The 144,179-nt window shown below is 27.7% G+C and overlaps 1 protein-coding gene and 4 non-coding genes across 5 annotated transcripts; all 5 read right to left on the reverse strand.

Moving 5' to 3' along the window:
• Positions 1–43,316: 43,316 nt before the first annotated feature.
• On the reverse strand, positions 43,317–108,878 carry Proc (Proctolin). The gene is made up of 3 exons (XM_075294967.1): positions 108,707–108,878; positions 95,555–96,163; positions 43,317–43,612 (listed from the first exon to the last, which is right to left on the reverse strand). The coding sequence occupies exons 2-3, from the start codon at positions 95,900–95,902 to the stop codon at positions 43,436–43,438; spliced, it is 525 nt and encodes a 174-aa protein (XP_075151082.1). The 5' UTR covers positions 95,903–96,163; positions 108,707–108,878; the 3' UTR covers positions 43,317–43,435.
• A 21,740-nt stretch (positions 108,879–130,618) lies between these two features.
• On the reverse strand, positions 130,619–130,691 carry TRNAV-AAC (transfer RNA valine (anticodon AAC)). Its single transcript has one exon. It is a non-coding gene; the product is annotated as a tRNA-Val (tRNA).
• A 1,064-nt stretch (positions 130,692–131,755) lies between these two features.
• Positions 131,756–131,828, reverse strand: TRNAV-AAC (transfer RNA valine (anticodon AAC)). Its single transcript has one exon. It is a non-coding gene; the product is annotated as a tRNA-Val (tRNA).
• A 1,852-nt stretch (positions 131,829–133,680) lies between these two features.
• Positions 133,681–133,753, reverse strand: TRNAV-AAC (transfer RNA valine (anticodon AAC)). The gene has a single exon. It is a non-coding gene; the product is annotated as a tRNA-Val (tRNA).
• Positions 133,754–141,991: 8,238 nt separating this feature from the next.
• Positions 141,992–142,064, reverse strand: TRNAV-AAC (transfer RNA valine (anticodon AAC)). The gene has a single exon. It is a non-coding gene; the product is annotated as a tRNA-Val (tRNA).
• Between the last annotated feature and the right edge of the window lie 2,115 nt (positions 142,065–144,179).

Genomic DNA, 144,179 nt, shown 5'->3' on the forward strand with positions numbered 1-144,179 from the left:
AAGAAAAGTCGTCTCTCATCAAGTGTACATTTTCAGTGCAAACTAGTGTAATTTAACGTAATGCAAATAAAATGGCTAATCTAAATTGATGAATATTTTTTCCTTTAGTTTCGAAGGAACTTTTTTCTGGGTGTAGTGCTCCTATTACAGCATTACTCGCCATATTTTGATCCATTGTAATCGGCGATAGAAATCAATATTTTCGAGATTTGGTTGCCTGAGGCAATAAGTGGCTATTTTACAAGCTTTGGTGTATCTACGAATAAGTGCCCAGTCAGAAATTTACGATGCTTATAAATATTGAGCGTTGTAACAGCGTTGGAAGCCAACGTTGAAACGACGCTTGCTAAACAAATTAATTGACGGTTTTTAAATAGTAAATTTTCCATAAAATTATCGTTGAAAATGCATCAATATCGTTGAAAATTCCATCAATGTCCAATGGTTTTTAATGAGTAATGGATGTGTTATTGTTGATATGAATTGATTTATAATAGGATAATGTTCCTTTATCATATAAAGTGAATATGTACATTAACAGTGAAACCACTAGGAACAACAATTTTGGTTAATTTTACAAATGAGGCAATTGTAGAAAGTTTTAACTAAACAAAACGCTGGCATCACGTCAAAACCCAAATATAAGTACTTATTTATCGACTAATTGAAGAAATTTTGTTAGACATAATTACTTTTTTTTCACATGTTAAGGTGAGTATTAACTTCGAGCGGCTATGCTTAATTCGCTAAAGTGAAAACTAAATCTGTAAGAAAAATGCATAAAATTATACATATTTGTTGCAAATTTTATTATAACTTAATGGGAAAAGCCCAAAGCAAATTTTCACAAAGTTTATATTCCTTAAAACGGATTATTAAAGAAAAGTAATCGTGAAAAATTTGCGAGTTTAAGGTGGGTATTAAGATCGATTTAGCCGCTAAAAACGTCATTTTTTCACGATTACTTTTCTTTAATAATCCATTTTAAGGAATACAAACTTTGTGAAAATTTGCTTTGGGCTTTTCCCCATGAAGTTATAATAAAATTTGCAACAAATATGTATAATTTCATGCATTTTTCTTACTGATTTAGTTTTCACTTTAGCGATTTTAGCGGCTAAACTCGAACTTAATACTTACCTTTTTACCAGTTAGAAATGTCAATCTTAATTATGTATTTTTCCTATTAATTGTTAAGTTTTCTGATGTTCCTTTGTAAAGTGTAAAACACTAATATAAATATAACAATAAAATATTCAACGTATTTTGTTTTGTTTCAATAGCGGTTTTAAGGTACTGTAAAATTATAATTCTAACCCTCCTAAAGCATTCTAGAAACAATTGGAAAGACGTATGAAATGTTGTTTTTCAGTGCTTTTTAATGGTTGTAAAAACCATCGATACACCGTATAACGATGTTATCATTTTGGGGTTGTCAAAGCGTTCGTTAAACCATCGGAAAAGCGTATAAAATATTGTTTTCATGACGCTTTGAAAACGTTGTTAAATACAATCGATACACCGTGGAATGATGTTATCATTTTGGGGTTGTAACAACGCTTTTTCCCACCGTGTATCAACCGTTCACAACGCTTTTACAACGCTTTTCCGATGGTTTTTTTCTGACTGGGTGATTACATATTAGATTATTATATGCTTTAAAAGCACTACTTATTTCATGGCCGAAAGTATGCCTGGGGAGAAGTACTTTCCTCCTAGGACATGCGTATGTAAATGTAATCCGGAGCGATGCCAATTAATATGTAGTTATTATTTTTTAAAACGGCTTACCTACAAGATTACCGTGTAATGAGAGTTTTTGCTGGGTCCATAAGAAATTTTTGAGAAATTTAATTTTAAGATGAAATTTTTGTAAAAATTTAATTTCTATAATTTTATCAAAATTTCGTAAAATTTAATTTCTATAGAAAACTTAAAAAAAAATTTTGCTACAAGAAATTTTGTCAACATTTCATTTCTATAAGATATTTTGTCAATATTTTATTTCTATGAGAATATTTGCAAAATTTCATTTCTCTAGGAATTGTTTGCAAAATTCTATAGGCAATTTTGTCAAAATTTTCATTTCTATAAAAATTTTTTGCAAAATTTAATTTTAAGATGAAAATTTTGTAAATATTTAATTTCGCAAAATTTAATTTCTATAGAAGTTTTTTTTTGTTTTTTAAATTTGTTTCTACAAGATATTTTGTCAAAATTTTTTTTATATAAGATTTGTTGTGCTTTTTTTTTGCAAAATTTCATTTTTCTAGGAATTGTTTGCAAAATTCTATAGGAAATTTTGTCAAAATTTTCATTTCTATAAGAATTTTTTTCAAAATGTCATTTTAAGACGAAAATTTTGAAAATATTTCATTTCTATAACTTTATCAAAATTTCTACAATTTTATAAAAAAATTTGCAAAATTTCATTTCGTTAGAAAATTTTTTAAAAATTTATTTCTACAAGAAATTTTGACAACATTTCATTTCTATAAGAAGTTTTTTCATTTCTATAGGAATTGTTAGCAAAATAGAAAACTTTAAAAATTTTGTTTGCTACAAGAAATCTTGTTAACATTTCTATAAGATATTTTGTCAAAATTTTATTTCTATGAGAATTTTTGCAAAGTGTTTTCATTCCTCTAGGAATTTTTTGCAGAATTCTATAGGAAATTGTGTAAAAATTTTCATTTCTATAAGAAATTTTTGTAAAATTTAATGTTAAGATGAAAATTTTGTAAATATTTAATTTCGCAAAATTTAATTTCTATAGAAGTTTTTTTTTTTAATTTGTTTCTACAAGATATTTTGTCAAAATTTTATTTCTATAAGATTTGTTGTGCAATCTTTTGCAAAATTTAATTTTTCTAGGAATTGTTTGCATATATATAGGAAATTTTGTCAAAATTTTCATTTCTATAAGAAATTTGTGCAAAATGTAATTTTAAGACGGAAATTTTGTAAATATTTCATTTCTATAACTTTATCAAAATTTCTATAATTTTATAAAAATTTCGCAAAATTTCATTTCGTTAGAATTTTTTTTTTTTTTTAATTTATTTCTACAAGAAATTTTGTCAACATTTCATTTCTATAAGACATTTTTTCAAAATGTCCTTTTAAGGCGAAAATTTTGTAAACATTTCATTTCTATAATTTTATGAAAATTTCTATAATTTTACAAAAATTTCGCAAAATTTCATTTCGTTAGAAAATTTTTTAAAAATTTATTTCTACAAGAACTTTTGTCATTTCATTTCTAAAAGATATTTTGTCAAAATTTTATTTCTATAAGAATTTTTTGCAAAATGTCATTTCTATAGGAATTGTTTGGAAAATTCTATAGGAAATTTTGTAAAAAATTTCATTTCTATAAGAAATTTTTGCCAAATTTCATTTTAAAATGAAAATTTTGTAAATAGTTCATTTCTTTAATTTTATCGAAATTTCGTTTGTGTACGAAATTTTGTAAAAATTTCATTTGTCAAAATTTCCGAGCGCTAGGAATTGTTTGCAAAATTTCATTTTTATAATTTTACAAAATTTTCGCAAAATTTCATTTCTACAGAATTTTTTTTTTTTTTAATTTATTACTACAAGAAATTTTGTCAACATTTCATTTCTATAAGACATATTTTCAAAATTTTAAATTCTATAAGAATTTTTCGCAAAATGTCATTTCTGTAGGAATTGTTTGCAAAATTCTATAGGAAATTTTGTCAAGATTTTCAGTTCTATAAGAAATTTTTGCAAAATTTCATTTTAAGATGCAAAATTTCATTTTAAGATGAAAATTTTGTAAATATTTAATTTCTATAATTTTATCAAAATTTCCTTTGTGTAGGAAATTTTGTAAAAATTTCATTTGTATAGGACATTTTGTCAAAATTTCCGATTGATAGGAATTGTTTGCAAAATTTCATTTTTATAAGCCAATTTTGCAAAATTTAATTGTTATATGAAAATTTTGTAAATTTCATTTCTATAAAAAGTTTTTGCAAAATTTCATTGTTATAAGGAATTTTGTCAAAATCTTCTTTTGATAGGATTTGTTTTCAAAATTTCATTTTTATACGCCAATTTTACCAAATTTCATTTCCATAAGAAATTTTTGCAACATTGTATTTCTTTAGAAAATTTTGTAAAAGTTTCATTTCTACAGGAAATTTTGTCAAAATTTCATTTAAACAGGAAATTTTAGGAAAATTTCATTTCAATAAGAAATTTTGTCAAGATTCATTTCTATAGAAAATGTTCTTTAAATTTCATTTCTATAGAAAATTTGGCTAAAATTTCATTTGTATAGGAAATATTGTTAAAATTGTTTTCTATATGAAATTTTTCATTTCTGTAGTAAATTTAGTAAAAATTTCATTTGCTAGAAAATTTTATCAAAATTTAATTTCAATAGGAAATTTTGTCAAAATTTCATTTCTATGAGAAATTTTGTGGGCTTAATAGACAATGACCTTATCTAACGAATATTGGTAAACAAACGAGACACAAAACGACATGATCTATAAAACCCACATGAGTAAACTCAACTTTTTACAGCACTTCATTCCCCATTTATGACGAAAGAGGAGTAGAGGACCTAATAAAATACAAAATAAACAAAATGTCAACCGTTTTATCCAATGGTCATGAATGAAGCAGCTGACAATGATACATAATTGTATGTCTACTTTAGCAGACAGACTATATTCATCGACAACTACAAAGTCGAAAACGGCCTACAACTTGACCAAATCCCCAAAATTATGTCCAAATAGCCAATGCGATTCCATTGAGACATTGGTAAGCACTTCTGTTGCTCTGATTATTGGTTTCATCAGTACCTGGCAATTGGACAATGCACTCGAACTCGTGAGGCAGAAAAAGACATTGAATATTGCCAATTGGTTCGAAAGACTCACTCACGATCGATGTCTGTATTATTTGTTCATAAGGACTACAAATATTATGTGGCACTTAGCCTGCATTGGCTTCACCATGGGGTGATGATCTGTATCTTCACTCTGGTATCCATGCATCAGCACCATGGTCATCTTCGTTTTAATGATGTACGAATATTTATGCATTTCTTTCTTATTTGGTGGTGTCTGCCACAAGAGTGTTTTCGACTGTTCATGGTGATCACCATCATCATCATCATGATATGGAGCGATAACCATTGCTGATATTGTATGGAAGCATTAATTTCGGTCTTCATCATCTTAGTAGGCCTATGTTGTCTTTTATATGGTTGTAGCATAGAGGGGGAGAGGGATGTTACATGCGTCTAGCTTGTATCATGAACATGAACATTTTATACTATAATTGCAGATGACTTGGTTTAGTTTTCTGGCCAATGTTTATTGTGTGGCTAAGTCTTTGGTCTGCCAGTTGCCTTGTCTACCTTTTGGCTTGGTAGCAAGTCCTTCGGTTCGTTTTGCCAATACAACGATACAAGTGACTTGGCAAATATAAGTTAGCTTTGCACCCGTCAATGTATGGAGTTTAAAAAGCACCTTGGGAAAATAAAATACATTGAGGTGGGTCGCTACAAAGAAAAATAATTATATTGTAAAAATTTCAAATTTATAGGAAATTTTCTCACAATTTCATTTCTATTGGAAATTTTGTCAATATTTCACTTCTAAAGGAAATTTTGTCAAAATTTCATTTGTATCAAAAATGTTTACAAAATTTATTTTTTAGAGGAAATGTAGTCAAATTTTCTCTATAGAAAATTTTCCTATAGAAATGTAACTATATATTTCTATAGGAAATTTTGTCGATTTTTCACTTCTAAAGGAATTTTTTGCAAAATTTAATTTCTACAAGAAATGTAATAAAATTTTCTCTATAGAAAATTTTAGAGGTAAAATGTTCACAAAATTTTCTATAGAAGTGAAATATCGACAAAATAAAAACATTTTGCAAAATTCCATTTCTATAAAAAAAATTTTTGCAAAATTTAATTTTTACTGGAAATGTAGCTAAATTATCTCTATAGGAAATTTTTAGCAAAACTTAATTCCTATAGGAAATTCCATCAAAATTTCATTCCTATAGGCATTTTTATGAAAATTTCAATTTTATATCAAATTTACTGAAAATTGCCTGTCTGTAGAATTTTTTTTTTTGACAATTTAATTTCTATAGGAATTTTTTGAAAATTTCATTTCTAGGGGAAATTTCTGCAAATATAATTTAATAGAAAATTTTGTCAAACATTTTATTTCTAAAGGAAATTTGCCAAAATTTTATTTCTGTAAGAAAATTTTATCAAAATTCTTTTTGTCGATGTCTATATTTCACTTCTAAAGGAAAATTTTTGCAAATTTAATTTCTACAGGAATTGTAGTAAAATTTTCTCTTTAGAAAATTTTTCTATAGAAATTTAACTATATATTACTATAGGAAATTTCGATATTTCATTTCTATAGAAAAATTTTGTCAAAATTTCACCTCTAAAAGAAATTTTGCCAAAATCTCATTTCTATAAAAAACATTTTGTCAAAATTCCATTTCTATAAAAAATATTTGCAAAATTTATTTTTTGCTGGAAATGTACTCAAATTATCAATATAAGATTTTTTTTTTGCAAAATATAATTTCTATAGGAAATTCCATCAAAATTTCATTCCTATAGGAAAAAATAAAAATTTCAATTTTATATAAAATTTTCTGAAAATTGCCTGTCTGTATAGTTTTTTTTTTGACAATTTAATTTCTATAGGAATTTTTTGAAATTTTCATTTCTAAGGGAAATTTCTGCAAATATAATTTAATAGAAAATTTTGTTAAAAATTTTATTTCTAAAGGAAATTTGCCAAAATTTTATTTCTGTAAGAAAATTTTATCAAAATGCTTTTTGTCGATATTTCACTTCTAAAGGAAAATTTTTGCAAATTTAATTTCTACAGGAATTGTAGTAAAATTTTCTCTTTAGAAATTTTTTCTATAGAAATTTAACTATATATTACTATAGGATATTTCGATATTTTACTTCTATAAGAAATTTTGTCGATATTTCATTTCTATAAAAAATTTTTGTCAAAATTGCACCTCTAAAAGAAATTTTGTCAAAATCTCATTTCTATAAAAAACATTTTGTCAAAATTCCATTTCTATAAAAAATATTTGCAAAATTTATTTTTTGCTGGAAATGTACTCAAATTATCTATATAAGATTTTTTTTGCAAAATTTAATTTCTATAGGAATTTCCATCAAAATTTCATTCCTATAGGAATTTTTATGAAAATTTCAATTATATATCAAATTTTCTGAAAATTGCCTGTCTGTAGAAAATGTTTTTATAATTTAATATCTATAGGAAGTTTTTGAAAATTTCATTTCTAGGGGAAATTTCTGCAAATATAATTTAATAGAAAATTTTGTCAAAAATTTTATTTCTAAAGGAAATTTGTCAAAATTTTATTTCTGTAAGAAAATTTTATCAAAATTCTTTTTGTCGATGTCGATATTTCACTTCTAAAGGAAATTTTTGCAAAATTTAATTTCTGCAGGAAATGTAGTAAAATTTTCTCTATAGAAAATTTTCCTATAGAAATGTAACTATATATTACTATAGGAAATTTCGATATTTTACTTCTATAAAAAATTTTGTCGATATTTCATTTCTATAGAAAATTTTGTCAAAATTTCACCTCTAAAAGAAATTTTGTCAAAATCTCATTTCTATAAAAAACATTTTGTCAAAATTCCATTTTTATAAAAAATTTTTGCAAAATTTAAAATTTTTGCAAAATTATCTCTATAGGAAATTTTTAGCAAAATTTAATTTCTATAGGAAATTCCATCAAAATTTCATTCCTATAGAAAAAAATAAAAATTTAAATTTTATATCAAATTTTCTAAAAATTGCCTGTCTGTAGAAATTTTTTTTGACAATTTAATTTCTATAGGAATTTTTTGAAAATTTCAATTCTAGGGGAAATTTCTGCAAATATAATTTAATAGAAAATTTTGTTAAAAATTTTATTTCTAAAGGAAATTTGCCAAAATTTTATTTCTGTAAGAAAATTTTATCAAAATCCATTTTGTCGATGTTGATGTTTCACTTCTAAAGGAAATTTTTGCAAAATTGAATTTCTACAGGAAATGTAGTAAAATTTTCTCAATAGAAAATTTTCCTATAGAAATGTAACTATATATTACTATAGGAAATTTCGATATTTTACTTCTATAAGAAATTTTGTCGATATTTCATTTCTATAGAAAATTTTTGTCAAAATTTCACCTCTAAAAGAAATTTTGTCAAAATCTCATTTCTATAAAAAACATTTTGTCAAAATTTCATTTCTATAACAAATTTTTTGCAAAATTTATTTTTTGCTGGAAATGTACTCAAATTATCAATATAAGATTTTTTTTGCAAAATTTAATTTCTATAGGAAATTCCATCAAAATTTCATTCCTATAGGAATTTTTATGAAAATTTCAATTTTATATCAAATTTTCTGAAAATTGCCTGTCTGTAGAATTTTTTTTTTTTGACAATTTAATTTCTATAGGAATTTTTTGAAAATTTCATTTCTAGGGGAAATTTCTGCAAATATAATTTAATAGAAAATTTTGTCAACAATTTTATTTCTAAAGGAAATTTGCCAAAATTTTATTTCTGTAAGAATATTTTATCAAAATTCTTTTTGTCGATGTTGATATTTCACTTCTAAAGGAAATTTTTGCAAAATTTAATTTTTACAGGAAATATAGTAAAATTTTCTCTATAGAAAAATTTCCTATAGAAATGTAACTATATATTACTATAGGAAATTTCGATATTTTACTTCTATAAGAAATTTTGTCGATATTTCATTTCTATAGAAAATTTTTGTCAAAATTTCACCTCTAAAAGAAATTTTGTCAAAATCTCAATTCTATAAAAAACATTTTGTCAAAATTCCATTCCTATAAAAAATTTTTGCAAAATTTATTTTTTACAGGAAATGTACTCAAATTATCTATATAAGAATTTTTTTGCAAAATTTAATTTCTATAGGAAATTTTACCAAAATTTCATTCCTATAGGAAAAAATAAAAATTTCAATTTTATATAAAATTTTCTAAATATTGCCTGTTTGTAGAATTTTTTTTTTGACAATTTAATTTCTATAGGAATTTTTTGAAATTTTCATTTCTAGGGGAAATTTCTGCAAATATAATTTAATAGAAAATTTTGTCAAAAATTTTATTTCTAAAGGAAATTTGCCAAAATTTTATTTCTGTAAGAAAATTTTATCAAAATTCTTTTTGTCGATGTTGATATTTCACTTCTAAAGGAAATTTTTGCAAAATTTAATTTTTACAGGAAATGTAGTAAAATTTTCTCTATAGAAAAATTTCCTATAGAAATGTAACTATATATTACAATAGGAAATTTTGGCGATATTTCACATCTATAGGAAATTTTGTCGATATTTCATTTCTATAGAAAATTTTGTCAAAATTTCACTTCTAAAAAATTTTTGTCAAAATTTCATTTCCATAAAAAACATTTTGCAAAATTCCATTTCTATAATGAATGTTTGCAAAATTTAATTTTTACTGGAAATGTAGTTAAATTATCTCTATAGGAGATTTTTAGCAAAACTTAATTCCTATAGGAAATTCCATCAAAATTTCATTCCTATAGGAATTTTTATGAAAATTTCAATTTTATATCAAATTTTCTGAAAATTGCCTGTCTGTACAATTTTTTTTTGACAATTTAATTTCAATAGGAATTTTTTGAAAATTTCATTTCTAGGAGAAATTTCTGCAAATATAATTTAATAGAAAATTTTCTCAAAAATGTTATTTCTAACGGAAATTTGTCAAAATTTTATTTCTGTAAGAAAATTTTATCAAAATTCTTTTTGTCGATGTTGATATTTCACTTCTAAAGGAAATTTTTGCAAAATTTATTTTCTACAGGAAATGTAGTAAAATTTTCTCTATAGAAAATTTTCCTATAGAAATGTAACTATATATTACTATAGGAAATTTCGATATTTTACTTCTATAAGAAATTTTGTCGATATTTCATTTCTATAGAAAATTTTTGTTAAAATTTCACCTCTAAAAGAAATTTTGTCAAAATCTCATTTCTATAAAAAACATTTTGTCAAAATTCCATTTCTATAAAAAATGTTTGCAAAATTTAATTTCTACTGGAAATGTAGTCAAATTATCTCTTAAGGAATTTTTTTTGCAAAATTTATTTTTTACTGGAAATGTAGTCAAATTATCTCTATAGGATATTTTTTGCAAAATTTAATTTCTATAGGAAATTCCATCAAAATTTCATTCCTATAGGAAAAAATAAAAATTTCAATTTTATATAAAATTTTCTGAAAATTGCCTGTATGTAGAATTTTTTTTTTTGACAATTTAATTTCTATAGGAATTTTTTGAAAATTTAATTTCTAGGGGAAATTTCTGCAAATCTAATTTAATAGAAAATTTTGTCAAAAATTTTATTTCTAAAGAAAATTTGCCAAAATTTTATTTCTGTAAGAAAATTTTATCAAAATTCTCCTTTCTAAAGGAAATTTTTGAATTTTTGAACTTATTTCGCTTCTCCTCAAAATTTTATAAAAATTTAATTTGTATAGAAAATTTTGTTAAAATTCCATTTCTATATGAAATTTTGTCAAAATTTTATTTTTATAGGAAATTTGTCAAAATTTTCTTTTATTAAAGAAATTTTTTGAAAATTTTATCCATTTATGTAAAACTTTACGTCTATAGAAAACTTTGTCAAAACTTCATATCTATATGAATTTGAAAAATTTGAATTTGAAAAATTTTCAATTTCTATAAAAAATTTAGTCAACATTTCATTTGTCAAAGTTTTATTTCTCTAGAAAAAAAATGTATGTCTAAAGTAATTATTTGTAAAATTTCATTTCTATAAGAAATTGTTCTCAAAATTTAATTTCTTTAAAAAAATTTCCCAAAATTTTATTTCTATATGAAATTTTTTCACAATTAAAAATTTCATTTCTATAGGAAAATTGTCTATAATTAATTCATTTCTATAGAAAATTTGTCAACATTTTATTTCTGTAAGAAATTTGTCAAAAGTTTATTTCCAAAAGAAATTTTTGTGACCATCCTATGCAAAAATTTATTTCTATAGGAAATTTTGTTAAAATTTCATTTCTATACGAAATTTTATAACAATTTAATTTCTATAGAAACATTTTTTTCAAAATTTCAATTCTAAAGAAAATGTGTTAAAATTAAATTTTTGTAGGAATATTTTCATATTTCAATTCAGAAGGAAATTTTTACAAAAATTTATTTCTATAGGAAATTTTGTTAAAATTTCACTTCTATACGAAATTTTATAACAATTTCATTTCTATAGAAACATTTTTTTTCAAAATTTTAAATTCTAAAGAAAATATGTTAAAATTAAATTTTTGTAGGAATATTTTCATATTTCAATCCTGAAGGAAATTTTTACAAAATTTTATTTTTATGGAAAATGTTTGCAAATTTCATTTCAATAGACAATTTTTGCAAATTTAATTTCTATAGGGATTTTTTTTTTCAAAATTTTATTTCTATAGGAATTCAGAAATTTAATGAAAAAATTGATAAAATGTCTCGACTATAAGAAATTTTTACAAAATTGTATTCCATATAAAATGGTTGCTTAATTTCATTTATATAGGAAATTTTCTCAAAATTGCATTTCTATAGGAAAATTTCTCAAAATTGTATTTCTATAGGAACTTTTTGAAAACTCCATTTCTAGATACATGTTTTCAAAATTTCATTTTGATATAAAATTTTGTCTAAATTTCATTTATATAGGAAATTTTGTTAATTGTTTATATTTCAATTGGAAATTTTATAAAATTTTATTTCTATAAGAAAATTTTACTTAAATTTCATTTCTTTAGAAAAATTTTTCAAAATTTCATTTCTATAGGAAAATTTCACTTCTTTGTCAAAATTTCATTTCTGTAGAAAAATTTTGCGAAATTTCATTTCTATAAGAAATTTCCTCAAAATTTGATTATTATAAAATTTTTCTGCAAATTACATTTCTATAGGAAAATCTATCAACATTTAATTTCAATAGAAATTCAGGAATTTAATGAAATTTTTGCAAAAAAAATTATATCAGATTTTTTTCAAAATTTCATTTCTATATAAAATTTGTGTAAAATTTAATTTTTATAGGAAATTTTTATATAATTTAATTTCTTTGGTCATTTTTGCAAAATTTCATTTATAAAGGAAATGTTCTCAAAATTTAATTTCTTTTAGAAAATTTTGTCAAAATTGCATTTATATTTGAAATCCATGTTTTCAGCGCCATAAACCACTCTAATGTCTAAATGCACCTAACTCCTGGTATGGTCTTGTTTTTGTCGATATTGTGTAATACTTTGATGATGGCTTAGTTCAGTTTTCTGCTGAAGTTTGTGTTTTTTTTGGTAGTTTAAGAAGATACTTTATGGTCAACATGGTGAAGATTGTCGGTCAAAGAAGCCTCAATAGCTCAAGGAAACAAACAACAACCACAAAAATGAAGTTCTGGAATAATGTTGCATAATTCAACGAGACAGACTAAAGGGATATCTTCCTTAACTTGTTGCGTAACAGCAAAAAAAAAACAAAACTCTTTCAGGAATTTAAGGGATTCCTTTTGAATGGATTTAGGTCATTTGCTAATTCCCCTGATGGTAATGGATAATGGTTGTTCAAAATATTTTTCAGATGTTTTTCATATGAAATCAGGACATTATCATATTTTAAATGCCATATTGACAGATAGTGCAAGAGAAGGAATTGCTTGAATTGTTTTCAGTTAAGTTGCATCCAGAGTTATTTTTTTGGAAAGTTTTAACAGGAAATTTAGTTTGCATCAACAGACAGTATATATTGTGGGGATATTAAAAATATTTAAATAAATTAAAACAATCCACAGCCCTAGGACAAGGTAATTCGAAGGCTATGGGAGCAACAGAATTTTATTATAATTTCATTACGACATTTTCTAAAAAATTTCTTTTCATTAGGATATTTTGTCAAAATTTCATTTCTATAGGAAATTTTTTCCAAACTCCATTTATATAGAATTTTTTTTCAAAATTTCATTTCTAGGGAAAATTTTCTTAAATTTTTAATTCTATAGGAAATTTCTCAAAATTTTATTTCTAATGGAAATTTTGTCGAAATTTCATTAGTATAGGAAATTTTGTCGAAATTTCATTTGCATAGGAAATTTTTTTAAATTTTTTTTCTATAGGAAATTTTGTCAAAATTTTATTTCTACAGAAACTTTTTGCAAAATTTCATTTCTATAGAAAATTTTTGCAAAATTTCATCTTTCGGAAATTTTTGCAAAATTTCATTTTTTTAGGAAATTTTAGAAAAATTTCATTTCTATAGGAAATTTTAGCAAAATCTCATTTTTGTCAAAATTGATGTTCTCTAGAATTTTTTTTTTATTTACAAATTTTCTTCTCTATTTTCTATTTTCTCAAAAATTTCTTTTCATTAGGATATTTTGTCAAAATTTCATTTCTATAGGAAATTGTTTCCAAACTCCATTTATATAGAAAAATTTTCTCAAAATTTCATTTCTAGGGAAAATTTGCTTAAATTTTTATTTCTATAGGAAATTTCTCAAAATTTAATTTCTAATGGAAATTTTGTCGATATTTCATTAGTATAGGAAATTTTGTCGAAATTTCATTTGTATAGGAAATTTTGTAAAAATTTTTTTTTCTATAGGACATTTTGTCAAAATTTTATTTCTACAGAAAATTTTTGCAAAATTTCATTCTTTCGGAATTTTTTCAAAATTTTATTTCTATAGGAAATTTTAGCAAAATATCATTTCTATAGGAAATTTTAGCAAAATTTCATTTTTGTCAAAATTGATGTTCTATAGAATTTTTTTTGCAAATTTTCTTCTCCATAGGAAATTTTCTCAAAATTTAATTTTTATAGAAAATTTTTTTAAATTTTCATTTCTATAGGAAATTTCACAAAATTTAATTTCTAATGGAAATTTTCTTAAATTTTCATTCTATAGGAAATTTCTCAAAATTTAATTTCTAATGAAAAGTTTGTCGAAATTTCATTTGTATAGGAGATTTTGTTAAAATTTTATTTCTATAGGAAATTTTATCAAAATTTTATTTCTATAGAAAACTTTGCAAAATTTCATTTCTATAGAATTTTTTGTTCAAAATTTCATTCGTTAGGAAATTTTAGCAAAATTTCATTTCTATAGGAAATTTTAGAAAAAATTCATTTTTGTCAAAATTGATGTTTTATAGAATTTTTTTTGCAAATTTTCTTCTATATTTTCTATTTTAATTTCTATAGAAAATTTTCTTAAACTTTCATTTCATTTATATTTCTATAAAAAATTGTTGCAAAATTTCATTTGTATAGGAAATTTTCTTAAAATTAATTTTGGAGGCAGTTTTTTTCCACACTTTCATTCTTGTGGCAATTTTTGTCGAAATTTAATTTCTATAGGAAATTTTGTCAAAAATTAATTTCTTGTAGTTGTTGTATGGTTGACATTTTAGTATAATTATTTGTAAAGTTTGTAAGGTTTGAGGTCAAAATTCATGTCTATAGCAAACTCTGTCAAATTTTTATTCTATAGGAAAATTGATCAACATCTCATTTTTTGTACAAAAATTAGATCAAAATTTATTGCGATTGGAAATTTTTTCTATAGAAAATTTTGTAAAATTTTCATTCTTCAGGTAGTAACTTTGTCGGAATTTCATTTTTATACTGTATTTTTGTCAAACTTTTATTTCTATAAAAATTGTGTGAAAAATTTTATTTCTATAGGAAAAATTTTATTTCTATAGGAAATTTTAGCAAAATATCATTTCTATAAGAAATTTTAGCAAAATTTCATTTTTGTCAAAATTGATGTTCTATAGATTTTTTTTTGCAAATTTTCTTCTCTATAGGAAATTTTCTCAAAATTTCAGTTTTATAGAAAATTTTCTTAAATTTTCATTTCTATAGGAAATTTCTCAAAATTTAATTTCTAATGGAAATTTTCTTAAATTTTCATTTCCATAGGAAATTTCGCAACATTTAATTTCTAATGGAAATTTTCATTTCTATAGGGAATTTTTCAAAATTTAATTTCTAATGAAATTTTTGTCGAAAGTTCATTTGTATAGGAGATTTTGTTAAAATTTTATTTCTATAGGAAATTTTATCAAAATTTAATTTCTATAGAATGTTTTGTTCAAAATTTCATTCGTTAGGAAATTTTAGCAAAATTTCATTTCTATAGGAAATTTTAGAAAAATTTCATTTTTGTCAAAATTGATGTTTTCTAGAATTTTTTTTGCAAATTTTCTTCTCTATTTTCTATTTTCGTTTCTATAGAAAATTTTCTTAAACTTTCATTTCATTTATATTTATATAAAAAAATTGTTGCAAAATTTCATTTGTATAGGAAATTTTCTCAAAATTAATTTTGGAGGCAGTTTTTTTCCACACTTTCATTCTTGTGGCAATTTTTGTCGAAATTTAATTTCTATAGGAAATTTTGTCAAAAATTAATTTCTGGTTGTTGTTGTATGGTTGACCTTTTAGTATAATTATTTGTAGAGTTTGTAAGGCTTGAGGTCAAAATTCATGTCTATAGCAAATTCTGTCAAATTTTTATTCTATAGGAAAATTGATCAACATCTCATTTTTTGTACAAAAATTAGGTCAAAATTTATTGCGATTGGAAATTTTTTCTATAGAAAATTTTGTAAAATTTTCATTCTTCAGGTAGTAACTTTGTCCGAATTTCATTTTTATACTGTATTTTTGTCAAACTTTTACTTCTATAAAAATTGTGTGAAAAATTTTATTTCTATAGGAAATTTTTGCAAAATTTCATTCTTTAGGCCTTTGTGGAAAATTTTTATTTCTATAGGAAATTTTAGCAAAATATCATTTTTAAGAATTATTTTTCATAGTTTCGGCTATAGGTCGATTAAAAAACGTAGATATGATGTTTTTCTTTTATTTTTATTTCCAATATTTCGGTTGACTTCGTCAAAACCGTTTTCAAGGCTGAAGTGAAACAAAAAACAGAAAATTGTTTTTAAATTTAATTACAAAAATCACTAACAAACAAAACCAAACAATAAATTATTAAACTATTATAATTTACATTTGTTCTGGTGTACACAGCTTCACACTCTGTTTTACACTGAATTTAACTTTCTATTGTGCTTTTGTATTGTATGTCTATATATTCGAGCGCAGTTCTCAATGTCTTTCTTGTAATTCATTCTCTCGTCAGGTGGAGTGTTGATAATGTGTAGCATCTCAAGAGTAAATCTGCGTCTGTAATTGTTTTCGTGGTCTAAAATTTCTACCCCTTCAAAGTTTGGCTTGTGACCAGTCTGCGCACAGTGGGCCGCGAGTGCTGTTTTCTGCTCCATGGGTTTGTCAGTGGCTTTAATGTCAGATTTGTGAGAAGATAGTCTGGTTTTGAGTTTTGTCATTGTAGTGCCAATATATGTCTTTTGACATAAATTAGATTTGTCACCTTTACATTTAATCTTATATATTATATTGCTTTTATCGTCATTTTTAATTTTGGTTTTAGTTTTGCTAAATAGTCCCTTTACTGTTTTGGTAGTCTTTAACGCGAGCTGATATTTATCTTTGTCGTATATATCAGACTTACACAGTCGCTCCGAAAAGCCAGCTATATAAGTCACTGGCTTGTAAATTTTCATAACTTTTTCGTTACTCTCATTTTTGTTGTTCATCTGTTTCGATTTTACCTTATTTATTAGATTCTGAATTGTTCTTTTTGGGAAGTCATTATTGGTAAGTATCTTTCTAATTTTCTCTTCATTTTCCAAGTGAAATCCAGGATCACTAATGCTGAGTACTCTTCTGATGAAGTTAGTCGCAGTGTTAATTATGATACGTTTGTTATGATTGGAATAAAAGTTAAGTAGACGTCCAGAAGCTGTTGGTTTTTGATACCAGTTTAATTTTAGTTGGTTACCTTGTCTATGAACTATTGTGTCAAGATATGGCAACTTTTGGTCCAGCTCCTCTTCCTTCGTGAATTGGATTTGTCGGTTGTAAGAATTTAAAGCGTTAAGAGTTTCTTCGACGTCTGATCTTTTTATAATGGCGAATATGTCATCTACATCATTTCTATAAGAAATTTTAGCAAAATTTAATTTTTGTCAAAATTGACGTTCTATACTTTTTTGGAAATTTTCTTCTCTATAGGAAATTTTCTCAAAATTTCATAGCAAAATGTTCTTAAATGATCATTTCTATAGTAAATTTCTCAAAATCTAATTTCTAATGGAAATTTCATTTGTATAGAAATTTTGCTAACATTTTATTTCAATAGGAAATATTGCCAAAATTTTAATTCTATAAACATTTTTTGCAAAATTTCATTTCTATAGGAAATTTTTGCTAAATTTCATTCTTTAGGTATTTTTGAAAAATTTTATTTCTATGGGAAATTTTTGCAAAATTTCATTTGTACAGGAAATTTTCTCAAAATTAATTTCGGAGCAGTTTTTCCCAAATTTTCATTCTTGCGAAAATTTTGTCAAAAATTCATTTCTATAGAAAGTTTTTTTTTTGTTTTTTTTCTATAGGAAATTTTGTCAAAATCACATTTGTTTGTAGAAAATTAGGTCAAATCTTATTGTGATTGGAAATTTTCTCAAAATTTTTTTTATAGAAAATTGTGTCAAATTTTCATTCTTCAGGTTGCTTTGTCGGAATTTCATTTTTATACTGTATTTTGTATCAAATTTGGGATTTTGTGGAAATTTTGGATTTTATTGGAAATAGTTTACGTTAACGTAACGTTAACCAAATCTGTCAAAATTACATCTTTATTGAAAATTTTGAATTGAATAGTATCGCAATATTTATTAATTTTGTAAAAATTGGTTTTGTCATTGTTTCCTTTATGTCTGAACTACTCTTGAGATTTTATGAAATATGATAGCCATCATTTTATGAGATTACCGCGAAAGACAACAAAATTCATAAAGCTCACATGCGTCAAGCTGTCATCAATGTCCATCCATTCCCATCGATATCATATGAGACAAAAGACCTGACATTAATTTCGCAGTGATTTTTTTTTTTCTTTTCATATAAAAACAAACACAATAAACCTTTCCTCTTAGTATAACGAACGAACGATGACAGTGAAGATTTTGGTGATGACTTTGATTATAGGAGACCGCCCAACAGGTACATGGCGCAGGTGGCTGCTTTGATCAGAAGGACATGGCCTTAATAACAGCATGACATAGTCATTACTGTCAATATCGACATAGGTTGAATCAATAACATCATAATTAGGTTTGTTAGTTGCAGATCAAATCTGAGCATCGATGTGAATTTGAAACCAAATTTTGGAAGCAAGCAGGGATGCCAAAATCAGTACAGATAAACAAACTTCCTTAAGAAATTAAATTTGAACAACATTTCTTATAAAAATGATATTTTGACAAAATTTCCATAAAAAAACTAAATTAGAACAAATTTTTTAAAAGAAATTAAATTTTTACAAAATTTCCTATAAAAATTAAATTTGGACTTATTTACTATTGAACTGAAATTTTGACAATGTTTTTTTCCAAAAATGGAATCTGAAAACATTTTGTATAAAATGCATTTTCTGCAAAATTTCCTATTGAAATGAATTTTGATAAAATTTTCTATCGAGATGAAATTTTAATAAAATTTCCTAAAGAAATGAAATTTTGATAAAATCTCCTATTTTTGTATTTATTGACATAGTAGTACAAAAGAATTTTTGATAAAATTTCCTATCAAAAAAAAAATGTTGACAAAATTGCTTATCGAAATAAAATTTTATTTGTTGTTTTGATCTCAGCTTAAAACCCATTGCGTTGACTAGACTACAAGAGTAGCTTAACCAACAGAGGAAAAGTATGCTTGTCAAATTTATTTGGGCAAAGCCCTATAGACTGCAAGATGGTTAGATGGACGCAAGTTTCGGAATTATCACATTTCTCATCAGCATCCTCTACTTGCAGCAAAACTATCAACCAATTATCAGAACAAATTCTGGTAGTTCACCAAACTCAAAGTGAACCATAATTGAACCTTTAGACAAAAGGTTTTACATGATAGTCGGCTTTTGCCGAAATAAATTTTTGTACAAACATTTCTCGTTTCCTTTGCCAATATCAAATCATCGATTTGAGTGCAGTTGGCTGGGTGAAAATAAAATTTCCTATGAAAATCAAATTTTGGGAAAATTTCCTATAGAAATAAAAATTTTTAAAAATTTTATATAGAAATGCAATTTTGAGAAAATTTCCTTTAAAAATGAAATTTTGACGAAATTTCTTATAGAAAGGAAATTATGAAAAAAAATTCCTATAGAAATGAAAGTTTGACAAAAATTCCCATAGACAAATTGTTGACAAAATTTTCTATAGAAATGAAATTTTGACAAAATTTCCTATAGAAATGAAATTTTGACAAAATTTCCTATAGAAGAGAAATTTTGATAAAATTTCATATTGGAATAAAATTCTGAAAAATTCCCTTTAAAACTGCAATTTTGAAGGAATTTCCTATTGAAAAGAAATTTTGACAAAATTTTCTACAGAAATGAAAATTTGAGGAAATTTTCTATAGAAAAGAAATGTTGACAAACGTTTCTATAGAAGTGAAATTGTGAAAAAATGTCCTATAGAGGTGAAATTTTAAGACAATTACTATATAAAAAAATGTGAGAAAATTTGCTATAGAAAAGAAATTTTGGGAAAATTTGCTATAGAAAGGATATTTTGAGAAGTTTTCCTATAGAAAGGAAATTAAAAAAAATGCTATAGAAATAAAATTTTGAGAAATTTTCCTATAGAAACGAAATTCAGAGGAAAATTCCTATAGAAAAGAAATTTTGACAACATTTTATATAAAAATGAAATTTTGCCAAAATTTTCTATGAAATTGAAATTTTACCAAAATTTCCTACTGAAATGAAATATCGCCAAAAATTTCCCATAGAATTGAAATTTTGAACAAATTTCATATAAAAATGAAACTTTTATAAAATTTCCTATAGAATTAAAATTTTGACAAAATTTTCTATAGAAATTAAATTTTGATAAAACTTCATATAGAAATGAAATTTTGACAAAATTTCCCATAGAAATGAGATTTTGATAAAATTTCCTATAAAAAGGAAGTTTTGATAAATTTTGGAAATTAAATTTTGAGAAAGTTTCCTTTAGAAAAGAAATTTTGACAAAATTTCCTATAGAAATAAAATTTTGAGAAATTTTTCTATAGAAACGAAATTCCGAAGAAATTTCCTATAGAAAAGAAATTTTGACAAAATTTCATATAAAAATGAAATTTTTATAACATTTCCTATAAAAAAGAAGTTTTGATAAAATACCCTATATAAATTGAATTTTGGGAACATTTTCTATAGAAATGAAATTTTGCCAAAATTTTGTATGAAATTGAATTTTTACCAAAATTTCCCACAGAAATGAAATATCGCCAAAAATTTCCCATAGAATTGAAATTTTGAAATAATTTCATATAAAAATGAAACTTTTATAAAATTTCCTATAGAATTGCCATTTTGACAAAATTTTCTATAGAAATGAAATTTTGACAAAACTTCCCATAGAAATGAAATTTTGACAAAATTTCCCATAGAAATGAGATTTTGATAAAATTTCCTATAAAAAGGAAGTTTTGATAAATTTTGGAAATTAATTTTATGGAAATTAAATTTTGAGAAAATTTCCTATAGAATAGGAATTTTGAGAAAATTTCCTATAGAAATGAAATTTTGAGAAATTTTCCTATAGAAACAAAATTCCGAGGAAATTTCCTATAGAAAAAAAATTTTGACAAAATTTCATATAAAAATGAAATTTTTATAAAATTTCATATAAAAGAAGTTTTGATAAAACACCCTGTAGAAATTGAATTTTCGGAACATTTTCTATAAAAATGAAATATTGCCAAAATTTTTTATGAAATTGAATTTTTACCAAAATTTCCTACAGAAATGAAATATTGCCAAAAATTTCCTATAGAAATTAAATTTTGAACAAATTTCATATAAAAAAGAGACTTTTATAAAATTTCCTATAGAAATGAAATTTTGACAAAATTTCCTATAGAATTGAAATTTTGACGAAATTTTTTATTGAAATGAAATTTTGACAACATTTCCCATAGAAATGAAATTTTGACAAAATTTCCCATGGAAATGAGATTTTGATAAAATTTCCTATAAAAAGGAAGTGTTGATAAAATTCCCTATGGAAATTAAAATTTGAGAAAATTTCCTATAGAAAAGAAATTTGGACAAAATGTCGTATGAAAATGAATTTTTCCAAAAAATTACTACATAAATGAAATTTCGCCAAAAATTTCCTATATAAATTGAGTTTTGAAAAATTTCATATAAAAGTTAAATTTTGGAAAAAAAAATCCTATAGAAATTAAATTTTGATAAAATTTCCTTTAAAATTGAAATTAAAAAAAAATACTTATAGAAATGAAATTTTGAAAAAATTTCATTTAGAAAAGAAATTTTGACGAAATTTCCTATAGAAATGAAATTTTGCCGAAATTTTCTATAGAAATTAAATTTTGATTAAAATTCCTAAAGATATGAATTAAGAAAAAATTGATACCAACTTTTTTTCTTTGAGGTATTGAAGGGACATTGTCATATATTTGTGAAACCCCTTTCTTAACGGAGACTATCAAAAGCGGATATTTTATACAAGTTTGAATAGCAGGAGTGTAAATTCATCCTCTCATTGACAATGTCATTGTCATCTTGGATTATGGTGAGAACAACAAAAGTTTTGCCAGCAACAAACAAACAAAACAAAACCAGCTTGTACAATAATGGAAAAAACCATTAAGAGAGAACAATAACCACGGGCAAGAAATTTTGTCGCCCTATAGACTGAAAACTTAATTCACGTTTGTATTTGACTTTTTGACATTTTGCCGAAAATGCCATTAAGCACAGAAACAAATGTCCTCCTTGCTTTCACAAAGTGTAAGGTCTCATAATATTTTTCTCAGATTTAAGATATATGAATGGATGACCCTACCTCTGAAATCATCTTTGATGTTCATAAATGTATGAGAGGCTCAAGGAGAATTATAAATAACAGAAGGAAATACACCCATTATTTTTGTATTTTCTTCCTTATTTATTTTAGCCAAGGTTAAATCAGAATGTGGCTGAGTACGAGTGAGTGTGTTTGGGTGTGTAATAAAAATATTTCGAGACAGATATATGGGTGATTATTTTATGGAATTTATTGTCTTTGGTAACTAGGCGAATAAGTGATAACGAATTCAAAGATAATATTTATCGGATACTTGATTACTGTGAAATGGATAGGTGATTATTTGTAAAGGTCCCATAATCGCAAAGCTTACAAAATACTTGGAAGATGAACGACGTTATAGTGCGCTTTATTTGACCATCAGATTCACAAGAAAATTCTTTCTGGCAAATTTAAAGGATATGAAGTCATGAGTTGATTTTGTAATTAATCACAAAAATTAATCGTATCAATGTGATGAAATTTTAAATTTCTTCAAAAATTTCTTTTCTCTAGAAATTTCACTTCTATAAGAAACTTTCTCAAAATTTACTTTCTAAAGGAAATTTTTTCAAAATTTCATTTCTATAAAAAATTTTAAAAAATTTCAACTCTAAAAAATAATTTTCTGAGAATTTCATTTCTTTAGGAAATTTTCATTTCTGTAGAAAATTTTCTAAAAATTTCATTTCCTTAGGAAATTTTCCCGAAATTTCAATTCTTTAGAAAATTTCATTGCTCTGGAAAATTTTCTGAAAATTTCAATTATATAGAAAATTTTCTCAAAATTTGATTTTTATAGAAAATGTTCTCACAATTTCATTCTCATAGGAAAGTTTTCCATAATATCATTTCTGCAGAAAATTATCACAAATTTTCATATCTACAGGAAATTTTCTCGAAAATTACATTTTTTAAAAAATTTTTTCGAAAATTACATTTCTATAAAAATTTTCTAAAAAATTTAATTTCTATAGGAAATTATCTAAAAATATCATTTATATAGCAAATTTTCAAAATTTTCGATCGAAAATTTTCTACCAAATTTAATTTCTATAAGAAATTCTGTCAAAACTTCATTTCTTTTTGTTTCTCAAAAATTTCATGTCTATAGGACATTTTTCTTAAAATTGAATTTCTATAGCAAATTTTCTCAAAATTTCATTTCTTTAGCATTTTTTTTATACCCACCACCATAGAATGGTGTGGGGGTATAATAAAGTTGTCATTCCGTTTGTAACATCGATTTCCGATTATATAAAGTATATATATTCTTGATCTGGGAGAAATTCTAAGACAATATAAGCATGTCCGTCTGGCCGTCTGTCTATTGTAATTACACTACAGTCGTCAAAATCGTCTTTCGTCTGCACGCAGGCCAAATTCGAAGATGGGCTTAACGGTCCAGGTTTTTATATAGCTCCCATATAAACCGATCGCCCATTTTAGGGTCTTAGGCTTATAGAAACGGTAGTTTTTATCCAATTTGCCTGAAATTGGATATATAGGGGTATAGGTAAAATTTTTACATGTTTCTTCAGGAAACGTACTGGTGAACTGATCGGCATTTTCTGATCTGAAATTTTCTTAAAAATTTCATTTCTATAGGAAATTTTCTCAAAATTTCATTTCTATAGAAATTTTTCTCAAATTTTAATTCTATTGGAAATATTCTCAAAATTTCGTTTCTATAGAAACTTTCTCAAAAATTTAATTTCTTTAGAAAAATTTCTCAAAATTTAATTTCTTTAGGAAATTTTCTCAAAATTACATTTCTGCAGGTTTGTATACCCTCCACCATAGGATGTGGGTATATTAGCTTTGTCATTCCGTTTGTAACACATCGAAATATTGCTCTAAGACCCCATAAAGTATGTATTCTGGGTCGTGGTGAAATTCTGAGTCGATCTGAGCATGTCCGTCCGTCTGTCTGTTGAAATCACGCTAACTTCCAAACGAAACAAGCTATCGACTTGGCACAAGTAGTTGTTATTGATGTAGGCCGGATGGTATTGCAAATGGGCCATATCGGTCCTTTTTTACGTATAGCCCCCATATAAACGCACCCCCAAATTTGGCTTGCGGGGACTCTAAGAGAAGCAAATTTCATCCGATCCGGCTGAAATTTAGTATATTGTGTCAGCATAGGATCACTAACAACCATGCAAAAATTGGTACACATCGGTTCATAATTAGATATAGGCCCCATACAAACCGATCCCCCGATTTGGCTTTCGGAGCTTCTAAGAGAAGCAAATTTCATCCGATCCGGCTGAAATTTGGTACATGGTGTAAGTTTAGGTCTCCAATGACCATACAAAAAATGGTCCATATCGGTCCAAAATTATATATAGCCCACATATAAACCGATCACCAGATTTGACCTCCGAAGCCTCTTGGAAGACCAAAATTCATCTGATTCAGTTGAAATTTGGTACGTGGTGTTAATATATGGCCTCAAACACCCATGAAAAAATTGGTCGAAATCGGTTCATAATTATATATAGCCCCCATATAAACGGATCCCCAGATTTGACCTCCACAAGAAATTGGTCCATATCAAGTTCATAATTGTATATAGCCCCCGTATAAGCGACCCCCATATTTGAATTCTGGCTCTCCACCACGTATGGACTAACTTACAATTTAGAAAACGATGTTAAGAAGTTTTAAGATACCACAACCCAAGTAATGCGATTGTGGATGACAGTCTTTCGTAGAAGTTTCTACGCAACCCATAGTGAAGGGTACATAAGATTCAGGCTGGCCAAACTTACGGCCGTATTTACTTGTTTTTTGTTTTTAATTTCATTTCTATAGACAACTTTTTTTAATTTAATTTATATAGGAAACTTTCTCAAAAATTTCATTTCCATAGGAAATTTTCTAAAAATTTCATTTTTTTAGGAAATTTCCGCAAAATTTCATTTGTATAGAAAATTTTCTAGAAAGTTTATTTCTATAGGTTAGGTTAGGCCCGATGTATCAGGCTCACTTAGATTATTGAGTCCATTGTGATACCACCCTCTTATCACTGAGTGCTGCCCGATTCCATGTTAAGCTCAATGACAAGAGACCTCCTTTTTTATATCCGAGTTCGAACGGCGTTTCACATTGCAGTGAAACCACTTCGAGAAGCTTTGAAACACTCAGAAATGTCACCAGCATTATTGGGTAGGATAATCAACTGCTGAAAAATTTTTGGTGTTAGGTCGAAGCAGGAATCGAACCCACGACGTTGTGTATGTAAGGCGGGAATGCTAAACATTGCACCACGGTGGCTCTCTTATTTCTACAGACAATTGTCTCAAAATTTCATTTGTATAGAAAATGTTCTCAAAAATTTCATTTCTATAGAAAATGTTCTCAAGAATTTAATTTCTATAGAAAATTTGCTCAAAAACTAAATTTCTATAGGAAATTTTCTCAAGATTTCATTTCTATAGGAAAATTTCTTATAATTGCATTTCTGTAGGAAATTTTGCAAAATTTCTTTTCTATAGGAAATTTTCTCAAAATTTCATTTTTTTAGAATATTTTTTCAAAATTCCATTTCTACAGGATTTTTTTTTAGTATCATTTCTATAGAATATTTTCTCAAAATATCATTTCCATAGGAAATTTTCTGAAAACTTCATTTCTATAGGAAATTTCCTCAAAATTTATTTTATATAGAACATTTTCTAGAAATTTTAATTCTATAGAAAATTGTCTCAAAATTTCATTTCTATAGGAAAATTTTTAAAAATTTAATTTCTATTGAAAATATGCTCAAAAATTACATTTCTATGGGAACTTTTCTCAAAATTTCTTTTCTATAAGAAATTTTCTCAAATTTTCATATTTATACCCTCCACAATAGGGTGGGGGTATATTAACTTTGTCATTCCGTTTGTAACACATCGAAATATTGCTCTAAGACCCCATAAACTATATATATTTTGGGTCCATCCGTCTGTTGAAATCACGCTAACTTCCGAACGAAACAAGCTATCGTCTCGAAACTTGGCACAAGTAGTTGTTATTAATGTAGGTCGGATGGTATTGCAAATGGGCCATATCTGTCCACTTTTACGAATAGCCCCCATATAAACGGACCCCCAAATTTGGCTTGCGAATCCTCTAAGAGTAGCAAAGTTCAACCGACCCGGCTGAAATTTGGTACGTAGTGTTAGAATATGGTCTTTAACAACCATGCAAAATTGCTCAACATCGGTCCACAATTATATATAGCCCCATATAAACCGATCCCCAGATGTGGCTTTCGGAGCCTCTAAGAATAGCAAATTTCATCCGATCCGGCTGAAATTTGGTACACGGTGTTAGTATATGGTCACTAACAACCATGCACAAATTGGTCCACATCGGTCCATAATTATATATAGCCCCTTATAAACCGATACCCCGATTAGGCTTTCGGAGCCTCTAAGAGAAGCAAATTTCATCCGATCCGGCTGAAATTTGGTACATGGTATTAGTATATGGTCCCTAATGACCATGCAAAAATTGGTCCACATCGGTTCATAATTATATATATCTCCCCTATAAACTGAACACCAGATTTGACTTCCGGAGCCTCTGGAAGACCAAAATTCATCTGATTCAGTTGAAATTTGGTACGTGGTGTTAATATATGGCCTCAAACACCCATGCGAAAATTGGTCGAAATCGGTCCATAATTATATATAGGCCCCATATAAATCGATCCCCAGATTTGAGCTACGGAGCCCATTGGAAGAGCAAAATTCATCCGATTCGGTTGAAATTTGGTACGTGAAGTTAGTATATGGTATCCAACAACCTTGCAGGAATTGGTTCATATCAGTCCATAATTATATATAGCTCCCTATAATCCGATCCCCAGATTTGACGTCCGGTGCCTTTTGGAGAAGCAAAATTCAAACGATCTGGTTGGTACGTGGTGGTAGTATATGATATTTAACAACCATGCCAAAAGGTATCCATATCAGTCCATAGGAAAATGTATAGGAAATTTTTTCAAAACTTCTTTTTTATGGAAAATTTTCTCAAAATTTCATTTCTATATGAAATTTTCTCAAATTTTCATGTTTATAGATTTTTTTCAAAAGTTTAATTTCTATAGGAAATTTTCTTAAAAATGTCATTTCTATAGAAAATTTTGTCAATATTTGATTTCTATGAGATTTAAACAAAATTTTTGGTCTGTGCGAAATTCTGTCAAAATTGAATTACTAAAAAAAGTTTCTCAAAATTTCATTTCTATAGAAAATTTTCTGAAACTTTCTTAAAAATATCATTTCTATTGATATTTTGTCAATATTTGATTTCTATGAGATTTAAACAAAATTTTTGGTCTATTGGAAATTCTGTCAAAATTTCTTTTCTATAGGAAATTTTCTCAAAATTTCATTTCTATAGGAATTTTTCCCAAACTTTCATTTCTAAGAACATTTTCTCAATATTTCGTCGCACACAATTTCTATAGAAAATTTTCTCAAAATTTCATTTCTATAGAAAATTTTCGCAAATTTTCATTTCGATAGGATTTTTTTTTAAATTTCATATCTATAGAAATTTTTTTTTCAAATTTCATTTCGGCAGAAGAAGTAATCCAATCCGTATGTTTTACTCAGTCGTGTGCTTTAAGAGCCATTGGTAGGCCTATCTTGTGTCCTTCAAAATGCCTTCGGTAAGTGCTTATAATCTAATATGGAATAGTGAAATCGATATCATAATTCATGATTTCATAATAGTATTACAAGATACAAACAACTTAACATTTTTATGTTTCTTAGGCTTCCTGTACTATTGAAACTTTTCGTATATCATAAATCTGGCAATATTTGCATTCACCAAGGTAGCCCAAAATAAATCAACTTTTTCTCAAATCCATATAAATCAATGGCAATTGTAGTAATAAAGCATCATTTAACTAGCAAATAAGATAACAAACAATTGACAATGGGCCTTTTTGAATTGTTGAATTTTTTCATAACGTTAACATCTTTAATTCGTGATGCAGACACATATGTTTTCTTTTACTTTCATATTTTTTCGCAATATACGAAAAACACAAACATAAACGGGTCACAGCAGATGTGATTCAAGTCGGAAGCACTTGTTGTAACCCTTCTCCAAGAAAGAAACATGACGATCATATCATACATATTTATGATCAAAGGCATATGTAGATAAATAAAATAATCATCATTCATAATAGTTCCTCTTGAAAAGTTTTGTAATAAATCCTAAGTACCATTAAACAATGAAAGAAATTTGAGCTACATATTTAAATAAATTCAATTCACTTAATTATTATCACAAAATATTAAAGTACTTCCTCGGGCTAAACCGTTTCGAAGCCATTAGGCCGTGGATAGGATCCAAAGCTGCACACATAGAAAAGTGATGATGTTTGAAGAGCCCACATATGCCTTCACTTCGAAATCAACTTAAGGGTACAATTATCAATTCGCCTCATCTATCCAGACAGTCTGTTTTGGTAGACAGATTTTTTGGCTGTAGTTTGTTTTTTGTGTTTGTTTCTTTCTTGCTTGGTTGAATGATTACAATTTTAAATTGTGATGTTTTTATTATAACAATTAATTGTAAAGTGAGACCAAAAGTAGACAGTACAGAGTAACAAACGACCCCATCATAAGTGAACTCAAAATTTATCTAATGATAATGACGTTAGTATTTCCAGTTTGAAGGCGTTTGCATATGGGCCTCTGTCTTGAAATCCAAGTACTTCACACAGAGATATCCATATCAATGAAGATCAGCAATGTGTACATAACACTTGAATTTGAGATTTGTTGGCTTTTTCTGGGCATATTCAAATTTAGTGAAATATAGTGCCCAAAAAACACCAGTAAATATGTTACATATTCATGGAACAGTTTTCTTTCGCCGACCTTTTAATGGCAGACGGACGGACAGACAGTCATAACGTAAAAAAAAAACTGAAGTACCTGATTGTGGGTGCTATGAATGCAAGCGTTACAAGTCGTTAGTACTCTCCTCTTTTATGTAACTCTTGTACAAACAGCTTAATGATAGTGTATTGTGGCATTTTGTCTATAATACAGTTTTTAGATTATTATTATTATTAATACCAAAACATTTTTATTATTATTATTTATACAAAAATTATGGTCATTCGATGAAGGTGCAGCAAAAATATTTACAACGCTCCACATATTACAAAACAACCGATCGTACCTACAATTATGTGGGTGCACTTTTAGTCAAAAGTTCAAATTAGTTTGCTTTACTATTTTAGATTAAAGTGGCAACTTCACAACATTCTTGACAGCATTTTCTATACTAAATTTTAATTAAAAAAAATTGTGCACAAAATGTTTATTATAAAAATTTGTTCAAACAATTTTTGCTATGAAAGTATGTAGACAACAATTCTACTATAAAATTTTTTTGACAAAATTTTGAAAAACAAAATTTTTTTGACAAAAAAAAAACAAAAATTACTATAAAATTTTTTGGAAAAAATTTTTACTATAAAAATTTCTTATTGTAAAACTTTCTTCATAAAAATTTTGTTTTGAAAAGAGTGTGTACACAAAATTTCTACTATAAAAATTTCGTGAAAAATTTTTTAATAAATATTGTCTAACAAAACAATTTTTACTTTAGGAATTTTTCGATAAAAATTTCGTTACAAAAGTGGTATAAAAATTTCTTCACAACATATTTATCAATAAATTCATACACTAAAAAACTCTTGAAAAAAAAATACTATACAAATTTTTTGAGAAAATGAAAATTCAATAAATTAGATCTTTATTCTAATTTTAATTTTATAGATCCTAGATTTAAAGCCAGATATGTCGCAAAAAAATTTCCTTATTTTAAAGAACCCGCATCTCTGGCTCGGAAAAATCTTTGCATCCAAGTAAACTTTTTTTGAGTGTACACAAAATTTTTACTATACAAATTTCTAGCAATTTCTTGACTACAATTTTTCGATAAAAATTTCTTGACAAAAGTTTTATAAAAACTTCTTCACAACGTATTTACCAAAAACAAAAAAATTCTACACAGAATATCAGTTAAACATTTCCTACAGTTCTTGACAAAATTTTGATTATAAAAATTTGTTGTCCAATTTTTTACTATAAAAATTTCTTGACAAAATTATTACTATAAAAATTTCTTTGTACAAACAATTTTTACTATAAAAAATTCTTATACAAAAATGTTTTGACAAATTTTATACACAAAAAAAAATCTTGAAAAAATTTACAATTTTTTTTTACAGAATTTCAGTTAAAAATTTTCTAGACAATATTTTCACTACAAATTTGTAATTATGTAAATTTCTAAACAAAATTTTCTGAACAAATTTTTGCTATAAAAATTTCTTAATAATTGGGTGATAGTTTCGCAGCAATTAGAAGGTTCTGAAGAGGAATGTGGCAGTTGAGGAACGATTTCCATCCAAAGATTTTGCAGTCTACAGGGGTTAGTCCAAATGAGTTTGACAAACATACTTTTTCACTGTGGGTTAAATACCCTTGTTTTAAGTTAAAATCAAAACAATAATTATAAACATTTATTGACTACAAAACAATAATCATAAAAAATTCTATGTAAAATGTTTACTATAAAAATTTCTAGAGAACATTTTTACAACAAAAAATTTTTTTGACAAATTTTTTTGTTATAAAATTATTGGGACAAAATGTTTACTATAAAATTTTCTAGGAAATAGATTTAGTGTAAAGATTTCTCAAAAAAAAAAATTTACTAAAAAATTATTAACTTTATTAATTGATTATAAAAATTTTTCAAAATGCTTTTACTATAAACACTTCTTGACGAAATTTTGGTTATAAATATTTTTTGTCCAAATTTTGCTATAAAAATTTCTTGACAAAATTGTTACTATAAAAATTTCTTCATAAAATTTTTACTATAAAAATTCCGTGGCAAAATTTTTAGTATAAAATTTTCTCGACAAAATTTTTACTATAAAAACAAATTCTTGATACAATTTTTACTATAAAAATTTCTTGACAAACTTTTTACTGAAAAATTTCGTGTTTAGTCATCGTATTGTTTAAAGCAGAGGTCAAAACAATTAGTCATAAAAATTTCTTTTTATTATAAAAACATTCTAGAGAAAATATTTACTATATAAATTTCTAAAGAACATTTTTGCAAAAAAATTTTTTTGACAAATTTTTTATTATAAAATTTTCGAGACAACATTTTTGCTATAAAATTTTCTTGGAAATAGTTTTAGTGTAAAGATTTCTTGACAAATTTTTTACAAAAAAAATATTAACAATTTTAATAAAGCTTTGTAAAAAATGCCTTTGCTATAAACACTTCTTGACAAAATTTTTATTATAAAAATTTTTTGTTCAAATTTTTATTATAAAAATTTCTTGACAAAATTTTTACTATAAAATGTTGTTGACAAAATTTTAATTAAAAAAATTTCGTGACAAAATTTTTTATATAAACATTTCTCGACAAAATTGTCAATATAAAAATTTCTTGACAAAATTTTTACTACAAAAACTTCTTGACAAAATGTTTACTATAAAAATTGTTTGCTATAAAAATTTATTGACAACATTTTTACCATAAAAATTGTTTGAGAAAATGTTTACTATGAAAATTTATTGACAACATTTTTACTATAAAATGTTTCTAAAAAAGTTTTAATTAAAAAAATTTTTAGACAAAATTCGTGCTACAAAAAATTTTTGAAAATTTTTTATTAAATTTCTTGAAATAATTTTTATTAGAAACATTCGTTGGAAAAATCTCTGCTAAAAATTAAAAAAAAAAAAAAACTGCACTCAAATCGATAATTTGACGGTGGCAAAAGGAAAAGAGAGGTGTCTGTACAAAGATTTATTTAAGCAAAGCAAACCTTTTTTCGGAAGGTTCAAGTGTGGTTCACTTTGGGTTTAGTGAACTACCCGAATTTATTCTGATAATTGGTTGATAGTTTTGCTGCAAGTAGAGGGTGCTAAAGAGGAATGTGGTAATTCCGAAACGTGCTTCCATCCAACCATCTTGCAGTCTATAGGGCTTTGCCCAAATAAATCAGACAAACATTATTTTCCTCTGTTGGTTAAGCTACTCTTGTAGTCAACGTAATGTTTTTAAAGCTGAGATCAAAACAAAACAAAAAAATATTTTGTTATAAAAATTTTTTGACCATACAAATTTCTTGAGAAAATTTTTATTTGGAAAGTTTCTTGAAAAAAATTTTATTATGAAAATTTCTTGAAAAATATCCCCCAGCAAAAAAATTTGGAAGTTCTTCTTAAGGCACAACTTTAAAAGCATTTTCAAAAATGTCCTCCCAAAGATGTTCTTTATTTTAACTGCACAGGAAGTTCATTTGAGTCAATTTTTTATAACTCGCTTTTTTCATATTTTTAATAGGAAATTTAAAATTTTATTGTCTCAAACGGGTTAAAAACAGATTTTGCTTGGCCAGCAAAGAAGCGTCGCCAAAAAAGTAGTGAAAATGTTCTTTTAGGATCCGGAAGTGGTGCCAAATTGACGCAGAAGCGATGAATTTAACATGGGCTTGTCATAGGACGGATGTCCACCATTTCAACAGCCGCTGCACTGAGTTTGCATCACTTCTTAAGGTGTGAGGCGAATTCACTTGAGGCGATGTGAATTAAGAAATTTTGTGATATTTTGACAAATAAATAATTTAAAAATTTTTTCTATGATTTTTAATGCATTAACATATAACGCTTGTCAAATATTTTCAAAAATTCGAAATTTTTATACAAAGGATTTAGCATTTTTCTCGGCTAAATTTAAATAATTTGTATCATTTTATTAATTCTTAATCTGTTTTTAACCTACTTGAAACACAAAAAAATTAATTACCCATTAAAAATATGAAAAAAGCGAGTTATAAAGAAATTTACTCAAATGAACTTCCTGTGCAGTTAAAATAAAAAACATCGTTGGGAGAGCATTTTTGGAAGTTCTTTTAAAGTTGTGCCTTGAGAAGAACTTGCAAATTTTTTTGCTGGTATATTAATACGATAAATTCTTGATAAAATGTTTACTACAATTTTTGACGAAACTTTTACTATAAAAAATTTTTGACAAAATTTTTACTAAAAACACGTCATGACACAATTTTTGGTCCAAAATTTTCACGACAAAATTAGTTCTATAAAAATTTCTTTAAAAAATGTTTATTAAAAGTGAATAAACATTTAATAAACTAGATTCCTACTGTACCTACCTACTAAATATGAACTTTGTAAAAAATGCATTATTATAGTTAGGTTAGGTTAGGTTAGGTTAGGTTAGGTTGCAGCCCGATGTATCAGGCTCACATAGACTATTCAGTCCATTGTGATACCACATTGGTGAACTTCTCTCTTATCACTGAGAGCTACGCGATTCTATGATTTAACTCAATGACAAGGGACCTCCTTTTTATAGCCAAGTCCGAACGACTTTCCGCATTGCAGTGAATCCACTTAGATAAGCTTTGAAACACTCAGAAATGTCACCAACATTACTGAGGTGGGATAATCCACCGCTGAAAAACTTTTGGTGTTCGGTCGAAGCAGGAATCGAACCCACGACCTTGTGTATGCAAGACGGGTATTGCAACAAGGTGGCTCCCGGTTCATTATTATTGTATAAAATCAAAAGGCATTTATTACCATAGTTAGATTGATCTGATTTAGCTCAAATATGTGCCGCTTTTATCGACAATTTGTTGAAAAGTAATTTCATTAAGTCTCGTGCACAGAAATTATCTTTACTATAGGTAATTTTGTAATGATTGCTACTTTTGACATTTCTGAGTGTTTCAATATTTCTCTAGTGTCGCCGTAGCACAAAATAATAGCCCAATCAAGCTCACTGAGATTCTGGCTAGTCTTTATCGATGGCATTGTCTTGATGGAACACAATTTCTCCGCTATTGGACAAATCCGGCCGTTTTTATACCCTCCACCATAGGATGGGGATATATTAACTTTGTCATTCCGTTTGTAACACATCGAAATATTGCTCTAAGACCCCATAAAGTATATATATATTCTGGGTTGTGGTGAAATTCTGAGTCGATCTAAGTATGTCCGTCCGTCCGTCTGTTGAAATCACACTAACTTTCGAACGAAACAAGCTATCGACTTGAAACTTGGCACAAGTAGTTGTTATTGATGCAGGTCGGATGGTATTGCAAATGGGCCTTACCGGTCCACTTTTACGTATAGCCCCCATATAAAGGGACCCTCAGATTTGGCTTGCGGAGTCTCTAACAGAAGCATATTTCATCCAATCCGGTTGTAATTTGGAACATGGTGTTAGCATATGGTCTCTAACAACTATGCAAAAATTGGTCCACATCGGTCCATAATTATATATAGCCCCCATATAAACAGTTCTCCAGATTTGACCTCCGGAGCCTCTTGGAGGAGCAAAATTCATCCGATCCGGTTCAAATTTGGAACGTGGTGTTAGTATAAGGCCGCTAACAACCATACCAAAATTGGTCCATATCGGTTCATAATCATGGTTGCCACTCGAGCCTAAAATAACCTACCAAAATTTTATTTCTACAGAAAATTTTGTCAAAATTTTATTTCTATAGAAAATTTTGTCAAAATTGTATGTTTTAGAAAATTTTGTTAAAATTTTATTTCTATAGAAAATTTTGTCGAAATTTTATGTATATAGAAAATTTTGTTAAAATTTTATTTCTATAGAAAATTTTGTCAAAATATTATTTCTATACAGAAAATTTATACAGAAAATTTTGTTAAAATTTTATTTCTATATAAAATTTTGTTAAAATATTATTTCTATAGAAAATTTTGTCAAAATTTTATGTCTATAGCAAATTTCGTCAAAATTTTATGTATATAGAAAATTTTGTTAAAATTTTATTTCTATAGAAAATTTTGTCAAAATTTCATTTCTATAGAACATTTTGTCGAAATTCTATTTCTATTGAAAATTTTGTCAAAATTTTATTTCTATAGAAAATTTTGTCGAAATTTTATTTCTATAGAAAATTTTGTCAAAATTTTATTTCTATAGAAAATTTTGTCGAAATTTTATGTATATAGAAAAATTTGTCAAAATTTTATTTCTACAGAAATTTTTGTCAAAATTTTATTTCTATAGACAATTTTGTTAAAATTTTATTTCCATAGAAAATTTTGTTAAAATTTTATTTCTATAGAAAATTTTGTCAAAATTTTATGTTTATAGAAAATTTTGTCAAAAGTTTATGTTTATAAAAAATTTTGTCAAAATTTTGTTTCTATAGAATATTTTGTTAAAATTTTATTTCTATAGAAAATTTTGTTAAAATTTTATTTCTATAGAAAATTTTGTCAAAATTTTATTTCTATAGAAAATTTTGTTAAAATTTTATTTCTATAGAAAATTTTGTCAAAATTTTTTTCTATAGAAAATTTTGTCAAAATTTTTTTCTATAGAAAATTTTGTCAAAATTTTTTTCTATAGAAAATTTTGTTAAAATTTTATTTCTATAGAAAATTTTGTCAAAATTTTATGTCTATAGAAAATTTTGTCAAATTGAATTATATACGTATTTGATCGATCTTTTTGATTTAATATATACCACGTATGGACTTATATACAATTTAGAAGACGGTGTTAGGAGGTTTTAAGATACCTTCCCATCGGCAAGCGTAAGTAATTCGATTGTGGATGGCAGTGTTTAGAAGAAGTTTCTACGCAATCCATGGTGGAGGGTACATAAGTTTCGGCCTGGCCGAACTTACGGCCGTATATATTGTTAAACGATTAAATTGTTGGCAGTACATTACCATAGTAGATAATTTCCTGCCAATCACACAGTGAAACCTTCCTGACTTGGCCACCGCTTCCTTCCACCGAGTTTCGATCAAGACCGTGTTTCCACTTGAATTAAGTTTTTCACCAAATTTTTACTTTGATGAAAATCTTTTTTACAAATTTCTTGAAGATCTCCTAATTCCAACTTTCAATTTGCCATAAATGAGCAGAATTACAACTGTGATGATTGAGCCTCAGATGAATGATGATGGTAGTTGGAATGAAACAGAATGTGATGCAACTTCAGAAGAGAGAAGAAAAAAAAATCATCTTCGAATGGATTAATGATGATGCTGCTATTGTGGCCTATATGCCTGAGACATAGTATCTATAATCTGGAGGCAATATCTCAAATGTATGCTAAACCAGAAAGCCAAACTAATGTATTAAGAGTCCCGAATGAAAAACACACACAAACTCAATGGTTGCAACTGTAAATGCAACTAAAACCAAATGAAAAGAAAATTAACCAAAACCCCCCATTTGGAAGAAATAAAAAAAAAAAAAAACAAAAAACAACACTTGTTACACTGATCGACCAACCGACCCACCACCGATCATCATCAGTCCTAAATCGAATGATTTGCAGCTCTAAAAATCCACAGATGAGAATTACGATAACGTTTTCGGGGGTTGGCAAAACATACATCAGACGTCACTTCACAAAACAAAGACCTGATGTCCAGGTGGTAAACGTCTGTGTTACGTCTTCTCCATAAAGGTGAGAAGAAAAGATTTTTCGTCTGTCCATCGTCCATTCTTGTACTTGTTTTAGTTTTTGTTGTTCAGGTATAATTGGGTTGGATATTAATTGCCGTTGTTGTTGTGATTTAAGTAATTTTGAGGAAGATAAATGTGTGAGAAATATGCTCGAATGTATAAAACTTTAGGCTTTTACCTCACAATTATATGGCATTTTAATATAATTATAATTATCGTTTAATTTGATGCGACTGATTAAATTTATGTTCAAGGATATCATACATCTTCGCATCTGCTATTACATACAATGTAATGCAATTTCAATATTTTTCATTTCTCAATAATATTTGAATGACTTCTCTACAACACATGTGTGAAGACTTAATTTTTCCGACATCCCAGAAGAAACAAAGAGTACTTGATTTTTTTAGGTGAGTAAAGGTACCCACTACCACTACCAAACAAATCAATACAAGCTCTCCGATTTAGTTTACTTATGATGGTGGTTGAACAATATAAATTATTTAACCCTTTTTGGTGTTTAGATGGCGTGGTGACCTACTATTTATTATATTTCTTGACAAAGTTTTTACTATAAATTTTTTTTTTGACAAAATTTTTACTATAAAAATTTCTTGACAAATTTTTTACTATAAAAATTTTGTCAAGAAATTTTTATAGTAAAAAATTTGTCAAAATTTTTACTATAAAAATTTCTTGACAAAATTTTTACTATAAAAATTTCTTGACAAAATTTTTACTATAAAAATTTCTTGACAAAATTTTTACTATAAAAATTTCTTGACAAAATTTTTACTATAAAAATTTCTTGACAAAATTTTTGTTATAAAAATTTCTTGACAAAATGTTTACTATAAAAATTTATCGACAAAATTTTTACTATAAAAATTTCTTGATAAAATGTTTACTATAAAAATTTCTTGGCAAAATTTTTACAATAAAACTTTCTTGACAAAATTTTTACTATAAAAATTTCTTAACAAAATTTTTACTATAAAAATTTCTTAACAAAATTTTTACTATAAAAATGACTTGACAAAATTTTTATTATAAAAATTTCTTGACAAAATTTTTGCTATAAAAATTTCTTTATAAAATTTTTACTATAAAAATTTCATCACAAAATTTTTACTATAAAAATTTCTTGACAAAATTTTTACTATAAAAATTTCATGATAAAATTTTTACTATAAAAATTTCTTGGCAAAATTTTTACTACAAAAATTTCTTGACAAAATTTTTACAACAAAAATTTCTTGACAAAATTTTTACTATAAAAATTTCTTGACAAAATTTTTACTATAAAAATTTCTTAACAAAATTTTTACTATAAAAATGTCTTGACAAAATTTTTATTATAAAAATTTCTTGACAAAATTTTTGCTATAAAAATTTCTTGATAAAATTTTTATTATAAAAATTTCTTCACAAAATTTTTACTATAAAAATTTCTTGATAAAATTTTTACTATAAAAATTTCTTGACAAAATTTTTACTATAAAAATTTCTTGATAAACTGTTTACCCAATAGAAAATAATTAATCAAGCTTGAGATTGTTTTTTGTATGTATTGGTTATTTTATTTTTCAATATTTCGCAATTACATTGAATTGCTTCATCAGGAGTCGATCTACAATAAAAGTGGTTTGATAATTTTTAATCATGACATGTAAAATTCATTCTCCAAAAATTGTTTTTCAAATTGCAAATAATTTTAGTGGTTTATGCTAATAACAACTATTATTGTAGATCGACTCCTGATGAAGCAATTCAATGTAATTGCGAAATATTGAAAAATAAAGAAACCAATACGTACAAAAAACGATCTCAAGCTTGATTAATTATTTTCTATTGGATAAAAGAAAGATCGAATAAAATCAAAATTTCTAAATAAAATGTTTACTATAAAATTTCTTGATAACATTTTTACTATAAAAATTTCTTGACAAAATTTCTACCATACAATTTTCTTGACAAAATTTTTACTATAAAAATTTCTTGACAAAATTTTTACTATCAAAATTTCGTATTTAGTCAACGTATTGTTTTAAGCTGAATTCAAAACAATAATCATAAAAATTTCTTTATATTATGAAAAATTCTAGAAAAAATGTTTGCTATCAAAATGTTTGCTATAAAAATTTTATTACAAAAATTTCTTGTCCAATTTGTTACTATAAAAATTTTTTGACAAAATTTTTTCTATAAAAATTTCTTCTCTACAACAACTTAATTTTTCTGACTTCCCAGAACAAAAAACAGAGTACTTGATTACTTAGGTGGGAAAACGTACCCACTACCACTACCGAAAATCAATACAAGCTCTCTGGTTCAGGTTAACTATGATGGGACGTATATGGTGGTTGAACGATATAAACTATTTAACTCTTTTGGATGTTTAGACGGCATGGTAACCTACTATTTATTATATTATTATTTATTTGTAGTAGATAGGACCAATTGGATTCTTGTTTATAGTTAAATAGTAGATGGGGCAGTAGCAATCTAGTTTATACCATATAGTAGATAGGAACAGTAGGAATCTAGTACAATGAAACCTATAAGAAGCACGGTTGCCACAGCTTGTAGAATTTTACAAGAAAATGGTAGTTTTTTTTACTGTTTGGTACACTGAAAAAAATATTAACGTGATATTAAAGATTACGCAACCTAAATTTGAGGATGCGCAGTTTACAAAGTACTAAGGACAAATTTCTTTAAAATAATAAAATTTTAATTAAGATAAAGTTTATAATCTTTGCTTTAAATTTTTTATAAAATTTTGGACACAAATTTTTTAAATTTGGGTCCCTCGGTTAAAGTCGTATATCTTAGACGTAAGGCTAATTTTTCTTAACGTAAAGAAACATATTTTTTATTTAAAGAAATCTTCCTTAAATTAACTGAAATATTGAATTTTTAAATTTAAGATAAAAGCTTTTCAAATATAGGCTAAGACTTATTTTGAGGATTTAGCATTTTGGGTTTAATTTTTTTTTTGGAATTAAGAAAACATTTTAAAAGTGTCATTTGTTTGTACGTAAATAGCTTTATGAATATACCGAATGAATGAAAATTCGAGATATACATATATGGGAGTTATATATAAAACTGAGCCGACTGTGACCAAATTTGGCATGGGTACCAAGAGTGTTGGTCGTACTCTCTGTGCAAAACTTCAAGTAAATCGGAGCGAAATTTTTACATCTGGGACCATATAAGTGCGTATCGGACGAAAGATATATAATGCAGCTATATCTAAATCTGAACCAATTTCAACTAAATTTGGAATGCATAGTAAAAATGGTAATTCCATTCCATGTGCCTAATTTTAAGAAAATGGAAGTGAAATGTTGACCTACGGTGGTCATATGACTGTAAATCGGACGAGAGATATATATGGGAGCTATATCTAAATCTGAACCGATTTCACCCAATTTTATGAGTCCCCGGTCTAACTAAGAAAAACACATTTTTTTGTCAAAATTGGTTTTTATTATTCAATATAGTTCCCTTCAAGAGCGATACAACGATTATAACGACCTTCCAATTTTTTAATACCATTTTGGTAGTACTCCTTCGGTTTTGCCTCAAAATTGGCCTCAGTTTCGGCGATCACCTCTTCATGGCAGCCAATTTTTTTCCCTGCGAGCATCCTTTTGAGGTCTGAGAACAAGAAAAAGTCGCTGGGGGTCAGATCTCGAGAATACGGTGGGTTGGAAAGCAATTCGAAGCCCAATTCATGAATTTTTTCCATCGTTCTCAATGACTTGTGGCACGGTGCGTTGTCTTGGTGGAACAACACTTTTTTCTTCTTCATATGGGGCCGTTTTGCCGCGATTTCGACCTTCAAAACGCTCCAATAACGCCATATAATAGTCACTGTTGATGATTTTTCCCTTCTCAAGATAATCGATAAAAATTATTCCATGCGCATCCCAAAAAACAGAGGCCATTATTTTACCAGCGGACTTTTGAGTCTTTCCACGCTTCAGAGACGGTTCACCGGTCGCTGTCCACACAGCCGACTGTCGATTGGACTCAGGAGTGTAGTGATGGAGCCATGTTTCATCCATTGTCACATATCGACGGAAAAACTCGGATGTATTACGAGTTAACAGCTGCAAACACCGTTCAGAATCATCAACACAGATAGATAGTCGGAATATAGCATATATGCATCTTGTATGTAGTAGTTGGGTACAATATGATAGGATTGAATCAAAAATTTGTTTTGGAACAAATCGGATATATGTTAACTTTGTTAGTTAAAGCCTTCAATTTCATGCAAAAATAAGGGATTTATTTTTGTTACACCTCATATCATAGAAGACTGGAACAGTAGGAATCTAGTATATAGTAGATAGGGACAGTAGGAATTTGGTATAGCAATCTAACATATACCATAGATAGATAGTAGAAATATAGCATAGATGAATCTTGTGTATAGTAGTTGGGTACATTAGGATAGGACCTTTTCTGTGCAAAACCTTCTGGGAACCTTTTGCTTTGTCGCCGTTCGTTCGTCCTTCAAGCTATTTGTTATTCAAAATATAGAGGTCCTAATATTTATCTGATCTTCATTTGTTATAGAGCAGCGGTGTTTTTTTCATTAAGACAAAGTCAATTGTAATATTATACTGTATTAACCAAATTCATATATGGCTCCCATATTGTGGAACTTAAAAAAAAAATTTCCCACATCCTGAAAAACTAAAAAACCCTAATATAATTTTTTTTTCAGAGAAACGTTTTTATTGTTATCGTTAATTGCTAAGAATTATTTATACATATACATATAAGTATTTTTGATGATTTCAATTTTTTTTCTTTAAATTTATTATTATTTCATACACTGTATATATATTGAGATTTTTATAATAATCGATGCTACATTAAAATTATTGTATTTGCGTTACAATGAATTTATTTGGGATATTTTTGTATATATAGTTTTTTCTTATGCATATTTTTTTCCTTTTTTCAATACATACATTTAAATTAGCGAAATAAATAATTAAATAATGGAGAAAATATTTTAGACATTTATACCACTCTTGATAGGAGAGAAATTTGATAAAAAAATATCTATTGGTAAAACAAAAAATTTATAAAAAAATACAATTCTAATAAAAATATGGAGAAAATATTTAAGACATTTCTACCACTCTGGATAGGAGAGAAATTTGATAAATAAAAAACCACATATGGGTAAAATAGAAAATTTATAAAAAAAAAATAAAATTTTTATAAAAATGAGTATGTCTTTATTAATTTATTCATATATATGCAAATAAAATATAAACCAAAAATTATTTAAAAAATCTGTAATAAAATATAAGGGTTGCTTCCAGAATTTCACTTCCATTAAAGAAAAACATTGTCTACATATAAATTTTATAATATTTAAAAACATAAAAATTAAAATACAATTTTCTAAAAAAAAACTATTTAAATTGAGGTTTTAATCGAACATATTTGACTAATCAGGATTACAACGCTGTATAAGTGATATCTTAATAAATATCCTTAATAAAATAATATTATTTAAAATTGTTAATTAATAAATAAAATTATTTGCATCAATTGATCACATAGATTTGGAGGAACATTTTATTTTAAAGACAAAAAAATGTTTAATTATTTTTATTTTATTTTTAAAATAAAATATAAAAATAGGAAATTTTATTCTGAAATAAAATAGGCAAAATTCTCCAATTTTTTACTTCCATTGAGGAGAAAAATTATATACATATAAAATTATAAATATATTAAAATACAACAAATGCATCTACACAGAAAAAAATTCACGAACATTTTTTCAATTAAAATTTTAATTGAGTTTTAAAAAACATTCAATTTAAAATTTAATTGATTCAAAAAATTTTTTATGTGAAACTAAAATCAATCACAAACATAAATAGTATCAATTAATTTTTTATTTGGATCAATTAATTTTTTAATTGGCCTTCAATTAATTTTTTAATTGATACTATCATTTCTGTAATTGAAGACATTTCAATTAAAAAATTAATTGAATCAATTATTTTCGTGATTGAATCAGAAAATGTTTTTTTATGTAAAACATGTAAAAACTAACATAAAATTGTAAAAGTAAAATTTAATATAAAAAATGTAACAAAAAAATAAATTGTAGTTGTAATCGAATTGATATTATTAAATTTAAAATAACAAAAAAAATAAATTAATTGATCTAATTAAAAAATTAATCGATACTATTAATTTTTGTGATTGATTTTATTTCAATTACAAAATTTGTTGAATCAATTAAATTTTTAATTGAATATTTTTTTTTTAAACTCAATTCAAATTTTAATTGGAAAAATTTTCGTGAAATTTTTTTCTGTGAAACAATATTTTTTGCTAAGTTCAATTTACGGAACTACACATAATTACACAAAATTATTATTAATTGAGCATATTGAGTGGAGGGATTTTTTTATTTAAATCAACACGATCTTAATATATGAAATTGTATAAAATCAGCAAATTGAGTGTGAGGGATTTATTTTTATTTAAAATAAAATTTATTTTAAAACCTAAAATATATTAAAATAAACTCTTATAGATTTTCTTGCAAATGTTTCTTAGATTTTTCTTCTCTCTTAGTTTTGTTGTCCGTCCTTCTGCTTTCTGGTGTATTTTTTGTGTTTTTTCCATGTTTCTTTTTCTTCACTTAGTAGGTGTGTCTAATGCGGCGGGGTGGCTAATACCGGGAAAAACTCTAATAGTAACGTCCATTGTCATAAACACCATGGGTTGCTGCATATTTCCTGGCTTCCATGCCATCCATGGGTCCACCGCCACCCAATTTGTTGAGCCAATTAGCGCGTTGTGCCGCCATGGTGTTACCATTTGCCTCATTTGGTGGTCGCTGATCTTCATTGCTGGATTCCAAAATCTGCAATGGAAGAAGACCCATATACACAAAAGAAATCAGTAAATTAATTCACATTTGTAATCAGTTTTTGTTGTTTTTCTTGTACTCTCTTCTAGACAATTGTGTTAATCGTTAAAGTGTTAATTAGCTACAAATGATTATGTGGGAAGCTTTTCTTCCTTCTTGGGATTTGCAATGTTTGTTACATTCATAATTTGTCGGTTTACCTGGTCTCTATAACAAAAAAAACCAACAAAAATATGTAAGACCAAACTGCATGGTAATGGTAAGTGACTGCATCGAATGGCTTAAATATATTTTTGTTATAATTTCGAAATTTTCCTAACAAATCTTTGTATATATGGTAATTTATATTACTCCAGAGTCTATCTTTATTATTCAAAAGCTAAATTGTTGAACTGAATTGCTAGCTTGGTATTGTTTTACTTGTTTGCATACCCTACTCTAATTAATTTGAATTATTGAATTGTATAATAAATATAGCTTAAATAAACGGAAACAATTCATTTAATTTAAACAAAAAATAATTTAAAAAATTGATTGAATTTTATTTCATTTCAATAGAAATTTAGTCGAAATTTAATATCTTAAGAAAATTATGTGAAAATTTAGTTTCTATGGAAATTTTGTCAAAATTGTATTTTTAATGAAAATTTTCTCAAAATATTATTTTTATAGAAAATTTTGTCAAAATTTCATTTCTGTAATAAGTTTTTGGCAAAAATTTCATTTCTATAGAAAATTATTGCAAGATTTAATTTCGATAAAAAAATGTTCTCAAAATTTCATTTCTAAAGCAATTTTTTAAAATTTCTTTTCATTTCTATAGGAAAGTTTCTCAAAATTTCACTTCTATAGGAAAGTTTCTCAAAATTTCATTTCTATTAGAAATTTTCTCAAAATTTCACTTCTATTAGAAATTTTGTCCAATTTTCATTTCTGTAGGAAAATTTATCAAAATTTTATTTCTATAGGAAATGTTCTCACAATTTTATTCCCATAGGGAATTTTATCAAAATTTTATTTGTAAAGGAAGTTTTGTGACTATTTAATTTCGATAAGAAATTTTGTCAATATTTCAAAGAATTTTTTTCACAATTTTATTTTGACAAGAATACTTTATTTCTTATGAAATTTTCTACAAATTTAATTTCTAAGGAAATTTTTGTCACAATATTATTTCCAAGCCATTTTTTTTAAATTTAATTTCTTTAGGTAATTTTTGTTTAAATGTCATTTCTATAGGAAATTTTGCCAAAATGTTGTTTTGTTAGGGAATTTGGGCTAAATTTCATTTCTATACAAAATTTTTCTCAACATTTTCTTACTATAGGAAATTTTGTCAATATTTCATTTCCATATGAAATTTTGACAAAATTTTAATTTCTATAGCAAATTCTTGCAAAATTTCATTTCGATAAAAATATTCTCTCAAAATTTCATTTCTATAGCAATTGTTTTTCATTTTTTTCTTTTTTCATTTCTATAGGAAAATTTCATTTCAATTGGAAATTTTGTCCAATTTTCATTTCTGTACGAAATTTTATTAAAATTTCATTTCTATGGGAAATTTTCTCAAAATTTAATTTCCATAGGAAATTTTATCAAAATTTTATTTATAAAGGAAATTTTGTCACTATTTCATTTCTATAAGAAATTTTGTCAATATTTCAAAGAAATTTTCTCACAACTTTATTTTTACAAGAATTTTCTCAATATTTTATTTCTCCAAATTTAATTTCTAAGGAAAATTTTTGTCAAAATATTATTTAAAAGACATTTTTTTAAAATTTTATTTCTTTAGGAAATATTTGTCAAAATATCATTTCCATAGGAAATTTTGCCCAAATGTTGTTTTGTTAGAAAATTTGGACAAAATTTCATTTCTATACAAAATTTTTCTTAAAATTTTCTTGCTATAGGAAATTTTGTCAATATTTCATTTCCATATGAAATTTTGACAAAATTTTAATTTCTATAGGAAATTCTTGCAAAATTTCATTTCGATAAAAATATTCTCTCAAAATTTCATTTCTATAGCAATTATTTTTCAATTTTTTTTTCTATAGGAAAATTTCTCAAAATTTCATTTCTATTGGAAATGTTGTCCAATTTTCATTTCTGTAGGAAATTTTATTAAAATTTCATTTCTATAGGAAGTTTTCTCAAAATTTAATTTCCATATGAAATTTTATCAAAATTTTATTTATAAAGGAAATTTTGTCACTATTTCCATTCTATAAGAAATTTTGTCAATATTTCAAAGAAATTTTCTCACAATTTTATTTTTCCTAGAATTTTCTCAATATTTTAGTTCTATACGAAATTTTCTCCAAATTTCATTTCTAAAGAAATTTTTGTCACAATATTATTTTCAAGACATTTTTTTTTTAATTTTATTTCTTTAGGAAATTTTTATCAAAATATCATTTCTATAGGAAATTTTGCCCAAATATTGTTTCGTTAGGAAATTTTGGCAAAATTTCATTTCTATACAAAATTTTTCTCAAAATTTTCTTGCTATTTCCATATGAAATTTTGACAAAATTGCATTTCCATACGAAATTTTTACAAAATTTCCTAAAAAATTATTTTCTACAGGAAATTTTCTCAAATTTTGATTTCTGTAGGAGATTTCCACAAAATTTTATGTATGTAGGAAATTTTCTTAAACTTTAACTTATATAGGATATTTCCTCATAACTTTATTACCATATTTCATTTGTATAAAAAATTTATCAAAATTTCATTTGTATAAAAAATGTTGTCACATTTTGATTCCAATAAAAAATTTTCTCAAAATTTCATTTCTATAGGAAATGTTATAAAAATGTCATTTCTATAGGAAATTTTATAAAACTTTCATTTCTATAAGAAATTTTGTCAATATTTCGAAGAAATTTTCTCAAAATTTTATTTCTACACGAATTTTCTAAATATTTTATTTCTATAGGAAATTTTCTCCAAATTTCATTTCTAAGGAAATTTTTGTCAAAATATTATTTCCAAAACATTTTTTTTCAAAATTTTATTTCTTGAAAAAATTTTTCTCAAAATTTCCTTCCTATAGAAAATTTTGTCAAAATTGCATTTCCATACGAAATTTTTTCAAAATTTCATTTCTGTAGGCTGTATTACCGACATTTCGCTTCTATAGGAAATTTTGTCATAATTTCACTTCTATGGGAAATTTTGTCAAAATTTCATTTGTACAAAAAATGTTGTCACATTTAAATTTCTATAGGAAATTTTCTTAAAATTTCATTTCGATAGGAAATTTCCTAAAAATTTAATTTCTACAGGAAATTTTCTCAAATTTTGATTTCTGTAGGAAATTTCCTCAAAATTTTATTTATGTAGGAAATTTTCTTAAACTTTAACTTCTATCGGATATTTTCTCATTAAAATATTACTTCCAAAACATTTTTTTTTTTCAAAATTTTATTTCTTTAAAAAATTTTGCCAAAATTTCATTTCTATTCAAAATTTTTCTCAAAATGTCCTTCCTATAGACAATTTTGTTAAAATTTCATTTCCATACGAAATTTTTTCAAAATTTCATTTCTGTAGACTATTTTACCGACATTTCATTTCTATAGGAAATTTTGTCATAATTTCACTTCTATAGGAAATTTTGTCAAAATTTCATTTGTACAAAAAATTTTGTCACATTTTCATTTCTAAAGAAAATTTTCTTAAAATTTCTTTTCGATAGGAAATTTCCAAAAATTTAATTTCTACAGGAAATTTTCTCAAATTTTGATTTCTTCAAAAAATTTCCACAAAATTTTATTTATATAGGAAATTTTCGTAAAATTTCACTTCTATAGGACATTTTCTAATAACTTTATTACCATATTTAATTTGTTAAAATTTTTTATCAAAATTTCATTTGTATAAAAAATTTTGTCACATTTTGATTCCAATAAGAAATTTTCTGAAGATTTCATTTCTGTATAAAATTTTCTCGAAATTTGATTTCTTTAGGAATTTTGTCAAAATTTCATTTTTATAAGACATTTTGTCAAAATTTCTTTTCTATAGGATTCTTTTTAATTTGTTTTTTAGAAAAATGTTTCAACATTTCATTTGTATAGAAGATTATTTCAAAATTTTATTTCCATAAGAAATTTTGTCAAAATTTCACTTCTATAGGAAATTTTGTCCAAATCTTGTTTCGTTAGGAAATTTTGCCAAAATTTAAAAATTGCAAGGTTTCATTTCTATATGAGTTGTTTTAAAAATTTAATTTCTACGTGAGTTTTTATCACAATTTTGGTTCTATAAGAAATTTTCTCAAAATGATATTTCTATTGGAAATTTTTTCAAAATTTTATTTCTACAGAAATTTTTGTCAAAATTTCATTTCTATAGGAAATTTTCGCAAAATTTTATTTCTATAGGATTTTTTTTTTTAAATTTCATTTTTATAGGAAATTTTTCTAAATTTCATTTTTATAGATTTTTTTTTCGGAATTTCATTTCTACAGGAAATTTTATCAAAATTTCGTTTCTATAGTAAATTTTGACAAAATTTCTTTCATAGGAAATTTTCTGAAAATTTTGTTTCAATAGGAAATTTTGTCAAAATTTCATTTCTAAATGAAAATTTTGCAAAAGTTTAATTTCTATAGGGATTTTTTTTCAAAACTTCATTTGTAAAATACCATTTCTATAAGAATTTTTCTTAAAATTTCATTTGAGTAGGAGATTTTGTCACATTTTTGTTTCTATTGTAAATTTTATCACAACAGGAAATTTTCTCAAAAGTTTATTTCAATAAGAAATTTTTCAACATTTTATTTCTATGGGACATTTTGTCAAAATTTTGTTTCTATAGAAAATTTTGTCAAATTTTAATTTTTATAAGGAAATTTTTCCAAAATTTCATTTCTATAGAAAATTTTCTCAAAATTGCATTTCTATCGGAAATTTTCTAAAAATTGAATTTCTATAGATAATTTTCTAGAAAATTTATTTCTATAAGAAATTTTCTGAAATTTCTTTTCTATGGAATATTTTGTCAAAATTTCATTTCTGGAGGAAATTTTCTCAAAATTTTATTGCTATAGAAGAAATTTTGTGAAAATTTAATTTCTCAAAAGTTTATTTCAATAAGAAATTTTCTCAATATTTTATTTCTATAGGACATTTTGTCAAAATTTTGTTTCTATAGACAATTTTGTCAAAATTTAATTTTCATAGGAAAATTTTGTCAAAATTTCTTTCTATAGAAAATTTTCTCAAAATTGAATTTCTATTGGAAATTTTCTGAAAAGTGCATTTCTATAGATAATTTTCTGGAAAATTTATTTCTATAAGAAATTTTCTGAAATTTCTATTCTATGGGATATTTTGTCAAAATTTCATTTCTGGAGGAAATTTTTTCAAAATTTTATTGCTACAGAAGAAATTTTCTGAAAATTTCATTTCTATAGGATATTTTCTCAAAATTTTATTTCCATAGGATATTTTGTCAAAATTTCATTTGCATAAAAATTTTATCACATTTTTAATTTCTATAGGAAATATTCTGAAAATTTCATTCCTATGGGAAATTTTCTCAAAAATTGATTTTTTATAGAAATTTTGTTAAAATTTCTTTTTTAGAGGAAAATTTGTTAAAATTTCTTTTTTACAGGAAATTTTGTTAAAATCTCTTTTTTACAGGAAATTTTATTAAAATTTCATGTCTAGGGAATTTTTTTCAAAATTTCATGTCTAGGGAATTTTTTTCAAAATTTCATGTCTAGGGAAATTTTTCAAAAATTTCATTTCTATAGGAAATTTTCTCAAAATTCCACTTCTATAGCACACTTTCTCAAAATTTCATTACTTTTGAAAATTTTGTTAAAATTTTATTTCTACATTTTGTCACAATTTCTTTTCCATAAGAAATTTTGTCAATATTTCATTTCTATAGGAAGTTTCTCATAATTTCATTTCGATAAGGAATTTTGTCAAAAATTAACTTATATAGGAAATTTTGTTAATATTTCTGTATGACATTTCATCAATATTTCTTTTTTATTGGAGATTTTATCACTTTCTCAAAATTGAATTCCTAATTTTGTCAAAATTTAATTGTTAAAGAAAATTTTTCAAAATTTAATTTTTAAAGAAATTTTGTCAAAATTTAATTTTTAAAGAAATTTTGTCAATATTTAATTTTTAAAGAAATTTTCTCAAAATTTCATTTCTATAGGTAATTTTGACAATATTTTTTTCAAAATTTCGCTTCTATAGCAAATTTTGTAAAATTAACTTTTATACGAAAAATATACATGTAGGGTATCATATAGTCATTATTTTCCCGATTAATTAACATATTTCTCATTTATTTTATTTTTTGTTTTTGTTTCGGGACGACGACATGGATTGTTTTATGGGAGATGCTTGCTCGTCAGTTCGCATGTTACAAAATTACTCCAAAAACCCCTTTGGACGCAAAAGTATTTCACAGTTTTGTAGCAAGTAACACCAATAAAAGACAACTAAAGAGTGCAAGAAAAAAAACTGCAATAAAGAAGATATCTACTACAAATGCCATGCAAAATAAATGCTAGAGTAAAAACGACTTTCGTCTCGCTATCGGCCGACAGAGATATGGATCTATAGCCAAGTGCATTCTTGGGGTTTTAGGGAAGCTAATTTATTAGTGATTATGTTAATCGCATGGTATGCTAATGGGATTATGAATTTTCCAGGTGTTCACATTGTTTGTTGTGGGCCATCAGTTGTAAACATTTTTTTAATGTGTCTTTTAGTTTAAGGCAAGTATAGAAGGTGCTTCCTTTATTTCAAAATAGGAAAATTGCCAAATAGGTGTAGAAAAATTTGCAGAAGCTTGTAGACTTCTGAGATAAGGTAGGTGGATAGAAAAAAAAAACACTGGTGATGATATTCTGCCATATAAAAGAGTGGTATCCGTACCTATTTTTATTTCAATGAAATTTTTCCCTATTTGGCAAATACTTAATGAAAAAAAAGAAATGTCACCGCGGTTGAATAAAAATGGGGATTCCTTGATACATTTTCATGTTATTTTGAAGAATAAGAAAGGCCAGACAGTCAAGCTGCATAAATCTCTCACTGATAAGTCTGAGCAATTTAATGTACACCAAAATTATGCCTATATAAAGGGTGATACGGTCAAAATTTGAAAAACAAGGGAAAACGCGTGTAAATCGGTGAAATCGTTTATTTAAAAAATCAAACTAAATTTCTTTTTCAAGTTCAATTAGTATAAAATTCAGGAAAAATATTCAATTAGGCTTTCGCTTTTCCAAATCCGAATTGCCGGGCCTCACGCTTGACACCTGCAATCAGATTTTGTACAGCCACCTTGTCCACCTTCTTCGCCGCAGAAAGCCAGTTTGCCTTGAACTGCTGCTCGTCCTTAGCAGTTTTTTTTTTTTGGTCTTCTTTCGGTTCCGCTTGACAATAGCCCAGTAATTATTAATTGGGCGGGCGTGTTGGGAGGGTTCTTGTCCTTGGGAACCACCTGCACGTTGTTGGCGGCGTACCACTCCATGGCCTTTTTACCGTAATGGCAAGATGCCAAATCCGGCCAAAACAGTACGGAACAACCGTGTTTCTTCAGGAAAGGCAGCAGACGTTTATTCAAACACTCTTTCACGTAAATTTCTTGGTTGACAGTCCCGGAAGCTATGAAAATGCTGCTTTTCAAGCCACAGGTACAGACGGCTTGCCAAACCAGATATTTCTTTGCGAACTTTGACAGTTTTATGTGCTTGAAAATATCTGCTACCTTTCCCCTTCCTTTTGCCGTATAAAACTCCTGTCCCGGAAGCTGCTTGTAGTCGGCTTTGACGTAGGTTTCGTCGTCCATTGCCACGCAGTCAAACTTCGTCAGCATCGTCGTGTACAGCCTCCGGGATCGCGCTTTGGCCGTCGTATTTTGTTTATCATCGCGATTTGGAGTCACTACCTTCTTGTAAGTCGATAGTCCGGCTCGTTTTTTGGCTCGAAGCACGATTGTATACGATACACCCAGCTTATTTGCGGCATCTCGTAGAGAGAGGTTAGGGTTTCGCTTGAAACTACCGGCAACTCTCTCGTCTCAGCGGCTTCCGGTTTTCGATTTCCCCCCGATCCAGACTTCCTGGCTGTCGACAAACGTTCCCCAAACACTTTAATTACATTTGTAACGGTTGATTTGGCAACTTTTAGCGATTTTGACAGCTTTGCGTGCGAGTAGCTCGGATTTTGGCGATGCGCGAGCAAAATTTTGATACGCTGCTCTTCTTGCATGGACGGCATTTTGACAACTGAAGAATGAATTCCAAAATCAAAATAGGAGCAACATTCCACACACACACACACCTTCAACATGAGGGGTGTTCAGGTTTTTTAAATGCAAAATTGAAAGAAATACGTCAAGTTTATATTGACCAAATTTTGACCGTATCACCCTTTAGCCCCATATAAATCGATCCCCCGATTTGGCTTTCGGAGCCTCTAAGAGAAGCAAATTTCATCCGATCCGGCTGAAATTTGGTACATGGTGTCAGCATATGATCTCTAACAATCATGCAAAAATTGGTGCACATCGGTTCATAATTATATATAGCCCCCATATAAACCGATCCCCCGATTTGGCTTTCGGAGCCTCTAAGAGAAGCAAATTTCGTTCGATCCGGCTGCAATTTGATACATGGTGTCAGCATATGATCTCTAACAATCATGCAAAAATTGGTGCACATCGGTCCATAATTATATATAGCCCCCATATAAACCGATCCCCCGATTTGGCTTTCGGAGCCTCTAAGAGAAGCAAATTTCATCCGATCCGGCTGAAATTTGGTACATGGTGTCAGCATATGATCTCTAACAATCATGCAAAAATTGGTGCACATCGGTTCATAATTATATATAGCCCCCATATAAACCGATCCCCCGATTTGGCTTTCGGAGCCTCTAAGAGAAGCAAATTTCGTTCGATCCGGCTGCAATTTGATACATGGTGTCAGCATATGATCTCTAACAATCATGCAAAAATTGGTGCACATCGGTCCATAATTATATATAGCCCCCATATAAACCGATCCCTCGATTTGGCTTTCGGAGCCTCTAAGAGAAGCAAATTTCATCCGATCCGGCTGAAATTTGGTACATGGTGTCAGCATATGATCTCTAACAATCATGCAAAAATTGGTGCACATCGGTTCATAATTATATATAGCCCCCATATAAACCGATCCCCCGATTTGGCTTTCGGAGCCTCTAAGAGAAGCAAATTTCGTTCGATCCGGCTGAAATTTGGTACATGGTGTAAATATATGGTCTCTAATGACCATGCAAAAAATGGTCCATATCGGTCCATAATTATATATAGCCACCCTATAAACCGATCACCCGATTTGACCTCCGGATCCTCTTGGAAGACCAAAATTCATCTGATTCAGTTGAAATTTGGTACGTGGTGTCAATATATGGCCTCAAACACCCATGCAAAAATTGGTCGAAATAAGTCCATAATTATATATAGCCCCCATATAAACGATCCCCAGATTTGACCTCCGGAGCCCCTTGGAAGAGCAAAATTCATCCGATTCGGTTGAAATTTGGTACGTGATGTTAGTATATGTTATCCAACAACCAAGCAGGAATTGGTTTATATCAGTCCATAATTATATATAGCCCCATAAAAAACCGATCCCCAGATTTGACCTCCGGTGCCTTTTGGAAAAGCAAAATTCATCCGATCTGCTTGAAATTTGGTACGTGGTGGTAGTATATGTTATTTAATAGCCATGCCAAAAGTGGTCCATATCAGTCCATAATCATATATAGCCCCCATATAAACCCATCCCGAGATTTGGTTTTGGAGCCTCTTGGAGGAGCAAATTTCATCCGAGTCAGTTGAAATTTGGTACGTTGTGCTAGTATGTGACTGTTAACAACCATGCCTAACTAGGTCCATATCGGTCTATAATTTTATATAGCCCTCAGATAAATCGATCCCCAATCACAAAAAATTGGTCCATATCAAGTCCATAATTGTATATAGCCCCCATATAAGCGACCCCCATATTTCAATTCTGGCTCTCCACCACGTATGGACTAACTCATAATTTAGAAAACGATGTTAAGAAGTTTTAAGATACCACAAACCCAGTAATTTGATTGTGGATGACAGTCTTTCGTAGAAGTGGATGACAGTCTTTCGTAGAAGGTGGAGGGTACATAAGATTCGGCCTGGCCGAACTTACGGCTGTATATACTTGTTTTTTAATTGACTTTTAATTAAGTTTTTAATTGATACTATCTTTTCTGTTATTGAAGACATTTGAATTAAATAATTACATGGATCAATTAATTTTTTTTATTATTTTATTATTTTTTTTTATTTTTATTTATTCATGATTGAATCAAAAAAAAAAATGTTGTGTGTAGGAATCTGATATTATTTCGAAAGATAATGAAGATCCGACAGTCAAGCTTCAGTCAATTCATTGCGAAAGCAATCACAGACTGTCACAAATCTCTCAATGATAAGGCTGAGCAGTTCTCAACAAATGTTTGCCTGATCACCGTAACCTTCATCTGAAAATGACTATGACCTCTTTACATACCAAAAAACTTCTGTTAGATCCACCTACTTAGGAAAGAATCTTAAAAACTAGGTCCTATTTTATTATTTTTGAAATTTCCTTGGGATTCCTTCCCTATTGGGATTTTTTTAATATATTAAAGAAATGAAGTTAATACCATCTTAGCTTCGACAAAATTAAGACAATGTAAAGCAAATTGCAACATTTTGTTTTTGTGTTACTTCAACAAAAAAATATGCTCATTACCCACATTCGCATTAGTAACAGCAAAATCTTCCTCATCGTCATCATCCATAGTCAACTGCAGCACCATCATTGTACATAGGAAGATTGTTTGTATCAAAATAATCATCGTCGTCGTCGTAGATAATCAAAACATAATAATCTTCATAATTTTATGCATAAAAATATTTCGCATTTAACTATTAAGGCACAGTGGGGGATAATATGCCTATATTTATGAAAATCTAACTACACCTTTATATGGAAACTATATCTAAATATGATATTAAAATTCTATATTAAAATTTTTCAAATTTTGAAAAGTTAACTTTTCAAATTAAAACGAAATTTTAAAAACTATTTTTGACACTTTTTTTCAAATTTCGAAAAAACAAAAATGTGTCTAAAATCTGAAGTCGACATTTTCATTCGAATTTTTCAACATTTAAAACGTTTTGTTTTTAAAGTTTGGAAAATCAGGGTCAGGGTCGACAAAGTCAAAATTTTAACTAAAAAATGTAATATTAGATTTTGAATTGAAATAGGAATGTAGTGCAGATCACATTTTATGTCTATGAGAAATTTTGTCAAAATTTTGTTTCTACGGAAAATTTTGTCAAAATTTAATTTTCATAAGGAAATATTATCAAAATTTCATTTCTGTAGAACATTTTCTAAAAATTTCATTTTTATCGGATTTTTTCTGAAAAGTTAATTTCTATAGAAAATTTTCTCAAAATTTAATTTCTATAAATTTTCTGAAAATTTTATTTCTATAGAATATTTTGTCAAAATTTTATTTCTGTAGGAAATTTTCTCAAAAATTTACTTCTACAGAAAGTGTTCTCAAAATTTTTATTTCCATAGGAAATTTTGTCAAAATTTCATTTGCATAAAAATTTTATCACATTAAAAACAACAAGTCAGGGTCGACAAAGTCGAAATTTTAGCTAAAAATTCTAACATTAGATTTTGAATTGAAATAGGAATGTGATGCAGATCACATAGACAAAAGTCGTAACGTCAAAGTTTGACATTTTAATCATCGCAAAAGTTGAAAATTTACTTTTTTAAAAAAATAAAAAATATAAATTCGAAAACTCGGCTATTTTATATTTGGAAAAAATCGACTTTGAAATGAAATTTTAAAAAGTTGAAATTTGTAAAATCGAATTTCGACTTATTCATATGTTGATATTTGACTTTTTCAATATTTTAAAAATCGCAAATTTCGGATAAGTGGGAGTTGACTTTTTGTAATTTTCCGAATCGACCAATTGACTCTAAAGTCGAAAAATCAACGTACAAAATTCAACTTGCCAAGTTTTAAAAACCAATGTCAGGCTCGAAAACTCGAAATGTTAACTAAAAACCCTAATATAAGATTTTGAATTGAAATAGGAATGTGATGCACAGAAATTTTTTCCTGTGTAGATAGATAAGGTTAGGTTAGGTTAGGTGGCAGCCCGATGTATCGGGCTCACTTAGACTATTCAGTCCATTGTGATACCACATTGGTGAACTTCTCTCTTAACACTGAGTGCTGCCCGATTCCATGTTAAGCTGAAAATTCGAGTTTTCTTACAAATTAATTAATTGATCCAATTAATTTTTTAGTTGAAATGTCTTCAATCACAGAAATGATAGTATCAATTAAAAAAATTAATTGAAAAGCAGTTATTGATACTATTAATTTTTGTGATTGATTTTTGTTTCAATTAAAAAAAAATTGTTGAATCAATTAAATTTTTAATTGAATTTGATTTAAAAATCAATTGAGACTTTAATTGGAAACATTTTCGTGAAATGTTTTCCTTTTCTTTTTATAACCTCCACCATAGGATGGGGGTATATTAACTTTGTCATTCCGTTTGTAACACATCGAAATATTGCTCTAAGACCCCATAAAGTATATATATTCTGGGTCGTGGTGAAATTCTGATTCGATCTAAGCATGCCCGTCCGCCCGTCCGTCTGTTGAAATCACGCTAACTTCCGAACGAAACAAGCTATCGACTTGAAACTTTGCACAAGTAGTTGTTATTGGTGTAGGTCAGATGGTATTGCAAATGGGCCATATCGGTCCACTTTTACGTATAGCCCCTATATAAAGGGACCCTCAGATTTGGCTTGCGGAGCCTCTGACAGAAGCATATTTCATCCGATCCGGCTGAAATTTGGTACATGGTCGGTCCATAATTATATATAGCCCCCATATAAACCGTTCTCCATATTTGATCTCGGGAGACTCTTGGAGGAGCAAAATTCATCCGATCCGGTTCACATTTGGAACGTTGTGTTAGTATATGGCCGCTAACAAACATACCAAAATTTGTCCATAATCATGGTTGCCACACGAGCCAAAAATAATCTACCAAAAATTTATTTCTATAGAAAATTTTGTTAAAATTTTATTCGTTTCATAATCATGGTTGTCACTCGAGCTAAAAATAATCTTCCAAAATTTTATTTCTATAGAAAATTTTGTTAACAATTTATTTCTATAGAAATATTTGTCAAAATGTTATTTCTGTAGAAAATTTGATAAAAAATTTTATTTTTTTAGAAAATTTTGTCAAAATTTTATTTCTATAGAAATATTTGTCAAAATTTTATTTCTATAGAAATATTTGTCAACATTTTATTTCTATAGAAAATTTTGTCAAAATTTTATTTCTATAGAAATATTTGTCAAAATTTTATTTCTATAGAAAATTTGATAAAAAATTTTATTCCTATAGAAAATTTTGTTAAAATTTTATTTCTATAGAAAATTTTGGCAAAATTTTATTTCTATAGAAAATTTTGTCAAAATTTAATTTCTATAGAAAATTTTGTTAAAATTTTATTTCTATAGAAAATTTTGTCAAAATGTTATTTCGATAGAAAATTTTGTCAAATTTTTTTTTCTATAGAAAAGTTGGTCAAAATTTTATTTCTATAGAAAACGTATGGACTTGCATACAATTTAGCAGACGGTGTTAGGAGGTTTTAAGATACCTTGCCATCGACATGCGTTACCGCAACTTAAGTAATTCGATTATGGATGGCATTGTTTAGAAGAAGTTTCTACGCAATCCATGGTGGAGGGTACATAAGCTTCGGCCTTGCCGAACTTTTGACCGTATATACTTGTTTCGATTTGTTACTTCCACCACAATCCCTAGTGATGATGATCCCAATCACCTCGTTTTGTTTTTTTGCGTATACACTTCCAAAATTCACCCACTGTGCTCGTCTGTGCTCTGAAGCATCACAGCAACAGATGAAGCTACTCTCCCAGAAGCCCATTCATCTACCGTAAAATATTAATAGATACTATTAATTTTTGTGATTGATTTTTGTTTCAATTAAAAAAATTGTTGATTCTATTAAATTTTTAATTGAATTTGATTTAAAACTCAATTAAGACATTAATTGGAAACATTTTCGTGAAATTTTTTCTTTTGCGTTTTTCGATTTGTTACTTCCACCACAATCCCTAGTGATGATGATCCCAACCACCTCGTTTTGCTTTTTTGCGTATACACTTCCAAAATTCACCCACTGTGCTCGTCTGTGCTCTGAAGCATCACAGCAACAGATGAAGCTACTCTCCCAGAAGCCCATTCATCTACCGTTTGTTATTACAATTGCTGTCAGCATTTTTTTAATCCGCCACGCAATTTTCTTGAAAATCGTGTGAATTAATGTTATTTAAAAAAAGAGCTGTAAGAAACACAAAAAACGAAATAAAAGTAAACTCAAACAAAATTGCACTTAAATATAAACAGATATAGAAAAATGCTATGCTAGTATGCGGCTTCAACATTTTTCTTAACACCTTTTGTTTTAATAGCTCAAAAGAGGCCTAGAAATATTTATCGACTAGATCTTCCAGTTTCTCAGCTAGCAACATTTCTAGCATAGATTTGTTGGAAGCTAACATAGCATTAAGGCTTTTGCAAAAAACCATCACCATCACAACACGTCACAAACATGGCCATAGTCATCACTTCCACCTAAAGAGGCAAATTGTGTTATGAGTTATTGAGGTTGGAGTTAGGATGGCATGGATGATGTCTTCGCCTTCTGGATGGCTGGCATCTTTCGATGATGATTTGTTACACCTTTCCTTTCACTTGTGTGGCTGCTAGGAAGTTAAATTAATTTTGTGTTGTCAAAATACCACATTAGTTATTATTTTGTTGCTTTGTTGTTGTTGTGGCAAAAATTAAACGGGAGGATTTATTTCGGTTTTCATCCAACCCACAATGTTTTTTTCTTTTAAATCCATACAGGGAGTTAATGGTAGTTTCAGTTCAAATGCCAAAGATTAAATAAATATGGCCACTTTCACGCTGAGAAGTGTACCAGGCGATTTTACTAATGAAGTGAATGGGTTTATAACAGAAATTTTGTTGCATAAATTGCCTCTCTATAGAAAATTTGATATCTATTGGTAATTTTCCAAAATTTTCATTTCGATAGGAAAATTTTGAAACATTTCATTATTATCAGACTTTTCTATAGAAATATAATTTTGAGAAAATTTTCTATAGAAATAAAATTTTGAGAAAATTTTTTATAAAAATAAAATTTTTGAGAAAATTTTTTATAAAATTAAAATTTTGAAAAAATTTTCTATAGAAATAAAATTTTGAGAAAATTTTCTATAGAAATAAAATTTTGAGAAATTTTTTATAGGAATAAAATTTTGAGAAAATTTTCTATAGAAATACAATTTTGAGAAAATTTTCTATAGAAATAAAATTTTGAGAAAATTTTCTATAGAAATAAAATTTTGAGAAAATTTTCTATAGTAATAAAGTTTTGAGAAAATTTTCTATAGAAATAAAATTTTGAGAAAAATTTTTATAGAAATACAATTTTGAGAAAATTTTCTATAGAAATAAAATTTTGAGAAATTTTTTTATAGGAATAAAATTTTGAGAAAATTTTCTATAGAAATAAAATTATGAGAAAATAAAAATTTGAGAATATTTTCTATAGATATAGAAATATAATTTTGAGAACATTTTTTATAGAAATAAAATTTTGAGAAAAATTTTTATAGATATAAAATTTTGAGAAAATTTTTTATAGAAATAAAATTTTGAAAAAAATTTCTATAGAAATACAATTTTGAGAAAATTTTCTATAGAAATAAAATTTTGAGAAAATTTTCTATAGAAATAAAATTTTGAGAAAATTTTCTATAGAAATAAAATTTTGAGGAAATTTTCTATAGAAATAAAATTTTGAGAACATTTTCTATAGAAATAACATTTTTTAAAATTGTATTTTAACTAAATTTTTTATGCACTCAAAAAAATTACTTAGGTCCAAAGATTTTGACGTTCCCTTAAGGATTTTAGTATTGATTCCGAGCCAAAGATGCGTTTTTTTTTAAATAAAGAAATTTTTAGTGACCTATGTTGCTTTAAATCTAGGATCAATAAAATTAAAATTAAGATAGAGATTCCATTTATCGAATTCTTCATTCTCGGTATGTGCCTAACGCTATTCACGTACAAACATAAGACACTTTAAGAATCCAAATTATAACGGCTAGATCAACGTACAAAATGTTTTCTTAATTCCAACAAAAATTTTTTGAACCAAAGATGTTAAATCCTCAAAATAAGTCTTAGCCTCTATTTGAAGCGCCTTTGTCTTAAATTTAAAGATTCAATATTACGGTTAATTTAAGTACGATTTCTTTAAATAAAAAATGGGTTTCTTTACTTTAAGGAGAATTAGCCTTAGTTCAAAGATATACGACTTTAACCGAGGGTCGCAAATTTCCAAAATTTGTGTCCTAAATTTAATAAAAAAAAAAAAATTGAAGCAACGATTATAAACTTCATCTTAATTAAAATTTCATTATTACAAAATTTTCTTTAGAAATAATTTTTTTAAATTTTTGCACAATTTTCTATAAAAATAAATTTTGGAGAAAAATTTTCTATTTAAATAAAGTTTTGAAAAAATTTTCTATAAAAATAAAATTTTGACTAATTTTTCTATAAAAATAAAATGTTGATAAAATCTTCTAAAGAAATAAAATTTTGAGAAAATTTTCTATAAAAATAAAAGTTTCGTTAAAAATAAACTTTTAAAAAAAATTTCTATAAAAATAAAATTTTGACAAAATAGACCTGTAAAAAAATTTAGAAAAATTTTATTTTTATAGGAAACTTTCGCAAAATTTTATTTCTGTGGGAAATTTTCAAAAAACCTAATCAAAATTCGAAAAATTGGTTTCGTAAAGAACATTTCCGTAAAGTAGAATTTCTATGGGAAGGTTAGGTTAGGTTAGGTGACAGTCCGATGTATCAGGCTCACTTAGACTATACAGTCCATTGTGATATCACAGTGGTGAACTTCTCCCTTATTTCTATGGGAAAGTTTATTGAAAATTCATATCTATGAAAATTTTTATTTTTTTTATCTATGAAAATTTGTATTTTTGTTTTAGTTTTACATCTATACGAAATTTTTGTTCGTGCCTGTGGGAAATTTTTGTAAAATTTCATTTATATATAAAAACAATTCATTTCTTTGAGAATTTTTCGGAAAATTGCATTTCTATAATAAATTTTCAAAAATGTCATTTTGATAGGAAATTTTTGAAAAATATATTTTTTCCGTAAAATTTCATTTTTATGGATAATTTCAAAAAATTCACATATATAAGAAATTGCATGTCTCTTGGAAATATTCACAAAATTTCATATCGAAATTTTTAGGAAAATTTAATTTCTAATGATAAGTTTTGGAATTTTTATACCCTCCACCATAGGATGGGGGTATATTAACTTTGTCATTCCGTTTGTGACACATCGCAATTTTGCTCTCAGACCCCATAAAGTATATATATTCTGGGTCGTGGTGAAATTCTGAGTTGATCTGAGTATGTCCGTCCGTCCGTCCGTCCGTCTGTTGAAATCACGCTAACTTCCGAACGAAACAAGCTATAGACTTGAAACATGGCACAAGTAGTTGTTATTGATGTAGGTCGGATGGTATTGCAAATGGGCCATATCGGTCCACTTTTACGTATAGACCCCATATAAACGGACCCCCAAATTTGGCTTGCAGACCCTCTATGAGAAGCAAATTTCATCCGATCCGGCTGAAATGTGGTACATGGTGTTAGTATACGCAAAAATTGGTCCGCATCGGTCCATAATTATATATAGCCCCCATATAAACGGACCCCCAAATTTGGCTTGCCGATCCTCTAAGAGAAGCAAATTTCATCCGATCCGGCCCCCAAATAGCCCCCATATTGGTCCCCATCGGTCCATAATTATATATAGCCCCCATAAAAACCGATCTCCCGATTTTGCTTGCGGAGCTTCAAAGAGAAGCAAATTTCATCCGATCTTGCTGAAATTTTGTACATGGTGTTGGTATATGGTCTCTAACAACCATGCAAAAATTATATATTATTATATATTATAAATCGTTCTCCAGATTTGACCTCCGGAGCCTCTTGGAGGAGCTAAATTCATCCGATCCGGTTTAAATTTGGAACGTGGTGTTAGTATATGGCCGCTAACAACCATACCAAAATTGGTCCATATCGGTCTATAGTTATATATATCCGATCTCCTGTCATACAAAAATTGGTCCATATCGGTTCATAATTTTATTTCTGTAGAATATTTTTTCAAATTTTTTTTTTCTATAGAAAATTTTGTTAAAATTTTATTCGGTTCATAATCATGGTTGCGACTCGAGCCAAAAATAATCTACCAAAATTTTATTTCTATAGATAATTTTGACAAAATTTTATTTCTATAGAAAATTTTGTCAAAATTTTATTTCTATAGAAAATTTAGTCAAAATTTTGTTTCTATAGAAAATTTTGTTAAAATTTTATTTCTATAGAAAATTTTTGTTAAAATTTTATTTCTGTAGAAAATGTTGTCAAAATTTTATTTCTAAAGAAAATTTTGTCAAAATTTTATTTCAATAAATTTTTTTTGAAAATTTTATTTCTATAGAAAATTTTGTTAACATTTTTTTTCTATAGAAAATTTTGTCAAAATTTTATGTCTATAGAAAACTTTGTCAAACTGAATTTATACGTATTTGATCGATCTTTTTTGATTTAATTTATATGGACTTACATACAATTTAGAAGACGGTGTTAGGAGGATTTAAGATACCTTGCCATCGGCAAGCGTTACCGCAACTTAAGTAATTCAATTGTGGATGGCAGTGTTTAGAAGAAGTTTCTACGCAAACCATGGTGGAGGGTACATAAGCTTCGGCCTGGCCGAACTTAAGGCCGTAATTTGGTTTACGCCAAAGGCACGTGCATAAGTTTTCTTTTTTCCGTTCTTCAAATTAAAATCTTGGCCTACGTTAATTAATTTTTTTACACGTCCAATAGCAAGGTCGTTAGAGCCCGCTAAAATGACAATTTAATTTTTGCAATTTTAAAGCGTAACATTTAATGTTAATTTTTTGTCAAAAATATTTTCGACTAACGCTTTCAAGTCACATAACATTTTCTTCAATGTCACCATACGTCTGAAGGTCAAGTGTACTAAAACTTAAGGTTTGCGTTTTTGTTTTGTTGCAAATCCATATATGAAATTAACTTCACATAGCAGCCCTTTTTGTTATTCAAATAAAAATTCAATTATGTTCCATAAGACACACGGTGCCAATCCAAAAATAAAAAACAAAAAGACATAAATTAGCAGTAAGATGGATGATTTTACTGACACAGTGTCCAACTTGGAAGATATTTCAACTAGCATCAAAAACAAGAAAAAAACAAAAATTCAAACAATTACTTTTACAATTAAAGTATCCTACATGGTGGATAGCTGCCAGTCTAACTAAATGATAAATGGCCCAAAATGTGCAGTGTAAATTAGACCATGAAATTGAACTAACGACAAAAATAGGTATGGAGTTTTTTTTTTTTGTAAAAAAGAAGTTGTTACAGCTAGAGGTCCAAGTTATACAAGACATACTAACGTCTAATATTTTCTTGGTAGGTATAAAGCCAAAACACTCAAAACCATGTCCGTCCATCCATCCATTTGTCTGTCCCTCATTGGCTTATGGAATACCATAAAATGCTATGAGCCTTACAAAGCATATATGCTGAGTATACATTTTTTTTTGGAAATTAATTAGATACATAGTTAAGATGTAATTAAAAATTATTATTATTATTAACACTAGATAGACTAGTTGATTTTTATGATCATACACTTGCAGTTATTTCTAAACTGCCTGTACTTATTACCATTATGACTAACTAAGAAAATATCATAATTTTCGTTAAGACCATCATCCTTCATGGTAGTAATGAAATTAAGACCTTAGCATACACACAATCACAAAATTCCCTAAGTTATAACAAAGATAAAAAAATAGTTTATGGACTGCCATACAACAAAAAACATTAATTCAAGGTGTTATAATATAAAAAACTAACAATGAAAAAATAATAAAAAAATAGCCCCTTAGTGCCCTCTCATGCAAATCAAATTAACAAAAAAAAAAAAAAACAAACGCATATCCAAAATGATTTCTAGAAATACCTCCAAAGGTTTCATGAAACCTCTGGCTCTTGGCTATGAGATATGAGTGGCGCTAACATCTCAATGGCCATTTGCCATAATTGCTGAAAATAATTTTGGATAATGTCTGAAATAAAAATTGTAATCTACCAAAAGTAAACAAACCAAATTTAAAGAAAAAAAACGTACTTGAGATAATTAACAGATAATATGGCTTTAATGCGATTATTAAACAAAAAAGTTTTTGAATAGCGAAACTATTAAAATTAAAATGAATTTTATTGAATTCGAAAAACAAAAATTAAAATAAAAGCAAGTATATAAAGCAGTAAGTTCGGCCGGGCCGAATCTTAAATACCCACCACCATGAATAAAATATACTAGTTTCTTTTGACCTGTGAAGACTAGATCAGATTCTGGATTTATAAGAACCATTTTTTGTTTGAGTTTTACAGGAATCATAAACATATATATTGTAAGTGTGCAAAAAAATTATGAAATAACGCCTTGATTTGAAGTCTAAAATCCGTAGATTTTTACCTCAGTTATTTAAATGATTATGAGAAGTAAAATCTGGAAATTTTACATTCAGTTTCCAGCAATTTTCATGATCAGTGCACCTTCTGTACCCTCAAGATCTGAAATCGGTCTATATGGAGGCCTTACCAGAGTTGCCACAACAAATTTTTATTTTGGACAAAAATTTTTCCAAAATTGGACCAAAATTCGTAACAGCGGACCATTTTTCCAAATTTAAAAGATAGAAAAATTTTACTTCGATAGAAAATTTTGTCCAAATTTTATTTCTATTGAAAATTTTGTCAAAATTTTTATAGAAAATGTAGCCAAAATTTTATTTCTATAGAAAATTTTGCCAAAATTTTATTTCTATAGAAAATTTTGTAAAAATTTTATTTTTACAGGAAATGTAGCCAAAATTTTATTTCTATAGAAAATTTAGCCAACATTTTATTTCTATAGAATATTTAGCCAACATTTTATTTCTTTAGAAAATTTAGGTAAAATTTTATTTCTATAGAAAATTTAGCCAAAATTTTATTTCTATAGAAAATTTAGCCAACATTTTTTTTCTAAAGAAAGTTATCGGAAAATTTTATTTGTTTTTAAAATTTTGTACATAATTATACCCTGCGCCACACTGTGGAACAGGGTATTATAAGTTAGTGCATATGTTTGTAAAAATCAGAAGGAGACGAGATAGGCACATGGTGTCTTTGGCAATAATGCTCAAGGTGGGCCCCTGAGTCGATATAACCATGTCCGTCTGTCCGTCCGTCCGTCCGTCTGTCTGTGAACACATTTTTGTGATCAAAGTCTAGGTCGCAATTTAAGTCCAATCGCCTTAGGCACATGTTCCTAATTTCGGTCAGAATAGAACCCCATTGATTTCGGAAGAAATCGGTTCAGATTTAGATATAGCTCACATATATATCTTTCGCCCGATATGCACTAATATGGACCCAGCAGCCAGAGTTTCATACCGATTTGCTTGAAATTTTGTACAAACATAACACTTAGTCGTATAGTCAAGTATGCAAAATTTGATTGAAATCGGTTCAGATTTAGGTATAGCTCCCATATATATCTTTCGCCCGATATGGACTTATATGGCCCCAGAAGCCAGATTTTTGGCCGAATTTGGTTGAAATTTGGCACTAGGAGTACAATTAGTAGTATAGTTAAGTGTACAAAATTTGATTGAAATCGGTTCAGATTTAGATATAGCTCCCATATATATCTTTCGCCCGATATGGACTAATATGGTCCTAAAAGCCAGAGTTTTGGCCCAATTTGGTTGAAATTTTGCACAGGGAGTAGATTTAGCGTTATAGCTATGCGTGCCAAAATTGGTTGAAATCGATTCAGATTTAGATATAGCTCCCATATATATCTTTCTCCCGATATGCACTTATATGGACCCAGAAGCCAGAGTTTTATCCCGATTAGCTTGAAATTTTGCACAAGGAGTACAATTAGTAGTATAGTCATGTGTGCCAAATTTTATTGAAATCGGTTCAGATTTAGATATAGCTTCCATATATATTTTTCGCCCGATATGGACTTATATGGCCCCAGAAGCCAGAGTTTTGCCCCAATTTGGTTGAAATTTTGCATTAGGAGTACAATTAGTAATATAGTCATGTGTGTCAAATTTGATTGAAATCGATTCAGATTTAGATATAGCTCCCATATATATGTTTTTCTGATTTCGACAAAAATGGTCAAAATACCAACATTTTCCTTGTTAAATCGCCACTGCTTAGTCGAAAAGTTGCAAAAATGACTCTAATTTTCCTAAACTTCTAATACATATATATCGAGCAATAAATCATAAATAAACTTTTGAGAAGTTTCCTTAAAATTGCTTCAGATTTAAATGTTTCCCATATTTTTTTACTAAGAGTCTATCAAATTCTGTCCAAATCGAGTGATATTTAAATGTATGTACCTTTATTTATAGCACCCAACACATTTGACGGATGTGATATGGTATCGAAAATTTAGATCTACAAAGTGGTGCAGGGTATAATATAGTCGGCCCCGCACGACTTTAGACTTTCCTTACATGTTTTGTATTATTTCTGTACAAAATTTTATTTCTATGAAATTTTTGTTAAAATTTTATTTCTATAGAATTTTTTGTCAAAATTTTATTTCTACAGAACATTTTGTCCAAATTTTAAAAATTTGATGAAAATGGCCCAAATCAACCAAATTCCATTTGGTTCTACCATCGGACCAAATTTAAAATTTAATAATTTTTTGAACCATATTTTGTCCGATCGGACCAAAATGGCAACCCTGGGCCTTACCAATGGACCGATAAAAACTGATAAAAATAAATCATTTTGTGAGTCTAACATGTCAGTATATTTTCAATTTGATCGGTCTAATGGGGGCTATGCCAAAAACATGGAGGCATACACACAATATTCAGCACATCTATTGTAGTTCTAGAATCCACGCCTCAAATCGGAGGGCCAGTTTGTGGGCTATATCAAAAACTGTACCGATACACAATATATTCGGCACACCTCTTTATGGTCCTAGAATACATCTAGATTTCCAATTTCAGGCATAATGCATAAAAACTAAGGAATCTAGAAGCCCAAGAAGTAAAATCGGGTGATCGGTCTATATTGGGGCCATATCAAAACATGGTCCGATACTGACCATTTTTGGCACACCCCTTTATGGTCCTAGAATACCTCTAGATTTCCAATTTCAGGCATAATGGATAAAAACTAAGGAATCTAGAAGCCCAAGAAGTAAAATCTGGAGATCGTTCTATATAGGGGCTATATCAAAACATGGTCCGATAATCATCATTTTGGGCACACCTCTTTATGGTTATAGAATACCTCAAGATTTCCAATTTCAAGCATATTGGATAAAAACTACGGATTCTAGAAGCCCAGGAAATAAAATCGGTAGATCGGTCTATATGGGGGCTATATCAAAACATGGTCCGATAATCACCATTCTCTCTAGACTTCAAATTTCAGGCATATTGGATAAAAACTACGGATTATAGAAGCCCAAGAAGCAAAATCGGGAGATCGGTCTATATGGGGGCTATATCAAAACATGGTCCGATACTGGCCATATTCGGCACATCCCTCTATGGTCCTATAATACCTCTCGATTTAGGGCGAATTGGATAAAAACTACGGTCTTTATGAGCCCAATACCCCAAATCGGGCGATCGGTTTATATGGGAGCTATATCAAAACCCATGTCTTTTAACTATGGCGAATTTTCCTTAAATTAAAGAAACCCATTTTTGAATTTAAGAAATTGTCCTTAAATTAAGTGAAATATTGAAACTTTAGATTTAAGATAAAAACGCTTCAAATATAGGCTAAGACTTATTTTGAGGATTTAGGGTCTTTGGTTTAAAGTTTTTTGGAATTAAGAAAGCGTTCTTTACTTTGAAGTATCCGTTATAATTTGGATTTCAAACTGGCATTTGTTTAAACTGGCATTTGCTGTTGAAATGTTGGACATCCGTCTTATGGCAAGCCCATGTTAAATTCATCGGTTCTACGCCAATTTTGCGGCACTTCCGGATGCTGGATGCATATCGAAATCTGAACGGATTTCTTGCAGGGTATAACAAATAACTAAAATTACTTTGTTGCATTACACATCAGCCACCCTGTCGTGGGTTCGAACCCATTTTCGACCAAACACCAAAAAGGTTTTCAGCGGTGGATTATCCCACTTCAGTAATGCTGGTGACATTTCTGAGTATTTCAAAGCTTCTCTAAGTGGTTACAATACAAAGTGGAGCGCCGTTCGGACTCGGCTATAAAAAGGAGGTCCCTTGTCATTGACTTAAAACATAGAATCGGGCAGCACTCAATGATAAGAAAGAAGTTCACCACTGTGGTATCACAATATACTGAATAGTCTAAGTGAGCCTGAAATATCGGGCTGCCACTATACCTAAGCTAACCTAATGTTTTACTATACGATTGTCAAATACAATTACCACGATTATCTCTACAATTCTCTATGAATATAATATTTTTATTGTCTTCTTAATAATACACGAATTGACCCAATTCATACTATTCCATCACTATATCAAATGTGCTTAGTTATATGTAAACAAAAAATGATATTTCATTTGTCGAATGTAACCCTAATGAGTTCACAAATAACTCATATGTCATGTACATATCCAAAATCCCCCAAATCAAATTGGAATCACTATTACCTCCATACCATAGGCATTATATAATAATGCAATCGAAATATTTCCAAGTACTCAAGACGTAAGTAAGTGTCGTCGAGGTGTCAGTTTCCTGGTATTTCACACACCTGCTATAATCCAATTTTTTACGTATACCACACATACAAAAAATAAATATGCGATTAAAAATTAAGCATTAAATTTCTTATTTAAGTACCCATTTCATTTTGTCGTTGATTCGAGGACCAGCAACGAAAAAAAACGCAAACCAAAGACCAAATGAAAAAACACTCGTATATATCCAACCACAGTAGAGGTAGAGATGAAATTAAAGAAAGCTTAATAAGGCGCAAAAAATTTAACGAGTTATTGACACATTGATGTCATTACAAATGTTTGTATTTTTTTGTGAAAAAAATCTCGTATATTTTTGCTAATGGCTTTGGCCACTTTTCTATTGTTAACCGCCATCTATCGAACAACAAAGCCATGGGGTGTAACTATTTATGGTTTTAAAGCGCCACAAACACTTGAATGTTTTAAAAACGTTTCTTGTCACGGTTTGTTGTTTTTTTTTTTAACGGAATTCCTGCCAGCATTTAGTTATAGATGAAGCTGTGACGATTTTGTTACTCTATACCAAAAGAGGCAGGGAATGTTGTTTATGGTATAGAGGTGGACTGGAGGTGGACAAAACTTATTATCCGATTTACATGAAATTTTCCGGGACTATAGTGGGTGCCTATGCTATACAAGTATGGTATTTTCTTCCGAGGAAGATGGAACTTCTTCCTTTCCCGATTAACAAGGAAAAAATTTGGTAAAATTTTATTTCTATAGAAAATTTTGTCAAAATTTTATTTCTATGGAAAATTTTGTCAAAATTTTATTTCTATCGAAAATTTTGTCAAAATTTTATGTCTATGGAAAATTTTGTCAAAATTGTATACTATATATGTCAAAATTTTATTTCTATAGAAAATTTTGTCAAAATTTTATTTCTATAGAAAATGTTGTCACAATTTTATTTCTATGGAAAATTTTGTCAAAATTTTATTTCTATGTCAAAATTTTATTTCTATAGTAAATTTTGTCAATATTTTAATTTCTACATAAAATTTTGTCAAAATATTATTTTATAGAAAATTTTGTCAAAATTTTATTTCTACAGAAAATTTTGTCAAAATTTTATTTCAATAGAAAAATTTTTTCCAAAATTTTATTTCTATAGAAAATTTTGTAAAAATTTTATTTCTATAGAAAATTTTGTCAAAATTGTATTTCTAAAGAAAATTTTGTCGAAATTTTAGTTCAATAGAAAATTTTGTCGAAATTTGATTTCTATAGAAAACCTTGTCAAAAATGTTGTTTCTATACAAAATTGTGTCAAAATTTTAATTTCTATAAAAAATTTTGTCGAAATTTTATTTCTATAGAAAATTTTGTCAAAATTTTATTTCTATAGAAAATTTTGTCAAAATTTTATTTCTATAGAAAATTTTGTCACAATTTTATTTCTATGGAAAATTTTGTCAAAATTTTATTTCTATGTCAAAATTTTATTTCTATAGTAAATTTTGTCAATATTTTAATTTCTACATAAAATTTTGTCAAAATATTATTTTATAGAAAATTTTGTCAAAATTTTATTTCTACAGAAAATTTTGTCAAAATTTTATTTCTATAGAAAAATTTTTTCCAAAATTTTATTTCTATGGAAAATTTTGTAAAAATTTTATTTCTATAGAAAATTTTGTCAAAATTGTATTTCTAAAGAAAATTTTGTCGAAATTTTATTTCAATAGAAAATTTTGTCAAAATTTGATATCTATAGAAAACCTTGTCAAAAATTTTGTTTCTATACAAAATTGTGTCAAAATTTTAATTTCTATAAAAAATTTTGTCGAAATTTTATTTCTATAGAAAATTTTGTCAAAATTTTATTTCTATAGAAAATTTTGTCAACATTTTAATTTCTTTAGAAAATGTTGTCAAAAATTTATTTCTATAGAAAATTTTGTCAAAATTGTATTCCTATAGAATTTTTTTTCCAAAATTTTATTTCTATAGAAAATTTTCTCAAAATTTTACATCTATGGAAGATTTTGTCAAAATTTTATTTCTATGGAAAATTTTGTCAAAAATTTATTTCTATAGAAAATTTTGTCAAAATTTTAATTTCTATAGAAAAAGTTGTCAAAAATTTATTTCTATAGAAAATTTTATCAAAATTTTAATTTCTATAGAAAATTTTGTCAAAATTTAATTTCTGTAGAAAATTTTGTCAAAAATTTATTTCTATAGAAAAATTTGTCAAAATTTTAATTTCTATAGAAAATTTTGCCAAAATTTAATTTCTATAGAAAATTTTCTCAAAATTTTAATTTCTATAGAAAATTTTGTCAAACTTTTATTTCTATAGAAAATTTTGTCAAAATTTTGTTTCTATAGAAAATTTTGTCAAAATTTTATTTCTGTAGTAAATTTTGTCAAAAATTTATTTCTATAGAAATTTTTCCTAATCCAATTATCCCATAGTAGAGGGCATCACGGTTGCCACTCACGCCAAAAATATTTTACCAAATTTGAAGAAAATTTTACCAAAAATCTACCAAATTTAATAAAAATTTCATTTTGAAATTTGTCAACATTTTTTTTCTATGGAAAATTTTGTAAAAATTTTATTTCCATAGAAAATATATTATATAGAAAATTGCAGCAAAATTTTATTTCTATAGAAAATTTTGCCAATATTTATACCCATAGAAAATTTTGTCAAAGTTTTATTTCTAGTGAAAATTTTGTCAAAACTTTATATCATAGAAAATTTTGTCAAAATTTTATTTCTATAGAAAATTTTGTCAAAATTTTATTTCTATAGAAAATTTTGTCAAAATTTTATTTCTATAGAAAATTTTATCAAAATTTTATTTCTATAGAAACTTTTGTCAAACTTTTATTGCTATAGAAAATTTTGTCAAAATTTTATTTCTATAGAAAATTTTGTCAAAATTTTATTTTTATAGAAAGTTTTGTCAAAACTGCCAACTACACTCAAATCGATGATTTGACTTTGGCAAAGGAAAAGATATATTCTTGCCGATTTTCTTAGGCAATGGCCGACTATCAAAAACCTTTTTCGGGACGTTCAAGCGTAATTCGCGAATTTATTCAGATAATTGGTTGATAGTTTTGCTGCAAGTAGAGGAATGTGGTAATTCCGCAACAGCTGTACATCCAACGGTCTTGCAGTCTATAGGGCTTTGTCCAAATAAATTTGATAAGCATACTTTTCCTACTTGTAGTTTAATCAATGCATGGTTTTAGGCTGAAATCAAATAATAATCAAACAATACTCGTAATAAAATTTTATTTCTATAGAAAATTTTGTCAAAATTTTATTTCTATAGAAAATTTTGTCGAAATTTAGTTTTTATCAAAATTTTTTTTTCATAACAAATTTATCAAAATTTTATTTCTATGGAAAATTTTATCAAAACTTTATTTCTATAGAAAATTTTGTCTACATTTTATTTCTATAGAAAATTTTGTCAAGATTTTTTTTCGATAGAAAAATTTGTCAAGATTTTACGTCTATAGGAAAGTTTTTTTTTTATTAAAATTTTCAACAAAATTTTATCAAAAAAAAATTATCAAAATTTTATTTCTATAGAAAATATTGTCAAAATTTTATTTCTATAGACAATCTTGCCCAGTTTCAATCGGACACTAAAAAGTTTTTCGGCCCCCTTTCAGTAATGCTGGTGAACGCCATTCGGACTCGACTATAAAGAAGAGGCCCTTATCATTGAGCTGAAACATAGAAATAAAACTTTGGAAATTTTTCTATAGAAATAAAATTTAGACTAAATTTTCCATAGATATCAAATATTGGAAAATTTTCTATAGGAATAAGATTTTGGCAAATTTGTCTATAGAACTAATATTTTATTGATATTTTTTTGTTGAAAAAAAAAATTATATAGAAATAAAATTTTGATGAATTTTCTATAAAAATAAAATTTTGCCAAAATTTTCTATAGAAATAAAATTTTGCCAAAATTTTCTATAGAAATAAAGTTTTGGCGAAATTTTCTATAGAAATAAATTTTGGCAAACATTTCTATAGAAATCAAATTTTGGCAATAGAAATAAAATGTTGACAAAATTGTCTATAGATATAAGATTTAGTCCAAATTTTCACAAGTTTTTCTATAGAAAAAAATTTTGGAAAAATTTTCTATTGAAACAAAATTTTGGCGAAATTTTCTATATGGATAAAATTTTGATAAAATTTTCTACAAAATAAAATTTTGGCACAGTTCTCCATAGGAATAAAATTTTGGCAAAAATTTTTATTAAATACATTTTTGACAAAATTTTCTATTAAATTCTTTTAAATTAAATTCTTTTAAAAAAATTGGCAAAACTTTATATTAAATAAAATTTTGACAAAATTTTCTATGGAAATAAAATTGTGTCAAAAATTTCTACAGAAATAAAATTATGGCAATAGAAATAAAATTTTGATACAATTTTCTATAGATATAATATTTAATTAAAATTTGACAAGTTTTTCTATAGAAATAAAATTTTGTCAGAATTTTCTATAGAAATAAAATTTTGGCAAAATCTTCTATAGAAATAAAATTTTGACATAGTTCTCCATAGAAATAAAATTTTGGCAAAATTTTCTATAAAATAAAATTTTGGCAAAATTTTCTTAGAAATAAACTTTGGCAAAATTTTATATAGAAATAAAATTTTGGCCAAACTTTCTATAGAAATAAAATTCTAGCAAAATTTTATATTAAATAAAATTTTGGTAAAATTTTCTATGAAAATAAGATTTTGGCAAAATTTTTTACAGAAATAAAATTCAAGCAAAATTTTCTGTAGAAATAAAATTGTGAGAAAATTTTCGTGTTCTGTTATACTCTTATAGTAAGTTCTCACGTTGTAACGAAGTAGTAACTTTCCATTATTGGTTTAAGCTCATTCGTTAAAATATTTAAAATTCAACTCATTTACAAATCACGAGATATTTATAGAATTGCAAAACGGAAATAAAATAATAAAATAAAATGAGTAAAAAAACATTTTTTCATAATAATTACAAAAACTTGATCAACAACTTAAAAATAGATTATTATTAAGACGAGTGGCAACCGTGCCTCTAAGTCATTAGGATCGTCTCATTGTCTTCGGTCTACGTGCTGATATTATTATTTTTGTGATCTGTGGCAGAGCTTATTTAGGATCGATTCCAATGTTTTTTTTTTTTTTTAATTTTTTTATTTATTACTTTTGCATAATGTACCAACTAAATCCCCATATGTTGTACTATAATTTTAGTAGCATATGAAAAATTCGTCTCAGCTACCAGTCTCGGTATACCACCATTTTACCGTGATTTATTTAGTTCCAATTTTGTTTTTTGTTTTTTTTTAGATACTCTATGAAAAAATCGCATTAAATTACTCAATACATAATTGTGTGAATTTTTTCGCATGTTTCTGTATGGTACACTGATCATCATTAATCATGCGGTTAAATATGTTTACTCCACATTTAAAAAGAGTAAAGTAGAAAAAAAAATACATCCAACAATGTAATTCACTTCACCACAATTTCGATGGATATTTAAATTTAATGCATTTTTCTATGGCCAACAAATAAACAAAAGTATAAAATAGGAAATAATGACCATGGGAGAAAGATTTCGAGTCATGTTGGAGATTTGTTGGTTTTGGAAGAGATTTGTGTAATTGTGGTGATTTTTGTTTTGTTTTGTTTTTTTTTTTTGCAACATGGAGGGGATTAAAGAAATAATTTTCTTAAATTACTTTGTTAATGCTGGATTATTTATACAATTGACGGGGTGTTTGAATATCGTATTTACCACAATAAAGACCTTGCTTTAATTGAATAATTTACTCATAATGTTTTAATGTGGTACTATAATAAAATATTTTCAAATTATCGTTATAATTGTTGATATTATGATTGTGGCCATAGATATAATTATTTCGCTTTTAAAGCAATAAATTTCGATAATATTTTTTTATGTCTACCGTAATATAAGATATAAGTCGTGAGAATTAGTAGAGTTAAACATATAATTAATTAGTAAATATACAAAATATTTATATACACAATGTAGGCCATACAAATTCATTCCATATTAAGGACACATTTCTCCTATATCCCTACTTAGTATTCTCAAGAAAATTAGATATCTTTCTAAAAATTAGCATGGTATCATTATTGTTCACAAACCAAGAGGATACTTATAGCCACTCCAGGGCATCCAAAGAAATTTAAAGCTTACTCTCCAAGGAGTAATTCTGTTACCTTTGCTTTCGAATGTCGTTATAGACAAATTAAAAATCGTCCATCGATGTGTTGTGATTATTGGAAATTCATATTTAACGTTGCGGCTTTCATCTTTTTAACGAGATGTCAGGATAAAAAGATCAACATATATTTACGCTTGCCACTCGAGCCAAAAAACTACCAAACAAAAAAATCTTATTTTGCTAAATTTTATTTCTAAAATACAATTTTGTCAAAATTTTATTTCCATAGAAAATTTTGTTAAAATTTTATTTCCATAGCAAATATTGTCAAAATTTTATTTCCATAGAAAATTTTGTCAAAATTGTATTTCCATAGAAAATTTTGTCAAAATTTTATTTCCATAGAACATTTTGTCAACATTTTATTTCATAGAAAATTTTGTCAACATTTTATTTCCATAGAAAATTTTGTCAACATTTTATTTCAATAGAAAATTTTGTCAAAATTTTATTTCCATAGAAAATTTTGTCGAAATTTTATTTCCATCGCAAATTTTGTCAAAATTTTATTTCCATCGAAAATTTTGTCAAAATTTTATTTCCATAGGAAATATTGCCAAAAGTTCTTCTTCTATAGAAAATTTTGTCAATTTATTTTATAGAAAATTCTGTCAAAATTTTATTTCTATAGGAAATGTTTTCAAAATTTTACTTTTTAAAAAATTTTTTTTTTTTCAAAAATTTATTTCAATAGAAAAGTTTGTCAAAATTTTATTTTATAGGATTTTTTCCGAAATTTTATTTCTACAGAACATCTTTGTCAAAATTTCTTTTTTTTATAAGAAATTCTGTTAAAAAAATTCATTTCTATAATTTTGTCAAAATTTTATTTCCATCGAAAATTTTTTCAAAATTTTACTTCCATAGAAAATATTGCCACAAGTTTTTCTTCTATAGAAAATTTTGTCAATTTATTTGATAGAAAATTCTGTCAAAATTTTATTTCTATAGGATATGTTTTCAAAATTTTATTTTTTTTTTAAATTTTTTTTTTTCAAAAATTTATTTCAATAGAAAAGTTCCGAAATTTTATTTCTATAAAATACTTTTGTCAACATTTTTTTCTATAAGAAATTCTGTCAAAACTTCATTTCTATATGTAATTTTATTTAAATGTTATTTCTATGCCATTTTTTCCAAAAATGTATTTCAATAGAAAATTTTCTAAAAATTTTATATCTATAGAAAATGTTTTCAAAATTCTATTCCCATAGAGAATTTTGTCAAATTTTTATTTTTATAGAAAATGTTGTCAAAATTTTATTTCTATAGCCAATTTTGTTAACGTTTTATTTCCACACAAATTATTTTCAAAACTTTATTTCTATACAAAATTTTGTTAATATTTTATTTTTATAGGAATTATTTAGACATTTTATGTCCATAGAAAATTTTGTCAAAATTTCATTCCCATAGAAAATCTTTTTTTCTCAAATTTTTTTCCTGTAGCAAATTTTCTCAAAATTTTATTTCTATAGGAACTATTGTCCAAATATAATGTCTATAGAAAATTTTGTCAAAATTTCATTCCCATAGAAAATCTTGTCAAAATTTTGTTTTTATGGAAAATTTTTATCAAATTCTGTCAATTTTTTTTTATATGTAATTTTGTTAAAATTTTATTTCTATATAAAGTTTTTGCAAAAATTTATTTCTATTGAAAATTTTGTCGAAATTTAATTCCCCTAGAAAATTTTGTCAAATATTTATTTCTATTGAAAATTTTGTCAAAATTTTATTTCTATAAGAAATTTTGTTAACATTTTATTTCTATAATTTTTTTTTAATTTATTTCTTTAGAAGATTTTGATAGGAATTTTAAAAATTTCATTTTTATAAAAAATTTTGCCAATTTTTTTTTCTATAGAAAATTTTATCAATTTTTTATAGAAAATTTTGTACAATTTTTTTTTTTTTTCAATTTTATTCTTGTGCAATTTTTTTTTCAAAATTTTATTCCCAAGAAAATTTTGCCCAATATTTATCTATAGAATATTTTGGCAAAATGTTATGTCTATAGAAAATTTTGTTTCTATAGAAAATTTTGTCAAAATTTTATTTCCATCGAAAATTTTGTCAAAATTTTATTTCCATAGAAAAATTTTGTCAACATTTTATATTCATAGAAAAATTTGTCTACATTTTATTTCCATAGAAAAATTTGTCTACATTTTATTTCCATAGAAAATTTTGTTAACGTTTTATTTCCATCGAAAATTTTGTCAAAATTTTATTTCCATAGAAAATATTGCCAAAAGTTTTCCTTCTATAGAAAATTTAGTCAATTTATTTTATAGAAAATTCTGTCAACATTTTATTTCAATAGGAAATGTTTTCAAAATTTTACTTTTTTAATTTTTTTTTTTCAAAAATTTATTTCAATAGAAAAGTTTGTCAAAATTTTATTTTATAGGATTTGTTTTTTCGAAATTTTATTTCTATAGAATATTTTTGTCAATTCTTTTTTGTCTATAAGAAATTCTGTCAAAATTTCATTTCTATATGTAGTTTTATTTAAATGTTATTTCTATGCAATTTTCTTCAAAAATGTATTTCTATAGAATTTTTTTAAAGAATGTTTTCAAAATTCTATTTCCATAGAGTATTTTGTCACATTTTTATTTTTATAGCCAATTTTGTTAACATTTTATTTCCACACAAATTATTTTCAAAAATTTATTTCTACAGAAAATTTTGTTAAAATTTTATTTTATTGGAATAATTTAGACATTTTGTGCCTATAGAAAATTTTGTCAAATATTATTTTTTTCTATAAAAAAGAAAATTTTGTCAAAATGTCATTCCCATAAAAAATCTTGCCAAAATTTTGGTTTTATAGAAAATTTTATCAAATTCTGTTAATTTTTTTTTGTATATGTAATTTTGTTAAAATATTATTTCTATGTAAAGTTTTTTTTTTTTAATTTATTTCTATTGAAAATTTTGTCAAATATTATTTTTATAGAAAATTTTGTCAAAATTTTATTTCTATAGGAATTTTTGTTAACATTTTATTACTTTACATTTTTTTTCAAAAATTTATTTCTATAGAAAATTTTGTCAAAAATCTATTTTGATAGGGATTTTCAAAATTTTATTTTTATAAAAAATTTTGTAAATTTTTTCTATAGAAAATTGTGTCCATTTTTTATAGAAAATTTCACACATTTCATTTTATTCTTGTACAATTTTTTTTTCTCAAAATTTTATTGATAAGAAAATTTTGTCAAATTTTGTATATATAGAATATTTTGGCAAAATTTTATGTCTATAGAGCCACCGTGGTGAAATTTATGAGGGTTTCAAAGCTTCTCTAAGTGGTTTCACTGCAATGTGGAACGCCGTTCGGACTCGGCTATAAAAAGGAGGTCCCTTGCCATTGAGCTTAACATGGAATCGGGCAGCACTCAGTGATAGAGAGAAGTTCACCAATGTGGTATCACAATGGACTGAATAGTCTAAATGAGCCTGATACATCGAGCTGCCACCTAACTTAACCTAACCTATGTCTATAGACAACTTTGTTTCTATAGGAAATTTTTTCAACATTTTATTTCTATAGAAAATTTTTGAATTATCTCTTGAAGAGGAATATTTTGCAAAATCTACCAAAACATCAAGCATTCTACCAATCTATCAAACAGTAAAAACTTGGTAGACTTCTGCCAATTGTGGCAACCTTGCATACGATTACATGTCTGTTTCAATTTAAAGTCAACTTTTCACTTTTATGAAAATATCAATTTATCGGCCAATATAAAACTTCAATTTGTCGATACGACTTGATTTTCGATAAAAAAAATAAATAAATAAAAATGAAATAATTGATTATTCGAAAAGGTAGAATTTTTAAAATAGTTTTGACTTCTGACACCGAGCAATGTTTTGGTGATGCAGTATTTTCTTTGATGTCGACTCGGATTTCATCCATTAAACGTCAATTAAACAATCAATCGATATAATTAATTTTTGTTTTAATTAAGAAATTATCGGAATGAATTTTAATTGGAAATTTTTCAATATGCAATTAAATTTTTAAGTGAAAACATTTTGACGATATTTTTACTTTGTAGATTCCACCATTTTGGACACAAATAAGTTTCTAGATCATTAATCTTCTCTGGTTCTTGCCATACTTCTCCAATTGTAAATATTAAGGGTTATAAATAACATTATAATTATATTTGCGATCCATAATACATTCAAAATAACAATGTTAATCTTTCATGTGAAAGTACCCGTTTTTATGTCCGAAAATTGAAAAATATATATCATTATATTATTTTGACAAAATACCCGCCTGTAAAAAAATCAATTAGTTCCACTTTTAAATGTTCAATGATGGGGGTTAATGGCTATTTAATGAGTGATGACTGGCTAAAAGACAAATTTTTGGCAGCACATCAATAACAGCATCTTCAATGGTTAACAAGAGTTTACATAGCATGCAATTATTGGTTATTGTTCATTTAGATACGGGTTGTTTATTTCACTGATTTTCTTTTTTTTTAATTTCCTTAATACAAAAAACTTTGCTTGGTATGTGTCAAATTTTACATTATGGCAATTTGTTTGCATACGGAGGCTATATTTTATTTTATTAATTTTATAATATTAACAATTACATTGCCTAAAATGCAAATAATTTGATATGATAATCAATTTGAGTATTGAACTCATGCGCAAATGCATCAACGAGGGTAGTGTAGAGAATTTTAGGATGCTCTCAAAAGCATAAGGTGATTTCAATACAAGTACTGTGATATTGCGTGATAATGATTTTAGCATTGGTTCCGAGCCAATGCTTTAAAAAAAATCATAACGTAATATATATTTTTTTATAAAGAAAAAAAATTATATTTTTTTAATATTAATTATAATATTATTTTTATTTCAATATTTTTTTTTTTTTATTAAAAAAAAAATAATATTACGTGTTAATGATTTTAGCATTGGTTCCAAGTCGAAAGACTAACATTCTCAGAATTGTTTCTCCAAAAAACACTAAATTTTCCCTAAAACAGCTAATATTTTTTTCCTAAAGTTACGGCGGAAATAATTGTCATTATTCTTTTTAGCTTTGAAATATGTGGAAACCCTTATTCTGGCAACAAGGATTAGATAAAAAACCCTGTTTTGTCCAAATTTCCGTAGAAAAAGGGTAAAAACCGCTAAAACTGAAAACATGAAATTAATTTTTCTCGTCAAAAGACTAAAAAAATCCATATCTAGCAGGAATAGCCTTATTGGCAATACTACCAAAGACACAATAATTGGAATTGGAATAGAGATCTCAAGTACCACTGTGTATCTGTAATACACAGTGGCTGATATCCAAAGCAACCAACTCTAGGTTGTTATCATTTACTAAACTTCTCTTCTGACATTCTATTGTTTACAAGCTTACAAAATCATTTTTATCTATTGCATTCACAACTAAAGTCATTTGTGATGGAACTCAAACGTAATAGTGTGATTGTTTTATATTTGACCAGAAACCCCCAAGAGGCTATTGTAAGAGCCCTTCAGCATTTAAATGTGAATGAATCTTTAGTTTATCGTACCATTACTCGTTACTTTGATACTGGTAGTGTAGCATCGCGTCTGAAACAAAAGATTTGATCGGGAGAATGGATGCCACACATATTGAAAATTGAGCTTGGACTAAAGCCATTGATATTCCAAAATATAGGAGTTCTCACCCAAATTAACCTGGAAAGAGCCAAGGAGTTGCTTCGCTAGAAAATTTTTCCAAAATTCTACCTCTATAGAAAATTTTTGCAAAATTTTATCTCTATAGAAACCCTACAAGAAATTGATGCAAATTGCCACTGAAGGACCTATCACAGAACTGGTACCGGTGCTCTAGTTAATTGCAATTTTTAAATAGTCGTAATTTATTGATTTCCGTACTAGCTTGATATTAAAATCTACGGATCTACGCACCGTGGTGCAATGGTTAGCATGCCCGCCTTGCATACACAAGGTCGTGGGTTCGATTCCTGCTTCGACCGAACACCAAAAAGTTGTTCAGCGGTGGATTATCCCACCTCAGTAATGCTGGTGACATTTCTGAGGGTTTCAAAGCTTCTCTAAGTGGTTTCACTGCAATGTGGAACGCCGTTCGGACTCGGCTACAAAAAGGATGTCTCTTGTCATTGAGCTTAATATGGAATCGGGCAGCACTCAGTGATAAGAGAGAAGTTCACCAATGTGGTATCACAATGGACTGAATAGTCTAAGTGAGCCTGATACATCGGGCTGCCACCTAACCTAACCTACGCATTTAATGAAATAAAATTATCAGAATAACCTATTGTTCGACATATTTCATAAGTTTTATCATTTCGAATGCAATTCGGATGCCCAAAATGAAACAGATTTCAAAGAGTTTGTCCGAGTGTGGTTCCTGAGGACCTGTTCATGGGGTGCTCCTGCTAAACTTTCCCAGGTCGTGTCCTTTGGAATGAGTCCAAGACGTGTTCTAAAATTTACCCCGTCAATGACAAACCCATGTTAAAGTGGCCGGACCCCACGTTTTGACCAGAACTGGGACTGGTTGTTACATTTCCCTTAGGAAATTGTTGCAAAATGTTATCTCTATAGAAAATTTGGTCAAAATTTTATCTCTATAGAACATTTTAGCAAAATTTTATTTCTATAGAAAATTTAGTCAAAATTTTATTGCTATAGAAAATGTTTGAAAAAAACGTTTTTTCACGGGTTGAATCATATGTTGACTTTTCTAGACTACAGAATGACTTAGATAATATTGTGAATTGGTGTGTAGAGAATAGACTTGATATTAATGTAGCTAAATGTGTTAAGGTCACATTTTGCAAGGCCAGGTTTAGGATTTCTACGAATTATTTCATAGATTCCTTTTGTATTCAAGATGTTGATAATGTGAAGGATTTGGGAGTAATATTTGATTCTAAATTTACATTTGTGGGTCATATTGACTTCATTGTGCCAAAGGCATATGCAATGTTAGCCTTTGTTAAAAGGCATGGTAAGGACTTTTTAGATCCCTATACTGCTAGAAATATATACATGTCATTGGTTAGATCTAGATTAGAATATGCCAGTGTGATTTGGAATCCCTTTTATATGTGCCATGTTACTCGTATTGAACGCATTCAGAAGAGGTTTACTAAATTTGCCCTGCGTTCAATATCTTTCACAGATCCTGAACCATCATATTCGGACCGATGTCGACTTATCGGTATGAAGACACTAGAAAATAGAAGATTATTTTTATCTCAGATTTTTCTATACAAGATAGTTAATGGTATCATAGATGCTCCAGATTTGCTTGAATTAATACAATTTAATATTCCATGCCATAATTTGCGTCGTCAAAACCTACTCTTCATTCAAATTCATCGTAGCAACTATTCATATAATGAACCAATTGTGCGTGCTTTAAAAGAATTTAATCGGATCTCAAATTTTAGGTTGGATTTTTCTTCTACATTATTTGATTTTTGTAAATCATTAGGTATTATATATTTTTAGTAATAAGCTTAGTCTGTAAGGATTGTAATGCAAATCCAAAGACTGAAATAAATAAATAAAATAAATTTTATTTCCACTGAAAATTTTAGCAAAATTTTATCTCTATAGAAAATTTATGCAAAATTTTATTTGTATAGAAAATGTTGTCACAATTTTATTTCTATAGAAAATTTTAGCAATTATATAATATTTGTATAGAAAATTTTGTCAAAATTTTATTGCTATAGAAAATTTTAACAAAATTTTATCTCTATAGAAAATTTTTGAAAAAATTTATCTTTGTAGAAAATGTTTGCAAAATTTTATCTCTATAGAAAATTTTTGTAAAATTTTATATCTAAGAAAATTTTTACAAAATTGTATCTATATAGAAAATTTATGCAAAATTTTATCATTGTAGACAATTTTATCTCTATAGACAATTTTTGCAAATTTTATCTATATAGAAAATTTTTGCAAAATTTTATCTCTATAGAAAATTTATGCAAAATTTTATTGGTATAGAAAATTTTGTCGAAATGTTATTGGTATAAAAAATGTTAGCAAAATTTTATCTCTATAGAAAATTTTTGCAAAATTTCATCTCTATAGAAAATTTATGCAAAATTTTATTTTTACAGAAAATTTTGTCAAAATTTTATTGCTATAGAAAATTTTTACAAAATTTTATCTTTGTAGAAAATGTTTGTAAAATTTTATCTCTATAGAAAATGTTGTCAAAATTTTAGTTATTGCAATAGAAAATGTTTGCAAAATTGTATACCTATTGAAAATTGTTACCAAATTTTATCTCCATAAATTTTTTTTTTCAATATTTTATTTCTATAGAAATTTTTGCAAAATTTTATCTCTATAGCAAATTTTTGCAAAATTATATATCTATAAAAAATTGTTGCAAAATGTTATCGCTATAGAAAACTTTGTCAACATTTTATTGCTATAGAAAATTTTTGCATAATTTTATCTCTTTAGAAAATCTTTGCAAAATTTTATCTGTAAAAAATTTTTTTAAAAATTTTATCTCTATCGAAAATGTTTGCATAATTTTGCAAAATTTTATCTCTATTGAAAATTTTGTCAACATTTTATTGCTATAGTAAATGTTTGCAAAAGTTTATGTTTATAGATTTTTTTTTGCAAAATTTTATCTCTATAGAAAATGTTTGCAAAATCTTATTTCTATAGAATTTTTTGCAAAATTATATCTCTATAAAAAACATTGTTCCAAAATGTTAAACCTTTAGAAAAATTTGTCAACATTTTATTGCTATAGAAAATTTTTGCATAATTTTATCTCTTTAGAAATTTTGTGCAAAATGTTATCTCTATACAAAATTTATGCAAAATTTTATTTCTATGAAAAATTTATGCAAAATTTTATTTCTATAGAAAATTTGTGCAAAATTTTATCTCTATCGAAAATTTTTGCAAAATTTTATCTCTATCGAAGATGTTTGCATAATTTTATCTCTATAAAATAATTTTGCAAAATTTTATCTCTACAGAAAATTTATGCAAAATTTTATTTGTATAGAAAATTTTGTAAAAATTTTATCTCTATAAAAATTTTGCAAAAATGTTTATCTCTATCGAAAATGTTTGCATAATTTTATCTCTATAGAAAATTTATGGAAAATTTTATTTGTATAGAAAATTTTGTAAAAATTTTATCTCTATAGAAAATTTTTGCAAAATATTATATCTATAAAAATTTTTGAAAAATTTTATCTCTATCGAAAATGTTTGCATAATTTTATTTCTATAAAAAAATTTTGCAAAATTTTATCTCTATAGAAAATTTATGCAAAATTTTATTTGTATAGAAAATTTTGTAAAAAATTTATCTCTATAGAAAATTTTTGCAAAATTTTGTCTCTATAAAAATTTTTGCAAAATTTTTGAAAAATTTGATCTTTGGAGAAAATTTTTGCAAAGTTTTATCTCTATAGACAATTTTGTCAAAATTTTATCTCTATAGAAATTTTTTGCAAAATTTTATCTTTATAGAAAATTTTTGAAAAATTTCTCAACATTTTATTGCTATAGAAAATGTTTGCATAATTTTATCTCTTTAGAAAATTTGTGCAAAATGTTATCTCTATACAAAATTTTATTTCTATGAACATTGAAGGCAGTAAAAATTGATTTCTCAAAAAGTAATAACAAATTGATGACCCCTTCTCAGATCAAAAATTATGCAAACTTTATTCACGGCACGAAAAAGTAAAGAACCCAGCAAAAAAGTAATGAAAATTTTCTTTTTGGATTCAAAAGTGGAAAGTGTAAAATTGGCTTAAAAAGCAACTCAAAAATTATACACCCAAAATATTGTCTCTATAGAAAGCTTTGTCAACATTTTATTGCAAGAGTAAATTTTTGTAAAAGTTTATCTTTATAGATTTTTTTTTGCAAAATTTTATCTCTATAGAAAATGTTTGCAAAATCCTATTTTTATAGAAATTTTTTGCAAAATTTTATGTCTATAGAAATTTTTTGCAAAATTGTATCTCTATAAAAAAATTGTTGCAAAATGTTATCTCTATAGAAAAATTTGTCAACATTTTATTGCTATAGAAAATTTTTGCATAATTTTATCTCTTTAGAAAATTTATGCAAAATGTTATCTCTATACAAAATTTATGCAAAATTGTATTTCTATGGAAAATTTATGCAAAATTTTATTTCTATAGAAAATTTTTGCAAAATTTAATCTCCATCGAAAATTTGTACAAAATTTTATCTCTATAAAAAAAATTTTGCAAAATTTTATCTATCGAAAATTTTGTCATCATTTTATTGCTATAGAAAATTTTTACAACACCTTTTTTTTTGCTATAAATATTTTATCAAAATTTTATCTCTATAGAAAATTTTGTCAAAATATTATTTTTTTTACGAAGTTTACCTCTTAGTTGGAGAGGAGGTAGCCACCGTGGTGCAATGGTTAGCATGCCCACCTTGCATACACAATGTCGTGGGTTCGATTCCTGCTTCGACCGAAAACCAAAAAAGTTTTTCAGCGGTGGATTATCCCACCTCAGTAACGCTGGTGACATTTCTGAGGGTTTCAGAGCTTCTCTAAGTAGTTTCACTGCAATGTGGAACGCCGTTCGGACTCGGCTATAAAAAGGAGGTCTCTTGTCATTGAGCTTAACATGGAATCGGGCAGCACTCAGTGATAAGAGAGAAGTTCGCCAATGTGGTATCAAAATGGACTGAATAGTCTAAGTGAGCCTGATACATCGGGCTGCCACCTAACCTAACCTAGTTGGAGAGGAATAGTTTGCAAAACTTACCAAAACATCAAGATTTCTACCAATCTACCAAACAGTAAAAATTTTAAACTCTTTCAATCATGATCTCAATCCGTTGGAACTTTGGGCCTGGGGTATTTTGGAAAGTAGGGTTGGCTCTAAACAACTACCAATGTGTGATTATCTTAAAATTGTAATGCAATGGTTATCATGCCACCCTTGCATATATAGGGTAGTGGGTTCAACTTCAGTTTACCAAAAAGATGTTGATCTGTGATTTATCTCCACTGTAATTTAAAACGCCGTTCAGACTCGGCTATAAGAAGGAGGTCCGCTGTCAATGAGCTTAACCCTTGAATGCGCACTGTATCTTTTAAGATACAAGCAGAAAAAATTCCTATATCTTAAAGTTTAAGCCGAATTCGACAAAATTTAGTTTCCTGCATTTAAAACACCATAACATATTTTAGAAAAAAAAACGTTTTTAAGGAAAATCTTTAGTACTTCTGTGTAATCTAAAACCAAAATGAAAATCAAAATTTGCCAGAAACCAGCAAAAATCTTACGTCTTTAAATTTCAACCTAATTCTATGAAATTGATTTTGTTGCATTTAAAATGTCATAAAGCAGTACTTCTGTGTAATCTGAAACCAAAATTGAAAATCAAATTTTGTTCGAAAAATCAAAGAACTTACAAATTGTAAGATAAATAATATTTACCAGAGATAAAAGTAACGTTTATAAAAAAATCTGTGTAGTGTAAAAATATTTCTATTCTCTACTAAAACAATTTGTTTAAATTTTTTTAATTTAAAATTTGAATAGAAGTTGAACAAAAACAAGTATATACGGCCGAAAGTTCGGCCAGGCCGAAGCTTATGTACCCTCCATCATGGATTGCGTAGAAACTTCTACTGAAGCCGATGGCAAGGTATCCATACGTGGTATATATTAAACTAAAAAAGACCGATTAAATACGTATATAATTAAGTTTAAAGTTTCTATAGAAATAAAATTTGGAAAAAATTTTCTATAGAAATAAAATTTTGCCAAATTTTCTATAGAAATAAAATTTTGACAAAATTTTCTATAGAAATAAAATTTTGTCAAAATTTTCTATAGAAATAAAATTTTGACAAAATTTTCTATAGAAACAACATTTTGACAAAATTTTCTATAGAAATAACATTTTGACAATGTTTTCTATAAAAATAAAATTTTGATAGATTATTTTTGGCTCGAGTGGCAACCATGATTATGAACCAATATGGACCAATTTTTGTGTGATTGGGGATCGGCTATATATAACTATAGACCGATATGGACCAATTTTGGCATGGTTATTAGCTGCCTTATACTAACACCACGTTGCAAATTTCAACCGGATCGGATGAATTTTGCTCCTCCAAGAGGCTCCGGAGATCAAATCTGGGGATCGGCTTATATGGGGGCTATATATAATTATGGGTCGATGTGGACCAATTCTTGCGTGTTTGTTAGAGACCACATTCTAACACCATGTTCCAAATTTCAACCGGATCGGATGAATTTTGCTCCTCTAAGAGGCTCCGGAGGTCAAATCTGGGGATCGGCTTATATGGGGGCTATATATAATTATGGGTCGATGTGGACCAATTTTTGCATGGTCATTAAAGAACATATACCAACACCATGTACCAAATTTCAGCCGGATCGGATGAAATTTGCTTCTCTTAGAGGCTCCGCAAGCCAAATCATGGGATCGGTTTATATGGAGGCTATATATAATTATGGAGCGATGTGGACCAACTTTTGCATGGTTGTTAAAGACCATATACTAACACCATGTACCAAATTTCAGCCGGATCGGATGAATTTTGCTTCTCTTAGAGCAATCGCAAACCAAATTTGGGGGTCCGTTTATATGGGGGCTATACGTAAAAGTGGACCGATATGGACCAATTTTTGCGTGATTGTTAGAGACCATATACTAACACCATGTACCACATTTCAGCCGGATCGGATGAAATTTGCTTCTCTTAGAGCAATCTCAAGCCAAATTTGGGGGTCCGTTTATATGGGGGCTATACGTAAAAGTGGACCGATATGGCCCATTTGCAATACCATCCGACCTACATCAATAACAACTACTTGTGCCAAGTTTCAAGTCGATAGCTTGTTTCGTTCGGAAGTTAGCGTGATTTCAACAGACGGACGGACGAACGGACGGACGAACGGACGGACGGACGGACATGCTCAGATCGACTCAGAATTTCACCACGACCCAGAATATATATACTTTATGGGGTCTTAGAGCAATATTTCGATGTGTTACAAACGGAATGACAAAGTTAATATACCCCCATCCTATGGTGGAGGGTATAAAAAAAAATTCTATTAAAAATTAAATAGTTTGAAATAAGGCTTAACTAAAACCAAAAAATCAAAAGCAGACGTGAATAGAAACAATTAAGTTTTTAGTTAGACGAATTAAAATTTTAATTGACATTATTAAGTGATACTAGTACTTTAATGATTGTAGCAGTTTTAATAAAAAAGCAAATTGGATCAACTAATGTCGTGATTGAAGTAAAAAAAAAACAATATTTTTATTTTTTTTTCCTACGAGGTCTATCTACTAAGACCTCGTATAATCGTTTAAAGTGAATGGCATCATTTGTTTATTTAGCAACCAAATGGTCCTCTTCATCTGTACTCAATGACGTAAATTTTGAAAACTCATCTTCATCCAATCAAAGAATTTAATTGAAATGCAGAATATGTAGGCAAGTGAATATTTAGTCAACGGCATAAAATATGCGAATTTATGGCCAAGATAGCCATTCATCTACTCATCTATGTGTCCGTCCATTCGCATTTGTCTTGATGTGCCAAAATAAATTAAAAAATAATCATCTGTGGTGAGCATTGATAACAGCAGCATTCAGATATACATGTTTAACTAGAAAAACGACATTTTTTTTTCATTAAACACAACAACAACAAAACATTACATTCGAAACTTTTGTAATATCAAAAAAAAATAAAAAATTGCGTTAACAAAAAAGAACAGGAATTCGAATGTGGTGACCAACATTGTATGAATGCAACAACATTTTTATGTAACTGCCCGCTAAGCTATTAAGGCTGGATAGTTGTGATTCTTGAACATTCAACCATCCATCGATCTATCTATCCAATGTGATCCACAAGCAACACTAGCTATACTAATAGGTCTCTACTTAAATAACTCCAAAAAATTAAAAAAATAATAATTCGAGAGATTCATCACAATCGTCGTCAAAAAAATTGCATGAAATTAATGTTCCTAGATTCCGGTGTTGCCTTAATGGGATTCGTATGGATTGATCTTCCACTTCACGCAATGGACAATGGGAAACAATCATGCACGCACTATTCTTAATGGTCACAATTCACTTGGAATTGTTAATTTGCCTTTCGATAATTGAAAAGTCTCTTCGCCTCACTGGATCTCGTTAATGGGGGGTTTAATATGACTATAATGACTTTTTGGTGGATATTCGTACTTGGTACCAAATACAATGCGCATGCCTAAAGCTATAATCAAATCAGCAGTAAATTGAATATCTGGTAATTGTCAATAGCTAAGCAATTTTCGAGAAAAACAGGAAAGTGGAGATCCCCCTATCCGTCAAACAATACTAGGTGGTACCTAGTATTTATTGCAGTACTGCCATGGACATTGAAGGCAGTAAAAATTGATTTCTCAAAAAGTAATAACAAATTGATGACCCCTTCTCAGATCAAAAATCATTGCACAAAAAATTAGAGAACCTAGCAAAAAAGTAATGGAAATATTCTTTTTGGATCCAAAAGTGGAAAGTGTAAAATTGGCCTAAAAAGCAGCTCAAAAATTATACACCCAAAGAAAAAATACTTTCCTTTGCAACGAAAATTTAAATATGTCGAAATTCCCTATTTTCTATGAAGAGTTTTCCTTAAGGGTAAATAAAACCAAATATTGGAACGATTACCATTAATCTTTTTTATTTGCTTTTAAAGAAGACATTTTTCTTTGAAGAAATCAATAGAACTCAATAGCAGCCAGCTTTGTGCAATAGGAGCGGAATTCTCTTCCATCAGGACAACGCTAGACCACCAGATAATGGAATCGCTCCACATGCAACGAACCGATTTATTCGACGCCGTCACTAATTAAGTCGGCTCATCTCGACTAAGACATATCCGATAAAAATAACATTTTTGAAGCCAAAAAAAATTGTTGGTGACTTTTGGAAGACATTTGAGATACCCGGACCACAAGTAGCTATTGTTAGAGCCTTGCAGAATTTAAAAGTCAATAAATATTGTGATTCACGAAACATTGATCGTCACCGTGTTACTGACAGTGTTACCACACCAGGCCTGGGAGCCACCGTGGTGCAATGGTTAGCATGCTCGCCTCGCATACACAAGGTCGTGGATTCGATTCCTGCTTCGACCGAACACCAAAAAGTTTTTCAGCGGTGGATTATCCCACCTCAGTAATGCTGGTGACATGAGGGTTTCAAAGCTTCTCTAAATGGTTTCACTGCAATGTGGAACGCCGTTCGGACTCGGCTATAAAAAGGAGATCCCTTGTCATTGAGCTTAACATGGAATCGGACAGCACTCAGTGATAAGGGAGAAGTTCACCAATGTGGTATCACAATGGACTGAATAGTCTAAGTGAGCCTAATACATCGAGCTGCCACCTAACCTACCACACCAGGCCTCAGTGGTAGAAAACTTGCACGGAAGCTGAACATATCGCCAGAACGTATGCAGGACATATGGAAAAATGCGCTTGGACTAAAGCCATTGCAGTTCCGACCAGTAAAAGAGTTGACCGATTAACATAAATAAATTATACGAGAAAGAACCAAGGAGTAGCTTTGATTGAACGAAAGTTATTGCTTTGTTCCAATGAAAAGTCATTCAAAATTTAGCAGGTTGTGAACACATCGAGTTTACTTGCCAAAGAGGCGAGCTGAAAATTTAGACCTCCGATAGGCCAAGCTCAAGCGCCACCGATGGTAACGATGTGGAATGCCTTAACGGCCGATGGTCGCTCCCCACTCGTGTCCATCGATCGTGCGGCCAAAATAAATGCCGAATATTAACAAGAAAATATCCTCATAACAGTATTGAAGCCCTGCGCAAGAAAACAATTTTGGCCACTGACTATGGAAATTCCAATAGGAATTTCAGCACACTTCGCTTCATGATCACAATAGCCAATCACTTGACTTTTGTGCTGAGGGCATTTTGGAATGTAAGATAGGAGCTACACAATACCAAAGTCTGGATCATCTCACAAACGGTGCATCGGAATAAATGGCCAAACTACGTTGGTAGAACTTTTATGCAGCGTGTGATGGCTTTGTCGGTAATTTGGAGGCAAAACATATTAGAGGCTATATAAAATTTTATTTCTATAGAAAATTTTATTTAAAATTTTTATTTCTATAGAAATTTTATTTATATAGAAAATTTTTACAAAATTATATTTATATAGAAAATTTTGTCAAACTTTTATTTCTATAGACAATTTTGTCAAACTTCTATTTCTATAGAAAATTTTGTCAAAATTTTGTTTCTATAGAAAATTTAGTCACAATTTTATTTTTGTAGTAAATTTTTTCAAAATTTTATTTCTATAGAAATTTTTGTCAAAATTTTATTTCTATAGAGAATTGTATCAACATTTTATTTCTATAGAAAATTTTGTCAAAATTTTATTTCTATAGAGAATTGTATCAACATTATATTTCTATAGAAATTTCAACACAATTTTATTTATATTGCAAATTTTGCCAAAACTTTATGTACAAATCCGTGAGGTGTTTCCTTTAGTGGACTGTAGATAAAGATTAACTCTCGGAAATGTAAAGATTTTTTTGTAACGAAAAGAGAAGAAAGCAAAAGGCAAAGTTTAAGTTTAAGAATTCAAAAGTATGGCTTTATTCAGGATGACGGCAGCTTACCAAGGGCAATGACGAAGCACAAGTGAAGTTTTACAACAAACGAAGTGGCAGTCAGACATTGTGATTTAGAATTTACAACAATTAAATTCATTTTGAGTAAAAGCTTTATGGTTATCGCATAAAGGTTGAATTCAAGTATCGATAACAATAATTCATATTAGGTATTGGCAATTCAATTATTTACGTTAAATTCAAAATATTCAATAATATAGATATTCAAAATATTATTATATTAATAAACAAAAAAGTTGGGGAACAGAGTTCAACACTTTATCTCTGTAGAAAATTTTGTCAAAACTTAATTTCTATAGAAAATTTTGTCAAAACTTTATTTCTATAGAAACTTCTGTCAAAACTTTAATTCTGTAGGAAATTTTGTCAGAATTTTATTTCTATAGAAAATGTTGTCAAAATTTTATTTCTACAGAAAATGTTGTAATTATATTATTTCTATAGAAAATTTTGTCAAAATTTTATTTCTATAGAAAATTTTATCAACATTTTATTACTATAGAAATTTCAACACAATTTTATTTATATTGCAAATTTTACCAAAACTTTATCTCTGTAGAAAATTTGTCAAAACTTTATTTCTATAGAAAATTTTGTCAAAACTTTATTTCTATAGAAACTTTTGTCAAAACTTTAATTCTGTAGGAAATTTTGTCAAAATTTTATTTCTATAGAAAATGTTGTCAAAATTTTATTTCTACAGAAAATGTTGTAATTATATTATTTCTATACAAAATTTTGTCAATATTTTATTTCTATAGATAATTTTGTCAAACTTTTATTTCTATAGAAAATTTTGTCAACATTTTATTTCTATAGAAAATTTTTCAAAATTTTATTTCTATAGAAAATTTTGTCAAAATTTTATTTAGATAGAAAATTTTGTCAAAATTTTATTTATATAGAAAATTTTTTAAGAATTTTATTTCTATAGAAAATTTTGTAAAAAATTTATTTCCACAGAAAATTTCAACAAAATTTTATTTCTATAAAAAATTTTATCAACATTTATACCTAAAGAAAATATTGTCAAAATTTTATTTCTATAAATTTTGTCAACATTCATACCTTTCAAAAATTTTGTCAAACAATTTATTCCTATAAAAATTTTGTCAAAATTTTAGTCTTATAAAAATTTTTGTCAAAATTTTATTTCTATAGAAAAATTTCTCAAAATTTTATTTCTATAGAAAATCTCATCAAAATTTTATTTCTGTAGAAAATTTTGTCAAAATTTTATTTCCATAGAAAATGTTATCACAATTTTGTTTCTATAGAAAATTTTGTCAAAATTTTGTTTCTATAGAAAATTTTGTCAAAATTGTATTTTTATAGAAAATTTTGTCAAAACTTTATTTCCATAGAAAATTTAAACAAAATTTTATTTCTATAAAAAATTTTGTCATAATTTTATTTCTATAGAAAATTTTGTCAAAATTGTATTTCTATACAAAATTTTGTCAAAATTTTAGTTTAAAGAAATTTTTATCAAAATTTTAATTCTGTAGGAAAATTTGTCAAATATTTATTTCTACGGAAAATGTTGTAAAAATTATATTTCTATACAAATTTTTACTAATCCAATTGTTCCATAGTAGAGGGCATCACAGTTGCCACTAATGCCAAGAATATTCTACCAAAATTTGAAGAAAAGTTTACCAAAAATCTACCAAATTTAATAAACAGCTTATTTTGTAATTTGTAAACATTTTATTTCTATAGAAAATTTTGTCAAAATTTTATTTTATAGAAAATATTGTCAAAATTGTATTTCTATAAATTTTGTTAACATTTATACCTTTAAAAAATTTTGTCAAAAAATTTATTTCTATAGAAAATTTTTGTCAAAATTTTATCTATAGAAAATTTTGTCAAAATTTTATTTCTATAAAAAATTTTGTCATAATTTTATTTATATACACAATTTTGTCAATATTGTATTTCTATACAAAATTTTGTCAAAATTTTAGTTTTTGTAGAAATTTTTATCAAAATTTTAATTCTGTAGAAAATTTTGTCAAAATTTTATTTCTACGGAAAATGTTGTAAAAATTATATTTCTATACAAATTTTTCCTAATCCAATTGTTCCATAGTAGAGGGCATCACAGTTGCCACTAATAATAAGAATATTCTACCAAAATTTGAAGAAAAGTTTACCAAAAAGCTACCAACATTAATAAAAAGCTTATTTTGAAATTTGTAAACATTTTATTTTTATAGAAAATTTTGTCAAAATTTTATTTCTATAGAAATTTTTGTCAAACTTTTATTTATATAGAAAATTTTGCCAAACTTTTATTTATATAGAAAATTTCATCAAAATTTTATTTTTGTAGAAAATTTTGTCAAAATTTTAAAGCTGTATGAAATTTTGTCAAAATTTTATTTCTAAAGAAAATGTTGTCAAAATTTTATTTCTACAGAAAATGTTGTCAAAATTTTATTTAGATAGAAAATTTTGTCAAAATTTTATTTCTATAGAAGATTTTTTCAAATTTTATTCTATAAAAAATTTTGACAAAATTTTATTTCTAAAAATTTGTCAACATTTATACTTATAGAATATTTTCTCAAAATGTTATTTCCATAGAAAATTTTGTCACAATTTTATTTCTATAGAAAACTTTGTAAAAATTTTATTTCTATAGAAAATTTTGTCATAATTTTATTTCTACACAAAATTTTCTCAAAATTGTATTTCTATACAAAATTTTGTCAAAATTTTAGTTTATATAAATTTTTATCAAAATTTTAATTCTGTAGGAAATTCTGTCAAATTGTTTTTTTTCTATAGAAAATTATGTCAAAATTTTATTGATGTAGAAAATGTTGTAGAAAATTGTATCAAAATTTTATTTCTATAGAAAATTTTTTCAAAATTTTAATTCTGTAGTAAATTTTGTAAAAATTTTATTTCTATAGAAATTTTTGTCAAACTTTTATTTCTATAAAAAATTTTGTCAAAATTTTGTTTCTATAGAAAATTTTGTCAAAATTTTAATTCTGTAGTAAATTTTGTCAAAATTTTAATTCTGTAGTAAATTTTGTCAAAATTTTATTTCTATGGAAAATGTTGTCAAAATTTTATTTCTACCAAATTTTGAAGAAAATTTCAACTAAAATCTACCAAAAAAAGCTTATTTTGAAATTTGTAAACATTTTATTGCTATAGAAAATTTTGTCAAAATTTTATTTCTATATCAAATTTTGTCAAGATTTTATTTCTATAGAAAATTTTGCCAAAATTTTATTTCTATAGAACATTTTGTCAAAATTTTGTTCATATTTGATTTTGTTTTGATTTCAGTTTATGTGTTGACTAATGTTTGTCAAATTAAGCCCTGTAGACTGCAAAATGGTTGAATGGACGTCCGTTTCGGAATTACCACATTCCTCATCAGCATCCTCTACTTACAGTAAATCTGTCAACAAATTATCACAATAAATTCGGGTAATTCACCAAAGTAAATTAGACTTGAACCTTCCGAAAAAAGATTTTTTGTCAAATTTTTATTTCTATATTTCTTTCGATTTCAGAACACTGTGTGAACATATACAATCCAGCGAATTCTTTATAGCCGTAAAGGCACTTATTGGAACTCTCCATAATACACGCTTACACGGTTTTCAATTGAAATACTCCGGCCACACTAATCCATTTGCGAAATTAACACCATTTATGGGCAGTGTTTTATTTTTTTTTTTTTTTTTACAGCTGAAATTTTATTGCTGACAACGAATTTCACTCATTCACTCACCTGTAACATTAATTCACGCAGTTTGTCCAAATCATCACCATGTGACCTTGTGGGTAAATAACGGCCTTCACAAGGTTGCTGATGGGCCATTAAAACCAGAGCCAACAGAAGGAAACACCACAAGCCCATGCGTACACCACCCGGTGTGGAGAGGGGCGAAAATGAGCTCAACGATGGTGATGATGATGAGGATGACAACGATGAAGACAAGCGTAAAGCTGTTGATGCTGCCGATGAAGATGACAATGATGCTGCTGCTGCTGCTGCCGCTGATGATGATGGAGAGATGGTGGTGGTCAGAAGATTTTCACTGCTACCACTGTTGTTGTTGCGTTTGTTGAAATGCATTTTTTACGTTTCCGGTTTAGCCAATGAATGCAATAACGTTCGTTTTCCTGGTGAACTCTCTAGATGGGCCACTAAAGGAGGAAGGTTTCTTCTGCCAAAGTTTCACTTTTATTATGGTGTGATGGGGGCGGGGGCCTTAAAAAAGAGAAAGGGTTTTTTCCTATAGTTGTTGTCCACTTGCTATTATGGTTAGCAAAGTTTCGTGACAGCACTTCGAAGCAAGATCAAGGGAGGAGTAACAGCAGGTTCCAAATGATTTAACTGTAAAATGAAAATTAAAGAAGAAATTGGTTTGTAATCATTATTAAGTGTATATTTTTAAAAACAAAAATGTTGTTGTTTAATTTCGTAACGATTTTTTTTTTTTGAAAACCATTTTTGTTTTAAAAATGGAGGTAAAGCTTTAACTTTCCGTTGGCTCTGCAGATGATGATGCTGGCATTTGCGATGTTGTTATGAATATTTTTTGTGGTTTTTGCTTTTTTGGAAATATTTTGTTTTTATTTTTTTTTTTCTGGTTTAAAGAAAATTACAAAATATTTTTGTGTGACATAATTAATTGTGGTGGCATCAATTACAACTGGGCTTGCCAAGTGAATGTGTCAGACTAGGAACTTCTTTCACCGACTTTGTTAACTCTCTAAAGAGATTGTATGTGTGTGTGTGATGGGTCGTTTACCACAAAGCGTACCACCATTAACCGGAACTGTTGTTATGCTTAACCGCTTATTACCGAAAACATAAGACAACCTGGTGACATTTTAACCAACTTTTATATAAATATTCAACATGGTAATGGGTTTGTTCAACAAAAATAAATAAATAAATAAAAAAAAATTATACAAAATAAAGTAAAGACAAATAAAATATAACAACTAAAAATAAATAAAATATAGTAAAATAAAATAAAACAAAATAAAAATAAATTAAATTAAAATAAATAAAATAAAATAAACAAAATAAAATAAAATAAAATGAAGACCAGAATGTTACATTTATATTAAAATTTAAAATTATATAGATTTGCATATGGGTTAAAGGTTTAAACCTCCCTGTAAATCTTAAGGAACACCGGGTGCCAAAATGTCTTGCAAAGTTTGAGCTACACTCAAAAAACAGAAAGCCACCACTGAGAAAAAATCAGTCTAAATTGATGCTTAAATTAACTTACATTTAAAAAATAAAATCGTTTATTTTCAAAATTTTGTAAACAATTTTCTCTAGCCCAACGATATTTTTCTTTTCCTTTCTTTAAAAAAAATGGCAATGATCTAGTGCCCAAATTTTTTTCCTCATTTTTAGTAGTAGTGTGGTAGTTAAAATTCGGATTTTTGCAAACGAATATTCTTTATTTCTTTATTTAATTTAATTTAATTTAATTAATCTCTAAATTTGTAATACAATTTAGTTCAATTTTCTCATAACATAGTTTACATTTTTTCAGACTTCATTTGATTTCACACACTGAAAAAAAGAATTTGCGGTTCCAAAGATTTTGTCTTTATACTATTGATTTTGGTCTTGATTCCGAGCCAAAGAAACGGAAAAATTAAGTATGAAGGATACTTTTACGACAAAATTCTCCATTAAATTTGAATTTTGCGTACTTGATTCTTAGCTTAGGTTAGGTATAGTGGCAGCCCGATATTTCAGGCTCACTTAGACTTCAGTGATACCACAGTGGTGAACTTCTCTCTTATCACTGTCTACTTCTATCTTCTCGCTCAAGTGCTGCCTAATTCTATGTTTAGCTCAATGACAAATTTGATTCTAGGAAGCGATTTTTACTTTATTAGTTTTTTCAGCTTTTAAATTAATGTGCTATCAAAGTCCTTTAAAAATGTGTTAACGACCAATTACACTTCAAAATTAAGACTTGAATTCAAGTCGGAATTATGCTATATTTCATTTAAAAAAGGGTTATAAAATAAAGTTTTGAACAACATCTTCTATTTTTAAACGCTGTACTCAAGATACAAAAAAACCCAACAAATTTAAAGATTCGATTTCATAATTTTGAAGAATTTTTCAGAATTATTAAAGACAAGTTGGGCTTAGCCGAACGAAATTATCTTTCGTGTAAAGGTACTACTAAGTATAATCTCTTAACAATAAGGACAAAACGACATCGACTTTTGAACAAGGTAAAAAACATTAAATCAAAGAAATGCGTTTTCCATGCTAAGCCAAATTCGGATTAGTATGGACATGAAATCTTTGGCCTCACAATATATTATTTTCCATATACACACAGATATGATTGCAAAAGTACTATTGAAACTCGTTTTGTATCCACGATTGACAATTTTTTCTAAATAAATAAAATGTTGACGAAAATTTCTAAATAAATAAAATTGTGACAGAATATTCTAAAGAATTAAAATTTTGACAAAAATTTTTTGTAGGAATAAAACTTTGACAAAATTTTCCATAGGTATAAAACTTGGATAAAACTTTCCACAGATATAACATTCTGACAAAATTTTCTATAGAAAAAAAATTTTGGCAAAAGTTTTCTATAGAAATGAAATTTTCACTACATGTTCCATAAAAATAAAGTTTTGAAAAAATTTTCTATAGAAATAAAATTTTGACAAAATTTTCTATAGAAATAAAATTTTGACAAAATTTTCTATAGAAATAAAATTTTGACAAAATTTTTCATAGATATTAAAATTTTCCATACATATAAAATGTTGACAAAATTTTCTATAGAAATAAAATTTTGGCAAAATTTTTCTACAGAAATAAAATTTTCACTAAATGTTCTATAAAAATAAAATTTTGAAAAAAAAATCTATAGAAAAACAATTTTGACAAAATTTTCTATAAAAGTAAAATGTTCACACAACGTTCTACAGAAATAAAATTTTTACAAAATTTTCCATAGAAATAAAATTTTGACAAAATTTTCTATAGAAATAAAATTTTGACAAAATTTTCTATAGAAATAAAATTTTTACAAAATTTTCTATTGAAATAAAATTTTGAAAAATTTTCTATAAAAATAAATTTTGACAAAATTTTCTAAATAAATAAAATTTTGACAAAATTTTCTATATAAATAAAATTTTGACAAAATATTCTATAGAAATAAAATTTGGACAAAATTTTCTATAGAAATAAAATTTTGACAAAATTTTCTATAGAAATAAAATTGTGACAAAATTTTCTAAACAACTAAAATTTTGACAAAATTTTCCATAGATATAAATCTTCGACAAAATTTTCCATAGATATACAATTTTGACAAAATTCTATAGAAATAAAATAGAATTAAAATTTTTTTCTATAGAAATAAAATTTTTACAAAATCTTCTATAGAAATAAAATTTTGACAAAATTTTCTATAGAAATAAAATTTTGACAAAATTTTCTATAGAAATAAAATTTTGACAAAATTTTCTATAGAAATAAAATTTTGGCAAAATTTTCTATAGAAATAAAATTTTGACAAAATTTTCTACAAAAGTAAATTTTGACAAAATTTTCTATATAAATAAAATTTTGACAAAATATTCTATAGAAATAAAACTTTGACAAAATATTCTATAGAAATAAAATTTTGACAAAATTTTCTAAATAAATAACAGAATTTTCTAAATAAATAAAACTTTGACAAAATCTTCTATAGAAATAAAATTTTGACAAAATTTTCTATAGAAATAAAATTCTATAAAAATAAATTTTGCCAAATTTTCTATATAAAAAAAAAAATTTGACAAAATTTTCTATAGACATTAAATTTTGACAAAATTTTCTACAGAAATAAAATTTTGACAAAATTTTCTATAAAAATAAATTTTGACAAAATTTTCTATATAAATAAAACTTTGACAGAATATTCTACAGAAATAAAATTATGACAAAAGTTTCTTAATAAATAACAGAATTTTCTAAATAAATAAAATTTTGACAAAATTTTCTATAGAAATAAAATTTTGACAAAATTTGCTATAGAAATAAAATGTTGGCAAAATTTTCTAAATAAATAACAGAATTTTCTAAATAAATAAAATTTTGACAAAATTTTCTATAGAAATAAAATTTTGACAAAATTTGCTATAGAAATAAAATTTTGACAAGATTTTCTATAAATATAAAACATCGAAAAAATTTTCCATAGATATACAATTTTGACAAAATTCTATAGAAAAATTTTCTATAGAAATAAAATAGAATTAAATTTTTTTCTTTTGAAATAAAATTTTTACAATATCTTCTATAGAAATAAAATATTTACAAAATCTTCTATAGAAATAAGATTTGGACAAAATTTTCTATAGAAATAAAATTTGGACAAAATTTTCTATAAAAATAAAATTTTGACAGAATTTTCTATAAAAATAAAATTTTGATAAAATTTTCTATAAAAATAAATTTTTACAAAATTTTCTATATAAATAAAATTTTGACAAAATCTTCTATAGAAATAAAATTTTGACAAAATTTTCAGTGGAAATAAAATTTTGACAAAATTTTCTATAGAAATAAAATTTTGACAAAATTTTCTAAATAAACTAATTTTTGACAAAATTTTTTGTAGAAATAAAAATTTGACAAAATTTTCCATATATATACAACTTGGACAAATTTGTCTAAAGAAATAAAATTTTGACAAAAATTTTCTATAGAAATAAAATTTTGGCAAAATTTTCTATAGAAATAAAATTTTGACAAAATTTCTAAAAAAATTTCTATATAAATAAAATGTTGACAAAATATTTTGTAGAAAAAAACAAGTATAAACGGCCGTAAGTTCGGCCAGGCCGAATCTTATGTACCCTCCACCATGGATTGCGTAGAAACTTCTACGAAAGACTGTCATCCACAATCGAATTACTCGGGTTGTGGTATCTTAAAACTTCTTAACATCGTTTTCTAAATTGTGAGTTAGTCCATACGTGGTATATATTAGACAAAAAGGTATGTATAGGTAAGTCTACAAATAATTACGAATCGATATGGACTTTTTGCACGGTAGGTAGAGAACCAGAATTGAAATATGGGGGTCGCTTATATGGGGGCTATATACAATTATGAACTTGGTATGGACCAATTTTTGTGAGATTGGCAATCATTTATCTGAGGGATATATACAACTATAGACCGATATGGACCTAGTTAGGCATGGTTGTTAACGACCATATAAATACTAGCACAATGTACCAAATTTCAACTCACTCGGATGAAATTTGCTCCTCCAAGAGGCTCCAAAACCAAATCTCGGGATCGGTTTATATGGGGCTATATATGATTATGGACTGATATGGACCACTTTTGGCATGGTTGTTAAATATCATATACTATTACCACGTACCAAATTTCAAGCAGATCGGATGAAGTTTGCTTCTCCAAAAGGCACCGGAGGTCAAATCTGGGGATCGGTTTATATGGGAACTATATATAATTATGGTCTGATAGGACCCAATTCTTGCATGGTTGTTGGATACCATATACTAACATCACGTACCAAATTTTAACCGAATGGGAAGAATTTTTCTCTTCCAACGGGCTCTGGAGGTCAAATCTGGGGATCGGTTTATATGGGGCCTATATATAATTACGGACCGATACCGACCAATTTTTGCATGGAAGTTTGAGGCCATATATTAACACCATGTACCAAATTTCAACAAAATCAGATGAATTTTGGTCTTCCAAGAGGCTCCGGAGTTGAAATCTGGTGATCGGTTTATATGGGGGCTATATATAATTATGGACCGATGTGGACCAATTTTTGCATGGTTGTTAGATTTCATATACTAACACCATGTACCAAATTTCAGCCGGATCGGATGAAATTTGCTTCTCTTAGAGGCCTCGCAAGACAAATCGGGGGATCGGTTTATATGGGGGCTATATATAAATATGGACCGATGTGGACCAATTTTTGCATGGTTGTTAGAGACCATATACTAACACCATGTACCAAACTTCAGCCGGATCGGATGAAATTTGTTTCTCTTAGAGGCCTCGCAAGCCAAATCGGGGGATCGGTTTATATGGGGGCTATATATAATTATGGACCGATGTGGACCAATTTTTGCATGGTTATAAGAGACGATATGCTGACACCATGTACCAAATTTCAGCCGGATCGGATGAAATTTGCTTCTTTTAGAGGCTCCGCAAGCCAAATCGGGGGATCGGTTTATATAGGGGCTATATATAATTATGAACCGATGTGGACCAATTTTTGCATGGTTGTTAGAGACCATATACTTACATCATGTACCAAATTTCAGCCGGATCGGATGAAATTTGCCGTTTATATGGGGGCTATACGTAAAAGTGGACCGATATGGCCCATTTGCAATACCATCCGACCTACATCAATAACAACTACTTGTGCCAAGTTTCAAGTCGATAGCTTGTTTCGTTCGGAAGTTAGCGTGATTTCAACAGAGGTATAAAAATTGGCAAATTTTCTATAGAAATAAAATTTTGACCAACTTTTCTACAAAAATAAAATTTTGACCAAATTTTCTATAGAAATAAAATTTTTTGTAGAAATAAAATTTTGACAAAATTTCTATGTAAATAACATTTTGACAAAATTTTCCATATATATAAAACTTGGACAAAATATATAGAAATAAAATTTTCGATAGAAATAACATTTTGACAAGATTTTTTTTAATTCCTACCATTTCTTAGAATTTTTTTAGTTATATACCAAGCCCACAAAACAATGATCAATATCGGTCCATAATTTAGTGCTGTGATTGTAAATGAACGTCTTTATTAGAAATTTGTAAGTGTTTCTAAATTTAAAATCAATGTAATTTCTTTTATTGTTTCTTCCTTTAACAACGAACGAAAAAACTTTATTAAAATTAAATTAAAAAAGGTAATTTAATTACAACTTTTCAATATTGCCCACTACGCCCAACAGTTTTTACATCCACCATCATAGTGATGACAAATAATTCCACCTTCCCTCCCTAACCACCCTCTTATTGCTCCAACCAATCGACGCCCTATCACTTAGCTCTTTTTTATTGGATATCAAAAGCAATTATCTTCTTTCTTCCGCGTAAAAGACTAAAATGCTATCTTATCGTCGTCACCAACTATGTATGTAGCTCTTACAGGAGCTACAATTTCCACTTTGCTACAGTTAAGTGGCAGGGACAAGTGGGTGTTGTGGGTTTCACGTATTCTCAATTGGGAGTTCAAGTGTGATAAATCATCGAAAAGTGACGTAAAAATAAAAAAAATTCTGCTCCAATTTATGACCATACATACTTGCAGGATCACCACCATCTTAAGCCATGTATGAGAATATGTGCGTATATAGCGTACATGGACTTGCGATAGTAAAATTGCAAGAAAAAAATTACATGGTGCACTTTAAAACATTTTTTTGTTGTTTGCTTTTAATCACTTAAACTACATTGTATTGTAGGGAGGACAATATGAGCATGTAAGCGAGTTAACTTCAATGTTGTTGAACAGTCATTTGGGAAATGTGTTACAAGGTCTCTTTTTTTCCTCAAAAAAATATCTCGGGGAAATGTCATTGATGGATCTTGTTTTGATTTGAATTTAGTACTTGATAAATTGCATGTCTGGAAAGTATTTTTGAAAAATATGTGGAGATTGATGTCGACAGCTAATATATCACTCATGATAAAATATGGGTAATTATGGGTTTCAGCTTGACATTTTCTTTCGATGGAAATGGTGCAGTAATAGTACAGTGAAACCTCGCAGATGTAGACAAACTTGGTCACCTATATTTAATTCAAAATTGAGGTATGCCCACTTTTGAGAGGACAATTTTCAGTTGCAAAATATATCAAACATGTCAAGAAATTTTTTCCATTTTTAAGGCTTGTGAGTTTTCACTGTATATCTGTGTACTTTGGAATTTCGACAAAACAAAAAAAATTTCATATTTCAGGAGAGCTAAATTAGCGTTGAGAAGTAATATTTTAAGAATAGGTTAATTTAAAATTTTTATTTTTTTTATATTCTTGTTTTCCTTGATGTTATAATTATTTAACTGAAAAACACTGTCCCTGTCATACACTTATGACATTGTATATATTTACATCATTAAAACATGCCAATAAATGTTTGCTACAAGAAATGTAACAAACTTGCAATGGTTCATAAAACTACGTTATATGATGGGAATTGAAAAATTGAAATTAGAAATTCAAATGAAGCTAAAGGATATTTATTATTAACAATGAAAGATGTATTTCAAACTTAATAGTTATCAGGGAACTGAATTTTACCAATTGATGTCGAAGGTAAATTTGCACCACGCTGTGGAACAGTGTGCATATGTTTGCAACACCCAGAAGGAGACAAGATAGGCATATGGTGTCTTTGGCAATATTGCTCAGGGCCGGCCCCTGAGTCGATCTAGCTATGTCCGTCCATCTGTCTGTGAATCAAAGGCCGCAATTTTAGTCCAATCGACTCAAATTTGACACAAATACCTATTTTGGGTCAGAATATAACCCTATTGATTTTGGAAGAAATCGGTTCAATTTTAGATGTAGCTCCCATATATATACATATAGCCAGAATTTCAGCCTGATTTACTTTAAATTTTGGGCAAGGAGTGCAATTGACAGTGTCGTAAAATGTGCCGAATTTTGTTGAAATCGGTTCAGATTTAGATATAGCTCCCATATATATTTTTCAACCGATATGGACTTCTATGACCCCAGAAGCCAGAGTTTTGACCTAATTTAATTTAAATTTTGCACAGGAAGTAGGAGTCTTCAATCACATAAATAATAGTATCAATTAAAAAATTAATTGCTTCAATTAAAAAAATTAATTGATACTTATAATTTTTGTGATTGAATTCTTTTTCAATTAAAAAATTTGTTGAATCAATTAAATTTTTATTGAATATTTTTTAAAACTCAATTAAAAATTTAATTGGAAAAATTTTCGTGGACATTTTTTGTGTGTGGGAACGGCAATAAATTGCCACAATATTTGAAAAGGAACTATAAGGCGGGTTTGCTCGTAAAAACACTCAAATGGGAAGTCCTACTTCACCCGCCAAATAGCACAGACATTGTTTCTACTTGTTCCGATGACGCACACTAAGCAATTTCGATGTTATAAGGAAGCCTAAACATTGGGCCTATTTGTAGATTTAGTAAAAAGACTAGTCGCTTATTCGTCGCGATATCCATATAATTTCAGAAGTTTTTGTTCCGGAAAAAAATTCTCAAATATTTGAAAAAATCCCGAAACTTTAATTTGTTCTCCCATATTCACCAAATCACATGTATAATATTATCGTTTCAATTTTAACATCATAAAGAGAAAATATTATTATTTGAGTCTTAAGCATATGTGATTTCTTTTTTAGTAGTAAGGGACAGTAGGAATCCAGTTTATTTATCTACCATTGGCAATTTTTATACCCTCCACCATAGGATAGGGGTATATTAAGTTTATCATTCCGTTTGTAACACATCGAAATATTGCTAAATTGGTCCATATCGGTATATAGTTATATATAGCCGATCTCCAATCATACAAAGATTGGTCCATATCGGTTCATAATCATGGTTGCCACTCGAGCCAAAAATAATCTACCAAAATTGTATTTATAGAAAATTTTGTCAAAATATTATTTCTATAGAAAATTTTGTTAAAATTTTATTTCTATAGAAAATTTTTGTTAAAATTTTATTTCTATAGAAAATTTTGTCAAAATTTTATTTCTATAGAAAATTTTGTCAAACTGAATTATATACGTATTTGATCGATCTTTTTATACCTTCCACCATAGGATTGGGGGTATATTAACTTTGTCATTCCGTTTGTAACACATCGAAATATTGCTCTAAGACCCCATAAAGTATATATATTCTGGGTCGTGGTGAAATTCTAAGTCGATCTGAGCATGTCCGTCTGTTGAAATCACGTTAACTTCCGAACGAAACAAGCTATAGACTTGAAACTTGGCACAAGTAGTTGTTATTGATGTAGGTCGGATGGCAAATGGGCCATATTGGTCCACGTTTACGTATAGCCCCCATATAAAGGGACCCTCAAATTTGGCTTGCGGAGCCTCTAACAGATGCATATTTCATCCGATACGGCTGAAATTTGGTACATGGTGGTTGTATATGGTCTGCAACAACCATGCAAAAATTGGTCCACATCGGTCCATAATTATATATAGCCCCCATATAAACCGATCCCCAGATTTGGCTTGCGGAGCTTCAAAGAGAAGCAAATTTCATCCGATCCGTCTGAAATTTGGTACATGATGTTGGTATATGGTCTCTAACAACCGTGCCAGAATTGGTCCATATTGGTCCATAATTATATATAGCCCCCATACAGAACGTTCTTCAGATTTGACCTACGGAGCCTCTTGGAGGAGCAAAATTCATCCGATCCCGTTCAAATGTGGAACATGGTGTTAGTACATGGTCTCTAACATCCATGCACAAATTGGTCCACATCGGTTCACATTATACATAGCCCCCATATAAACCGATCACCAGATTTGGCTTGCGGAGCCTCTTGGAGGAGCAAAATTCATCCGATCCGGTTCAAATTTGGTCCATATCGGTATATAGTTATATATAGCCGATCTCCAATCACACAAAAATTGGTCCATATCGGTTCATAATTATGGTTGCCACTCGAACCAAAAATAATCTACCAAAATTTTATTTCTATAGAAAATTTTGTCAAAATTTTATTTCTATAGAAAATTTTGTCAAAATTTCATTTCTATAGAAAATTTTGTTAAAATTTTATTTCTATAGAAAATTTTTGTTAAAATTTTATTTCTATAGAAAATTTTGTCAAAATTTTATTTCTATAGAAAATTTTGTTAAAATTTTATTTCTATAGAAAATTTTGTCAAAATTTTATTTCTGTAGAAAATTTTGTCAAAATTTTATTTCTACAGAAAATTTTGTCAAAATTTTATTTCTATAGAAAATTTTGTCAAAATTTTATTTCTATAGAAAATTTTTGTTAAAATTTTATTTCTATAGAAAATTTTTGTTAAAATTTTATTTCTATAGAAAATTTTGTCAAAATTTTATTTCTATAGAAAATTTTGTCAAAATTTTATTTCTATAGAAAATTTTGTTAAAATTTTATTTCTGTAGAAAATTTTGTCAAAATTCTATTTCTATAAAAAATTTTGTCAAAATTTTATTTCTATAGAAAATTTTGTCAAAATTTTATTTCTATAGAAAATTTTGTCAAAATTTTATTTCTATAGAAAATTTTGTTAAAATTTTATTTCTATAGAAAATTTTTGTTAAAATTTTATTTCTATAGAAAATTTTGTCAAAATTTTATTACTATCGAAAATTTTTGGTAAAATTTTATTTCTATTGAAAATTTTGTCAAAATTTTATTTCTATAGAAAATTTTGTCATATTTTATTTCTATAAAAAATTTTGTCAAAATTTTATTTCTATAGAAAATGTTGTCATAATTTTGTGTCTATAGAAAATTTAATTATATACGTATTTGGTCGATCTTTTTTGATTTAATATATACCACGTATGGACTTACATACAATTTAGAAGACGGTGTTAGGAGGATTTAAGATACCTTGCCATCGGCAAGCGTTACCGCAACTTAAGTAATTCGATTGTGTATGGCAGTGTTTAGAAGAAGTTTTTACGCAATCCATGGTGGAGGGTACATAAGCTTCGGCTTGGCCGAACTTACGGCCGTTATACTTGTTATTTATTTATTTACGCGGCTAATAGCAGCCGGGACATTACAAAATATATCTTTTCAATTCAATTAAATATAATTCTATATTCCAAGTGGGCCAGAAGGGACCCTATAGGTCAGTAAGGACCACAACGAGTCAGAAAGGACTCCCAAGCTAGTTGTTCGAGATGGGTCAGAAGGGACCCCGTTGAGTCAGTAAGGGCTCCGCGGTACTCAATAAGGTTCAATAAATATAAGCAGATTGGTCAGGAGGGACCCCATTGAACCAGACAAAGTTTAAAAAGTGCCACCATGGACTGTAAGGGCGCGGAAAACAGGATAATAGAAGCAGTAATTGGATGAGCAGGATCAAAAAAAAAATTATAGTAAGTCAACTACCACTGTACAAATAACCGTTATCACTTTTTTTTATTGTCGCATACATTTTGTTTTAACGTTTGTTATATTTCTATAATAAACACCTTTTTTTTTTTAATCTGATATGTCTGTAACGGTTTCTCTTCCAAGCCCTTGATTTTCTTTAAATCAGAATCTTGACTAATTGCCTTATTTGTTGCAATGTATTTTAAAATCAATTCTATTTGGTTTTATACCAATAATAATCATATGATATTTTTGATTTAGTAGAATTCCGAAAGTTTGCTTTAGGGCGAAATTAAATGATTTTATTTATAGAATATTTTTTTTTGTTTTTAATTTTATATAATAATTTTTTATTTGCTTTACAAAATCATTTATCACAATAATTTACAATTCATGCAATAGACATTATTTTTTATTGAAAATCCACAAAATGTGTTCTGTTATATATAACATTTTTAAGCTCGAAAAATAATTGTATAATTAGATATAACATTTTTATAGCAGTCACTGCATCTCTTTAAATTTTTAATATTTTCTATGAAAAAGTTAATATAAAAAAAAATATTTTCGTCCCTTAGTGTAAAAATTTAGCACTTTCATTAAAATTCTTTATCTTATTCTTTAAATAATTTAGTCCACAAGAAAGTTTAAATACTCATGATTTTCATATATAATTTTTTTTCATTTTTTTTAGTTCAATTTGTTCACTTCTTTTTTCATGAAATTCGTAAGCACACTTACATCACTGATTTATCTTTCCACCAAAAAGGAAATAAATACTCCACAAATGGATTTTATTCTCAATATGAAAATTTATATGCTATAAATTGGATTTGGTTAGAAACACACAAAACACATTCGCGCCGTTGAAATTTTATTAATTTTTTGTTTTTTGGTTGTTAGTACTTATCGTGGATAAGACAGTTTAGTTTTTGACTCAATATCCTTTTCTAACAATGGTATTTATAGCCGAAAAAAATCTCTGTGTGACCAAAGCGACGAGTAGCACAAGAACAATAATATCAGCAACAACAGCAAAAACGTTAGTAACAACAGCAGGACGAAGAAGAAGAAACCAAAATTCAGCCAACAGAACAGCCATAAGAACAATGCTGGCTGCTGCCGAGAACCACACACACACACACATCAACAGAAAGTTCTACAAACCTATACCCAATACACAAGCATATATAAACACATACCAACACACACGAGCGCTCTTACATTCCGAGAAACATCAACAGAGTATAAAACACTTTCGCCTGACCAAAGTATCCTTTAGTTGTTTACAGCATCGATGTGGGTGTGTATGTGTGTGTGTTTGCTGTAGAAAAGTGTGGGCAAGAAATACTCTTTGCCTTTCTGCGTATAAAATTTTCCTCCCTCTGGCCGAGTAATCATCTATCTTCTTCTCCTAGTTTACAAGCAGTCGATGTCATCCTGCTAATATACTCTAGTTCATGGAAATAATTCTGCAAAAGACATTTAGGATAACACTCTGCACTATTTGTCGTCTATCTAAAGACAATGGCCATTCATTGTAGCCACTATCTCCATGTAACCCGGCAAGAAGAACCTACACACTGTCTCTATCTTTACACACACATATATACACACACACAAATATACTTTGGTAATATTTTGTAAGCAAATATGATGACGACAACATAGCATCATCATCATTATTATTATCACATACACAAGCACACATACACTGCAAAAAATATGGATCTAATATGAAAGATTAGACAAACCAAATTTTATAGCACGCAATTTACACCAAAAATAAAGACAAATTTATTTTAAATAAAAAACAAATTAAATTAAAAGAAAGTTCATAATTTTTGTTTTATAAATGTCTGCCTTAAAAAAAAAAATTCGAAATAGTAGTAAGGGACAGTAGGAATTCAGTTTACTAATATATCTTTGGAAATTGAATTGTAAGACATATCGAAGATATATTATTCTTATCACTTTTGTAACCTCTATTACATATTTTTTATCTTTTTTTTATATTTACGTATAAAACAATTCTGTTTTGATCTAAAACATTTTGGAACGATTTTGCTTTCTAGCTCTCGATGCCAAACCAATAAAATTGCCTCATTTATTCCAACAAAATTTAAAGTCAAAGAATACTCTTGATCTCTGCATTATAAATGTTTGTCTTTAAATTAAATTAGCAATAGTAGTAAGGGACAGTAGGAATTCAGTTTATTTATGCCGCTTTTGGAAATGTTATAGTATGACATCATCATTTGCCCTAATGTATTTTAAAATCAATCCAATTTTGTTTTGTGCCAATAATGATCATAACATAGGATATTTCTTGTGTATTACCAATTTCGATAGCTTGAATTAGAAGGCAATTAAATGATTTTATTTGTCAACGTTTTATTTCTATAAAAAATTTTGTCGAAATTTTATTTCTACAGAAATTATTGTCTAAATCAAAATGTTATTTCTATAGAAAATTTTGTCAAATTTTTTCTATAGAAAATTTTGTCAAAATTTTGTTTTATAAAAATTTTTATCAAAATTTTATTTTTCTAGAAAAAAAAAGAGGAAGCACGCTAAAAATAAACCCAGCCAACTGCACTCAAATCGATGATTTGATGGTGGCAAAGGAAAAGAGAAATGTTTGTATGAATTTATTTCGGCATAAGCCGGTTTTTTTATCGGAAGGTTCAAGTGTGGTTCACTTTGGGTTTATTGAACTGCCTGAATTTATTCTGATAATTGGTTGATAGTTTTGCTGCAACGTGCGTCCATCCAACCATCTTGCAGTCTATAGGGCTTTGCTCAAATAAATTTGACAAACATTATTTTCCTCTGTTGGTTAAGATACACTTGTAGTTTAGTCAATGCATGGTTTTAAGCTGAAATCAAAAACAACAAAAATTTTATTTTTATAGAAAATTTTATCAAAACTTTATTTCTATAGAAAACTATTACGAAAATTTTATTTCTATAGAAAATTTTATCAAATTTTTATTTCTATAGAAAATTTTGTCGAAATTTTGGTTTCATAAAAATTTGTATCAAAATTTTATTTTTATAAAAAAATTATCAAAATTTTATTTCTATAGAAAATTTTGTCAAGATTTTATTTCTATAGAAAAATTCGTTAAGATTTTTTTCCTATAGAAAATATTGTCAAAACTTTATTTCTATAGTATATATATATTTATTTCTATAGAACATTTTATCATAATTTTATCTCTATAGAAAATTTCATTTTATTTCATTAGAAAACTATTATCAACATTTTATTTCTATAGAAAATTTTATTTATAGAAAACGTTGTAAAAATTTTATTTCTATATTAAATGTTGCCAAAATTCTATTCCTATAGAAAATTTTGTAGAAATTTTATTTCACAACATTTAATTTCTATAGAAAATGTTGTCATAATTGGAAACCAAAAATTTGCATCATTTATTCCAAAATATTTTAAAGTCAAAGAATATTTTTAATCTCTGCATTATAAATGTTTGTTTTTAAATTAAATTATTAGTAGTAGTAAGGGACAGTAGGAATTCAGTTTAATTATCCATTTTTGTAAATTTTATAGTACACCATCATCATTTGGTCCAAACTGTTTTAAAATCAATCCAATTTGGTTTTGTACCATAAATGATCATACGATATTTTTGATATTGAATTAGGAGGCAATTAATTTCATTTGTCAAAATTTTATTTCTATACAAAATTTTGTTAAAATTTTATCAAAATTTTATTTGTATAGAAAATTTTATCAACATCTTATTTTTATAGAAGATTTTATCAAAATTTTATTTCTATAGAAAACTTTTATCAAAATTTCATTAATATAGAAAATTTTATCTACAGAAAATTTTGTCAACATTTTATTTCCATAGACAAATTTATCAAAATTCTATTTCTATATACAATTTTACCAAAATTTTATTTCTATAGAAAAATTTGTCAAAATTTTATTACTATAGAAAATTTTGTCAACATTTTTTTCTATAGAAAATTTTGTCCAAATTTTATTTATATAGAATATTTTATCAAAATTTTATTTTTATAGAAAATTTTATCAAAATTTTATTTCTATAGAAAACTTTTATCAAAATTTCATTACTATAGAAAATTTTATCTATACAAAATTTTATTTCAATAGAACTTTTTGTCAAAATTTTATTTCTACAGAAAATTTTATTTCATTTCATTAGAAAACTATTATCAAAATTTTATTTCTATAGAAAAATTTATTATTAAAAACGTTGTTAAAATTTTATTTCCATAGAAAATGTTGCCAAAATTTTATTTCTATAGAAAAGTTTGTCAACATTTTATTTCCATGGAAAATTTTGTCAAAATTTTATTTCTATAGAAAATTTTGTCAAAATTTTATTTCTATAGAAAATTTTATCAAAACTATATTTCTATAGAAAAATTTATCAAAATTTTATTTCTATAGAAAACTTTTATCAAAACTTTATTTCTAAAGAAATTTTTTATCAAAGTTTTATTTCTATAGAAAATTTTGCCAAATTTTATTTCTATAGGAAATTTTGTTAAAATTTTATTTCTCTAAAAATTTTGTCAAAATATTATCTCTATAGAAAATTTTGTCAAAAGTTTATATTTATAGAAAATATTGTCAAAATTTTATTTTAATGATAAGAATATTGTCACAAAATTTTATTCTTATAGAAAGTACCTCTTAGTTTGAGAGGAATAGTTTGCAAAATCTACCAAACCATCAAAAATTCTACCAATCAACCAATTAGTAAAAAATCTACCATTTTTGATAGAACCCAAAGGTGGCAACCATTGTCCGTTAAAGTAAAAAATCATGTTTCCCCCCATTCACAATAGCAACTTGTAGAGATTTATCAAAATCATGAAATTACAAGTGATTAATCTTTATTACTATTTGAACTAGAGGTGTGCACGTGACACGAAATTGTCGTGACTCACGAACATTTTCGTGATTCGTGCGTGAGTCGTGAGTCACGCTGATGACAACAGCGTGAGTGTGCGTGAGCGTCATTAACAAACCAAAATGTCGTGCGTGAGTCACGAAAATAATATGTTCGTGAGTGTGCGTGAGTAAAGAATTACACTCACGAAAATATTCCTGCTCTCCAACATAAAACGCTTAAGAGTTAAATGCAATTACAATTTTAGTGACACCTGGGATGTTAAGAGTTTAATAACACTCTCGATTTTAATAATGCTCATGTTTTCAGACACTTCGGTAAGGTAAATTAATCATAAAATTATTCGTGAGTCACGATATTTTTCGTGAGTCACGGTATTTTTCATGAGTCACGACGTTTTCGTGCGTGAGTGTGCGTGAGTACAAATTTTCTTTTCGTGAATGTGCGTGAGCGTGAATCCTACCAAAAAATATCGTGCGTGAGTATGATTTTTCAGTCGTGAGTGTGCGTGAACGTGAGTAAACTATTACTCACGTGCACACCTCTAATTTGAACATTTCATATATAAAAATTTAAGATTTCGCTTGTTTCTGTGATTGTTTTTAAACAGCTAATGGCATACTTTTGGACATGTCCGGGATAAACGTGTACCCGTTTCCTTTTAGTCCGTCATGGCTTGGGTACAACAAGAAAAAAAGCCTACAATATTAAGGTGGTTTTAAGCTGCAATAAAAAACAACAACAATGCTTAAAGAACAAAACCAACAATAACAAAACGAATGGAAAAAGAAGAGGAGGCACGCTCAAAATAAACCCAGCCAACTGAATTCAAATCGATGATTTGACAGTGGCATATGAAAAGAGATATGTTTGTTTCGAATTTATTTCGGCATAAGCCGGCTATCAATGTGAAACCTTTTTTCGGAGGGTTCAAGTGTGGTTTTTGTTGGGTTTAATAAACTGCCTGAATTTATTCTGATAATTGGTTGATAGTTTTGCTGCAAGTAGAGGATGCTGATGAGGAATGTGGTAATTCCGAAACGTACGTCCATCCAACCATCTTGCAGTCTATAGGGCTTTGCCCAAATAAATTTGACAAACATTCTTTTCCTCTGTTGGTTAAGCTACACTTGTAGTTTAGTCAATGTATGGTTTTAAGCTGCTATAAAAAACAACAACAATGCTTAAAGAACAAAACGAATGGTGAAATAAAACAATTTAAATTAAAAGAAATTTAATAATCTTTTCTTTATACACGTTTCTTATTAAATTCGAAGTAGTAGTAAGGGACAGTAGGAATTCAGTTTATTTATCACCTTTAGGAAATTTTATTGTAAAACATATACCACGATATATAAACCTCATTTATTTCGAAATATTTTAAAATATATTCAATTTGTGTTTTTAATGGTCATAGGATATTCTGATCTAATATAAGTTCTGAAATCTTTAATTAGGGCGGACTAATTTTATTTAATCTGTATTTGTATCATAGGACCCTTTTTCATAGTATTTTACAATTCATAATTTTTTTTATAGAAAAAAACTAAATCATAAATCTATTGTTTCTATGGATTTGCATAATTGATTGCTTCAAGTAAAAAAAAATAACTAAGTTTTTTTCGATTACAATCAAATAAAGTTTTAATTGTGCCGATTAAAAAATTAATTGAAAGTGCCGAATATATCAATTATTTTTTTTATTAATATTTTTATACCCTCCACCATAGGATGAGGGTATATTAACTTTGTCATTCCGTTTGTAACACATCGAAATATTGCTCTAAGACCCCATAAAGTATATATATTCTGTGTCGTGGTGAAATTCTGAGTCGATCTGTGCATGTCTGTCCGTGCGTCCGTCTGTTGAAATCACGCTAGTAGTTGTTGTTGATGTAGGTCGGATGGTATTGCAAATGGGCCATATCGGTCCACTTTTACGAATAGCCCCCATATAAACGGACACCCAAATTTGGCTTGCGAAGCCTCAAGAGAAGCAAATTTCATCCGATCCGGCTGAAATTTGGTACGTAGTGTTAGAATAAGGTCTCTAATAACCATGCAATAATTGGTCAACATCGGTCCATAATTATATATAGCCCCCATATAAACCGATCCCCCGATTTAGCTTCCGATTCCTCTAAGAGAAGCAAATTTCCTCCGATCCGGTTGAAATTTGGTACATTGTGTCAGCATATGATCTCTAACAACCGTACAAAAATTGGTCCACATCGGTCCATAATTATATATAGCCCCATATAAACCAATCACCAGATTTGACCTCCGGAGCCCCTTGGAAGACCAAAATTCGTCTGATTCAGTTGAAATTTGGTACGTGGTCTTAATATATGGCCTCAAATACCCATGCAAAAATTGGTCGTAATCGGTCCATAATTATATATAGAACCCATATAAACCGATCCCCAGATTTAACCTCCGGAGTCCCTTGAAAGAGCAAAATTCATCTGATTCGGTTGAAATTTGGTACGTGATGTTAGTATATGGTATCCAACAACCATGCGGGAATTGGTTCATATCAGTCCATAATTATATATAGCCCCCATATAAACCGATCCCCAGATTTGACCTCCGGTGCCTTTTGGAGAAGCAAAATTCATCCGATCTGGTTGAAATTTGGTACGTGGTGGTAGTATTTGATATTTAACAACCATGCCTAACTAGGTACATATCGGTCTATAGTTATATATAGCCCTCAGATAAATCGATCCCCAATCACACAAAAATTGGTCGTTATCAAGTTCATAATTGTATATAGCCCCCATATAAGCGACCCCCATATTTCAATTCTGGCTCTCTACGTACCGTGCAAAAGTCCACATCGATTCGTAATTATTTGTAGACTTACCTATACATAACTTTTATGTCGAATATATACCACGTATGGACTAACTCACAATTTAGAAAACGATGCTAAGAAGTTTTAAGATACCACAACCCAAGTAATTCGATTGTGGATGACAGTCTTTCGTAGAAGTTTCTACGCAATCCATGGTGGGGGGTACATAAGATTCGGCCTGACCGAACTTACAGCCGTATATACTTGTTTTAAATTAAATTCGAAGTAGTAGTAAGGGACAGTAGGAATTCAGTTTATTTAACTACCTTTGGAAATTTTATTGTAAAACATATACCACGATATATAAACCTCATTTATTTCGAAATATTTTAAAATCTATTCAATTTGTGGTTTTAATGGCCGTAGTATTTTACAATGCCTTATTTGAAAGAGATACGACTTTAAATTTACGAGGGACGTAAATTTCGAGTCTAAATTTAAAGAAAACATTTTCAAAGCTAAGTTAATTAAAATTGATTTTTGTTTTAAGAAATTTGTCTTAAATATTATGTGAATTGCATGTCCTTAACCCTGGACAGTCATCCTTCGTCAAAATGACGACGCGTAATTTCATTTTCGATTTAAAATGCATTTTAGTCGATTGGGAAATGATAAATTTAAGTTATAATAATTCAACCATTTTATGAATTTTTGTTTTATACTAATTAAAAACAAATTGAATAAGAAAATAAACTCAATTTTGGTTCTCATTTTTGCTTACGATGTAAATTATAGCGTCTTGAAATAAGCCGTAGTCAAACTGACGAAGGATGACGTTAGTGTACAAAAAATAAGGATGACTTTCCAGGGTTAAATTTAGACTGCATTTTCTTTCATATTAGGCAAATATATTTATTTTTTTTTTTTCAGTGTGTTTTCAATCTCATGTTTATTGGGATATGAATAGCTTTGGGTAGTATATCGAAAAAAGGGAATTGGAAATTAGAGAAATAAGATTTATATCCTAAATTTTTTTTATAGTGCCATGATTTTAGGTTAAACAGTTTCCCAAAAAAAAGGAATTAATGTACTTGCAAAGATAAGGCTTCTTTCAAGGGCATCTTTGCCTCAGAATAAAATCCAAAATCTTTGAAAAAATCTCAAAATCTTTTGATCCAAGTCAACTGTATTGTAATTTTTTTTTAGTGTATCACCATCTACATTGACAACACACAAGAATATGGCCAATACAGCAACAAGGCTTTAGTCACCAAAGTGTTTACACACACACACACACTCGCCCTCTTACACCAAGATAAATTTATTAAATATTATCTTTTATGGCACAATGGGATTATGCGCCTGCGCACTTTACCCACTAAACAAACAAGTGCCCCAAGCCAACATTTGTGAACTCAACACTGTAACATTCACTATTGGATTCATTTTATTTCTGTTTGTGGTTTTATTTTTCCACTTCGAAATACATGAAAGCGATTTAATTTGGCATTAAAGGACACATGGAATGTGCATTTTGTTGAATATCCATAACCTCCCCTTCCATGCAATAAGGCGGTGGTGTCCCACAAAATTATTGTATTTGTCATTTTTCCATTTCATTCAAAGCATTCCAATGGAAGTGAAAGTGGAGGTGGGTGGGGCGGTAAGGATATCTGTAATTGTTTTTCACTATAGATGTTATCCTGAACATAGTCCCATACATTCAAACAAGTAGATATCCTTTCATACGGCAATCTGCGTTGCATATGCGTCTAAAGTGCGTGCAATTTGCAGATAGATATTTCATTTTGCCATTTCTCTATTAATGGAGCAAACAATCTCAACAATATGTGACATCTCTATCGTAATGGATGTGTGGTATGTAGTAAGACATAGCAAAGGACCCGAATGCCTTAAGACAGGGCCTGAAATAGGAAAAATTAAATACCGGATTATTTTTGCTCAAAGATACTCCGGTATTTCATTTTCCTATTTCAGGCCCTGGCTTAAGGCATATTGCTCTTCATAGAAAATATCATGAACACATGTGGTGTCAAAAGAAGAACAGACAGTGTCAATTTCACAACGATAAAATGACACCATGCATTGTAAAAACACCAACCAGCATTCATGATAATAATAGTTATGAATTAATAAAAAACAAGTATATACGGCCGTAAGTTCGGCCAGGCCGAAGGTTAGTATCCTCCACCATGGATTGCGTAGAAACTTCTACGAAAGACTGTCATCCACAATCTAATTACTTGGTTTGTGGTATCTTAAAACTTCTTAACATTGTTTTCTAAATTGTGAGTTAGTCCATACGTGGTAGAGAGCCACAATTGAAATATGGGGGTCGCTTATATGGGGACTATATACAATTATGAACTTGATATGGACCAATTTTTGTGTGATTGGGGATCGATTTATCTGATGGCTATATATAACTATAGACCGATATGGACCTAGTTTGGTATGGTTGTTAACGGCCATATACTAGCACAATGTACCAAATTTCAAATGACTCGGATGAAATTTGCTCCTCCAAGAGGCTCCAAAACCAAAACTCGGGATCGGTTTATAAGGGGGCTATATATGATTATGGACTGATATGGACCACTTTTGGCATGGTAGTTAAATATCATATTCTACCACCATGTACCAAATTTCAACCAGATCGGATGAATTTTGCTTCTCCAAAAGGCACCGGAGGTCAGATCAGGGAATCGGTTTATATGGGGGCTATATATAACTATGGACTGATATGAACCAATTCCTGCATGGTTCTTGGATTCCATATACTAACATCACGTACCAAATTTCAACCGAATCAGATGAATTTTGCTCTTCCAAGAGGTTCCGGAGGTCAAATCTGGGGATCGGTTTATATAGGGGCCATATATAATTATGGACTGATATGAACCAATTCCTGCATGGTTCTTGGATTCCATATACTAACATCATGTACCAAATTTCAACTGAATCAGATGAATTTTGGTTTTCCAAGAGGCTCCGGAGGTCAAATCTGGTGATAGGTTTGTATGGGGGCTATATATAATTATGGACCGATGTGGACCAATTTATGCATGATTATTACAGACCATATACTAAGAGCATGTACAAAATTTCAGCCGGATCGGATGAAATTTACTTCTCTTAGAGTCTCCGCAATACCGTCAACCATAGGATGGGGGGTATGTTAACTTTGTCATTCCGTTTGTAACACATCGAAATATTGCACTAAGACCCCATAAAGTATATATATTCTGGGTCGTGGTGAAATTCTGAGTCGATCTAAGCATGTCCGTCCGTCCGTCCGTCTGTTGAAATTACGCTAACTTCCGAACGAAACAAGCTATCGACTTGAAACTTGGCACAAGTAGTAGGTCGGATGATGTAGGTCGGATGATGTAGGTCGGATGGTATTGCAAATGGGCCATATCGGTCCACTTTTACGTATAGCCCCCAAATTTGGCTTGCGATTCCTCTAAGAGAAGCAAATTTCATCCGATCCGGCTGAAATTTGGTACATGGTCTTTACCCACCACGCAAAAATTGGTCCACATCGGTACATAATTACATATAGCCCCCATATAAACCGATCTCCCGATTTGGCTTGCGATTCCTCTAAGAGAAGCAAATTTCCTCCGATCCGGCTGAAATTTGGTACATGGTGTTAGTATATGGTCTCTAATGATCACACAAAAATTGGTCCCCATCGGTCCATAATTATGTATAAAAATCACGCTAACTTCCGAACGAAACAAGCTATCGACTTGAAACTTGGCACTAGTAGTTGTTATTGATGTAGGTCGGATGGTATTGCAAATGGGCCATATCGGTCCACTTTTACAAATAGCCTCCATATAAACCGATTCCCAGATTTGGCCTGCGGAGCCTCAAAGAGAAGCAAATTTCATCCGATTCTACTGAAATTTTGTACATGGTGTTGGTATATGGTCTCTAACAACCATGCAGAAATTAGTCCACATCGGTCCATAATTATATACAGCCCCCATATAAACCGATCCCCAGATTTGGCTTGCGGAGCCTCTTGGAAGACCAAAATTCTTCTGATTCAGTTGAAATTTGGTACGTGGTGTTGATATATGGCCTCAAACACCCATGCAAAAATTGGTTGAAACCGGTCAATAAATATATATAGGCCCCCTATAAACCGGTTCCCAGATTTGACCTCCGGAGCCCCTTGGAGGAGCAAAATTCATCCGATTCGGTTGATGTTAGTATATGGTATCCAACAACCATGCAGGAATTGGTTCATATCAGTCCATAATTATATATAGCCCCCATATAAACCGATCACCAGATTTGACCTCTGCTGCCTTTTGGAGAAGCAAAATTTATCCGATCTGGTTGAAATTTGGTACGTGGTGGTAGTATATGATATTTAACAACCATGCCAAAACTGGTATAAACCGAACCCGAGATTTGGTTTTGGAGCCTCTTGGAGGAGCAAATTTCATCCGAGTCAGTTGAAATTTGGTACATTGTGCTAGTATATGGCCTTTAACAACCATGCCTAGCTAGGGCCATATCGGTCTATAGTTATATATAGCTCTCAGATAAATCGACCCCAATCACACAAAAATTGATCCATATCAAGTTCATAATCGTATATAGCCCCCACATAAGCGACCCCCATATTTCAATTCTGGCTCTCTACGTATCGTGCAAAAATTCCATATCGATTCGTAATTATTTGTAGACTTACCTCATGGCTGAATAAGGAGGTTGAATCACGATAACAAAAACAACAAATTTCAATATGTTGCTTACAATTTTAAGAAGTCAAAATCAGCTGATAAAAGAATCGTATGGCATTGGTAAAAGTGGCAATTATTTATTCTTTCAATTGTCCAGAAAAAATAATTCAAATCCAGAGAAAAATAAAGGTTCAAATTTAATTGCGTCACCTATGAGTTATTGTGAAGTGGATAATTCATCCGAGGAACGCCGATATGAGACCAAAGTTAATAATGGAAGTCAGTCAAATGGATATTCGCCATCTATTAACAAAAACAGTTTATGATGCAGTTTAAAAACTGATGTGCGTGGTATTTTGGGTCTGGAATATGTTATTAAGATACTCAAGTCATCTTTGAACAATTCTCCAGCTATGAATGCGCGAGTTTGTTTGAGATGCATTTGCTATGCAGTGTCATTTGGAGAGCTGCAATCACCATAAACATATGATTTTGACGTCTTAAAATTTGGTCGAAATAAAAAAATTGTAATCATATGGCCCCATGATTTAACCTTCTTGTTCAGCCATGACTTACCTATACATAACTTTTGTCTCTAATATATACCACGTATGGACTAACTCACAATTTAGAAAACGATTTAATAAGAAGTTTTAAGATACCACAACCCAAGTAATTCGATTGTGGATGTCATTCTTTCGTAGAAGTTTCTACGCAATCCACGGTGGAGGGTACATAAGATTCGGCCTGGCCGAACTTACGGGCGTATATACTTGTTTTAATTTTAAAGAAAATTCTATTTGAATGAATGAAAACCTATTCAGGATTGTGTAAAAGTGTCGTACAGTAAACAATTTACTTTCGTTGCCGAGATGGAAAAGAACGTATACGCCATGAAAAAGGTAAAATCATTATTAAAATTTGAATGAATTATGTGGCCAAAATTTTGAATACTCTTTTTAATTAAAGTTTAGAAATGTTAAAATGAAAATTAACTCTAACTCTATTTGTTATTATAGAGCAGTTACACTCTGAAGAAAATTCTAAGACGTAAATTGAAAGTGGATTTTGTTAATCCACTTAATTTCCCAATTAGATCGCCTTTGTTCTAAAATCCGATTTTTTTTTTAGTGTGTAGTTCCATTTCTTGGCAGACGTGGCATTTTTGATAATAATAAATATACTATTGCCCTTCCCGACGGATGATGCTATAACATATAAGACATATCTGAACGATTTTTTAATTTTATTTTGTGAGAAAGGCTCAATTTTTACACAATTTGCCGAAAATGTAAAATGTTGTATTATTTTAGATCCATAAATATATATTACTAATTATTTTCTACAGCATAGTTTAACGACGCAAATTTATTTCATATATAAACTTTGTGGCGGCATGTCATTCAACAAAAAAGGCCTTACAATGTCAATACCTGTGTTATTCACCTATTTATTTGCCTAATAAAATATTGTTTGGTTTTTGCTCTCTGTTTTTATATTTTGGGTATTGTTGACATGATACTAAACTCATGACAACATGTGCGTGAGAGGTGTTTGGCAAGGGGAGAGGGACCACACTTACTCTCTGTGTTGGTTGTCCATTCACTGCACACAACAAGCACAAGTGGCGACAACAACTTGTATAACAAAATGTCAACTATAATACACGTTATTTGTTTATTTGTTTGTTTTGACCGGACAATGTGCGAGTGGGTGTGTGTGTGTGTTTGTCTTTGTCCACTGTAAGGCTCATCTCATCATTGTGAATTATGGTTCAAAATGGGTTTTGTTAAAAGCCCTATAAAAGAAAACCCATAAAACATCCACAAGACAACAAATTAATTTAAATGAAAATAAAACGAGATGACAGAGTTTTTATTTAAAATAAATAAAGGGTGGTTAAAATTTCAAGGGCCGATGTTGATTTTGAATAATACACAAACTATTTAGGAAATTATTGTAATTTTATTTTATTATGATATATTGGTATTACTCAATTATGTATGGAACAAAATATCTGCCAAATGGGCGCCGCGACCTCGGTGGCACACCTTCATCCGATGGTCCAAATTTTCGATGACGCTGAGGCATAATGGAGGTTCTATGCCGTTAATGTGCCGAATTATCTCATCCTTTAGCTTTTGAATTGTTGCTGGCTTATCGACGTACACCGTTTCTTTCAAATAACCCCAAAGAAAAAAGTCCAACGGTGTCAATCACATGATCTTGGCGGCCAATTGACATCGCCATTACGTGAGATAACACTGCCATTGAATTTGTTGCGCAAAAGAGCCATTGTTTCGTTAGCTGTGTGGCAAGTGGCACCGTCCTGCAGAAACCACATATCGTCCACATCCATATCTTCCAATTCGGGCCATAAAAAGTTCGTTATCATCTCACGATAGCGAACACCATTCACAGTAACTGCCTGACCGGCCTAATTTTGGAAAAAATACGGCCCGATGATGCCGCAAGCCCATAGACCGCACCAAACAGTCACTCTTTGAGGGTGCATTGGTTTTTCGACAATCACTCTTGGATTCTCATTCGCCCAAATGCGGCAATTCTGTTTATTGACGAATCCACTGAGGTGAAAATGTGCCTCATCACTGAAGATGATTTTCTTCGAAATTTGATCATCCACTGTTGCCATTTCTTGGAACCATTTAACACGTTGTTGGGTTGTGAATCTCTCCATTGTTCAAATTGAGTAAGTCTGAAATAGAAAAATGTCAAATAAAATTCGGAAAAAAAACTTGGCGTTTAGGTGTGGCTCACATTCAACATCGGCCCTTACAATTTAACCACCCTTTATAGGACGTAAGATCTTAAGTTGGCTAGAACGGAGTATATGATGCCCTAAAAATTATTATATTGGCATTATTAAAAAAAATCGGATAGGCCGAATATTGTATATAAAAAATTCTCATAAAGACAAAACCTTACTGCATTTGCTGTAATGCTATGTAAATCTGGATATCTCTTTATTTGCCTTAAAATTTATATAGTTATTAGAGGTTTGAATTCTAGCGTCTCGTGCCGATTTTCAAGTGGAGTGAATGAAAAAAATATCCAGGATGCTCACGACTATAAAAAACTATGCAACCTATATTTTTTTAAAGACGAGCAATTAAATAAAGAAATTTTAATCAAAAGAAAGTTGAGGTTGCTTAAATATTTGTTTAATTAATTTTTTGAAGTTTGGGACTTTCTGAATTTTTTAAACTTTTTGCTTGACTGTTTAAATAATTCAAAATTTCCATACAAGCTTATTGGGAAATTTTTATTATTAAATTATTGAAAAAAAAAATGCCACATACCAATGTATACACATGTTTCATCGCTGGCTAATTCGAATTTCTATAAACTTTATTTTCCATAGCCATCTCCCTCACAAGAGTTCTATTAAAGACTATGGAAATTCGAATTTTCCTGCGCTGAATCATGTGTATAGTCAGAACAGTTGCCACTCGTGCAAAAAATAATCTACCAAAATTTTAAGAAAATTTGACCAAAAAATTACTGATCAAATTTTTCTGGTTAGTATAAAAACATATTCTTTTAAACGAAAAATTAAGAAATATTTTGAATTTATAGAAAATTTTGTTAAAATTTTATTTCAATAGAAGATTTTGCCAAAATGTTATTTCAATAGAAAATTTTATTTCTATAGGAAACTTTATCAAAATTTTATTTCTTTAAAAAATTTTATTTCTATACAAAATTTTGCCACAATTTTATTTCTATAGAAAAAATTTTCAACATTTTATTTGTATAGAAAAATTTTATTTCTATAGAAAATTTAGTCAAAATTTTATTTCCATAGAAAATTTTGCCACAATTTTATTTCTATAGAAAAATTTGTCACATTTTTATTTATTTAGAAAAATTTGCCAAAATTTTATTTCTATAGAAAAATTTTCCAAAAATTTATTTCTATAGAAAACTTTGTACAAATTTTATTTTTATAGAAATTTTTTTAAAAATTTTATTTCTATACAAAAGTTTGTCAAAATTTCAGTTCTATAGAAAATTTTGTCAAAATATTATTTCTAAAGCTATCTTGTCAAAATTTGATGTCTATTGAAAATTTTGTCAAAATTTGATTTCTATAGAAAATTTTGTTAAGGTTTTATTTCTATAGAAAATTTTGTCAAAATTTTATTTCTATAGAAAATTTTGTCCAAATATTATTTCTATTGAAAATGTTGTCAAAATTTTATTTCTATAGAAAATTTTGTCAAAATTTTATTTCTATAGAAAATTTTGTCAAAATTTTATTTCTATAGAAAATTTTGTCAAAATATTATTTCTATAGAAAATGTTGTCAAAATTTTATTTCTATAGAAAATTTGGTCAAAATTTTATTTCTATAGAAACTCTTATCAAAATTTTATTTCTATGGAAAATTTTGTCAAAATTTTATTTTTATAAAAAATTTTGCCACAATTTTATTTCTATAGAAAAATTTGTCTAAAATTTATTTCTATAGAAAATTTAGTCAAAATTTTATTTCTATAGAAAATTTTGTCAAAATTTTAATTCTATAGAAAATTTTGTTAATGTTTTATTTCTACAGAAAATTTTGTCAACATTCAAAATTTTATTTCTACAGAAAATTTTGTAAAAATTTTAATTCTATAGAAAATTTTGTAAAACTTTTAATTCTATAGAAAATTTTCTCAAAATATTATTTCTATAGAAAATTTTGTGAAAATTTTATTTCTATAGAAAATTTTGTCAAAATATTATTTCTATAGAAAATTTTGTCAAAATTTTATTTCTATAGGAAATTTTTTCAAAATTTTATTTCTATAGAAAATTTTTTCAAAATTTTATTTCTATAGAATATTTTGTCAAAATTTTATTTCTATAGGAAATTTTTTCAAAATTTTATTTCTATAGAAAATTTTGTCAAAATCTTATTTCTATAGAAAATTTTGTCAAAATTTTATTTCTATAGAAACTTTTGTAAAAATTTTATTTATTTAGAAAATTTTCTCAAAATATTATTTCTATAGCAAAATTTTCCAAAAATTTGTTTCTATAGAAAATGTTGTCAAAATTTTATTTCTATAGAAAATTTTGTAAAAATTTTATTTCTATAAAAAAATTTGTCAAAATATCAGTTCTATGGAAAATTTTGTCAAACTTTTATTTCTAAAGCATATTTTGTCAAAATTTGATTTCTATAGAAACTCTTGTCAAAATTTTATTTCAATAAAAAACTTTTTCAAAATTTGATTGAAAAATTTTTCTATAGAACATTTTGTAAAAGTTTTATTTCTCTAGAAAATTTTGCCAAACTTTTATTTCTCTAGAAAATTTTGTCAAAATTTTATTTCTTTGGAAAATTTTGTCAAAATTTGATTTCTATTGAAAATTTTGTCAAAATTTGATTTCTATAGAAAATTTTGTTAAGGTTTTTTTTCTACAGAAAATTTTGTCAAAATTTTATTTCTATAGAAAATTTTGTCAAAATATTATTTCTATTGAAGATGTTGTCAAAATTTTATTGCTATAGAAAATTTTGTCAAAATTTTATTTCTATAGAAAATTTTGTCAAAATTTTATTTCTATAGAAAATTTTGGCAAAATATTATTTCTAAAGAAAATGTTGTCAAAATTTTATTTCTATAGAAAATTTGGTCAAAATTTTATTTCTATAGAAACTCTTATCAAAATTTTATTTCTATAGAAAATTTTGTCAAAATTTTATTTTTATAAAAAATTTTGCCACAATTTTATTTCTATAGAAAAATTTGTCTAAAATTTTATTTCTATAGAAAATTTAGTCAAAATTTTATTTCTATAGAAAATTTTGTTAATGTTTTATTTCTACAGAAAATTTTGTCAACATTCAAAATTTTATTTCTACAGAAAATTTTGTAAAAATTTTAATTCTATAGAAAATTTTGTAAAAATTTTAATTCTATAGAAAATTTTCTCAAAATATTATTTCTATAGAAAATTTTGTGAAAATTTTATTTCTATAGAAAATTTTGTCAAAATATTATTTCTATAGAAAATTTTGTCAAAATTTTATTTCTATAGGAGATTTTTTCAAAATTTTATTTCTATAGAAAATTTTGTTAATGTTTTATTTCTACAGAAAATTTTGTCAACATTCAAAATTTTATTTCTACAGAAAATTTTGTAAAAATTTTAATTCTATAGAAAATTTTGTAAAAATTTTAATTCTATAGAAAATTTTCTCAAAATATTATTTCTATAGAAAATTTTGTGAAAATTTTATTTCTATAGAAAATTTTGTCAAAATATTATTTCTATAGAAAATTTTTTCAAAATTTTATTTCTATAGAATATTTTGTCAAAATTTTATTTCTATAGGAAATTTTTTCAAAATTTTATTTCTATAGAAAATTTTGTCAAAATCTTATTTCTATAGAAAATTTTGTCAAAATTTTATTTCTATAGAAACTTTTGTAAAAATTTTATTTATTTAGAAAATTTTCTCAAAATATTATTTCTATAGCAAAATTTTCCAAAAATTTGTTTCTATAGAAAATTTTGTCAAAATTTTATTTCTATAGAAAATTTTGTAAAAATTTTATTTCTATAAAAAAATTTGTCAAAATATCAGTTCTATGGAAAATTTTGTCAAACTTTTATTTCTAAAGCATATTTTGTCAAAATTTGATTTCTATAGAAAATGTTGTCAAAATTTTATTTCTATAGAAAATTTTGTCAAATTTTATTTCAATAGAAAGTTTTGTCAAAATTTTATTTCTATAGAAACTCTTGTCAAAATTTTATTTCAATAAAAAACTTTTTCAAAATTTGATTTCTGTAGAAAAATTTTTCAAAAATTTTTCTATAGAACATTTTGTAAAAGTTTTATTTCTCTAGAAAATTTTGTCAAAATTTTATTTCTCTAGAAAATTTTGTCAAAATTTTATTTCTCTAGAAAATTTTGTCAAAACTTTATTTCTTTGGAAAATTTTGTCAAAATTTTATTTCTCTTGAAAATTTTGTCAAAATTATATTTCTATAGATAATTTTGTCAAAATTTTATTTTTATAGAAAATTTGTCAAATTTTATTTCTATAGAAAATTGTACATCTTATTTGGTGAGGAACATTTTGCAAAATCTATCAAAACATCAAGAGTTCTACCAATCATTATTATATAAAGTGGAATAAAATATAAACGGAGTGATTTCCTAATATACTCATCTACTATTAATATAAATTCTTACTGTAGCTCCATACGATGTACAGTGAAACCTCCGAAAGGTGGACAATCAAATTTTGTCCACATTTGGGAGGTGTCCGTCTTTGAGAGGTTAATTTTAATTTGTTAATATTGTAAACTTCAACAGGCAACTGTCCACATTTGGGAGGTGCCCGATTTTCAGAGTGTCCAAGTTTGAGAAAATTTTGGCAAAATATTATTTCTAAAGAAAATGTTGTCAAAATTTTATTTCTATAGAAAATTTGGTCAAAATTTTATTTCTATAGAAACTCTTATCAAAATTTTATTTCTATAGAAAATTTTGTCAAAATTTTATTTTTATAAAAAATTTTGCCACAATTTTATTTCTATAGAAAAATTTGTCTAAAATTTTATTTCTATAGAAAATTTAGTCAAAATTTTATTTCTATAGAAAATTTTGTTAATGTTTTATTTCTACAGAAAATTTTGTCAACATTCAAAATTTTATTTCTACAGAAAATTTTGTAAAAATTTTAATTCTATAGAAAATTTTGTAAAAATTTTAATTCTATAGAAAATTTTCTCAAAATATTATTTCTATAGAAAATTTTGTGAAAATTTTATTTCTATAGAAAATTTTGTCAAAATATTATTTCTATAGAAAATTTTGTCAAAATTTTATTTCTATAGGAGATTTTTTCAAAATTTTATTTCTATAGAAAATTTTGTTAATGTTTTATTTCTACAGAAAATTTTGTCAACATTCAAAATTTTATTTCTACAGAAAATTTTGTAAAAATTTTAATTCTATAGAAAATTTTGTAAAAATTTTAATTCTATAGAAAATTTTCTCAAAATATTATTTCTATAGAAAATTTTGTGAAAATTTTATTTCTATAGAAAATTTTGTCAAAATATTATTTCTATAGAAAATTTTTTCAAAATTTTATTTCTATAGAATATTTTGTCAAAATTTTATTTCTATAGGAAATTTTTTCAAAATTTTATTTCTATAGAAAATTTTGTCAAAATCTTATTTCTATAGAAAATTTTGTCAAAATTTTATTTCTATAGAAACTTTTGTAAAAATTTTATTTATTTAGAAAATTTTCTCAAAATATTATTTCTATAGCAAAATTTTCCAAAAATTTGTTTCTATAGAAAATTTTGTCAAAATTTTATTTCTATAGAAAATTTTGTAAAAATTTTATTTCTATAAAAAAATTTGTCAAAATATCAGTTCTATGGAAAATTTTGTCAAACTTTTATTTCTAAAGCATATTTTGTCAAAATTTGATTTCTATAGAAAATGTTGTCAAAATTTTATTTCTATAGAAAATTTTGTCAAATTTTATTTCAATAGAAAGTTTTGTCAAAATTTTATTTCTATAGAAACTCTTGTCAAAATTTTATTTCAATAAAAAACTTTTTCAAAATTTGATTTCTGTAGAAAAATTTTTCAAAAATTTTTCTATAGAACATTTTGTAAAAGTTTTATTTCTCTAGAAAATTTTGTCAAAATTTTATTTCTCTAGAAAATTTTGTCAAAATTTTATTTCTCTAGAAAATTTTGTCAAAACTTTATTTCTTTGGAAAATTTTGTCAAAATTTTATTTCTCTTGAAAATTTTGTCAAAATTATATTTCTATAGATAATTTTGTCAAAATTTTATTTTTATAGAAAATTTGTCAAATTTTATTTCTATAGAAAATTGTACATCTTATTTGGTGAGGAACATTTTGCAAAATCTATCAAAACATCAAGAGTTCTACCAATCATTATTATATAAAGTGGAATAAAATATAAACGGAGTGATTTCCTAATATACTCATCTACTATTAATATAAATTCTTACTGTAGCTCCATACGATGTACAGTGAAACCTCCGAAAGGTGGACAATCAAATTTTGTCCACATTTGGGAGGTGTCCGTCTTTGAGAGGTTAATTTTAATTTGTTAATATTGTAAACTTCAACAGGCAACTGTCCACATTTGGGAGGTGCCCGATTTTCAGAGTGTCCAAGTTTGAGAGGTTTCACTTTATATGGATCTAATTCCTACTGTGACCATCTACTTTATATATCCACCACATATATGAATTCTACTGCAAATACTCTGAGAAAAAAACTCAACGGACATTTTTATTTTATTTTATTTCATTTTAGGTAAAAAAAAAAGTTTTACAAAAACGAAGTGCAAAATTTTACCAAAATATAAATCTGCACAAAATAGTTCATATATGTCTACAATGAATAAATTTTATTAAAGTTATATATGTCTTGAATTTCGTATAGAACTAAAGACAGTAAAACATTTTTTTTTTTGCACTTTTCAGACGGTATCAACTCTTAAGTGCATTAGAGGAAGTGCATTTTTCAACAAGAAAAATACTCTCTATATGAACAGATTCCTACTGTACCCAACTACCATATACATGGCATTAATTCCTATTGTACCTATCTACTATATATACTAAGAATTGCCCTAAGTATGTATTTAAGATATTATTCTCCTTCAAATTTCGTTTTTGTGTCCCATTCTTTCCGTGAAAGGGGAAGAAATTTTTGAGTTGTGGACTTACGGAGAGATTTGGTTTTTGGATTTTTCGTATTTGGATTACAATCATTATCTCTAAGTCGCATGAATATTTTCATTTGACTGAAAATCCAAACCCAGCTGACTGTATAACACGAATTTTAGCAATACTGTTTGGGGACAAGGCTAGTAATATACTGTCTGTATTGAAAAATTCCTACTGTACCCTACTACTATAGACTAGAGGTGTACACGTGAGTAATATTTTACTCACGCACACTCACGACGGAAAAGTCTTACTCGCGCACATTCACGCACGATATTACCCAATAGGACTCACGAACAATATCGTGACTCACGAATAATTTTATATTTATAATCTTAAGAGTTTAATCTCCTAACATCCCAGGTTATTTTCGTGAGCGTATTTTTCCGAGATTCGTTACTCATGCATGTCACGCTAACGCACATTTGTCTTGTGCAGTTTTTCACAAAATTAATATTTGATTGTTTCCGCCCGGGATTGAACCGGGGGCCTTCCGCGTGTTAGGCGGATGTGATAACCACTACACCACGGAAACCCATGCCTAGATAACGATTTATTCTAAATTTTGAGCAAAATACAATTTTGTGTTTAAATTTAGTTCTCCATTCTGCCACTGTCAAAATTTCATTCCCTCTACATATGAAAATCACTTTCCAATGGCCATTTAATTCCCCTAAAAATATAACTAAATCTCTATTTGCCAATGCTAGTAAAGATATTCATTCATAAAATAGTTTTAATGGTTGTCCCATTTCACCCCAGCAAAATTCCCACACAAAAATGGCCATAGACAACAAAAATCAAGTTCTCATTTAGGTTTGCAGAAGGTTGTGTGGTAAATCGGTGTTTTTTTTCTACTGTCGATATTCCAAATGAATCATTTCAACAGAGATTTTGGCAAAATTCCAAAAAAATAATCTAGAAATTTTCTGCAAAATTTCCCATCATTGATGACGACATTAAATTCTGACACAGCACTGTAGAACTCATAATTGCAGAGGAGGTCGTCTCGTAGGATGGCAGAAGAAGTTAGGCGGATTCGAGTAGGAGGGCGAATCGTATTTCGCATTTCCTTTGCCATTGGCTTACGACTGACTAAAGCAATATCCTTTTTTGCCATAGTTTTTGTGTCCCTAACAAAAATCATCCTTTATGAGTTTTCCAAGAGCAGCAGTGGTCGTATAATACGGCAGCACAAGCAATGCGTAGTTATTTGACTATGAATGAAAAAGAATCGATTTTTTTTTTGGTCCTCTAAGCAGCACTCTTCTTTTTTGTTGGGGTAATGAAGATGGCAAAAAACAAAAACCCTGACAAAGACATTGCAAATATTGACTGAGCCATGGCCTTAAAGGTTATTTTGGTGATTATCAAAATTATGATCTCATATGGGGTGGGTGGTTTAGTTCATATTTTCATAGCTTCCACACAAAGCCGAATATGGAGCTTGTTTTAATAGTTCGATAGAGAATAACCCACATTAATGGAACTCATATTGGATTATTCGTAGATTTTATAAAATTTTACGAAAGTTGGAGTGAAAGTAAATTTTGGTTTTATAATTGGCCTTTAGACAAGAGGGTGTAAAATACTTTCCAATGTTTCCGCCCGGGATTGAACCGGGGGCCTTCCGCGTGTTAGGCGGATGTGATAACCACTACACCACGGAAACGTATACGAGTACAGGAACTCTATCGAATATTGTAACAAGATATAAATAAACCAGCCCGACGTCACATCAATTTTCTGACTTTACACGGAAATTTTATATTTTGTTCTTTTTTCTAAATTAGTACAAACATACGGTACCATTTTATGTACAAAAAATAAATATGGTACCATACAATCAGATGGATCTTATCTAATTCTTACATTATTTCAAAATTATGAGTTACAGTTAGAATTTATTGAAATATAGAAATTGGGTACTGTCGATATTCATGCATATAGTAGATGGGTACAATAGGAATTTCTTCATAAGGATATTAGTATTCCTAGAATCATAATATAATAATATTATCATAGCATCATTAAAATATTTTCGTCTATATCGCTCCATTAATTAGATTAGAGCCCCCATATAAAATTATGGTAATTCAAACATATAGTAGGTGGGGACAGTGGGAATTTCTACATAAGGACATTAGTATTGAAACCATAGAACCATTTTTAATTTCTGCTATATCGGCCCGTTATTTAAAAAGGGCTCCAATATAAACCGATCAGACGATTTCTTGTCTTATTCAAAAATTATGAGTTACAGTTAATGTTCATGGATAAAGTAGATTGGTACAGTAGGAATTCCTACACACAAAAATTTTTTTTCTGATTCAATCACGAAATTAATTGATCAAATTAATTTTTAATTGAAATGTCTTCAATCACAGAAATGATAGTATCAATTAAAAAATTAATTGAAGGTCAATTAAAAAGTTAATTGATCCAATTAAGAAATTAATTGATACTATTATTTTTGTGATTGATTTTTGTTTCAATTAAAAAATTTGTTGAATCAATTAAATTTTTAATTGAATATTTTTTAAAACTCAATTAAAATTTTAATTGGAAAAATTTTCGTGAAATATTTTTATGTGTACATAAGGAAAATATTTTTCACCTCCTAGTATCCACTAATATTCTACAATCTGGTTGGTTCAATCGAAGAAACAAAGGTTACAACTAGAAGTGCCAATATGTAATAGGTACTTTTAGTTAATGTGGTATCACAATGGCCTGAATAGTCTAAGTGAGCCTGAAACTTAGTCGGGCTGCCACTTTAACCTAACCTAATATTTTACATATATCGGTCCATTTATTAGGAGGGGCCCCCTCTCTTCCGATTAAATTTAATGCACATCCAGTATGAATTAATTCCATCTATGTAGTAGGTTAACACAGTAGGACTACATCATAAATGAAGTATTAGAAAAAGAAATCCAACATTTTTTCATTAAATTTAATTCATCGGATTTAATTTATATCGATTTGGAGAGAAAAAAAAATACTATCTATATGTATTGATTCCTACTGTACCCACTTACCACATACAAGGGATAAATTCCTACTGTACCCATCTACTATAAACACCAAGAATTGTACTAAGGATGTATTTAAGGCAAAATTCTCTTTCGAACTTTAATTTTTGCGTTCGCATTGTTATCCGTGAAGAAGGAACATTTTTTTTGAGTTGGGTACTTTTAGATTTATTGGGGTATTTAGATTTATTGGGGTATTTATAGAAATTTGAGTCCCCTCTCGTTCAATTAAATTTAAGGTACATACAGTATAAATTAATTCAATCTATATAGCAGGTAAATACAATAGGAATACATGCATTTATGCATTATAAAAAGAAATGCATTATTTTTGAATAAAATTGAATGCTTGGAATTTTACAATTTTGGTCAAATTCATTCATTCCAAGACAGTTATATTTTTATAACGATGTAAATGAAACAATATTTAGAAGAAAACGTAAAATAGTATATAAACAAAACTAATCTAGAACCAATAAAAATGCACATTGTTTCCGCCCGGGATTGAACCGGGGGCCTTCCGCGTGTTAGGCGGATGTGATAACCACTACACCACGGAAACATATAACTTTAGCAGTGAAAAATGTCCTAAGCAAAGAAAAATAAAATTTAAAAATTTATGGACAAATAAGGGAAAAGTATTGGGAAGTAAGTTGGACCAAAATGGACAGATACTTAAAAAATAACCCAAAATTTTCTTATTTATCTGAAATTTTCGTATATTCCCAAACTAGTTTTTCTTTCAAATTTTTAAGGAGAAAAAGAACTCACTCTTGTCCGAGCATTATTTACTGGAAATTTTAAGAAGATGAAAAGATCACCCTTGCTACAGGTGGATATCAAAGGCGAGGGAACCACGGTTGCCACAATTAGTAGAATTCTACACAAATTGTAGATTTTTATTGTTTGGTAGATTCATAGAATTCTTGATGTTATGGTAGATTTTCTATAGGAATAAAATTTTAACAAAATTTTCTATAGAAATAGAATGTTGACAAAAATTTGGACAGAATTTTCTATGGAAATAAAATTTGGAAAACATTTTGTCAAAATTTTCTATAGGAATAAAATTTTCACAAAAATTTCTATAGAATAAAATGTTAGACAAAATTTTCTAGAGAAATAAAATTTGGACAAAATTTGCTATGGATATAAATTTTGGTCAACATTTTCCTATAGAAATATTATTTTACAAAATTCTCTCCAGAAATTAAATTTTGAGAAAATTTTCTTTAGAAAAAAATTTGGACAACATTATTTATGGAAATAAAAATTGGACAAAATTTTCTATGGAAATAAAACTTTGAAAAAATTTCTTTAGAAATAAAATGTTGAGAATTTTTTTTTATAAAACTAAGACTTTGATTTTCTATATAATTTTGACAAAATTTTCAATAGAAATAAAATTTTGTTAAAAATTTCTATAGAAATAAAATTTGGCAAAATATTCTATGGAAATAAAACTTTGACAAAATTTTCTTTAGAAATAAAGTTTTGACAAAATATTCTATAGAAATGCGATTTTCACAAAATTTTCTAAGGAAATAAAATTTTACCAAATTTTCTACAGAAATAAAATTTTGACAAAATTTTCTATAGAACTAAAATTTTGACAAAATTTTCTATTGGACTAAAATTTTGAAAAAATGTTCTATTGAAGTAAAATTTGCATACAATTTTCTATAAAAATAAAATTTTGACAAAATTTTCTATAAAAATAAAATTTAAACAAAATTTTCTGTAGAAATAAGATTTGTACAAAATTTCCTACGATCCCTTGTAAATTCCCTTGTTCGGTAGATCTAGTCCCATTGTAGGGGCAAGCTAAAGTTAGTGCATTTAAAATTCAACACATTTACAATTTAAGGGATATTTTTAACACTCAACAATTGTCGCTAACAGGAGGTATTATTCATTCATTCGAAGAAGCAAAAAAGAAATTTAAGTATCAACGTCAACATTTTAATTGTCGAAATACAATTTTAACAAAATTTTCCGTAGAAAAAAAAACTTGACAAAATTTTTTATGGAAATAAATTTTTGACTAAATTTTCTTTATAAATAAAAATTTGAAAAAATTTTCTGTAGAATTAAAATTTTGACAAAATTTTCTATAGAAATAAAATTTTTATAAAGTCTTGCAATAAAAATTAAATTCGGACAAAACTTTCTTTATAAATAAAATTTTGTGAAAATTTTCTATAGAAATAAAATTTTGACAAAATTTTCTTTAAAAGTAAAATTTTACCAAAATTTTCTTTAAAAGTAAAATTTTATAGAATTAAAATTTTGTCAAAATTTTCTATAGAAACAAAAATTTGAAAAAATTTTCGATAGAAATAAAATTTGAACAAAACTTTCTATGGAAATAAAATTTTGACAAAATTTTCTATGGAAATAAAACTTTGACAAAATTTTCTTTAGAAGTAAAATTTTGAGATTTTTTTTTAGAATTAAAACTTTAATTTTCTATTTAATTAAAATTTTGACAAAATTTTCTATCAAAATAAAATTTTCTGTGAAAATAAAATTTGAAATAATATTTTGACAAAATTTTCAATAGAAATAAAATTTTGACAAAAATGTTCAATAGAAATAAAATTTTGTCAAAAATTTCTATAGAAATAAAATTTTGACAAAATATTCTATGCAAATAAAACTTTGACAAAATTTTCTTTAGAAATAAAGTTTTTACAAAATTTGCTAAAGAAATAAAATTTGGACAACATTTTCTAAGGAGACAAAATTTTCTATAGAAATAAAATTTTGACAAAATTTTCTATAGAAATAAAATTTTGACAAAATTTTCTATAGAAATAAAATTTGTACAAATTTTTTATAGAAATAAAATTGGAAAAATTTTCTATAGAAATAAAATTTGGACAAATTTTCTAAAGAGACGAAATTTCACAAAATTTTGTATAGAAATAAAATTTTGATAAAGATTCCAATAAAAATTAAATTCTGACAAAATTTTCTTTATAAATAAAATTTTGGCAAAAGTTTCTATAGAAATTAAATGTTGACAAAATTTTCTATAGAAATAAAATTTTGACAAAATTTTCTATAGAAATAAAATTTGGACAAAATTTTCTATGGAAATAAAATTTGACTAAATTTTCTATAGAAATAAAATTTTGACAAAATATTCTATAGAAATAAAATTTTGAAAAAATTTTCTATAGAAATAAAATTTGGACAAATTTTCTAAAGGACAAAATTTTGTATAGAATAAAATTTTGATAAAGATTCCAACAAAAATTAAATTCTGACAAAATTTGCTTTATAAATAAAATTTTGGCAATTGTTTATATAGCATTAAAATTTTGACAAAATTTTCTATAGAAATAAAATGTTGACAAAATTTTCTATAGAAATAAAATGTTGACAAAATTTTCTATGGAAATAAAATTTGACTAAATTTTCTATAGAAATAAAATTTTGACAAAATTTTCTATAGAAATAAAATTTAGAAAAAATTTTAGATAGAAATAAAATTTGGACAAATTTTCTAAAGAGACAAAATTTGACAAAATTTTGTATAGAAATAAAATTTTGATAAAGATTCCAATAAAAATTAAATTCTGACAAAATTTGCTTTATAAATAAAATTTTGGCAAAAGTTTCTATAGAAGTAAAATTTTGACAAAATTTTCTATAGGAATAAAATGTTGACAAAATTTTCTATAGAAATAAAATTTTGACAAAATTTTCTATGGAAATAAAATATTGACAAAATTTTCTATAGAAATAAAATTTTGACAAAATTTTCTATAGAAATAAAATTTGGACAAATTTTCTAAAGAGACAAAATTTTGTATAGAAATAAAATTTTGATAAAAATTCCAATAAAAATTAAATTCTGACAAAATTTTCTTTATATATAAAATTTTGGCAAAAGTTTCTATAGAATTAAATTTTTGACAAAATTTTCTATAGAAATAAAATGTTGACAAAATTTTCTATAGAAATAAAATTTTGACAAACATTTTCTATAGAAATAATATCTTGACAAGAAGAAAGTTTCAACATTTCGTTTGTGTTTTGTTTTTTAATTTAAACAAAATTTAAATATTTCCATTTTAATATCCACATGTACTGGTGTATCATTTTCTAGCTTGGTGACACAATAACCTAGAAAGCCTTATCCTCACCATTCACTGTGCATGGATCCCAAAGGGAGTTCAATTCAGTTGAGTGAATTTGAATAGAATTTCCAATTCACTCGGCTAACTCCAATGACAGTATGCGCATTATTTGCGTTTCAGATGTCTGCCATAGTTAGCTTTCGTTAGCTAAAAATAGCTCTAGATTCTCCTCATCCAAAAGATGCGGATACACTAGTAACTCTGTTCTGTTCCTTCATTGCATAGGCATTGGTGAGGGCGTTTGTACCGCCCACACCAATCCCATTTATCGACCAATGCTATATATTTTCGCCAATGACTACAGAGCCAGTGACAATATTTGGTTCATTTGAAAAATGAAAATTTTTGCAGACATCTAAATAAGAGGGTAATAATCCACGAAAGTGAAACTTTGTCAATGTCAGACATGAAATTGAATGAAACTTCTAATGGAAACAGTAACTAGATAGGAAAAACAATGAGTCACTTTTTTGAAATGAAAAAAAAAATGAAATGAAATGTAATGGATAACTAATGGTGATATTTAATGGGAATAAATTCTTTAGAAATAAAAATTGAGATAGAAAAATTGTCAACGAATTTTCACGAAACGATTGACGTACATGCCAGTCAGGGAGACTATAAGTTGGAAAAAGCCTAATTTTTTATAAAGACCAACTGATGCAAAATATTACCAAGTTCAGGTAATTTTAGAATCTATAAAAATCAAAATGGAATTTTTAATATTATAATAAAAAATAAATTTTAAAATACACGCAAATTGTTTCACCGGATAATGGCTCAAATAGAATTTCTAATTTTGGCCATAAACGTGACATATTTGTATTTACTAGAAAATATGCTGGCAAGAACAGCATCTATGTAAGTTGTCACTTTCTTTATGTTACTTGCATGGCACTATCCAAGCCAGATAGCCAATAATGTCACGTTTGACAGAAAACAAAAAAATCCCCAGATTATATTATAATCTTTATTCAATATAATGTAGATATTTGCCATTTAGATTCCATAAAAGGGGTAATTCAATATTTCTGATTGACGTCTGAGTTATGGTCACTTGTCACTTATGTTTTTAGCTGTTTTGTGTTGTTTTTTTTTCGCCATAGCCAAAATTATGACGACAATGACATGAACGATGATTACAGGTGAAACAGTGCCTTGAAATCTGGCACAACAAAACTCGTGTTGACAAGACAACACTGGTATTCTGGGCGTATTGAATTTCTGGATGTGAAATTTATGCTACCAAATAAATGACAGGTATGGCGATGCAGTGACTAAGTTATAAATCATATTGAGCACATACCCTCTAGATTTCCTCCTATAAGTGATGTCAACACCAAGGATAATGTGGTTTGACGAGTTTTAGGACATAATGGAAATTCCATTTTTTTCTCTTCTTCTTTAATTTTATAATTTATGGAATTAATGTAAAAATGTTAAATGAAAAGAAACAAGTATATACGGCCGTAAGTTCGGCCAGGCCGAATCTTATGTACCCTCCACCATGAATTGCGTAGAAACTTCTACGAAAGACTGTCATCCACAATCGAACTACTTGGGTTGTGTTATCTTAAAACTTCCTAACATCGTTTTCTAAATTGTGAGTTAGTCCATACGTGGTAGAGAGCCAGAATTGAAATATGGGGCTTATGGGGATATGGACCAATTTTTTGTGATTGGGGATCGATTTATCTGAGGGCTATATATAACTATAGACCGATATGAACCTAGTTAGGCATGGTTGTTAACGGCCATATACTAGCACAATGTACCAAATTTCAACTGACTCGGATGAAATTTGCTCCTCCACGAGGCTCCAAAACCAAATCTCGGGATCGGTTTATATGGGGGCTATATATGATTATGGACTGATATGGACCACTTTTGGCATGGCTATTAAATATCATATACTACCACCACGTACCAAATTTCAACCAGATCAGATGAATTTTGCTTCTCCAAAAGGCACCGGAGGTCAAATCTGGAGATCGGTTTATATGGGACTATATATAATTATGGACTGATGTGAACCAATTCCTGCATGGTTGTTGGATAGCATATACTAAAATCACGTACCAAATTTCAATCGAATTGGATGAATTTTGCTCTTCCAAGGGGCTCCGGATATCAAATATGGGGACCGGTTTATATGGGGGCTATATATAATTATGGACCGATATTGACCATTTTTTGCATGGTCATTAAAGACCATATACTAACACCATGCACCAAATTTCAGCCGGATCGGATGAAATTTGCTTCTCTTCGACGCTCCGAAAGCCAAATCGGGGGATCGGTTTATATGGGGGCTATATATAATTATGAACCGATGTGGACCAATTTTTGCATGGTTGTTGGAGATCATATGTTGACACCATGTACCAAATTTCAGCCGGATCGGATGGAATTTGATTATCTTAGAGTCCCCGCAAGCCAAATTTGGGGGTCCGTTTATATGGGGGCTATACGTAAAAGTGGACCGATATGGCCCATTTGCAATACCATCCGACCTACATCAATAACAACTACTTGTGCCAAGTTTGAAGTCGATAGCTTGTTTCGTTCGGAAGTTAGCGTGATTGCAACAGACGGACGGACGGATGGACGGACATGCTCAGATCGACTCAGAGTTTCACCACGACCCAGAATATATATACTTTATGGGGTCTTAGAGCAATATTTCGATGTGTTACAAACGGAATCACAAAGTTAATATACCCCCATCCTATGGTGGAGGGTATAAAAAAAAAGTTTATTTAGGTCCAAAGATTTTGACTTCTCCATAAGGATTTTGGTATTGATTCCAAGTCAATGATCCGGCTTTTTTTATACCCTTCACCAAGTTTGTGCATTTGTATGTACCGCCAAGAAGGAAAAGTCTGAGACCCATCGTTTAGTATACCGATCGTCTTAGATCGTCTGTCTGTCTGTCTGTCTGTCTGTCTGTCTGTCCGTCTGTCTGTCTGTCCGTCTGTCTGTTGATGTATTTTTGTGTGCAAAGTACAGCTCGCAGTTTTAGTCCGATTGTCCTAAAATTTCATATAGGGTCCTGCTTCGACTCAAAGACGATCCCTATTGATTTTGGAAAAAATCGGTTCAGATTTAGATATAGCTGCCATATATATTTTTCACCTATCTGGTCATAATTGGCATGTATATTAACCGATCTTCCTCAAATTCCGTACATCCGAATATTTTATGAGTCTCGAAAAACATGCAAAATAACATCCAAATCTGTTCAGATTTAGATATAGCTCCCATATATAGCTTTCGCCCGATTTACACTCCTTTGTCAACAGAGGCCAATTTTTTGCTCCGATTTAGTTGAAATTTTGCACAGGGAGTAAAATTAGCATTATAGCTATGCGTGCCAAATTTGGTTGAAATCGGTTCAGATTTAGATATAGCTCCCATATATAGCTTTCGCCCGATTTACACTCATATGCCCACAGAGGCCAATTTTTAACTCCGATTTAGTTGAAATTTTGCACAGGGACTAGAATTAGCATTTTAGCTATGCGTGCCAAATTTGGTTGAAATCGATTCAGATTTAGATATAGCTCCCATATATATGTTTTTCTGATTTCGACAAAAATGGTCAAAATAACAACATTTTCCTTGTAAAATCGCCACTGCTTAATCGAAAGGTTGTAAAAATGACTCTAATTTTCCTAAACTTCTAATACATATATATCGAGCGATAAATCATAAATAAACTTTTTTGACGTTTCCTTAAAATTGCTTCAGACTTAAACGTTTCCCATATTTTTTTTACTACCATTGTGTTCCACCCTAGTGCATTAGCCGACTTAAATTTTGAGTCTATAGATTTTGTAGAAGTCTATCTAATTCGGTCCAGATCGAGTGATATTTAAATGTATGTATTTGGGACAAACCATTATATATAGCCCCCAACACATTTGACGGATGTGATATGGTATCGAAAATTTAGATCTACAAAGTGGTGCAGGGTGTAATATAGTCGGCCCCGCTCGACTTTGGACTTTCCTTACTTGTTTTAATTAACTTAGTCTTCCCAATTTAATTAATTGTATCAACTACTTTTTTAATTAAAAATTTAAAAATTTTCAATCATTAACTTAATTAACTTAATGTTTCTATCTTGATTAAAAAGTTAATTGTATTAATTAATTAGTTAATTGAAAAAATGTTCAACTTCAATCAACTTTTAATTGGAAACGTTTTTGTGATATTTTTTTCTGTGTTTAAACACACACAAAAAAAATTTTCTGATTCAATCACGAAATTAAATGATCCAATTAATTTTTTAATTGAAATGTCTTCAATCGCAGAAATTATAGTATCAATTAAACAATTAATTGAAGGTCAATTAAAAAAATAATTGATCCAATTAAAAAATTAATTGGTAGTATTAATTTTTGTGATTGATTTTTGTTTCAATTAAAAAAATTGTTGAATCAATTAAATTTTTAATTGAATATTTTTTAAAACTCAATTAAAATTTTAATTGAAAAATTTTTCGCGAATTTTTTTCTGTGTAATTAAAACCTCCATGTGCTACAAATAAAACGTAAAACTCATAAAATAAAGTTTGTAAATAGAAGTGTAGAAAGAAATTACGTTTATTCTCAATATCCTTACTTTTTCTAATCAAAAAAATATTTATGTGTTTCCGCCCGGGATCGAACCGGGGGCCTTCCGCGTGTTAGGCGGATGTGATAACCACTACACCACGGAAACATATAATCAACGATTGTCTTACAAATCAGAGCTAAACGCAAAACAAACCACACCCCACACATAGCTCCTCACACTAGAGCTAATTATAGTTGTGGTATAAAGCTGTGACACGCCTCCCAATGGATTTGTCTATAAATAGCCCTCACTGAAGTGATACCTTGACAAAAGTCAATTGCACATCTCACACACATACACAAACTATTTTGGAATTAAAATTGTGCACCAACAAATTACCTCTCTATCAACAGGCCGATTTTCTACGCCTCGGTATCAGTCTGTTGGTCAAGATAATAAGTATGTGTACGCTGTGCTGTATTGTATCTCTCAGATGTGCAATCTATCCCATAAAAATAGAATAAAAATTCAAACATTTGAATTGTATCTTTTAAATTTAAATGGTAGAATATCTGGTTAAGGAATTTTAATTGTTAGTTAATCGTGGGTATTAAAATAGCCATTGGCAACATTTAAATATTGATATAGAATTTTAATATTGAACACAATGTCTTTCTTCTTTGTGAATGTCAACTTAACTTGTATTCGATTATTTGTGAACTTTTATTTAGAATTTTATTATTATGATACATTGATGAGTACAAACAAATCGGAAATATAAAATATGCCTAGTTAATGAGTAAAATCATAAAAACCAATAAAAATAAGCAATAAATACAAAATTATTAAGCCATCGAAAATTCTGTTGACACTTACAGGATGTCATCAAGGCCACAAAACTCATAAAAGAAGACAATGATTAAAAGGAAAGGAAATGAGACATAACATACGTTTTTATTACTTTTTTTTAAATATTTATTTATATCATTTTGATTATACCATAAAATTCTTAATAGGATTATTGGTTAGCCTCGAGTAAGATCAAATATGCTAAGCTCATCGATTTAAAACCAAAACATAATTTAAGTGAAACTAAGGGTAATGGGGGTAAAAAAAAACTATAGAATTTAGATTTCAAATCCTATGAAAGGCATTGTTTCATTGGATTGTCTTTCAAACTTGGACAATAAGTTTAAGATTCCTTTAAAACTCACACTAAACTGAGCCGATCTCCTTGGGAGAGTATCTATCATCAAATCCACCTGAAATTCTATATACTCGTATTTGCAAGTAACACTCCTCGATAAAAATTTTTTCAAAGGAAACTCTTATCTTCGATTCATGATGGTGGTTATTTAAGATTCAACCTGGCCGAACTTTCAGCAGTATATAAAGGGTGGTTAAACCAGAATATAAAGGGTGGTGAACCACACCTAAACGCCAATTTTTTTCCGAATTTTATTTGACATTTCTCTATTTCAGACTTACTCAATTTGAACCATGGACGTCGTGAATGGGCAGAATGGTTCCAAGAAATGGCAACAGTGGATGATCAATTTTCGATGAAAATCGTCTTCAGTGATGAGGCACATTTTCACCTCAGTGGATTCGCCAATAAACAGAATTGCCGCATATGGGCGAATAAGAATCCAAGAGTGATTGTCGAAAAATAAATGCACCCACAAAAAGTGACTGTTTGGTACGGTTTATGGGCTGGCGGCATCATCGGGCCGTATTTTTTCCAAAATGAGGCCGGTCAGGCAGTTACTGTGAATGGTGTTCGCTATCGTGAGATGATAACGAACTTTTTATGGCCCGAGTTGGAAGATATAGATGTGGACGATATGTGGTTTCTGCAGGACGGTGCCACTTGCCACACAGCTAACGAAACAATGGCTCTTTTGCGCAACAAATTCAATGGCCGTGTTATCTCACGTAATGGCGATGTCAATTGGCTGCCAAGATCATGTGATTTGACACCGTTGGACTTTTTTCTTTGGAGTTATTTGAAAGAAAAGGTGTACGTCGATAAGCCAGCAACAATTCAAGAGCTAAAGGATGAGATAATTCGGCACATTAACGGCATAGAACCTCCATTATGCCACAGAGTCATCGAAAATTTGGACCATCGGATGAAGGTGTGCCACCGAGGTCGCGGCGCCCATTTGGCCGATATTTTGTTCCATACATAATTGAGTAATACCAATATATCATAATAAAATAAAATTACAATAATTTCCTAAATAGTTTGTGTTTTATTCAAAATCAACATCGGCCCTT

The sequence above is a fragment of the Haematobia irritans genome, chromosome 2 (assembly GCF_050003625.1).
Source record: "Haematobia irritans isolate KBUSLIRL chromosome 2, ASM5000362v1, whole genome shotgun sequence".
Taxonomy (NCBI): Eukaryota; Metazoa; Arthropoda; class Insecta; order Diptera; family Muscidae; genus Haematobia; species Haematobia irritans.

Bases quoted from the DNA above. Each gene is read 5' to 3' on its own strand.
- Proc (XM_075294967.1), bottom strand. From the start codon at position 95,902: ATGCATTTCAACAAACGCAACAACAACAGTGGTAGCAGTGAAAATCTT. The intron at 43,613-95,554 runs GTGAGTGAATGA...CTTCCATTGCAG, and splicing joins TGCGTGAATTAATGTTACAG to ATTTTGGAATCCAGCAATGA.